Source organism: Gigantopelta aegis, chromosome 7, assembly GCF_016097555.1.
Source record: "Gigantopelta aegis isolate Gae_Host chromosome 7, Gae_host_genome, whole genome shotgun sequence".
NCBI lineage: Eukaryota > Metazoa > Mollusca > Gastropoda > Neomphalida > Peltospiridae > Gigantopelta > Gigantopelta aegis.
The window spans coordinates 20,047,303-20,191,481 of record NC_054705.1 but is presented as its reverse complement, the minus strand read 5'-3'; the positions used below and the strand labels follow the sequence as shown (position 1 = coordinate 20,191,481).

General features: G+C 40.2%; 1 protein-coding gene across 3 annotated transcripts; it reads left to right on the top strand.

Moving 5' to 3' along the window:
• Positions 1–59,750: 59,750 nt before the first annotated feature.
• LOC121377088 (aquaporin-5-like) lies at positions 59,751–128,237 on the top strand. 3 transcript variants are annotated; one of them, XM_041504960.1, is made up of 6 exons: positions 59,751–60,043; positions 107,781–107,968; positions 110,319–110,523; positions 118,234–118,323; positions 125,022–125,133; positions 125,507–128,237. In XM_041504960.1, exons 1-6 carry the CDS (start codon positions 59,813–59,815, stop codon positions 125,599–125,601), a joined length of 921 nt encoding a protein of 306 aa, XP_041360894.1. In that variant the 5' UTR covers positions 59,751–59,812; the 3' UTR covers positions 125,602–128,237. The 3 variants fall into 3 exon arrangements, with proteins under 3 accessions (XP_041360894.1, XP_041360895.1, XP_041360893.1); XM_041504959.1 differs by lacking the exon at positions 59,751–60,043 and adding an exon at positions 67,983–68,795; XM_041504961.1 differs by lacking the exons at positions 59,751–60,043; positions 125,022–125,133; positions 125,507–128,237 and adding exons at positions 67,962–68,795; positions 124,731–124,796.
• The last annotated feature ends 15,942 nt before the right edge of the window (positions 128,238–144,179 follow it).

Genomic DNA, 144,179 nt, shown 5'->3' with positions numbered 1-144,179 from the left:
ATTAGTCGGAAACATCTTACAATGCAGAAAATACAGGATTGTTGTTGTATTAGAGTGGATGCCTTTGACTACCATTTGGTAGGCAGCGATTGCGCATAATTGATATAGATTGGTCTCTGATGGTAATGAGCGTTATAACTGTCCATATGTCCGTCTAGCTCTCTAACCGTCATATTACTCGGGCTACATTCCGTATAACTTCTGCATTACGAAATGCAGTAGTTAAATATGGAATGGCACCTTGTCTTGCAAAAGATGCCACTATTCCTACTATTGACAGCGCACTACAGTTCGTAAAGTAAACCTACAATAAATGTTGATAAATTGTATATAATCAAGGTTCGAGATTTGATTTGATTCCCAGGATCCCGTGGAGTCGTACTGGACGGAAGAAAACGTCAACAAGACGGATCTGGTTGAGTCGTCTGACGCCCTGGAATCGTTCCGTGCCTGGATCCTGAACAACCCCAACAGTCTTCCGGCAAACGATCACGTGATGCTCTTTACAGGGTACGGAATAGCCGATGATTGTCAATGTTAACCGTGATGCTCTTTACAGGGTACGGAAATATCCGATGATTGTCATTGTTAACCGTGATGCTCTTTACAGGGTACGGAAATATCCGATGATTGTCAGTGTTAACCGTGATGCTCTTTACAGGGTACGGCAATAGCCGATGATTGTCAATGTTAACCGTGATGCTCTTTACAGGGCACGGCAATAGCCGATGATTGTCAATGTTAACCGTGATGCTCTTTACAGGGTACGGCAATAGCCGATGATTGTCAATGTTAACCGTGATGCTCTTTACAGGGCACGGCAATAGCCGATGATTGTCAATGTTAACCGTGATGCTCTTTACAGAGTACGGCAATAGCCGATGATTGTCAATGTTAACCGTGATGCTCTTTACAGGGCACGGCAATAGCCGGTGATTGTCAATGTTAACCGTGATGCTCTTTACAGAGTACGGCAATAGCCGATGATTGTCAATGTTAACCGTCCAAGGATAAAACTAATGATATTTTCGTATGCCATGTACCAATACGCGACAATTTCTTTTTTTATATAGTACTAGAGTTATTTCCCTTTGTATGAAGCAAAGTATGTTGCAGGTTTTTTTTTTTTTTTACAATAGAATGGTTCCCATTTTACATGGTGCCTTATGTTATACATTGTGAGTGAGAGGAAGGAAGGAAATGTTTTATTTAACGACGCACTCAACACATTTTATTTACGGTTATATGGCGTCGGACATATGGTTAAGGACCACACAGATATTGAGGGAGGAAACCCGCTGTCGCCACTTCATGCGATACAATTTTCGATTAGCACCAAGGGATGTTTTATATGCACCACCCCACAGACAGGATAGTACATACCACGGCCTTTGTTACACCAGTTGTGGAACACTGGCTGGAAAGAGAAATAGCCAAATGGGCCCACCGACGAGAATCGATCATGGATCGATCGCGCATCGCGCATGCCTAAAATGTGAGATTCTGGTGTCCTAAAGTAAAACCGTTTTTCGCATGATTGATATTCTATTAACAGCTGAAAAGTGTCCGTTAACTAAATATTGTTTTGATATGGTTTATATAACACGCTAACTCTGAAGAATGCGTAAACACTCAAGTCATTATCTGTATGCTACTATAAACACTTTACACCATAAAGACAAAAAACTATCCACGCATGTATATGGGGGTAATGCAGGCAACATTCACACCTCTGACAATCGTAAAGGTCTTACTAGTGTAAATTAACAGCTTCCTTCTAGTTATTTAACGTGGCAATATTTTTTATTGTTAGTTCTCAGTCGACCATGATGGCGTAAACAGGCAGACAGACAGAGAAAGAGAGAGAGAGAAAGAGAGAGAGAGAGAGAGAGAGAGAGAGAGAGAGAGAGAGAGAGAGAGAGAGAGAGAGAGAGAGAGAGAGAGAGAGAGGAAATATGATGGAGAGAGGAAAGAATGGAAAGAGAGAGCGAGAGAGAAGGGAGAGAGAGAGAGAGGGAAGGAGAGAGAGAGAGAGAGAGAGAGAGAGAGAGAGAGAGAGAGAGAGGGGGAATGGAGAGAGAGAGAGAGAGAGAGAGAGAGAGAGAGAGAGAGAGAGAGAGAGAGAGGGAAGGGGGGATGGAGAGAGAGAGAAAGAAGAGAAAGAGAGAGAGAGAGAGAGAGAGAGAGAGAGAGAGAGAAAAATATGATGGAGAGAGGAAAGAATGGAAAGAGAGCGAGAGAGAAGGGAGAGAGAGAGAGGAAGGAGAGAGAGAGGAGAGAGAGAGAGAGAGAGAGGAAATATGAACTGATGGAGAGAGGAAGGAATGGAAAGAGAGAGCGAGAGTGACATACATAGAGAGAGTGATACACACACACACACACACACACACACACACACATACACACACACACACCGATCGATCCCCGTCGGTGACCCATTGGACTATTTCTCGTTCCAGACAGTGCACCACGACTGGTATATTAAAGTCACTAAGTCTATTGTCAGAATTAACCAAGTAATGAATAAGCCGTATGATCAGGGCAATTTAGTGTTGTACATGTATAATATTATTATAGATGACTAATGGAATAACACCATTAAAAAGGGCGGGCGAGAGCGGACGGGAGGTAAGGTGTGTGTGAAAATGCTTCGCTATTGTGTTTCAGATTAGAGAATAGTGAATCTTGCAGAAAGGATATGGTGAACAACTGTTATCTCTTGTGAGATGTTGTGGAAGAGGGAAACAGGAAAAGTGGATGCTTGGGGGGCAAATATCTGGGTCCTCTGTGGGTGGGAGGGGAAGTATCGGGGGACTTTAAGGGGGAAGAAGGGGGAGAAAAAGGCTCTTTAAACAAGAGATACTATTTCAGCAAGAAGGGGAGGAACAATATTCCAAGGGATACTATTGATTTTTGTATTAATTGTGAAATCAGGAAAAAGGGGGGAAAAAAGAAAAAGGGACGCAAAATGGCAAGAGTACAAGGCGCCACTGGGAACCGTAAAGTGAGGGAATAAGGAGGGTTTGAGAGGGGGAATGGAAGGAGAAAGTGGAAGAAAGGAAAAAAAAAGGAATGAAAGGGGAGAAAAACGGGAGAAAGAAGAAGGAAGGGGAAAGAGAGAAGAGGAAGGGGAGGGGACGTAAAATTACTGGGCAAGAGGGGAAGGAAGGAAAAGGGTCAGAAAAGAGGGGGAAAGATAAAAGAGACTGGGGAGTAAAAAGAAGAAGGGGAAATAGAGGAAAGAAGGATAGAAGGGGAAAGGGGGGGGGGAAAAAAGGTGGGGACAGGAAAGAGAGGGAGAAGAAAGAAGGGGAAGGGGAAGAAGGGGGGGAGAAAGGGAAAAGAAAAAAAAGAAAAGACCTAAAGGGGGGGAAGGAAAGTGAGTGAAATTAAAGGGAAGAAAGAAGAGGGGAATAGAGGGGGAGAAAGTGAAGGAAGTAGGGGAGAGAAAAAAAGAAGAAGGGACAATGAGGACGAAAGAGAAAGGGAGAAACAACGGATAGGAGGAGGGGAGGAAGAGATGGAAGTAAGGGGGGGGGGGAGGGAGGGGAGTAGCAAAAAAGGAGAAGAAGGGAGGGGGGGGAAACAGAGAGAGGGAAGAGTGGAAAAAAAGAAAAGGGGAGAGGAGGGAAGGAAAGGATTTCTTGGAGAGGGAAAGAAGAATCGGGAGGAACAAGAGGAAGGGAGAAATGGAGAAGAGAGACTGTCGGAGGAGAAAAAGGACAAAGGAACAGGAGGGGGGAAAAGAGGGAAAAGGGGAATGAATTGTAGGGGGAACAATTGAAGGAAGACAATAAAGAGGGCTCATGGGGAAGGGAAGAGAAGAGGGGGAAAAAGTGGATTGCATTAAAAAAGAAAAAGTTATTTGAGGGAAGGGTCAGAAGGGGGGGGGAAGGAAAGGAGGAGGAGGAAAGAGGGGGGGGAGGTGCTATAAGGGAAACTTACATGCTCCTTAGTAGAAGGGGCAAGAGGGGTAAAAGAGGTGGGGGAGGGAGAAAAAAGAGGGGAGGGGAGGAAAGGGGAAAAGAAGGACTCAAGAGGGAGGGGGATAGGAAGAAAGAGCAAAAGAAGGAGGGAAAGGGGGGTCAAAGAAGGGGAGGAGGGAAGGAAAAGGAAAGAAAGGGGGAGAGTAAAAGAGGGAGAGGAGAACAGGGGAAAAAAGGGGAAATCCCAAGGGAGAGGATTTAAAAAGGGTAGGGATGAGGGAGAAAGAAGGGGGTCAAATGTAGAAGGAGAGAAGAGGGATAGAGGGGGAAAGTTTAAAGGGAGGGGGAAAGAAGGGGGAGGGGAGGGAAAGGGGTTTGGAGAGAAGAGGGGAGAATACGAGGGGGAGAGGGAAGAAAGGGAAAGAAAGGGTCAAGGAGAGGAGAAAAAAAAGGAGGAGAGAGAGGGAACGGGGATAGGAATCAAAGAAAAGGCGTGGGAAAGAGAAGAGGGGATGAAGGGAGGGGAAGGGGGGAAGAAAAGGGATGGAGAATGGGAAGAATTAGAAGCATCCCCAAAAGAAAAGAGAAGAAGAAAGGAAGGGAAGGGGAGAGGGGGAAGAAAAGAAGGGAAAGGTGGGGGAAGGGGGAGGCAGGAAGAGGAAGGGGGGAAATGGGAAAGGGGGGACAAAGGTGATGGAGGGAAAGGGGAAAACAGGGGAGGAAGAGGGGGGAAAGAAAGGAAGGGGAGGGGGAGGAATAGGGGAGAGGGAGGAGGGGAGAAAGGAGAAAAGAAAATAGAGGGGGAGGGGAGAGGGAGTGAAAAGGGGAAAAGGGGGAGGGGAAAAGGGAGGAAGGAAAGGGGAAAAGGGGGGGGAAGGGGAAAGGGAGGGGGAAGGAAATGGTTAGGGAAAAGGGGAAAGGATGAAAGGATTAAAAAAAGGGGGGGGGACAGAAAAAAAGAAAGGAGGGAAGAGAAAAATAAGGAAGGGAGGGAGGGAGGGGGGGGAAGGGAAAAAAGGGGAGGGAAGGGGGCAATTGGTAAGGGAGGAAGGGGGGAAAGAAAGGAAAAAGGGGGAAAACCCAAAGGGGAGGGGAAAAGGGGAAAAAAAAGAAAAGTCCAAGATAGGGGAAAGAGGAAGGATATAGTGGAAGAAAAGGGTGGAGAAAGAAAGGATGAAAAAAAAAACTCAGGGAGGATAAGAATGTAAAAGTGAAGGGGAGAAAAAGGGGGGGGAGAGAGGATGAGAGGGAGAGAGGGGGAGGAGGGAAGAGAGGGGAAAAAGAAAAGAAAGAGAGAGAGAGAGCGAGAGAGCAGGAGAAGGAGGGAAAGGAAGGGCGGAACAGGGAAAAGGGAAGGGGAAGGAAGGGGAGCCAGTAGAGGGAGGTACAACACACAGGAGAGAGGGAGGGAAGAGAGAGTAGAAGAGAGGAGAGAGTGAGGGGAGGAGAGGGAGGAGATACAATAGAGGTAGAGAAAGAGAGAGGAGAGGAGAGAGAGAATCGGACAGGATGAGCAGAGAGAGTAAGAGCGACAATAACATAACAGAACCAGACAACAAAAGACAACAGCAGAGGGGAGATAGAAGAGTGGGAGAGAGTGTGAGAAAGAGCGAGAGATGCGAGAGAGAGAGAGAGAGAGATAGAGATAGAGAGAGATAGATAGAAAGAGATAATAAGAGAGAGCAATATAACATACAATACTCTTTGAACAAAGTTGCATCATACTAAGAATAATTGAGATTCTTTCTGGCGTCTCCTCAACGCTGAAACGGATTTTTTCAACTGATTTGATATATCCTATTTAATAGTTTGGCTGAAAAATTTCCTTTAAAAAACCCTAATGTGTTTTGAATGTGTTTTTTTATTAACACCGCGTACACTTTTGAATAATGCGTAAAATTAACTCCGTCCTTAATCACTGTCATGCTAACCTATTCACACTTTCCACCCTGACACCAAGAACTATCCCACAAAACATGTATTTAATTTGAATGTTCGCAAACGCTCACACCACTCTTTACAAACCGTAAACGGACCCCTACTCTAGTGTATAATGAACAGCTTTCCTGCTATTGTATTTTAAAGAGCACCACGTTATTTTAGTTTTTCAGATATTTGTAACGACTGTTGGTACAAGACAGCTACTACTTTGCATGTGAAACACCAGTCAATGCCCCGTGCTATCTGCATTTGCACATTTAAACCTGCAAGATCTCGATGTTTGTTTCTTTAAATAAAAACAAAACAAAAAATCATTTTGTTTACTTAAAAAGGGAACATTCCTGAGTTTGCTCGCAATTTTTAAGATGCTTATCGACACCTGGCCAACAGAGGGACTTTTTTAAAAAAACACGTTTGTAAATTAACTATTAGCAAACTATATTTTGAATTGCCTGAATACAAAAGATATACATGTAGCCGCTGTACTATGAAACGTTGTTTGCTTGATCGTTCTAATACTACAATATTTGTAAACTAGGATAAATTTATTTTATTTCCTAAAAAAAACTTATTTTTTTTTTTTTTTTTTTTCCGTACGCGTAACGAAACTTTTGAAGACAAAATCCCAGTTTTGCGCGGCTTCTTACAAAATAGTTCGAGACCGACAGAAATCACATTAAATATACAGACACTGATGATTCTAAAACAAAACAAAAAAAAATGAATATGTTTTAAGTTTAATCGTAGAAAAATTTTTATTTAGTCGGAAAAAAATAATCTGACATACAGCAGCAAAACTCAGGACAGGGTGTCCCTTTAAGTGGACAATTTACTTATGCATAATACACAAGAATGTTTTTTGAATGGTTTTGTAGTGTAACATAACTTAATAAGTCTCATGTGTGTAATTACTGGTATGTTTTGGAAACGTTAATCAGCTAAGCTAGGTCCAGGTACATTTCCCTTCCCTCCCCTCGGATCCATAACGGTCCAAAAATACCTGAAGCGCCTCATAAATCATCGCGACTTTCTAATCAGGAAATCAACCCCCGGACATTGCACATCAGAAAATCCAACGCTTAAATTGTATCAGACAGAAAATTCAGCCGTGCCATTTTATCAGGAACTCGCGTAAAAAAAAAAAAAACAGATTTATATAAGATTCACCGGAGGCCCTACTTTGTGATCATGTAACTCACCGTACACTTGTATCCTCATATCCACCGTACTTGTATCGTCCAAAATCACCGTACATTTTTATCTAAAACAGTAAACATCACCGTAATTTTATCAGAAAATCACCGTAAAAATTATATCAGAAAGTCACCTGTCACATTGTGTATATGGAAATCACTGTACAATTGCTCGATCGTGAAAAAAAATCAAAACCGTACATTGTACATTAACAAATCCACCAGTACCTTGTATCAAGAAAATAATCACCGTAACACATTGTCTCAAGAAATCAACCGTAAAATTATATCAAGAAAACCACCATACATTGTATCAGCAAATCAACCGTACAAATGATATCAAGAAAATCACCGTTACATTGCAAAATCAGATAAAAAACGTATATCACCGTACATTGCATCAGGAAATCAGAATTTAATGTTGAATCGCGTTGTAGAGGTGTAATGAGAGGCAACCTTAAAAAAAAAAAAAGAGAAGAAAAATATTATTAATCACCTGCCGATGACTCCAGAGTTTTAGTTTACAACCAACCTAGGAAATCTCATAATTAAGTAGGAAACGTCTTTAGCTTCCCACCACAAAAGGCTGTATAATATAAATACATTGTTAGTAAGTAGCGCCATAAGCACAGGGGATAACCGCATGCGGGTAACTGTAGTTACTCGCATCCAAGATGGCGGAGGACGCATATGATGAGTATTAATCAATATGAATTTCAGTATTTCATTCACATTTTAATAGAGCGTATCGGCAGTTGGTTTAGTATGAATAGATTTTGAATCGATGCACTAAGGATAAGTTGTGTAATTCGGCTGATAATGAAATCACAAAGTTAGGCACGATGAAGGTATCTTCGAAGTGATGATGTAGGTAACTGTCTAGTCCGCTTCTAATGGGATGTGGGTATCTGACAAAAGGGATGCGGGTAACTGCAATGATGAGCGTAGCTGTAGGATGAGTAACTGCTGTAGTTGTCTCTTCATAACTAATGATCGCCATGTGCGTCTAGAAACAATTAGTAAAAAAACATTATTCTTATGTTTTCCCCTTCATTTTCATTTTCAAATTATAAAATGTGCTATTTGTGCGATACATCCTCCGCCCGAGCCAATACTATTTTAACCATCAAAATGCACATTGTGAATAACGGGTCAAATTTCAATTTTTGTTTGGCACGGCAAATGTTGCCTTCGGTTTAATAACACACATCAGGACACTAATAGTCAGGGCAAAATACAGTTTAACCCCCCCAAAATTGCTACAAAAGATTTTTCAATTGATTCTGTTAGGTTTTAGTGTACTTTTTAACATACTAAAAGTTTACCAAAATCGGAGCACCGGAAAAGTGTTTTTTTCAAGATGGCGTCCAAGATGGCCACCCAAACCTCCGAATGGCCATAAGTCTGTAACTATCAACTCAATTTTGATGATCTTGGTGTCTATCCCTAGGTTTTCGGGGGCAAGGAACACATTGATACCATAAAGAATGACACTGGAAATCCAATATGGCGTCCAACATGGCCGCCGGCACCTCCGCATATAGCCAACTGTTCACTCAAAGATGATGATCTTTGTGTCTATTCCCAGGTTTCGGGGGCAAGGTACACATTAAGACCACTTTGGATGTCACTGAGCTATTGCATCATTATGAAATTCAATTCATGACCATTAACCATATACCATCACCTATTACGCAATCATTTTTGTCCACAGAATCAGTTTTAGAGTGTTAAATTTTGAGTGTCATCCTCCTCCTCCTCAATATCAATCTCTTGAGTGTTGTTGGGATTATCACAGTTTTCAGTTTGGCATGGGCCACATGCTGCAGTACAAGGAAGTCTATAACGTCTGCAGCTGCATCGGGAGGATTTGCATCCTGCTGAACAGTTACAATGAATAACTTTGAGAAGTTCGTCAGGAGCAGCGTTCTTCTCCGTCATGACTGGAATCAACTGATGGCTTTCCTCCCTCCATCCCCAATCTGTGGGGTTCATGTCATTTGCCATGCCCATCCACACCATAATTTGGTAGTACACACGTAGGCTATGGAATGTTGTTGCAGGGGAAGTTGGGGGAAACCTTTCAGGGGTGACAAATGCTTTAGCAGTTGCCACTTTCTTAGTGAAAATGATATGGCGCAGTGACACCACACATGTATACTAGTATATAGCTTTGGAAGATGAAATATATTTTGATTTTTCATCAGTAGTCTCTCAAGTCTTGGTATAGAGTCTTTTGGACGTCCGTATATTTATTACAACACATATTATTGAAAACAAAAATGGACATGTGCTAACCCATGGGCCACACCTATTAGTCTTTGTAATAAAGACATTTATAAAATGGTAGTACATGGAATTATTTGGATATAGTATTTTGTGGGGAGCAGCAACTTTTGGAGGTTTCAGCGGCGGCAGCACCACGCAGAGGAAATCCACCAAACACTCGAAGCGACGGTAGCACCACGCAGGTGAAATCCACCAAACACTCGAAGCGGCGGTAGCACCACGCAGGTGAAATCCACCAAACACTCGAAGCGGCGGTAGCACCACGCAGGTGAAATCCACCAAACACTCGAAGCGGCGGTAGCACCACGCAGGTGAAATCCACCAAACACTCGAAGCGGCGGTAGCACCACGCAGGTGAAATCCACCAAACACTCGAAGCGGCGGTAGCACCACGCAGGTGAAATCCACGAAACACTCGAAGCGGCGGCAGCACCACGCAGGTGAAATCCACGAAACACTCGAAGCGGCGGCAGCACCACGCAGGTGAAATCCACCAAACACTCGAAGCGGCGGCAGCACCACGCAGGTGAAATCCACCAAACAATCGAAGCGGCGGCAGCACCACGCAGGTGAAATCCACCAAACAATCGAAGCGGCGGCAGCACCACGCAGGTGAAATCCACCAAACACTCGAAGCGAAAAGTGGCGCACAGTCTTGCAATAAGTGGCGGGATGTAGCCCAGTGGTAAAGCACTCGCTTGATGCGAGGTCAGTCTGGTGTCGATCCCCGTCGGTGGGTCCATTGGGTTATTTCTCGTCACGACTGGTATATCAAAGGCCGTGGTATGTGCTATCCTGTCTGTGGGATGGTGCATATAAAAGATCCCTTGCTACTAATGGAAAAATGTTTCGGGTTTACTCCCTAATTCTGTGTCAAAATGACCATATGTTTGACATCCAATAGCCGATGATTAATAAATCAATGTGCTCTAGTGGTGTCGTTAAACAAAACAATGGGCAGCGTACGTTGGAAGACTATTGGACAGCAATTACCTATGCTGTTCGAGGATATGTTTGAAGCTTGTGGTGAAGTAATTTTGGGCTAAAAACATTATTAACTGTTGAACACTGTGGATTGTACCGAACGTTTTGTTTGTTGTAGTCCTTGTTAAAGCTGCTATATCCGGTTACCATGTTATAACATCGATTACGAAATCAAAATGCATGCATAACTAGACTTTTACGTCTTGCGAATTGATTAGTAGGTTTTTTGACGATATCCGTTGATAGCGATGACGGATGAGTGTAATAAAGGTGCAGTTGTGCTTTTATTTTGCATTCGACATTATAACATGGAAACCAGAAACAGGAGTTTTAACTATTGTATTTCAATAAAGTAAATTTAAATAAAAACGGATATTTCTGTTTTGTCAGCTCATGTATTATATTACTGGCCTATCCAGGTGTGACCTGTATTATACTACTGGCCTATCCACGTGTGGCTTATGTTTTCAAATATCCACTCTTAAAAGGGGAATTATTTTTGTTATATTATTTATAAAATTATAGAGGCCTATTAATGATCGTTACATATCGTTTAGCTTCCGAGTTGCTTCAAACCGTACCTAAGGAGCAAACATTTGCATTGCCTGGGGAGGAGAAACAGGATTATGCTCTCACCAAGCACACATCTTTACCCCCATCTACATTCTTTATGTTTGTCTGTCACCATACTAACATGGGACCGTGTCATAACTCAGTGATACAGTGTTCGTCTGATGCACGATCGATCCCCATCGGTGGGCTATTTTTGATTCCAACCAGTGTTCCACAACTGATGTAACAAAGGCCGTGGTATGTAATATCATGAATGTTGGATGGTGCAGTAGCCCATGAAGTGGCGGCAGCGGGTTCCCTGTCTCAATGTCTCTTGCATTTTGTTTACAATTGTATTCATCTCGTGTTCGCTCCCATTGGCGTAGCCGGGATTTTATATTGGTGGGGGACCACAATGTCATGGAGGGTCAACCACATTGCTTTTTAGACTGTCAGTAGTGAAGGAAGGAAGAATTGAAACATTTTATTTACGGTTATATGGCGTCAGACATATGGTTAAGGACCACACAGATATTGAGAGGGGAAACCCGCTGTCGCCACTTCATGGGCTCTTTTCGATTAGCAGCAAGGGATCTTTTATATGCACTATACCACAGACAGGATAGTACATACCACGGCCTTTGTTACATTAGTCGTGGAGCACTGGCTGGAAAGAGAAATGGTCCACCGACGGGGATCGATCCTAGAGCGACCGCGCAACAAGCAGACGCTTTACCACTGGGCTACGTCCCGCCCCTCGCCTGGATAAAGAAAACACACATGGTTTTATCACAGGCCACCGGCCTCGGTGGGTGGGTGTTGTGGTTCGTATCCCGGTACCGGCTCCCACCACCCAGAGCGAGTTTTAACGACTAGCAACTAACCCTCTCTCCAGGACAGCCCTGGTAACTGAAGTGTGTGCCCAGGACAACGTGCCTGAACCTGAATTTGTTATTAGCACAAAAATACCTATAAATAAACGAATGAATGAATAATCGACATTAAAGGTGTATACCACCAAATGAAATCCCATGGACGACAATAGTAACATATGTAGCTAAAACTCCTACACAGTTTCAGTCAACATACTAGTATAGACCATGGGTATAAATACCAAACATCTCACCTTTAAATAAATAAGAAAAAAAAAGAGTGTTAATTTGTTGATGTAACAGGAAACGTCTTTCATTACCCTAGTTCTGCACGAAAAAAAAAAAAAAAAAAAAGAGAAGAAAAAAAAGTCATCGTAATTTTAGTAGAATCCCGCACTATATAGTAGCTGGTACAAATTAAATTAAAGGAATTTACTGACTAGATAAACAGAGTATTTCATGACAGAAAATCCTGTCATAATATATTATAGTTCACCAATGACTGGGTATTATCTCATTAAATGCGATATTCAAAGTTAGGTGCACTTTGAACTTTAACCCAGTGAGATGCTACGTTAAAGGAAACATGCCACGTGACCTATATTTGGCACCAACAATGTAAAATAAATTATAAATTGATTCACCTAAAAAAAAGTTTTTAAATTAAAATTAATTACTTAAAATTGCTCCGTAAAAAACAGACACGAGCTCTTAGCGGAAATTGCCGATCTTTAATGAGCAGGGCGATCACGCGGTCCGCTCACTCAGACAGTATAAGGCCTCTGCACCGACGTCGACATCTCTCACTATAACCACTAATTATTAATCCTTTGTATCCCCATCACAGCGTGCTTAAACCTTATAATGCAGATAACAGTACGAATATATTAAAGTTCAATATGTCAGGATATACAGAGCCGGTTTATCCTAATAGGACATGTAGCACGTGCTACATACCCCGCATTTCAGGGGGCCCCGCGGTGATGTGTACATTTATTTCCCCCAGGTCATTTTCCCCCTCTTCCCGAGGGGGTTGCAAAATATATATCCTGGGAAGTCTGTTATTTGTGCTACAGGCCCCGCGGATCCTTAAACCGGCTCTGAGGATATAATCATTTTAATAGACATCTGGAAGACATACAACGTGGCATGTTATTTAATTTCAGTGCATTCCGGAATTATGTACATTTTTCCTTCTTCAGGTTTGGCCTACCTTGGTTCCATGTGCAACCCAGAATTCTCGATGTCCATTGTTGAGGAATATTTCGAATTCCGGGTCATCGCCATTGCATCGCACGAACTCGCTCACAGGTAACTTGAATATATTCGCAGATCTATTCGTTATGCTGGGATGTCTTTAAACATTTATTAATGCATTGATTCATTCATTCATTGATTCATTAAAAAAGACTGATATTTTTACATGAGATATTAGTTTGTTTTGTTTAACGACACCACTAGAGCACATTGATTTATTAATCATCGGCTATTGGATGTCAAACATATGGTCATTTTGACACAGTCACAGAGATGAAACCCGCTACATTTTTTCTACAAGTAGCAAGGGATCTTTTATATGCACCATCCCACAGACAGGATAGCACATACCATGGCCTTTGATATACCAGTCGTGGTGCACTGGCTGGAGCGAGAAATAGCCCAATAGGCCCACCGACGGGGATCGATCCAGCAGTTTAAAATTATATAAACATGTTTTGTATAAATTGGCGTAGCTAGGATTGTATTTCCTTTTTTTTTAGTCGGTGGAGGGGCACATGGGGAGGGGGTACATGGGCAGGGGGCATATGGGGAGGGGGCACACGAAGGCAATCACTGTGCAACAAGGACAATATAAAAGTTGTGGGGAATGGAATGAGGATTTTTTATTTTATTATTATTATTTTTTGCTGTAGACTATATTTGAATTTTTTTTCACTGCATGTTGGGTTTTCTTTGGTTTGGTTTTTTGTTTGTTTGTTTGTTTTTGTTTTGTTTTGTTGTTTTTTTGCAGTGCATATTCTCTTAATTGCAGTTCTTCTGTATGTATGTTATGCAATTATCACTGACAATTTCCCAAGACAATTCATGGCATATTTTGACACAATTGGAAAACATAAATCTAGATAGGGCATTGTACAACTTAATTTCGTTGATGTGTTATAGGCGTCCTATTAATCGCAGATTTGTAAGTCGTGGCTTTTTACATAATTAAACCGATTTTTTTTTTACTGCCACGTATTGCATGCAGTTTGTATTGGATATTTATGGATCAAATGAAAGCGGGGAAATGTGCTTCGTTATAAATATATAGGCAAGAGGGCACGGGGGCACGGCGTTTAATTATTGATATATACTTTTGTTTGTTTGTTTGTTGTCTTCTATATTGATTTTGATACTGATAATGACAGGAAATCATGAGCTTTGAAGTGCCCTTAATAGTTATATGTGCACAACTCGTCTGGGATCGATCCCCGTCGGTGGGCCCATCGGGCTATTTTTCTCGCTCCAACCAGTGCACCACGACTGGTATATCAAAGGCCGTGATATGTGCTATCATGTCTGTGGGATTGTGCATATAAAAGATCCCTTGCTGTTAATCGAAAAGGAGTAGCCCATGAAGTGACGACAGTGGGTTTCCTCTCTATATATCTGTGTGGCTCTTAACCATATGTCCGACGTTTACGAAAGTAGATCTCCTATTCAGACGTTTGCAGTTATAGTTGACTTAGGAACTCTGAAATAAACACATACATGTATCATACACATGTATATGTACATATAAGCACGCACGCGCGCACACACGAGGTATATCAGATAAATGAACAAACCAATGCATTAAGTCTTATGATATATAGCTAAATAACTATAACTTATTTTATAACATCGATCCCCGTCGGTGGGCCCATTGGGCTATTTTTCGTTCCAGCCAGTGCATCACGACTGATACATCAAAGGCCGTGGTATGTGCTATCCTGTCTATGGGACGGTGCATATAAAAGATCCCTTGCTACTAATGGAACAATGTAGCAGGTTTCCTCTCTAAGACTATATGTATAAATCACCAAATGTTTAATAAATGATTACCGATGATTAATAAATCAATGTGCTCTAGTGGTGTCGTTAAACAAAACAACGTTCCCCTCCCCTTTTTCATATCTGTATATATTTTATGAAGAACTCCTATTGCCCTTCTGTCATTGAAAATAATCATTTTACAGTATTTCCTCATATATTGTCGTATGACAGCCTGAGTTTACTTATAAAAGTTTAAAGTTTCATAGGTATATCAAACTCCGTGGTATGTGCTGTCCTGCCTATGTGAAAGTCCATACAAAACCTCCCTAACTTCTAACAGGAAAATGTAAGACGTGTCTAAGTCGCAAAATGTTTCGCAGGCGCGGATTCAGGCGGGGGCCCAAGGGGCACTGCCCCCTATTTTTGGTGAAACATTATATATTACAGATTACGAGTGCGAATAAGTTTGAGGTGGGCGGAATTTGGAATACGAATTTAGTAGTTGGTCAAAGACCGAAAGGAAAATGAGCTACAAAAAGTTAAGTCCAAACAATAAAATTAGAGTGCTCGACCGAAAAGGTTTTAAGGTGATTTCAGCAATTTAGACGGGCTGCCAAAATAAACTGTCGGACTGTTTACAAAAAAAATAAACATACAATTTTGAACTGCGGCCGAAATGTTTTAAGTCCAACTAAGCCCAAAACAGGAGGTGCCTGTCCTAAGAGAGGTTGGCGCCTACGGAGAGTTGAGGACCGGTCCAGCAGTCAGTGACGGGATCAGGTGCTTCCTGCCGAGCAAGGCCTGGATGACGATGTTGTAACCGGCTCCGCAGATCGTCTTGACGATTCGGTGGATAGTTGGGGTGTCCATCTGATGTAGAAGAATCGCTTGTCTGAAGATTTGCTGGCGCCGGTGTGTCACGACAAGTCCCGTCGCGTCGTTGAACCTAAGGGTGTGCAGCACGTAGTGAGTCCCATCCGGCAGTGGCTTCCATTTCTGGTTGCTGTACCGGTCTCTCAACTTCTTCGTGTCTGTTGTATCCCCTTGGACGTAGTCCCGGAATTGTCTCTTGAGTACCCCAAGGCCAACTCCCACGGGTCTACAGCTCTGCAGCAGGCGTGGGGATTGTTGGAGCTTCGACTTAGCAGGGTGGTCGTTTGGTGATGTGACCGGCTTTCCGCGTAGTAGCCGCGGCAACAACTGTATCCATTGCCGACTCAACGGGAGCGGTAGGTAAAGTTAACCGCTTCACCGGAGTCGGCTTGGGAGTAGAAGTGGGCCGTCGCGGTGGTGGCTGGTACATGGCAGTGTCCAGTGTCCCGCTGGTCGCGTCCGTCGACTTGTCCGCCTGTGGCGAGCTGGTTTCCTTCCGCTGAGTAGATTGAGGGTGGCGACGATGCAGATGGAACCGCCGCTGGCGGTTGAGCCGCCAGGTTTGGTTCCCTCTGTGTCGCCCCTGGCGCACGTCTCCTCTTTCTACGTGGACCCCTCTTCTCTTCCTTTTCGGAGTACATGTATCGAGATCGCAGTATACTAAAGTTACGGTCGCCCATAACCCAGTGACTAAAAGTCCCCCTAGGTGTGTGTGTGTGTGTGGGGGGGGGGGGGGGGTGTAGCTCGAGAGCACAAACAGCAACGTCTTGCTTCATAGCGAGTTGAAATCGGAGTGTTACAGAATACACAATAAAGGCAAACTGATCCGATTCACCTGTTAAAAATACCAACGGGTTTTGGTCCCCCTGTAATTTAAAAATCCTGGATCCGCTCCTGTTTCGCATCTATAATTAGCTAATGATTAATTACGCAATTTTCTCTAATGAACCTGAAAACTAAAGACCATGTAAGAATTATTAAATACGTATATGAAATACAACAACCGATGACTAATTAATCAACGTGTTCTAGTTGTGTCAGTAAACCACAGACACTATTTTACCTTTTTCGTCTTTCTTGTTTTTTTCAGCTTGGGCGCCCGGCACGATATGGACGGAAATAACTGCTTCTCGTTCTTCCTGTATGTCATGACATCACGCTTCCGGTTTCCAAGCAAATCAAAAGCGACCAACCCATGGAAGTTTTCCTCATGCTCAGTTTCGTACTTCAGAGAGTACATCGAACTACTGAACAGGTAGCCACTGTTTCGTAATTCAGAAAATAAAGAATTGTATAGCAGTTTATAGGTACAATGAAACCTCTCAAAACCGGACCCTCTGTATACCGGAATTCCCTCAAAAGCAGACGTTTTTCATGGTCCGTTTAAAAAAAAAAAAAAATCTGTACAGAAGAGAACCTCTCTAAACCGGATACCTCTTAAAACCGGACATTTTACTTTGTTTCTAGGGTGTCCGGTTTACAGGAGTTTCACTGTATATAAGAGTACTCAGATGCTGGGGTTGGTTGGGCCGTAACACTATGGGATTTATACTAATTTAAGTTTAGTCGATAATTGAAATTTAATACATAAACAAATAGAAGCTTGTATGCATTTTGTTTTGTAGGGGGGCATGTTGATTTTTGCCCGAATTAAACGAAAATACCCGAATCGGGATAAAAAAAAATTCATTCTTATTATCGTTACTGCAAAACAACTATATACGGTTGTAACCGAATCACTACGCAGTTTTACATGGATTACAAACTAATATTGTGGGTAGAATGATGGAAATACATGGTAAAAACACTTCAGGTCAGCTCATTTTGCCGGAATATTTTTTATTGTTTTTGCCGGGGGGGGGGGGGGGGGGGCGGGACGTAGCCCAGTGGTAAAGCGTTCACTTGATGCGCGGTCGGTCTAAGATCGATCCCCGTCGGTGGACCCACTGAATTATTTCCCGTTCCAGCCAGTGCACCGCGACTAGTATATCAAAGGCCGTGGTATGTGCTATCCTGTCTGTGAGATGGTGCGTATAAAAGATCCCTTGCTGCTAATCGAAAAGAGTAGCCATGAAGTGGCGGGTTTCCTCTCTCAGTATCTGTGTGGTCTTTAACCATATGTGAGACGCCATATATCCATTAAATAAAATGTGTTGAGCGCGTCGTTAAATAAAACATTTGCTTCCTTCCTATTGTTTTTGTCAGAATTAGAGCGTAGTTTGATTTGTAGCGTATTTGTGAAGGAAGATAATATTAACAGTAAACGCCATAAATGTGCGGTAACCTATAAATTAAAAGGCCCGTAATTTACGGTAACCTGTGCATGGGTTACCAAGCAATATGCTCGTTTCGATGCCTACAGGCCCGTAGGAACGATAACTGGAGGGGGTAGAGTGGGGGTGGAGGCACAGTCTCTAGTCTGGGGCACAAGTCATATTTTTAAAAATCTTTATTTATATAGTTGGACAAACCCCCCCCAAAAAACAACAACAAAAAAACAACAACAACAACAACATACATTTGTGTGTTCTGTCGGTGTGTGTGTGTGTGTGTGTGTGTGTGTGTGTGTGTGTGTGTGTGTGTGTGTGTGTGTGTGTGTGTGTGAAGGCAGGGAGGTTCGTACAGCCACCCACGAGCTGCCAGGCGTGTCGACAACAGCACTACAGAGGCCTTTATCTTGGGATCTTGTTTCAAGCTGTTTCCACATATATCTCTTTTGATGGTTTATGAGGGTCTTGACACTCAAACCACCCAATAAGCTAAAAAAAAGAAAGAAAGGTAATACATCAAACGGATTAAACTACTGACCTTGACTATTAGGTAACCGGCCTCGGTGGCGTCGTGGTTAGGCCATCGGTCTACAGGCTGGTAGGTATTGGGTTTGGATCCCAGTCGAGGCATGGGATTTTTAATCCAGATACCGACTCCAAACCCTGAGTGAGTGCTTCGCGAGGCTCATTGGGTAGGTGTAAACCACTTGCACCGACCAGTGATCCATAATTGGTTCAACAAAGGTGGGAAGCGCAAATCAAAGATCCCTTGCTGCCTGTCGTAAAAAGGTAGCCTATGTGGCGACAGCGGGTTTCCTCTTAAAACAGTGTCAGAATGACCATATGTTTGACGTCCAATAGCCGATGATAAGATAAAAAATCAGTGTGCTCTAGTGGCGTCGTTAAATAAAACAAACTTTACTTTTGACTATTAGGCTATTTTTACTATTAAGAGTTTTCACGTTTAACCCACGCATTAAATACAATGTTGTGCTTGATTTGGTTTGCTTTGTTTTGTTTTGTTTTGTTTGTGTGTTTGTTTTCTTTCTTATTTGTTTGTGTTTTTGTGTTTGTTTGTGGGTTTTTTGTTTGTTTAATGAGACTATCTTCAGTTTTCAGTATTAGCAAGTCTTCCGTTTGTTTTTCCTACAAAATAAACACAATCCGGTTTTTTCCTAATTTTTAAAACACTATCTTGCCTTAACATGCTTCAAATATCAACCAGTATACGGATAAATATATCTGAAATCACATTAGGCCGAAAGCCCGAATTATTTCAAATTTCCTTTAGCCGTATATATAGTGAAACCTCTCAAAACCGGACCCTCTGTAAACCGGAATACCCTCAAAAACTGGACATTTTTCATGGTCCCTTTTCAAATATCTGTACAGAAGAGAACCTCTCTAAACCGGATACCTCTTAAAACAGGACTTTTTACTTGGTCCTGAGGATGCCCGGTTTAGAGGAGTTTCACTATACATATATATATATATTAATGAGATGCTATCAGAACCGGTTTATCGTAGTTGCACATGTAGCACGTGTGTTGAGGCCCATTTTGTAATAAACGACCCATTTTGTAATTTGTACCCATTTTGTAATAAAAAACGACCCATTTTGTAATATGTACCCATTTTGTAATAAAAAACCACCCATTCTGTAATAAACGTAGGTACCCATTTTGTAATAAAATCGGACCCATTTTGTAATAATAAATAGGTGCCCATTTTGTAATTAAAAAAATGCCCATTCTGTAATAAAGGCTTAAAACGTCAGATTACAACATAGGTGTAGGCCTTTGTTTAATATATACAAAGTGAAATAATATTAAACTTTGTGTTTAAATTTATTTCGATGGTCGATGGTTCGCCTGGGATACGAAATTTCTAACGCTAACCCCCTAAATATACATTGTTTTCTTGTTCCAACCAGTGCTATTCGGTTGGGGTATGAAGAACCAAGTATGTTCTACAGCTGTGTATCAAAAATAGTAGTTTGTGTGGGTAGTCTGTATCATAATTATCGGAACAGCAACAGCTGATTAAAATACTTTGTGATGTTAAAGAAGCATACATTAAAGATTTAATTAATATTGATAAGTATATTAGTTTGGCATACAAATTTTAAGTTAAGGCACTCTCTTGTCTAAAAGCATACTAGTTGTCACTTTTCTTTTATACTGTTTGTGAATGTAATACTTTTATGCATGTAGGTAACATTTAGTTTATATATTTCATTGTATTATTACCTAACATGAAAACCAAAAGCGTGTAATTGATGAATATAATAATTGAATTCTCTTGTGCGTTTATACATACTGTGTATATATGCTGTGCTGATAAGCTTACAGCTTAAAGCAATAAAATAATTGAATTGAAACACATATACATTTAAAACAGGAGATGATTATTTTGTCGTGCATTGATTATACTCTCCGTATGGATGAAAATTTGGATCCTAGCTAAAATAATACAAAGGTGAATGAATACATATACACAATCCAATGGATGCATATGTAAGCTGCAAATTGTTCTACCCCAGCCCTTGAATTCTCCTTAATTTGCATCAGTTTACTTTTAACTAAATGTTGTTTATTCGTACTATAGATTACACATCAATTTTCTTTTTTCAGATCCTTTGATAAAGTAGCCGCTAAAGCGGCAAGTTGAAAACATAATATTTTGATGTTCCTTTCTGAACATGTTGATTGAAGGACGGTGGGGGTGGGGGAGGGAGTGTCAGTGGGAAATCACTTTTTGACGGATACTAGTTTAAGTGTATTTCAGCTTAAGTAGTTGTCGATTAAACCCACTGTTTTTAATCAGCTGCTACGGCTTTTACAACACATTCATGTAGGTTACTTTCTCTTACACATGTCTACACTTAGATTATAATGTAACAGTCGTGGCGTAATGGGGGGGGGGGGGGGGGGGGGGGGGGGAGAGAAGGAACTGGTTGGAACGGCAAAAAGCCCAATTGATGTGTTCACCGAGGAGATTCTATCCTGTTACCCAAGTCCCCCAGGCGAAAGTTCAACCGATTAAGCTAGATCCCGCCCCGATCATGATAGATAATACCACACGATGGGTTACGAAAAACAGCAAGGATATTTTATATGCACTTTTCCATAGTCAGAATAGTACATACCAGGGCTTTTAGTATACCAGTTTTAGGGTACTGGTTGGAATAGACAAAAAAACCAATTTGTGTGTCCACAGAAGTTCGATCCTGCGACACAAGCACCTCAAGCGAGCGGTCTGGAGTAATGGATGAACGGAAAAACTGAATAGGTTCACTTACAGAATCAACCTTAAGACATATTCGTACCCCTGACGAACTTCCAACCACTGAAAAAAAATCTAAACACAAAGTTTAAAATTATTTCAATTTGTATATATTTAACATCTATGTCGTATTCTGACGTTTTAAGCCTTTATTACAGAATGGGCATTTTTTTAATTACAAAATGGGTACCTATTTTTTATTACAAAATGGGTCCGATTTTATTACAAAATGAGTACCTACGTTTATTACAGAATGGGTCGTTTTTTATTACAAAATGGGTACTTATTACAGAATGGGTCGTTTTTTATTACAAAATGGGTACTTATTACAGAATGGGTCGTTTTTTATTACAAAATGGGTACATATTACAAAATGGGTCGTTTTTTATTACAAAATGGGTCGTTTTTTATTACAAAATGGGCCTCAACACACGTGCTTACGGGCCCCGCGCTTCAGAGCCCAGCGTTGATATATACATTTATTTTTCCCAGGTAATTTTTCCCCTCTGCCCGAGGGGGTTACAAAATATATATCCTGGGAAGGTGGCCCAGCTGTTATTTGTGCTACAGGCCCCGCATATACTTAAACCGGCTCTGGGTGCTACAAAACAAAAAAGTAAAGTAAAGTTTGTTTTATTTAACGACGCCACTAGAGCACATTGATTTTTAATCTTATCATCGGCTATTGGACGTCAAACATATGGTCATTCTGACACTGTTTTTAGAGGAAACCCGCTGTCGCCACATAGGCTACTCTTCTTTACGACAGGCAGCAAGGGATCTTTTATTTGCGCTTCCCACAGGCAGGATAGCACAAACCATGGCCTTTGTTGAACCAGTTATGGATCACTGGTCGGTGCAAGTGGTTTCCACCTACCCATTGAGCCATTGAGCACTCACTCAGGGTTTGGAGTCGGTATCTGGATTAAAAATCCCATGCCTCGACTGGGATCCGAACCCAGTACCTACCAGCCTGTGCTACAAAACATTACAATGTCCAAAATGCATTGGTTATGAAGACATTCATATTCTAAGCCAGAAAATATAAGTACATTGTAATTTTAATGAAATAAAATATTTTATTTTCCAAAATCCTTTATAAATGGCTACAAACTCAGGGTAGCCCCTTTAAAATATCGACCATTAAAGGGATATTCCTGAGTTTGCTGTCATTTTTAAGATGTTATCGACTAACAGAGACTTTTTAACGATTGTAATTACACATCAAATATATTTTTCTGCATAAAATATTAGTGGCTGTATATTAAACGTGTTTCTGATCGTTCTAATATTTGTACTAGATTAAATTTCATTTTATTTCCTAAAATATTATCTTTTCGTACGTACGAAATTATTTGAAGACAAAATCCAGTTTGGGCTTCTTACAAATATTAAGACAACCAGGAACACATTGAATATACAGACACTGATATTATAAACAAGAAAATATATTTAATATGTAAGTTTAATCGTAGAAATATTTTATTAGTCGGAAACATCTTACAATGCAGCAAACTCAGGAATGTCCCATTAATTGTATACGAAACTAAAAAACCCAGACGCGTAGCAAGTCGAAAAGTATGTCAGCGGCATCCATACATTGTACCTAATATTTATTTATTTTCAGAAATGAAACGAACTGTTTGCTCACCAAAGATTCTTCCACCGACAGTGCCACCATTGCTGGTTTCCTTGGTGATATGCCAGGAGAAATATACTCGCCGGATGAGCAGTGCAGTCTAGCCGTGGGGAACCAGTCGTATATTTGTAGAGTGAGTACAGTACCGGATGTAAGCTGAGATTTGATTAGATGGTAATAGAACTCAATTTGCAGAGTAATGTTTTATCTGATTTGTTTGAAATCGTGGTTAGGATGCCATAAATACTGTTGATAATACTATTGCTAGTGATTTTTACTTAGTTAATTACGTACGTACTTATACTACAGCTGCTATAAATTCTACAACACTATAATAACAGCTACTACTAGTTCTGCTAGTACTACTATTACTACTACTAACACTACTACTACTACTACTACTACTACTACTACTACTACTATTCCTACTACTACTACTACTACTATTACTACTACTAACACTACTACTACTACTACTACTACTACTACTACTATTCCTACTACTACTACAACAACAACTACTACTACTACTATTCCTACTACTACTACTACTACTACTACTACTACTACTACTGCTGCTATTAATAGTACTGTTTCTTCTTCTACTACTACTACTACTATTCCTACTACTACTACTACTACTGCTATTAATACTACTGTTTCTTCTTCTTCTACTACTACTACTACTACTACTACTACTACTACTACTACTACTACTACTACTACCACTATTACTACTATTTCTACTACTACTACTACTACTACTACCACCACTACCTCTACTACTACTACTACCATTACTACTATTACTACTACTGTTTCTTCTTCTACTACTACTACTACTACTACTACTACTACTACTACTACTACCACTACCTCTACTACTACTACTAGCATTACTACTATTAATACTACTGTTTCTTCTTCTACTACTACTACTACTACTACTACTACTACTCCTACTCCTAATACTACTAGTACTACTACCACTATTACCACTACTACTACTACTACTACCACCACTATTACCACTACTTCTACTACTACTACTACTACTACTACTACTACTATTACTGCTACTATTAATACTACTGTTTCTAATATTACTACTACTACTACTACTACCACTACTTCTACTACTACCACTACTACTATTAATACTACTGTTTCTACTACTACTACAGCAAATATTAACTACTACTACTACTACTACTACTACTACTACTACTACTACTACTACTACTACTACTACTACTACTACTACCACCACCACCACCACTACTACCACTAGGATCGATCCATAGTTGGTGAACCCATTGGGCTATTTCTCGTTCCAGCCAGTGCTCCACAACTGGTGTAACGAAGGCCGTGGTATGTACTATCGGGTTTCCTTTCTCAACCATATGTCTGACGCCATATAACCGTAAATAAAATGTGTTGAGTGCGTCGTTAAACAAAACATTTTTTATTTCACTACTACGACTAATACTACTACTACTACTGTTACTACTACTACTGTTACTACTACTACTACTACTACTACTACTACTACTACTACCGCTACTACTAATACCGCTACTACTACTACTACTACTACTACTATACTACTACTACCACCACTACTAATATTATTACTACTGTTACTACTACTACTACGACTACTACTACTACTACTACTACTACTTCTACTGCTATACTACTACTACTACTACTACAATTACCATTATTATTACTACCACCACTACTACTTCACTACTATTACCACTACTATTACTACTACTACTACTACTACTACTACTACCACTGCTACTACTTCTACTACTATTACTGCTACCACTACTACGTCTACTAATGTTACTACTACTACCACTACCACTACTACCCACCACTACTATTACTACTACTACTGCTACCACTACTACTTCTACTACCGCTACTACTACCACCACTACTTCTACTACTATTACTACTACTACAACAACAACAACTACTACTACCACTACTACTACTACCTCTACTACCCACCACTACTATTACTACTACTAGTACTACCACCACTACTACTACTACTTCTACTACTATTACTACTATTACTACTACTACTACTACCTCCACTACTTCTACTACTACTACCTCAACTACTTCTACTACTACTACCATCACTACTTCTTCTACTATTACTACTACTACTACAACAACTACTACCACCACCACTACTACTACTACTACTACTATTATTATTACTACAACTACTACCACCACCATCATGAACATTATAATTTTATATCTTTATTTATATTTGATTGTTTGTTATACTCACAGTATTGTCTCTACCTTGTTTTCACCCGATGCATTTTTTTTTTCCCCAGGAGCGGTACAGTTCTGGATACAATAGCATATGCAGCCAGGGGCTGTCCTGTTATATTCCAGGGACGACCCAGGGGTGTACATCGATTGTTCCCGGTGATGGCACTCCGTGCGACAGTAAAAGGGTTAAAACACTATTTGTTCCTTTTCTTGTTTTAGATAAAAAGAATAATACATGAGTGGCCGTTTGATACCATTTATCTCACAACGAGTTGTTTTGAAATGTATCTAACGAGCGAAAGCGAGTTTGATCCGTTTTTAAGCAACGAGTTGTGAGATAAATGGTATCTAACGGACACGAATGTATTATTCTATTTCTTACATATCCTCAAAAACCAGGTTTTAAACGAATTTTAACATCTTTTTCGACTAAAAGTTATTTACAGCCTTTGCACTTGTACCTAACTTACACGTCACAAACACATGATTGTCAGGTTAACTATACGTCCCAGTGTAATCTATTTCCATCTCGTTGTTTTTCATTGGATGCATGGCAGTGGTGACCTGGTCATCACCTAGGAGCAGCCAGTCGTATGTCTTGAAATTGTTAAGACACGTACGTGTGTAAACAACCCATGTGTTATAAAAAATAATGCATGATGTTTTCACCAACGGGTGTGTAAGAAAGACATTTTTATTCCAAGTAAGAATCCAGCTTTTCGAGTTGTTGTAGATGGATCAAGTATTTTGACGATTAATCTAATATATGTATTTTATTCTTGCAGTGGTGTTTTGCTGGAAAATGTGAATTTTCAGAAGCGGCACCCAAATTAGACAGTGAGTTGTAACTTTATATGTTTTGTAGTCAAGCTTAGTAGAATTATAGACCGGCCTCGGTGGCGTCGTGGTTAGGTCATCGGTCTACAGGCTGGTAGGTACTGGGTTCGGATCCCAGTCGAGGCATGGACTTTTTAATCCAGATACCGACTCCAAACCCCGAGTGAGTGCTCCGCAAGGCTCAATGGGTAGGTGTAAACCACTTGCTCTGACCAGTGATCCATAACTGGTTCCACGAAGGCCATGTTTTGTGCTATCCTGCCTGTGGGAAGCGCAAATAAAAGATCCCTTGCTGCCTGTCGTAAAAGAGTAGCCTATGTGGCGACAGCGGCTTTCCTCTGAAAAACAGTGTCAGAATGACCATAATATGTTTGACGTCCAATAGCCGGTGATAAGATAAAAAATCAATGTGCTCTAGTGGCGTCGTTAAATAAAACAAACTTTACTTTACTTTAGAATTATAGTGAAATATAAATAGGAGATTTGGAGAATATTATCATTTGTCAGCACGAGTTGATAAAATTATGAAATCCGAGGCTTGCCGAGGATTTTTTTAATTTTATCAACGAGTGCTGATAAATTATGATATCACAAGACACGAGGAGGGTATTCTTTTTATCATCCATTATCATTCTTTTCATTTGCGACAATTGTAAACAATTCTTTGAAACCTAATCAAGATTATAAATAGCGATATCTCCTAGGAGAATATCGCAGGAGATATCGCAAATGATAGTGCCAGCGATATCTCCTACAAAAGACTTTAATGGATGATGAAGTGACATTCAACCCACATTACTGACATTGTATTTTTGACGCTGGCTACGATTTGTTTCATATGCAATATATATTTTTTAATTTATTTTATAATTTTACTAAAATTCGTGAGCAAACTACTGTTTACTCCGTGCGAAAACACGTTATACTGTGCACTATATGGACCATTTTGTGTATGCTTCCATCAGAAATTGTTCAAGCACACCTATCGTAGGCACAGCCTCTGATTTTGCCAGATAGTTCTACCCACGACAGGCTGTCAGAGATACATTGTACTCAAGTTAATTATGCGAAGATTATAGTGTAAATTAATTTGTAGTTATTTATCATAGAGAAATATGGCACTAGCAATGGCGATAATGCACCTTTAATGCTGTTGAGCGACCCGTTTATTTCCCAGAGGTCTGTGTGATGGGAGACCAGCCCGGATTTATAGTAGGAACCCAGAACTGCTCAGCGCGGGTGCACAGCAAATCCATCGACTGCTACATCAAACCATTCTTTCTCAAGTGCTGCGCCTCCTGTACCTTGATCAGCACTGGCATTCCAGGTAACGTCTGGTTCCCATTAAAATTTGTAACCAGCCGCAGATTGCCACGAAGAGTTGTTTTAAGGGCATACGGCTGTAGAAATGTTGTAACGTATCTGAAAAGGATGGTGTGTGTGTGTGTGTGCGCGCACAGGGTGGGTGGGGGTTAGGAGTGTGAAATGTATGGGAAACTTGTAGGAATAATATGGCCCGTAGGAAGGATATCTGGAGGCGGGGTGGGGTGGGGGTGGGGGGCACAATCTCTACTGGGAAGGATACACCCTCTAGTGGGGAGAAAGAGAAAGAAGTTTGTTTAATCTTCTAGTGGGGAGGTATAGTATTTTTGTCTAGTATTTGTATAGAATTGGACAAACAGTTCCCCCCGACACCATTGGTTGTTACAGGTGTGAAACGTGCTATTTGTGTGGGGCGGGGATTAGCTTATTGGTGAAGCGCTTGCTTGATGCGCGGTCGGTTTGGGATCGATCCCCGTGCATATAAAAGATCCCTTACTTCTAATAGAAAACAAAATGTATTGATCGGCATTCCTCTCTTAGATCACATGTGTAAATGACCAAATAGTGGACATCCAGTAAATAATGATTAATATATCAGTGTACTCTAGTGGTGTCGTTAAACAAAATCAAACTTTAACTTTGTAGGCTGTGAGTATGGAGCCAATACAAAATCTAATATCCCATAATTAATATATCAATATGCTCTAGTGGTGTCGTTAAACTTTAACTTTTAGGCTGTGAGTATGGAGACCAGTATGACCACTGTGAATCCGACAAGTGTCCCACGTACGACAAACAGTTCCAGACGGTGAACTGCTGTAGTACGTGCTACAACTACTTCAACCCCAGCACCACAACCACCATCACGACGCCCATGCCAACCACAGCAACTACAACAACACAACAACCAGAAGCGAAGCTCACTGGGACGTTGAATCCTAAGGTGGGGGTTACAGGAGCCGACAACTTAACATCAACAGTCAATGGAAGTCGGACAACGCCTGCTGGTGTCACAGCACCCACACCTTTAGGTAATACACTCATTGGGGTAGCAGGATCGAACCACGTCGGTGGATCCATTCAACTGAATGTTTGTTTTTTTCTCGTTCGAACTGGTGCACCACAACTGGTCAAAGGCAGTGGTATGTGCTTTTCTGTCTGTGAGAGCGTGTTTCTTCTCTAAGACTCTATCAGATGATTGATTAATCAATATGCTCTAGCAGTGTCGTTAAACAAAACAAACTTTATTTGAAGACTTTAGTGTTTGAATTATCAAACGTTTGACATCCAATAGTCGATGATTGATTAATCAATGTGCTGTAGTGGTGTCGTTAAACAAAACAAACGTATTAACGTTGTGGTAGTTGTTTTCTCCCATCATTTTTTAAAAACTCTTAATACATAATATTTCTATCGTATTCAGGGCTAACGACACTGTGGATGAGATGCGATGTCTTTTTTCATTTCTACCCCATTTAACCTCTAAAGGGTTAATTAATGCCTTTTAATTCTAGTTTGTCACTGTACATACTTGGAACCAAGTATCTGGCCAATATATGGTCATACATTAGCCTTAAATACGGCAGTTAATGGACCTTTTCACTTGAAAACAAACAGTTTTACATTTGGCATGAAGCCGCTATTGAGCCCCATTAAGGTCATTCCATATTTAGAATTTTCGAGGATGTGAAAATTTCCTACTCATATAGGTGTATGTTGTTGAGTGGTTTGAGCACACTCGCCGACGACTGTTAAGTTCACTGAAACAACTTGTTTATTAAAAATATTCAAATAAGAACCACGTGTTTGGACAAAACAGATCAATATAGGATGTACACCATTAAATCAAATCCTATAGACGACCATAGTAACATATGTGGCTAAAACTCCTACCTGCAGCGTATCAATCGACATAAACACCACAGATATAAACACTACCACCCCTCACCCTTGAAGTGAATCAGAAAAAAATTGGGGGTCAAGCTGCTCATTTCAGCGATTACGGGTAGAGTCTACGACTACCTTGTTTTGCACACAATTTGAGTACTTTGTTTTTACAGATACCTCACTTGACACTGTGGTACTAGATGAAGAAATATTGCACACATTTGTTTGCCCAGATGAAACTTTTAGGTTTTTTTTACAACCAACACACTCACATTTATCACCAATCACAGGACTTGTGGTATTAACTTCTCTATCAAAAGTTGGGTGCACCTCGAACTTATTCGAATTTATTTGGTTTAGTATTACCTATAAATAGAGAATAAGTAGTTAATGACGTCTGATATCTGCTTTATCCTGTGAAGGTAAGAATGGGAAATTAGCCGAGCGGAATTTCTCATTTGGTCTGAACAGAATAAAGCAGATATCCGATGACATTAACTAGTTATTATCTTTATCCTGCAGACCATAAAAAATAAGGGGCAAAGCTATTATTTCTGTTATTTCAACCACATTGTACGATGACCTAGAGGTCAAATGAGCGATTTCGTAATGTAGGCTATTTCTGTTATTTCAACCACATTGTACGATGACCTAGAGGTCAAATGAGCGATTTCGTAATATAGGCTATTTCTGTTATTTGAGCCACATTGTACGATGACCTAGAGGTCAAATGAGCGATTTCGTAATGTAGGCTATTTCTGTTATTTGAGCCACATTGTACGATGACCTAGAGGTCAAATGAGCGATTTCGTAATGTAGCTATGCGTGTGACGTCAAACAAGTCATATCCTGCTAGTAGCATGATATGACTTTGCTCTATCCGTCATCATATTCTGTCAATAGAAACGGTGGTTTCAGGATAAAAATATAATATTCTCTTTTGCAGGTTCTGCCACTATGCCTAGCATTTCCAGACCATCACCTGTAACAGCTATCCCACAAGTTCGCCCTACTATTCAACCACAGCCAAGAGTCATCCCACCTTATCCCTACCCACCGACGTGGTACGTGCCTCCCCACAGACACGCCCCCAACTGGGAGTACCTCTGGCCACAAGAACGCTTTCCAAACAGAGGATACCTGCCCCTGCCGCCACTTAACCCAGTTGGAGGGTATATTCCTCCTGTTCCATTTGTTCCAAACGTTCTACCTCATCCACAGTTCCCAGACGAAGGGTACATGTTTCCAAGGCCACCATATCCAAATGTGGGGTATTATCCAGCGTCACCACAGTTCCCACACAGAGGACAACCTCAGGTTCCTAACAGAGGTCAGGTGATCCCAAGTGTACGACAGGCGACTGTTCAGCCTCAGTTTCCAAATGGCGGGCACCAAGGACCTTCCCCACTAGATCCGCCCTACGGTTCTATTCCACCGTCGTCTGGGTATCCCAACAGACACCAAGGACCTTTTGCAGGTCCATTTGATGGGCAACTACATCAGGTTCCTTCTGTTCCAAGAGTTGATCAGATGCAACCAAGATCTCCACCAAATAGACATGTTCTACAAAACCCTAATTCAAATATAAATAATGCGCCGATTTCACCACACAGTCCTAATATATCTAACACACCAGACTGGTCACAAAACTTTAACTCTAACTTAAGATCTCCAAATCAGCCTGGCGCAGGTCACCTGCCTAATCAGCAGCAAAATCCAGTTCGGTCCAACGGACCTAATAGACAACAGGCTCCACATAGCAGAGTGTTCCCAAACCCACAGCTTCCAGATTACAGACGCTCTCAGCAATTTCCATACTGGCAGCAGCGGAATTTCCCTCCACTATTCAATTCTAACCCGTGGTACACGTGGTCTTACCCAAATTATCCAATCTCTGGGCAAATCCAGCATTCTGTACCCAGTCCAAATGTGCCTCACTACTTCAGAAATGATGGGAACTTTCGGCCATCACAGGATCCCAACTTGAATAGAGGTCAAAGTTCGGCACAGAATCCAGGAAACCAGAATCAGATGGTTGGCAACCAGACAAATCAGGATGGTTCACAGTCGAATCTGCCAACTGGGCAACCGTCTGTTCCTGCAAATCCAAACTCTCAACATGTTCCACAGTTGTTTCCCAACCGGAGACAAGTACCACCGGCAGGTCAAGTTAACAGTAATGCAAGACATGCTCGGCAATTGCCATGGTATCCACGCCTTGGAATGTACCCGCCATATGGGACCAGACGATACGTGCAGGTTCCTCAGTGGCCATATGCTAGACGACTGGCACCATCTTCACCGAATGCAAGGATGGGAGGCTACCCCTACAGACTGTGGTATTCACAAGGTTAGTTGATGAAGTAATGCTTGTGGTCCTGGTATTGATGGTGTAATGGTTGACCCGTCGACCTTAAGTCTGGTAGGTGCTAGGCTCGTATCCGTACAATGGCTCCTACGCAGTGCTAGTTTTATTGTCTTAGTGGAAAGATGAAAGGCCATCACACTGATATCTGTCTGTCTCTGTCTCTCTATGTCTGTCTGTCTCTCTCTGTCTCTCTCTCTCTCTCTCTCTCTCTCTCTCTCTCTCTCTGGACTGGATATAATAAAAAATAAATTGAAAATGAAATGTAAATACTAGTAGTACGGTACTCGATATCTGATTCTGCATAAATAAATAAATAAATAATTTGTTTCATTCATTCATTCGTTGATAAAATCATTCGTCTGTTCGTCAGTTCATTATATATTTTCCCATCCATCCATCAATCCATCCATGCATCCATCCATCCATGCACCATTCGAAACTCTCCCACCATTCGAAACTCCCACCTACAGTTTGAGCACAGTATTATAGGAACGTACCCAGCTTGACAGGAATGATACTTCTTAAACTGAAATGCTATTTTGTTCTTATGTTTTTCTTGATGCAACTGATCCTATGCCTCGCTAGTTACTATCCCACATGTCACTATTCCATACACTTCAAATATAGAGTAACAACCCATAACTCCAAATAGTCTAGATAAATGTTATTCCATTCTATATTTTTTATATTCTAGAAACTAATTCCGGTGGTATATCCGAAGAGGTTGGCCTGTGGGGTTATCCACGACGAACTAACTTCAGATGGAATAATTACGGAGCAGCAACTCAAGGCAGCACAGTGATCAGACGACAATCACAACCACAATCACCACCACCATCATCACCACAGCAACAGCAGCTACAGAGCAGCTTTGCCAGTAACGAGTGGTCAAGCATGGAGGAAGATCTCCAAAACGATTTGAGTTATGCAGCACTTTCCGTAGAAGACAACATTAAAATGAAGACAGATACAGATACATCCAATGGACACACCACAACTAGTGAGGGAGATAGACCTTATTCTGTGTCCAGAAAAATGGTTGCTTCAAAACCAGAGTCTAAAGGTGATATGGGTAACGCTGACAACAATGACAAAATTAAGAAGCACACAAACACAACCAAATCAGATGCAAGAGTTCCTCCACGTAAGCAAGATAATCTACAGTCAGACTCTGACACGATAGTTAATTTAAAGAGAAAAAAGGGAGAGAAAGGAGATTCAGGGAAATTTACTGTTATACATGGAAATACCAGAATGCTTCGGAAGGAAGCATTTCAACAGAATGGTCCAAACAATGATGCGATGGATATTAATAAAGGTAATAACAGAGGGATTAATACACATTTGGCAGATTTAGTAAAACCTGGTAGAAAAGGCAATAAAATTGACTTGCATGCTAAACGATTGGAACAAATTCCTCTTAGTATTCAGAGAGATTGGGAGATTCAGAATCTGTCTGAAGTTAAAGCCAGGAACATAGATAAAACCAATTCAGCCGGAATGTCTTCAGGAAGGCAACTTAAGATGGCTTCGACGGACAGCGATCCTAGCGTGTTTTTTAATCACATTTTGAAATCTGGAATTCTAGACACCTTTCTTGGTAAAAAGGTGGTGAAGGTTTATCAGAAAGGTTCCTCCGCAAAGTCCCCACCACGATCCGTATTGGACAAAGATAATTACATTCAGAGAAGAATGGATTTGATTGGTCGACGACCCGAAAGCAGTGAAAGCGGAAGCGAAGAAGAAGACGCATATCCCAGAATTCCAGGTCACGGAAGTGACGGCGTTACAGTATCTCCTCACAAAACTACCATATCTACAGCTAACGATAAAGATAATAAACATGTCACTAAAAACTCGCCACCGCAGGGTGATACCTATTACACAGGGATTAAACAGACAGCTAAAGGATTTGAGCAGACGAGTGCAAGGTTTGAGCAGCCAAGGATAGAATTTGAGCAAACGAGCAAAGGTTTCGAGCAGACGAGTGCGGGATTTGAGCAAAATCAAGCAGGAGTTGAACAGAATCCAGCATTTCAGCACAAGACCAAAGGGTTTGAAATAAAGAACAAAGTTTTTAAACAGAACGAAAGAGTTGAACAGGACACAGAATCTGAGCAGAAGAGGACTGGGTTTGAGCAGAAAAGCACAGAATTTGAGCAAACGAACACAGGATTAAAGCAGAACAATACGGGATTTCAGCAGAAGAACACGGGATTTCAGCAGAAGAACACGGGATTTCAGCAGAACACGGGATTTCAGCAGAAGAAAACAGGAACTGAAAAAACCCCCACAGAATTGGAGCAGAAGTATACGGGAATTCAGCAGAAGAACACAGAATTTGAACAGAAGAATACAGGATTTGAACAGAACACAGGAGTCCAGCAGAAGAAGGGAGGAACTGAACAAAAGAACAAAGGAATGGATAAAAACACCGAGACTCACGGGGTTGAGACGGACTACAGTGAAGCAGAGAACGAGATGTACGTCCTGGTGAAAGACGTGAAAGACGAGGGGCCGTGGATCTTCCACACGGCGGTGCAGCCATTCTCCGGGGTCACCGGTCGTCTGCCCAGACCTGTCAAAGTTAGGCCTGGAGAAGGACTGGAACCCGGGTGGGAGACAGCTGGCGGGGGGAACGACGTGAAGACCAAACTGAAAGATCAAGGTGAGGATACGTGGAAGTATCACCTGGACCGCCAGAGACATGGTCCTGCTTCAGAAACAAACCAAAATAATATTGTGACAGAAACAAAGCAAACGCACATTGGGACAGAAACAAAGCAAACGAATCTTGGAACAGAAAGAAAAGAGAAGAAGTTTGGAACAGCAAACCCCCAGAAGAATTTCGTAGCAGAGAGAATAATGGATAGCCGAAAACAAACTGGACGTAACTGGAAAGACATATAACATTAACGTAATTGCATTAGAATCGTATAAATAATTATCTTAATATAGATGTAGTAACATGTGTAATAAGTATATCATAGCACTGAAATTACCATAGTATCATATGAATATTGTTCACATTGAAGATGTGATAACACCAAAGTATATAACAATTCTATACAAAGAGTGTGTTTTTGAATGTTTGTTCTCTTGATGGACTAGAATACGATAGATACAACCTTTAAATTTTGATATATTCTATTATTCTTAGCAACATTCGATTTCTTTTTTATCCAGTGTTGAAAAATACACGCATTAAAGATTCAAAATATAACTACGATAGTTTCCTTCGTTTTATTTTCTTCGTTTTCTTTTTCTTTTTAATAATAATAATAATAATAATAATAATGATAATAATAATAAGGTTAAACAGTATAATATGTGTGGTTCCGATTACATAAGCCAGAACATTTAGGGTAGGTAAGTAGGCGCATATCGTGTGCTTTGTATCTATATGTCTAGTTTGACATTCAACAATAAAATTAAAATTAAATAAATTAACAAATACAAACAAAGAAAACAGATTTTCACATAAATAAGCATGTTTCCATGTGTGCACAGATATACTGTTCAATGTTTTCAACTTAAAGCCGCACACCCTAGTTCCATCCAGCGAAAATAAATTATAATTTGGTTAATCTACAAGCCTGTAACACACTTGGATCACGTTTTTATCAAATGGAGTGAAAAAGCAGGTTTTATATCGATAAATACCATGGGAATCCCCATGTCCCAATTGCTTGAAATAATTTTGAAAGTTTGTATTCTGATGTCAGCGATAGATGTCGCTCGAAGCACAACAATGCCTACGTCACGACAAATTTCACAGACTTGGGGTGCGTTTTTTCACCTCTCCTGGACATGTTCCAACTGTTCTGTCTTGGTTGTATCCCCTCTCCAGATATCGTAGGACTTAGCAAAATTATTGGTTTTAAGGGTTTGTAACGTTTTGTATTGAGATACTTACTTGTCTGAACTTTATTGTTACTGAAAATATTCACGAACTGTGAAGAAAAATCTCACAAATGAACAACAACAAATCGGATGTTGATTGCGCGAACCGTGCACGAGAAAACAAACCGAAACAAAATGATAACGGTCACGTGGTATACCAACGTCTGACATTGAAATGGAAATATCCCCTCTAAAAATAGATTAGACCTGGTCTGCTCAACGTTTTTTTCTCAGACGCGCGTGAGTTTTTCAGAAATACGAAAAATGCATTTTGTGGTATTACAAACACCAGGATTACAAGGATTACCAAAAAACACTTCAGGTGAATGGAAATATATATTCTAAATAATAAACGGTAAGTAAAGTGCAATTTTATTTGTGAAAAAATGGGTTTAATAGCGAAAAACAACGCCGTAATGGTTAACAACTAGTCGTAACTAGGGTGTGTCCCTTTAAGGTCCTACAAAGTATTCAGCTTGGATCTGATACTTTCATGGGTTTATTTTGTGATTTTTTGGAGAGCAAACGAAACGAATTTTAATTCTCAATTGAATATATTGCAACAGTTTGTATTCCGCTTGTGGGTAATATCAATTTAGACTGGAGGTCGCACGATTTCTCTAGGGACGGTCGGTTAATCGGAATCACAACTATTATTTTGTTTGGCCTAATCACCTCGCCACTTAAATCATTTTTAAAAATCAAAACCAATCATATCGCCAGGTCAGACTCTGGTGTCAGATGCATCACAACATTGTAATTGGTTGTCGTCAGAGCTTGTCATTGGTCAACAGTGATAGTGACAGCCGTGACGTTATTGTACTGTCTCCTAGCATGACACATGGATACGTCATCATCTTTGAAAGAAAGAAAGAAAGAAATGTTTTATTTAACGACGCACTCAACACATTTTTATTTTCGGTTATATGGCGTCAGACATATGGTCAAGGACCACACATATTTTGAGAGGAAACCCGCTGTCACCACTACATGGGCTACTCTTTCCGATTAGCAGCAAGGGATCTTTTATTTGCGCTTCCCACAGGCAGGATAACACACACCATGGCCTTTGTTGAACCAGTTATGGATCACTGGTCGGTGCAAGTGGTTTACACCTACCCACTGAGCCTTGCGGAGCACTCACTCAAGGTTCGGAGTCGGTATCTGGATTAAAAATCCCATGCCTCGACTGAGATCCGAACCCAGTACCTACCAGCCTGTAGACCGATGGCCTAACCACGACGCCACCGAAACCGGTTCATCATCTTTGACGTCTGAATACAGGGACGCCGCGAACTATATTATTATTTGAGAGCGAGACATAGCTCAGTAGTAAAGCGCAAAGGCCGTGGTATGTGTTTTCCCCTCAGTGGGGAAGTGCATATAAATGAACCTGTGATGCATTAGAGAATGTATCGACTGTCCTCTAATGACTACGAGTCAGACTTAACAAACAAAAACTGACGACAACTAAGATCTTTGGCCGAGCGTTCTAGAAGTTTACAATTAAGACGCTTAGTACTTTTATGACATATTTGTTTAAAGATGATGCCACTTTGGGTTGTATATCTGCGTATTGGTTTATCCTTATCTTATCTCTTCTAGTGTATATTCTATTTCCACTTTATTTCCACGTTAAGATTATATAATGTCTCTTTGCTGTATATGTAACAGGTAAAGTAAAGTTTTATTTAATGACGCACTCAACACATTTTATTTACAGTTATATAGCGTCAGATATATGATTAAGAACCACACACGTATTGAGAGAGGAAACCGACCTCATGGGCTACTCTTTTCGATTAGCAGCAAGGGATCTTTTATATGCACCATCCCACAGACAGGATAGTACAAACCATGGCCTTTGTTACACCAGTTGTGGAGCACTGGCTGGAACGAGAAACAGTTCAATGGGTCCACCGATGGGGATTGATCCTAGACCGACAGCGCACCAAGCAAACTCGGTGCCCCAACCCTGACAGTACCATAACACATTTCTGCAGCATGAACTATTTAAAAAAAAAACTTTTAAAAATACTAGCACTAGTAATTATAAAATCTAGGATCAGGATTTAACTCAGTCGGTTGAGTGCTCGCTTGAGGTGCTTGCGTCGCAGGATCGAACCACATCGGTGGATCCATTCACCCGACTGGGTTTTGTTCTCGTTCTAACCAGTGCACCACAACTGGTCAAAGGCCTTGATAAGTGTTTTCCTGTCTGTGGTAAAGTGCATATACAAGATCCCTTGCTGCATTAGGAAAACTGTAGCGGGTTTCCTCTGAAGACTACGAGCCATAATTGCCAAATGTTTGACATCCAACAGCCGATGATCAATTATATTAAAATAAAATCTAAGAAAATCTATAAAAAAAAAGAGAAAAAAGAGAAAGAAATGAAATAAAATAAAACAAAAAACAAAATGATTTGATTTTACGTTGTATTTGATCCTAAGTATAACACACGTAAAAGACAAACTAATAAATCAAATTGTGAACGCCCCCTTGCCCCCCAAAGAAAGTGATTATTTTCGCAATAGCCCTGACTTCAACTTGCGACCGGTACAGCCTACCGCATGCACTGGAAATCCAGTACGGTGATATATATTACAACTGCACAATGACGCCGTTCCAATCTCTTTATTACTTCGGGACATTTAAAGCACCCCACGAATTTGACCTTTAGGTCACACGGCCTTGCAAAGAAAAGGTGATCCAGCGTACCAGTACCAGCGTCTCTAGGCTATAATTTCTTTTAAACCATAACACAGCGGCCGAGAACCGGTTACGAAACAATAATAGCACGTGGCAGTGGTAGCTATCAAGTAAATAATCATCTTGAATTTATCGAAACTTCAATGATGACAGTGCATAGTTTTTTTTTTAGAAGGGACACCCCTAGTATAGCGGCGACCAAAAGCAATCCCTAACAGCCTTACCCCCCGAAACGCCCCCATAACCCCCCCAAAAAAACAATCCCTCGCTCTATCTAAACCCCTCCCCCTAAACCCCAACCCCCAAAAAACCTCCACAAACCCCCCCCCCCCCCCCAACAAAAACCTGCTGTCAACAATCAAACCTACTTTAGCGGCCACCTGTTTTAACCAGCCACCTGTGTCAAAAAAGCTACAGTTTTATAGTGTATATATTTATAGTACAAATTGAACTGTATTAAAGGGACACAGTTACCTAGTTGTTAACCACGGCGTTGTTTTTCGCTATTAAACCCATTTTTTCACAAATAAAATTGCACTTTACTTACCGTTTATTATTTAGAATATACATTTCCATTCACCTGAAGTGTTTTTTGGTAATCCTGGTGTTTGTAATACCACAAAATGCATTTTTCGTATTTCTGAAAAACGGACGCACGTTTGAGAAAAAACCGTTGAGCAGACAAAGTCTAATCTATTTTTAGACGGGATATTTCCATTTCAATGTCACAGACGTTGATATACCACGTGACCGTTATCATTTTGGTTCGGTTTGTTTTCTCGTGCACGGTTCACGCAATCAACATCCGATTTGTTGTTGCTCATTTGTGAGATTTTTCTTCACAGTTCGTGAACATTTTCAGTAACAATAAAGTTCAGACAAGTAAGTATCTCAATACAAAACGTTACAAACCCTTAAAACCAGTAATTTTGCTAAGTCCTACGATATGTGGAGAGGGGATACAACCAGGACAGAACAGTTGGAACATGTCCAGGAGAGGTGAAAAGAACGCACCCCAAGTCTGTGAAATATGTCGTGACGTAGGCATTGTTGTGCTTCGAGTGACATCTACCGGCGACATCAGAATACAAACTTTCAAAATTATTTCAAGCAATTGGGACATGGGGATTCCCATGGTATTTATCGATATAAAACCTGCTTTTTCACTCCATTTGATAAAAACGTGATCTAAGTGTGTTACAGGTTTGTAGATTAACCAAATTATAATTTATTTTCGCTGGATGGAACTAGGGTGTGCGGTTTAAGCAACCATATCTCTTAAAACTAAATCTACCTTTTGAGGGCGTGATGTAGCCCAGAGGTAAAGTGCACGCTTAATGCGCGGTCAGTTTCTGATCGATCCCCATTGGGCTATTTTTCGTTCCAGCCAGTGAATTACGACTGGTATATCAAAGGCCATGGTACGTACTACCCTGTATGTGGGATTGTGCATATAAACGATCTCTTGCTACTAATGGAAAATGTAAGGGGTTTTCTCTCTAAATCAATGTGCTCTAGCGGTGTCGTTAAAACAAACGTCCTAAGATAAAAAGTTTGTTTTGTTTAACGACACCACTCGATTGATTTATTAATTATCGGCTATTAGATGTCATCCATTGTGACTCGTAGTCATCAGAGGAAACCCGTTACATTTTTCCTAATGCAGCGAGGGATCTTTTATATGCACTTTTCCACAGCCAGGAAAGCACATACTACGGTCTTTAACCAGTTGTGGTGCACTGGTTGGATCGAGAAAAACCCAACCAGTTGAATGGATGCACTGAGGTGGTTCGATCCTGCGACCACTAGCACCTCAGGCGAGCACTCAACCGACTGAGCTAAGTCCCGTCCCTTCCTATGACAAAGCAGATAGCTGACTTGTGTGCCTGGGACAGCGTACTTGAACCGTAATAGAATATAAATTAAAGAATGTAAAAAAAAAGGTAGACAGAAATAAATATACAAGGGACATTATCGGAAATACGAAGGAAGGAAGGGAGGAAATGTTTTATTTAACGACGCACTCAACACATTTTATTTACGGTTATATGAAAAGAAAGACATTTTTATTTAACGACGCACTCAACACATTTTATTTACGGTTATATGGCGTCGGACATATGGTTAAGGACCACACAAATATTGAGAGAGGAAAACCGCTGTCGCCACTTCATGGGCTGCTCTTTTCGATTAGCAGCAAGGAATCTTTTATATGCACCATCCCATAGACAGGATAGTACATACCACGGCCTTTGTTACACCAGTTGTGGAGCACAGGCTGGAGCGAGAAATAGCCCAAATGGGTCCACCGACGGGGATCGATCCTAGACCGACCGCGCATCGAGCAAACGGTTTACCACTGGCTACTTTCCGCCGCCTGAAATACGAGAACAGGCGTTTATCTTTGCTAGTGTTTATGATGACACAACAGAAAACTGATACGTGTGTCCATGACACCGTGCTTTGACCTTAATTGAACTATAACCTTGAACATAATGAAGCGGCCCCTGGCCAGCTTTAGCTCTTGCTGTGTATTCGATGTAGTTTAACGTGTTGATTTATCACGTTTAAACACTTTTATTCTAATTATGAACTATTAAGGATGTTTCGTTGGAATATAAGGAACGACGGAACGTATAAAAGTATTAAAACGTGAGTACTGTTCTCTATATAATAAAATAATAGAAGTTACAGTGTTCACAACGACTTATACTTAAATATCTTATTTCTTTATCTACCCGGAATCTTTTCGTATTATTACTAAATTATCTTTGGCATTAATTAAACTTGTAAAGGCATGTAAAATGTAAGCCGATTTAAAGTGTTGTTAACTATAAATTTTTGGTTTTGTTTATATGTTATTTGACATTGGCGATATAAAGAATAAATTATTATTGTCTTTATCAACCTACAGAGAACAGCACCTCCACATTAAATTGTAAACTATAAAATAAGAAATATGAAACAATTCTATAATTAAACTTAAACATGGGTCTTAATTGTGCATTTTAACTATTTCCGGGTTTTGGATTTTGACGTGGCCTGCCGATTGTGTAATCGGAGGAACTCGGAAAATAATGACGTAATGTTAGCCGACGTCATGTAACATGATGTCATTTACCCAGGTTGGGGGTATATAAGACGAAACGTAACGCTGTAACGGGGGCTTGAGGTTTTTACCCAGCTCCGAAGACTGGAACCAACAACAGCAGAGTGGAGACCAGAATGTAAGGAACGCAGTGCTAACGCAAGGGACGCAGAACAAGGCAAGGGACGCAACGGAACGCAAAGAACGCAGTGTTAACGCAAGGGACGCAGCGACAAGGGACGCAGCGGAACGCAAGGAACGCAGTGTTAACGCAAGGGACGCAGTGTTAACGCACGGAACGCAGTGTCAACGCAAGGAACGCAGCAAAACGCAGTGTTAACGCAAGGAACGCAGCACAACGCACGGAACGCAGTGTCAACGCAAGGAACGCAGCACAACGCAGCGTTAACGCAAGGAACGCAGCACAACGCACGGAACGCAGTGTTAACGCAAGGAACGCAGCACAACGCAGCGTTAACGCAAAGAACGCAGCACAACGCACGGAACGCAGTGTCAACGCAAAGAACGCAGCACAACGCAGTGTTAACGCAAGGAACGCAGCACAACGCAAGGGACGCAGTGTATCGCAAGGAACGCGGCTTAACGCAGTGCTAACGAAAGGGACGCAGAACAACTCAGTGTTAACGCAAGGGACGCAGCAACAACACAGTGTTAACGCAAGGGACGCAGCAACAACACAGTGTTAACGCATGGGACGCAGAATAACGCAGCTTAAGACGCATAGCATATTAGATGTTCAGCGTGTATATGTGATATTGTTTTGAAATATGTTAGCATCTGGGAAGCCCTTACTTTCTTGTACTTTGTAATGTCTTAGTGTCAGTCATCAGCAGCAACGACTACCTCATCGCCATTGGTATTCTAGGATTGTGAACTTAGTGCATTCTGTAAGTGTGCTAGTGTATTCCAGAATTGTGGAATTAGTGCATTCTAGGATTGTGAACTTAAGTGTATTCTAGTGTTTTGGATGAGAGATTACAGGTTGAGGTTTCCCTGAATTCTCACTACAGCTCGTGGTGAGCTGTGGCGGAGGAGCGGGACAGGAACTGGAGGTAGATGCAGGTGTAAGGCGCGGCGACGCATCCATAAGGCATCCAGGGAACTCGCAGTATCGCTGTCACTCCTCAGCGGTGACTTTGATGTACTCCAGTTGTTGAAGACTGTCACCACTCTGTTGTTGGATGTTTGACCCAGACCGGTACTTCTGTTGATGTTTAATTCCCACCAGAGACTCAAGACCTCTTATATTCTCGGAGTGGACCCACAGGGACAACGGCTTGACTACGGGCACCAACAAGGTGTTGCTGTCTCTCCTTGTTAGCTTCACTAGGATATTAGACCTTGGACCTCCTGTGGTTCGATAACGTTTCCAGTGTACCAGACCGACGCCCCACCCCAGACGAAGTCTGAGTGGATTTGCACATGGCCAGTGCAGTTCCAATACACTGTAAATGAGCAGTGTATACTACCAGACACAATAATTGGACAATAACACGCGTCGCGGAAATAACGCGATCGATCAATTCCATGTCAACCATTTGCTTTATTTGTGTTTTGTGACATAAATGTTTATTCTCCAACTTCTGTGTTGTGTTGTAATTTGAATTTCTAGTGTTATCTAGTATCTTGTTATATCTGGATTTTAACTGGACCTTAACTCTTCTAAGACCCTGAAAAGAACGCTTCCTGCTCAGTTACGTTATTTCAAATTATCACTGGCGGGGCTCGGAAACACAATTGTTCGTGGCGCCCGCTACCAAATTTAAAGCGCGAGCAATTGTGGACATGAGCAGCCCCGTTACAATAAATTAAAAGGAGGTAGAGAGACATAAATGTAGCTGGCATTATCTGACGAGCACGTACGTTCGGTCGGTCACCTTTCCCAAGGTAATTTATAAATCAATCTTTTCCATTTTACATTGATTTTTGCTAGAAGCCCCCCCACCCCCCCCAATATAATTATAGATCAAAGCGATGCTAAGGAAGATAATTACACAGGTATCTGCGTCATCATTTGAGCAGGTGTGGCGGCTACAACTGTGGTGACATATAGCAGTAACGGTGTGAGGGGTCGAAGAGCTAACACGTGACTTAGTTCACGTGTGTGTGTGAATGCGCGTGTGTGTGCGAAAGAAAGAAGAAATGTTTTATTTAACGACGCACTCAACACATTTTATTTACGGTTATATGGCGTCAGACATATGGTTAAGGACCACACATATATTGTGAGAGGAAACGCGCTGTCGCCACTTCATGGGCTACTCTATTCGATTAGCAGCGAGGAATCTTTTATATGCACTATCCCATAGACAGGATAGCACATACCACGGCCTTTGGTGTACCAGTCGTGGTGCACTGGCTGGAGTGAGAAATGGCCCAATGGGCCCACTAACAGGGATCGATCTCAAACCGACCGCGCTTCAAGCGAGCGCTTTACGACTGGGCTACGTATCGCCCCTGGGTGTGTGTGCGCGTGTGTGTGCGTGCGCATTTGTGCACACGTATGTATGTTTGTGTGTATGTAAGTGTGTTAAAAAGTTAGTTTGTTTTGTTTAACGTCACCACTAGAGCACATTGATTTATTAATCATCGGTTATTGGATGTCAAACATTTGATAATTTTGACATATACCTTTAGAGAGGAAACCCGCTACATTTTTCCGTTAGTAGCAAGGAATCTTTTATATGCACCATCCCACAGACAGGATAGCACATACCACGGCCTTTGATATTCCAGTCGTGGTGCACTGGCTGGAACCAGAACTAATCCAATTGGCCCACTGACGGGGATCGTTCCTAGACCAAACTACGCATCAGACGAGACCTTTACCACTGGGCTACGTTCGGCCTCTGGGAGTGTATGTGTGCATGAGTATATGTATGTGTGTATGTATGTGTGTATGTATGTGTGTATGTGTGTGTATATGTGTGTATTGTATGTATGTATGTATGTATGTATGTCTGTATGTGTGTCTGTATATGTGTATATATGTTTGTATCTTTGTGTGATTTTTATGTATGTATGTGTCGTCTGTCTGTCTGACTCTCTCTCTCTCTCTGACTCTCTCTCTCTCGCTCTCTCTCTCTCTCTCTCTCTCTCTCTCTCTCTCTCTCTCTCTCTCTCTCTCTCTCTCTCTGTGTGTGTGTGTATGTGTGTGTGTGTGTATGAGAGAGCTTATATGTGTGTCCATGTCTGGTATATGTGACTGTGTGTGTGTAGGCCTACGTATGCGTCTCTGTCTTTGTGTATGTGTGCGCGCGTGTCTGTGAGTTTTTATGCGTGTGTGTGTTTGTGTGCTGTGTATGCATGTGTATGCATGTGTGCGTGTGTGCGTGCATGCGTGCGTGTGTGTGTGTAACCAATACAAAACAAAAACAAACATACTCGTGCATTTGCCGGCATTTGGCATGATTAATTTGACTTGTAAAATACAGGAAATTGCATTTCAGGACATCTAGATTGAAACCATTTCAGTGAAGCATACCCCCGAACCCCCTCAATAGCTCAAATTATAACATCGCTGAACAGAATCATCACATCATTTTTGGCTTCAAAAAGCAGCAAAACCCCCCCCAAAAATAGGGTAGGTGGATGGATGTCGTATCCTCTGTACGTGACTGTGAAAGATAAAGAATGCGTGTGTGAGAGAAGAAACCCGCTACATTGTTCACTAGTAGCAAGATATATTTTATATGCACATCCCACATACAGGATAGCACATACCACAAACTTTGATATACAGCCGTGGTGCACTAAGAGAACTCTTGATACTAATGGAAAAAAATTACGGGTTTCCTCTCTAGGGTTATATGTCAGAATTACCAAATGTTTTACATCCAATAGCCGATGATAAATAAATCAATGTGCTCTTGTGGTGTCGTTAAACAATACAAACTTTAACTTTAATTCGTTTTATAAACATGGTGATTTCTCCTAGGATTCTGGTCAGAATACCGTTCTTCTTTCTCTCTTCCTTCCATCCGTCCTTCTTGCATTGCTTAAAGGCACATACCCTAGTTTTTAAACACTGAGGCATATTTTGTTCACTATTACAGCCGTTTTTGATAACAAAAATCATACTTTACTTACATTTTATTGTTTAGATTATCCATTTCCGTACATTCGAAGTGTTTTTGATCATCCTGGTGTTTTTAATATCACAAAATGCATTTCTCATATTTAAAAAAAACGCACGTGCGTCTGAGAAGTAACATTTATGGAGTCGAGTTTTAGTCTATTTTTAGAGGGTATTTGACCATTTCAAAGTCACAGACTCATGTTTCACTCATTTGTAACTTTATCCAAATGTGTTACAGGTTTGTAGATTAACTAAACTTAGTGTTAATTTTCAAAGGTTGAAACTAGGGTTTGTCCCTTTCACCAGCTACATGAGGTAACGCCAAGACACTTAGTTTTAATTTTCACGGGCTGAAACCAGGGTCTGCACCTTTAAGTTGTCGTAAACAAAACCGTGTAACCTCCTCAACTTTTCAACTCATCCAATTCATCGGCGTATCATTTGAACAAACCAGTGCAATTGCTAGACAACTGGTTCCCCGACGAGCGATGTTTTGCACAGAAATCAACAACAAAAGCACTCGTTTTTATGACCTGGACGACATGTTGACTATTATCAATAAATAAAATGTGATGTAGATAAGCACAATACGATCGCCCATGCTTAGCGTCAGATAACTTCATAATTCTGAGTTCAGGTGCCGAATCAAAACATTGAACGGCGAATTTACGGTTTGAGAAACAACAGAGTGGTGGGTGCGGTATGTCGTTTTTACCCGTGTGGAGAGAAAGAAAGAAAGAAATGGTTTATTTAATGACGCACTCAACACATTTTATTTACGGTTATATGGCGTCAGACATATGGCTAAGGACCACACAGATATTGAGAGAGGAAACCCGCTGTCGCCACTTCATGGGCTACTCTTTTCGATTAGCAGCAAGGGATCTTTTATATGCACCATCCCACAGACAGGGTAGTATATACCACGGTTTTTGATATGCCAGTCGTGGTGCACTAGTTGGAACGAGAAATAGCCCAATGGGTCCACCGACGAGGATCGATCCTAGCGTATGGAGTCGTCGGAAGATGCCAGCAACTTCGATGGCAAACTGGAGGGTCCAGTTATTAAATGCGAGGTCTATGCCTGTCTGTCTGTCTGTTTGTTTGTCTGTCTGTCTGTCTGTCTGTTTGTCTGTTTGTCTCTGTCTCGGGGGCGGGATGTAAGTCAGTGGTAAAGCTTTCGCTTGATGCGCTGTCTGTCTAGGATCGATCTCCGTCGGTTTGTGCTATCCTGCCTGTGGGAAGCGCAAATAAAAGAGCCCTTGCTGCCTGTCGTAAAAGAGTAGCCTCTAAAAAACAGTGTCAGAATGACCATATGCTTGACGTCCAATAGCCGATGCCTTTCTGAATTTGGGGACCAGCGCCCTCTGCAACCCTCCACGTCCTACGCTTATGTGGAGATTACAACACGCAGAGAAACGTTAGTTGCAAGAATCTTTTGTGTAAAGAAAAGAAAACAGGGGTGTGCACCAACCTTGCGACCACTCCTAACTCCGCGCATGATGTCGTAAAACGTAAATTCTAGGGGACCAGTAATAAGAGATACTGGGGCTGCGCACCCCTACCCCCAGTGCTCAGTGCCGGATTTATAAGGGGGCAAAGGGGGCAAATGCCCCGGGCCCCCGTGCCAGAGGGGTCCCCAGACTAAGGACTTCCTTAATAAAATGTTTTAATAATTATAAAATTAGTTCATTTTTTTAATTTGTCATGTAATTTACAGTGGCGGATCCAGAAAATCCATGTAGTGGGGCCCCAATGACATGAGGCGGAATGCCAAGGGAACTTCAAACTCCAAGGTTTGGTGGGGGATCGTAAAAAAATGAAAATTAATATATAATAAAATTATAACTGTCGCAAAAGTTAGGAGGGGGGGGGGGGCTCGACCCTCTAGATCCGGCTCTGATTTAATTTCTATGTTCAGGAGCCCCCGAACCTGAAGTGCCCCGGGCCCATGCCCCGGGTCCCTCAAGGTCTAAATCCTGCCCTGCCCCCACTGCAGAATCCGAAGTGCTTCAATAACGAATGTATATAAGTTACAATTGATTTATTATATTTTAGTACGGATAGGGAGGCAATATTTTATTCTGCTGTCTATTTTGTGTGAAGATTTGCTATATTAGGGATTGCTATATTAGGGATGGGTAAAATTTTTAAAAAATCTTAAAAGTTGAGTTTGCACAGTTGTTTCTATGACCATTTTGACGTAGAATCCGGATCCGTTGGAATTTTTGACGTAGCAGCACGTTTAATATCAGTTAATGGCAAAAATTCTAAATGGCTGCCACAGTTTAAAATAAATTATGGGTTGTAATATATGATGTTATGTTTCTCGGGGTGCTGACCTCAGATATGATGGCCATAATGTGATTTGATGCATATTGATATTTACTGGCATTAATTTTGACTAATATGTTGTATCCAATCGTCTATGTGCCAGATCCCATATATCCCATATGTAAAGAATTGGTTGCAGTTCTTTATGCAATTCTCAGAGATTCCATCCAATATCCCATCACTGTTTTATTCATCACTGAGTAAATGAATATGGAAACGTAAACAAAGAACGTGAAAAAAGATTTCAGGATGGAACATTATATAAAAAGGAATGGGGATTCAAAGCCTAACAATCGAATGGAAGTATTTCGGTGTGAAGAATGATATACGCATATACGAAACCAATCAATAGACACACTTTATAACTGTAGGCACTGGTAATAATCTAATGGCTGAAAATGTTTGTATTGAGTAGATAAACCAACATAGACCAGCTAAAGCTCTAAAACACACTCTAGAATCTAAGAGACACTCGATAGTATAGTTCTAACTTGTCCTAATAGTAACACCTGAAGATATGATTGCATTCAACTCATCATATGCATATAAATGGATTGGTTTCTTGTGCCTATTGGGACAGGAAAACATGACTGTTGACTGGAATTGAGGCCAGACTATCTGAATCTAATTAAAATTAGCTCCACTATTACAAGTGGATCTAACAGCAGCCCGTTGGAACTCATGTCCAACTGACCTTTCATTCGACCAATCAAAACCTTGCTTGCAAAATCATGCCAGTGATTTGAAAAGAATTCGAAAACATTCGGGATTATGCCGACGGTATACGAAATGATTCGGGTGAATTACGAAGTATGCCGGAAAATAATTTCAATATAAAATTTTATATAAAATTCGTTTCAAGACGAAAAAAATAACCGTGATGGTATAGCCATAAAATCTGTTTATACCAGTATACAATCCAGAGTGTATTACTGCACGTTTCCCGATGGGTTTTTTTCAATATTAAAATAGACAAACAAGTTCGCCTATTGCATACATAGTCTCGCCCGATATTTTTAGAATTTGTATGCTCCCGAATAACGCTATAAAAGGCGAAGTGTAATTGGTCGATATTTAAATTGTTGTTTATAGATGAAATGTCACCTGGACATGGGTTTCCATGCAATGCTGTTAGATCTACTGGTGAGACCAGTAGAGCTAATATTTTTTTTTATCTAAGTATGGATCTAAGTCCCCACGTTCTTCTATTTTTAATTTGGTGCTTATAAGTCTCATCTGTTTGATCTTCTTTTTTCCCCACGACAGATTATTTTAGTTTTTTCTCACATTTCTTTCTTTTCACCAAAGAGATTGCTACCAATGTCTTATATTACGTATTGCAGTGCAGCTTTCGTCTTGTCATTTAAAATCAAAATCATGTTCCAGCTCTCTTCGATACTCTTCGTTTTTTTTGTCTTTTATCATAGACATTCATGTTCATGCTATCGTTAAATGTGCTTACCACGTCTGTTTTATTGTATTTCTCGTCTTAGCCTTTCTTCATCTTTTGAAGATCAATAAAGGGATATACTTTATCAATTCACTATAAAATATCTTAGCTACCAGTGGCGGATCCAGAAAAAACATTTGGGGGTGTGGGTGGGGGGGGGGGGGGGGGGGGGTATGTGGAGTGACATGAGGTGGAATGCCAAGGGAACTTTGGAGGAGGTTTGGAAGGGGATTGTAAAAAAAATTAAAAATAATATATAAGAAAATTATAACTATCGCAAAATATTGGGGGGGGGGGGGGGGGGGGGCGGGCCTATATATACATATATATATACTGAACAAAAAAAGAAACTTCCGATTTGTACATATAGTATTTGTTGTGTTAAAGAATTCATTGTGTAATGAAATTATATAGGTAGTATTAGCCGTGAGCTGTATTATCAGGATTCGTGAATTTTATCGATTATTTTTGCACTGTTAATCGTCGACAACGTGAAATTCAGTTTGCACGTGCATGCATGGTTCGACATGTCCCGTGTAGTATTCGGTCAATTTCTTTTACTTGTCTTACTGACATTGTTGTCAAGTGAACGAAAACGCTTCAAAATTTGTAAAAAAAAATAAAGTTTTTTACATTGTAGCATTTTTAGTATGCCAAGAATACCCAATAATTTACGCGAACGGGCGATTGGCATGCTTGATGCTGGCATGTCGACAGAAAACGTTGCAAGGCATGTTGGGAGTTCTAGTCGAGCGATACGAAATCTTCGCGTAAGATTTCGAACGACAGGAAGAACCAACGACTTGCCACGTCGTGGACGTCCGCGTGTTACAACGCGTGGTCAAGACCGCTATATCATGAACACGCATTTGCGCAATCGATTCCAAACTGCCACTGCTACTGCTGCTAACACACCTGGGCTTCATAATAACCGAATCAGTGGGCAAACTGTTCGTAATCGTCTGCGGGAGAACGGTTTACATGCACGACGTCCTTACGTCGGATGCGTTTTAACGCAACGTCATCGTCTAAATCGTCTTAATTGGGTACGTATACGCACTCGTTGGATACGGCGACGCTGGAATACCGTTCTTTTTTCGGATGAATCCAGATTTTCTTTACAACGTGGTGACGGCAGGGTGCGCGTCTACCGTAGGAGAAATGAACGCTATGCTGACTGTTGTGTTCTTGAACGAGATCGTTTCAGGGGTGGGGGTTGTGTCATGGTCTGGGCAGCCATTGCCCATGGTTATCGTTCACCACTAGTCGTCATTGATGGCAATTTAAATGCTCAACGTTACCGCGATGAGATTCTCGCTCATCACGTCATTCCTCTGTTCCATAACAACGCGAACATCTCGATTTTTCAGCATGATAATGCCACCTCTCATACAGCTAAAGACACTGTAAATTTTCTTAGGACAAATAACATTGATTTCATTGATGACTGGCCCGCTAAAAGTCCTGATCTCAACCCCATCGAGCATGTCTGAGGTAGTCTGGACAGACGATTGAGGCGTCGTCCCAACCCACCCGCTAACGTCAACGAACTTCGTCAAGCGCTCATTCAGGAATGGAACAATATTCCACAGGCAGAAATCAACACTTTAGTCAATTCTATGCGCCTGTGATGCACTGCAGTGGTCAATTCAAGAGGTGGTCATACCCGTTATTAAGTGGGTGTTTGTTTTTTTAACCCCTACCACACTTGGTCAAAATTTCTCCCAGTTTCTGTTAACCTATGGCCATGATTTTTGCACCAAACGATGCATCATGGAACACTCTTTAAACGCATATATAACAATTATTTCCCCGGTTTGTTTTCATCAAGTTATGTTCAAGCAAATTTAGCGGAAGTTTCTTATTTTGTTCAGTATATATATATATATATATATATATATATATATATATATATTTAAAATATGTTTTTATTATTATTATTATTTTTCATATACCCCTTCTTCAATCATTTTAATTAACACTAAATAGCAATGGTACTTGTACACGATTAAATTTCTGTTCCCTCATACCATGGGGAACAATCCCTGATTTTAGTCAGAGGCAAACAAATGTGTGTTTTATTTAACGATGCCTCTAGAGCACATTGGTTATTATCGTATCATCGGCTATTGGACGTCAAACATATGGTCATTAAAACTGGCTCTGGTTGGGAGCCGGTACCGGGCTGCGAACCCAGTACCTATGTACCAGCCTTATGTGCGATGGCTTAACCACGACAACAACAAGGCCGGTTCAGGGGCTTATAACTCGAAGCAGTCGTAAATATGTTGGTGTTACGTGGTCTCCACGACAGTACTGCGACAGTCGAGGGAAGAGTTTTGTAGTGTAACCCAAAAGACACGTAGCTTTGGCGTAAACCAAACGTAAAGCTAGAGGAAAACGACTGTAACTCGAAAGACCTATACACTTACGACAAGGGGATTCCCTTGTTTCTACCACTGAGATCCATAGAAAATGTTTGTAACACGTACTGACAACAGACGGGTGGATGTAGTTCAGTGGTAGAGTGCTCGCTTGAGGAGCGATGTGTCGACGCAGAATCGATCGCCCTCGGAGTATTTATTTAAATGTTTTCCTTCCCATTTAGTAACCCACGACTGATATGTCAAAAGCTGTGGTATATACTGCCATATCTATGAGAAAGTACATATAAAAGTCGCGTGCTCTCTCCCTCCACATCTCGCGTCCCAAAATGTCGAAATAACCATGTTAGACATCAAATAGTAGTAGTTTATAAAATGTGCTGAGGTGTCGTTAAATAAATTACAAATCATGTAGATAACATAAGACTATAATTACAGATGCAGGGACATATAGCAATTGCGATCAATGCATTTGTTGTCTAAGATAATCTAACAACGCAAACAATTCAGTAATGCTTGGCCTATAATAATCTAGCTAACATTAGGGTTAGCAGACCAACATTGAGGACATAAATTACCGTCTAAGGGCATTACAAACAGTCATTCTAAGGACTTTCAGCAATACTTCCATAGGGTGCCTCCCACCAACTCTCTCCGAACAGTCTCAAAGCGGTCCCTCAAGGACAGAGTTCTTCTAAGGACTAAAAAAGGGCACATATGGGAGTCAAACCACGACAGCCTCCATGGAGGCAAGGTTCCACCAACGAGCTAGCATTCAACCAATTATGTGTCCAAATTACCTTCACAAAATTACGCAACAGTTTCTATTTCACTATAAAAAAAGTAAAGTAAAGTTTGTTTTATTTAACGACGCCACTAGAGCACATTTTTATCTTATCATCGGCTATTGGACGTCAAACATAGCGTCATTCTGACACTATTTTTAAAAAGTAACTCGCTGTCGCCACATAGGCTGCTCTTTTTACGACAGACAGCAAGGGATCTTTTATTTGCGCTTCCCACAGGCAGGATAGCACAAACCATGGCCTTTGTTGAACCAGTTATGGATCACTGGTCGATGCAAGTGGTTTGCACCTACCCATTGAGCCTTGCGGAGAACTCACTCAGGGTTTGGAGTAGGTATCTGGATTAAAAATCTCATGCCTCGACTGGGATCCGAACCCAGTACCTACCACCCTGTAGACCGATGGCCTAACTACGACGCCACCGAGGCCGGTTTAACTATTTCACTATAATCCCACTAAAACCACCAACCTCGCCTGCTTCCGACCCCGGTCGGGCTGCTTGTACTCCCTTCAACATGCCAGCGCGGGCAACCCCCTCTTCTACCCACCCCCAACACCTTCCTGACCTGGACGGAGGAGCAGGCGAGAGCCGACACCTGCGCCCATGACAGGCGTGTGCTACAACAGCTTGTTCTAAAAGTTAAATCCTATTACCTAACATGGTTAGGGTTAGATTCATACCACCCTTCGCGTGTTTAATCACACAAACTAATGTTACGTCCATACTACGACTGGTCTGGAGTAGAACTAAATTTTGTCGTAAATCTGGAAATTTACGCCTGTCCTGAGTGAGGAGTAAAATTACGAGTGGTTCGTGTTACACACCTAACTTTTTAGTATTGCTTTCCGACTACTGTAAGTTTAGTAACCCCTTGCGACTGTTTCGAGTTACAAGCCCCAGATTCGTAACAGTGAGTCTCTTTACGTTCCTGGCTCTGACGTAATATTACCCAGAAGGGCATAACTAACCGAATTGAATCGTAAATTACAATGTCATGTCACTCCGATCCAGACAAGACCCGCTCTCAAGAACAACATATGTACGTAACTTTGACAAGGCTTGGGAACAGGTGCATATTAACTGCCTTCGTGACGTCAAAGTCAAATCCCTTGAGATGAAATGTGGACATCTTTATAGATTGTTTATATTTCACTTTGGACGCGAGATCAAAAATAAAAAGGCTGTTATTATGACGTAAAATACTCTTTAACGTGATATTCTGTCCGTTCGCGTTAAAGGGACATTCCTGAGTTTGCTGCAATTTTAAAGATGTTATCGACTAACAGAGACTTTTTAATGATTGTAATTACATATCAAAAATATTTTTCTGCTTAAAATATTAGTGGCTGTATATTAAACGTGTTTCTGATCGGTGTGATATTTGTACTAGGTTAAATTTCATTTTATTCCCTAAAATATTATTTTTTCGTACGTACGAAATTATTTGAAGAGAAAATCCTGTTTGGGCTTCTTACAAATATTAAGACGACCAGAAACACATTGAATATACAGACACTGGTATTCTAAACAAGAAAATATATTTAATATGTAAGTTTAATCGTAGAAATATTTTATTAGTCGGAAATATCTTACAATGCAGCAAACTCAGGAATGCCCCTTTAAAAAGGAATGCACTAATGTAATTCCATAATGAATAAAAGTCAAATAAATACATATTATTAACTCGCATGACAATTCTTTTTTGTTTTTTAAAGTATGCAAGATTTAAATAAAACGTTCCCTAACAAATTGCCTTCAAATTGTGTGGAGTTGGAACGTAGCCCAGTGGTAAAGAGTTCACCTGATGCCCGGTCAGCCTAGGATCGACCCCCGTCGGTGGGCCCATTGGGCTATTTCTTGTTCCAGCCACGGCACGAGGCTGTGGTATGTACGCTCCTGTCTGTGGGACGGTTCACATAAAAATTTCCTTGCTACTAATTGAAAAATGTATATAAAATGAGTATAATATTATGTCAAAACTTTCAAATGTTTGAATCCTATCACCCATGATTAATAAATCAATGTACTCTAGTGGTGTCGATAAACAAAAATGTTGATCAGCAATTTAACGAGAATTGTAACTGTAAAACTACCAGCCTCGATGGTGTCGTGGTTAAACCATCGGACATAAGGCTGGTAGGTACTGGGTTCGCAGCCCAGTACCGGCTCCCACCCAGAGCGAGTTTTAACGACTCAGTGGGTAGGGTATAAGACCACTACACCCTCTTCTCTCTCACTAACCACTAACCACTAACTCACTACCCTGGACAGACAGCCTAGATAGCTGAGGTGTGTGCCCAGGACAGCGTGCGTGAACCTTAACTGGATGTAAGCACGAAAATAAGTCGAAATGAAGGAAGAAAGGAAGGAAATGTTTTATTTAACGACGCACTCAACACATTTTATTTACGGTTATATGGCGTCGGACATACGGTTAAGGACCACACAGATATGGAGAGAGAAGAAACCCGCTGTCGTCACTTCATGAGCTACTCTTTTCGATTAACAGCAAGGGATCTTTTATATGTATCATCCCACAGACAGGATAATACATACCACGGTCCTTGTTACACCAGTCGTGGTGCACTGGCTGGAACGAGAAATAGCCCACTGGGGCCACCGACAGGGATCGATCCTAAACCGACCACGCATCAACCGAGCGCTTTATCACTGGGCTACGTCCCGCCCCGAATTCGAAATGAAATGTCACTGTAATCGTTATACAGCATACCGAGGTCAAGGACAAAACTGCACGTGCAACTGCGTCATCTTAGATGTTCCAAGAGTTGTCTTTATACCACTGCGGCATTTAGGTAGTATGAATTTAATTCCATTAAAAGAGTGTCTTTTTTTTTCCATTGTCACACATGATTTTGACTGTTAACTAATACATTTGAAAAGTGGGTTAGAGTGCCGGGTGGGGGTGGGGATGGGTTGGTAGCAACTCACATAACTATATTTCATTTCATTTCAACTTCATTTTCGTGCTTATATCCAATTAAGGTTCAAGCACGCTGACATGGGCACACACCTCAGCTATCTGGGATGCCTGTCCAGGACAGTGGGTTAGTTGTTAGTTTGTTAGTGGTTAGTGAGAGAGAAGAGGGTGTAGTGGCCTTACACCTACCCATTGAACCCTTAAGAACTCGCTCTGGGTTTGAGTCGGTACTGAGCTGCGAACCCTGTACCTACAAGTTTGTAGTCCGATGGCTTAACCACTGCGCCACCGAGGCCGGTTGTCAGCCCATGTCTTACGTCACCTGAATTCTGAGGTTTTATGCACCGAGGAAGGCAACACTACTGTTAATCACCGCATACCAGACTCCAACTCTACCCACTGGGCTACATCCACAAAGAACAGAAGACAATAGACAATACATTATATGTCCACGGGCAGTGCTTAACTGGCTGCCCACGCCACGTAATACACGTCATGTTAGGTAACGGTAACATCAGCCAGTGCTGTTCAACTCGCTAGCAATTAATTACAAACACCGTATTATCCATCACAAGACACAAATGTTATAGTTTGTCTTGTTTAAAGACACCACTAGAGCACATTGATTTATTAATCATCGGCTGTTAGATGTTAAATATTTTTATTTTTTTTTTACATTTGACGTACAGTCATAGAGAAGACACCCGCTAAAAAAAAAAATCATTATCTGCAACGTATCTTTTATATGCATTATCACACATACAGGTTAGCGCTAACCACGACATTTATACCAGTTTAACGACACTACTAGAGCACATTGCTATATTAATCATCGGCTATTGGTTGTCGAATGTTTAGTAATTATGACATCCATCTATTTGAGGAAACACTATAGATTTTCCCATTAGCAGCAAGGATGTTTTATATGCATTATCCCACAGACATGATAGCACATACCACGGCTTTTGATATACCATTGATATAACATACGTTGTGCACTGGCAAGAACGAAAAATAGCCCAACAGGCCCACCGACGGGGATCGATCCTAGACCGACCATGCAGCAGGGATGTTTTATATGCATTACCCAACAGACATGAAAGAAAGAAAGAAATGTTTTATTTAACGACGCACTCAACACATTTCATTTACGGTTATATGGCGTCAGACACATGGTTAAGGACCACACAGATTTTGAGAGGAAACCCGCTGTCGCCACTTCATGGGCTACTCTTTCCGATTAGCAGCAAGGGATCTTCTATTTGCGCTTCCCACAGGCCTTTGTTGAACCAGTTATGGATCACTGGTCGGTGCAAGTGGTTTACACCTACCCATTGAGCCTTGCGGAGCACTCACTCAGGGTTTGGAGTCGGTATCTGGATTAAAAATCCAATGCCTCGACTGGGATCCGAACCCAGTACCTACCAGCCTGTTGACCGATGGCCTAACCACGACGCCACCGAGGTCGGTTCAACAGCATATACCACGGCTTTTGATATACCATTGATATAACATACGTTGTGCACTGGCAAGAACGAAAAATAGCCCAACAGGCCCACCGACGGGGATCGATCTCAGACCGACCATGCCTCAGGGTAGCGCTTTACCGCTGGGCTACGTCCAGACCCTATCTAGGAGCTAATTTAGAGCCATGTCTAAAATAAACTGACTAGGAGTGAGGGTAGAAATGAAACCAGGGCCCATATTTTCGAAGCTCTCTTAGTGCTACGAAATAGTAAAACCATCGTAGGGTGTGACGTCACTACAGCACACGCCATAGTGACGTCATAGCTTACGATAATTTTACGATTTCGTAGGTTAAGATTGCTTCGAAAATATGGTCCAAGGACACAGTACTACGTACATATAGGGAGGGATTTAGCTCAGTTGGCAGAGCGCTCGCCCGCGGAACCAGTTATCTTTTCCCGTTTCAACCAGTAGGATTTAGGAATGAAATCCATCACTGAATCCATTCTTTGATTATTTTGTCCCATTCCAACCCCAGTGTCACACGACTGATGTAACATATACTGTGGTATGTGCTGTCCTGTCTGTGGGAAGTTGCTAATAAAATATCCCTTTTTAAAAAACTTCTCTGCAGACTACTTGTCAGAATTAACAAAAGTTTAACATCCCAAAACTAATGATTAATTAATCAATGCGCTCTAGTTGTGTCGTTAATCAAAACAAACTTTTTAGCTGATTAGTTCACGAGGGCAGGCATTTCATTTTGCAGTCAACCAACGGCCTCGATGGTGGTGTGGTTAATCCATCGAACATACGGCTGGAAGGTACAGGGCTCGCAGCCTAGTACCGGCTCTCATCCAGAGTGAGTTTTAACGACTCATGGGTAGGTGTAAGACCACTACACCTTCTTCTCTCTCACTAACCACTAACAACTAACCCACTGTCCTGGACAGACAGCCCAGATAGCTGAAGTTTGTGCCCAGGACAGAGTGCTTGAACCTTAAATGGATATAATCACGAAAATAAGTTCAAATGAAATTAATGTATTAGGGACGGCGGAAGCCAGTAGACAGGTGTGTGTGTGTGGGGGGGGGGGGGGGCTGGTTGAGATCGAGGGCGCAAAGCAAAGTCACTAGGGGGTTCGGGGGTATGCTCTCCCGTAAAATTTTATAAAATAGATTTCCTTAAATGCAATTTCCTGCATTCTACAAGTGAAATTCATCTCTGCCTTAAGATTTACTTCCAATGATATTTTTGATATTTGTGGTGGTAGAGATGGTGGTAGAGGTGGTGGTGGTGGTGGGGGCTGGAAGAACCCCAAGCCCCCCTACCCAGCCCCCGCTCCGCCGTGCCTGTGTATATGAATATATAACGCCTATCTAAGACAAGCTCGGACACAATTGAGTTTCAAAAATAGGCAGACAGATAGACAGACAGACAGAGGGATAGACAGAGAGAGGGATAGTCAGACAGAAAGACAGACATACAGACAGAGGAATAGACAGACAGACAGACAGACAGACAGATAGACAGACAGATAGATGGAAAGACGGAAATACAGACATAGACAAAGATATCAATAAAATAAAACCACCAAAAACACAACAACCTCAAACAAAAAGTTAAATATAAAGTTTGTTTTGTTTAACGACACCACTAGAGCACATTGATTAATTAATCATCGGCTACTGGATGTTAAACATTTGGTCATTTCTGACTCGTTAATGTTTATTTTGTTTAACGACACCACTGAAGCACATTAGTTTATTAATCATCAGCTAGTGAATGTCAAACATTTGGCAATTTGAAACCCGCTACATTTTGTTTTTATTGGTAGCAAGGGATCTTTAATATGCACTACCCCACAGACATGATAACAAATACCACAGCCTTTAATATACCAGTTGTGGTGCACTGGCTGATAAGAGAAATAGCCCAACGGATCCACTGACGGGGGTCGATCCTAGACCGGCCAGGCATTAAGCGAGCATCTGTCAGAAGAAATACGTTACATTTTTCCTAATGCAGCAAGAGATCTTTTACATGCACTTTTCTACACTGGTGCACTGGTTGGAACGAGAAAAACCCGAATCAGCTGAATTGATCCACTGGTTCGATCCTGCGACGCAAGCACCTCAAGCGAGCACTCAACCTACTGAGCTAAATCCTGCCCCAAACTTAAGCATAGAACAACCCGCCGACAAATAAAAACAAATAAAGAAACAGATATTTTAATTCCTGTAATTATATAACTTAAAGGCATATTGTCACAGACCACTGACCTATTTAAAGGCATATTGTCACAGACCACTGACCTATTTAATGGTCTAACAAATAATTACCTGAACAAAAATAATTTGATTTGTCTCTAAATGTACTTTATTCAACCATCTTCATAACCACCACACTCCATTTATTAATGACATTTTGTAACAATAATTGAATTATGGCAATGGTCCATAATTCAAAAACTAAAATTGCCGAGAGGGATGACATGGATTTCACTCCATCATGGTTCAGTTAAGGTGATGCGATAGCTCAATTTGCTAAATTTCCAACAATTAATGTAATTCTTATTTATTATCCATTTTTAAGAGAAATAAGTTCCTTAAATCCGTGACAGTATGCCTTTAATTAAATATCAAATTTTTATCGTACAGTTTATTTGCCTTCTAAAGCAAAACGTAGCAGATTCGTTAACTTTGTTTTGGAAAATAAAGCTAATAACATCAACAATAACTGTGTCAGCTATTTTTTATTACGGAGTAACAAATTAACATGAACTCGTATAAATGTCCTAATGCCACAATTTATGTATCTGACAAAACCCTGTGGCATGAAATATATACAAATGTCGTCATCCATTACCTGCCAAAATTACGTCACGTGATCGTGTCGACCAACAAAAACGCAGCCCTCGTAGAAAATCCACCTCACTTGTTTTTCAGCAAAACTATTTAAGCTTCTGTGGCCACCAAAAATCGTAATTCTCGCTTCCGCTTTAGTTTATTGAATTTTCGTCTTTAATTCTTGCTTAAAATTTAAGTTTCTTTAAAAAAAAAAAAAAAAATGGCAATGGAAGGCTTGTATGTGCATATCGCTAACAAGATCGAAACAGTCAGATTTGGTCTGAAAAGCGGAAAATATAAGCTTTTTGATTCTCGTGAGCTGAAAAGCGTTCATCTTTGGAGAGCGGTTTTTTGCGAATTCATTGGTTCGGTAGTTTTCGTGTTCCTCGGATGTTCGGCTTCCATCGGCGAGCGACTGAATGGACCCGCCGATTACGTGGATCTCCTTCGGGTAAGTGATAAAATATTTTTTATTTCCCCACAGTGACCAATTTTCCAGAATTTGCCGAAAAAAAACCCCGGAATTTTCGTCTCGTATTCGGAATTCCGGAATTTAAGCCAAATATCCGGATTTAAAACAAAAATCATTTTTAAGCAACTAATATCTTATTTGAGTAGGCTTGACCAATGCATGTATTTCAAACTTCTGGGATTATATTTGTTTTCACGATTTAGACAAGTGTAATATCATATGTATTACCCTGTTTGGGTGAGTGAGATCAATTTATGTATATATTATTATCTTTGAGCATGATGAAAAATCGCACTACTCTATTTAGGCAAGTGCTATAAAATATAGTATTACCCTGTGCTGGTTAGTGTGATAAAATATAGTATTACCCTGTGCTGGTTAGTGTGATAAAATATAGTATTACCCTGTGCTGGTTAGTGTGATAAAATATAGTATTACCCTGTGCTGGTTAGTGTGATAAAATATAGTATTACCCTGTGCTGGTTAGTGCTATAAAATATAGTATTACCCTGTGCTAGTTAGTGTGATAAAATATTGTACTACCCTTTATTGTTTTAAAATATACATTTTTATTAACTTGTGTGAGTGGGGGATTTAGCTCAGTCGGTTGAGAGCTTTCTCTGCTCTACTTATACACGTCACAGAGCAATCAATTTCGATTGTATTTTTCTTCATAGTATGGCAATATCCACTAGGGGCGCCGTTCTACAAAGCGATCTGAACTCTAAGATCGCCTTAAGTGCCTAACTACAGTATGCACTTAAGGTGATCTTAGCGCTAAGATCGCTTCGTAACACGGGGGCCCAGTTAATCACCTAGTTGTAGCCAGTCATATAACTTTAAGCTGTTATCACACGTATATGTGTAATTAGTAAAGGGTGGGAGTTAGCTCAGTCGGTTGCGCGCTTGCCCGAGATGCTTGCGTCGCAGGATCGAACCACCTCAGTGGATCCATTCAAATGACTGGATGTTTTTTTTTCGTTCCAACCAGTACACCACAACTGGTCAAATACCGTGGCATGTGTTTTACTGTATGTGGGGCAAACGACTTTGAACTGTTATCAGAATGCTATTAGAATGTATTATCAAAAATAACGAAAGATGTTCTCATCAAAGGTGTGTGTGTGTAAACAATTAATACTGATAATATTCTAATGTCTTCATTAAACAAAGCAATTTTACTTTACTCTCACTAAATACTAACCATTAATCCCATTTCTTGACCAGGTTAACGAGGTTGAACCTTAATCGCACCTAAACACGAAAACCAAGTAAAAAACCCTAACCACAACCCCCCCCCCACCCCCCCCCCCCCCCCACACACACACAAAACAACCCAACAACAAAAAACCACAACCCATATCAGAAAGATATAAAAACCAGTTTCCCTGAACCGTATTTTTCCGTTCCTGATCTTGCTCCAGTCCGCACTTCCTTTGCGTTGCCTCGCTATTTCCTGTACGTAGATAATGACGGACCCTACGGTTACATGTAATATTGTTAACACGACTTGTTATACATTAGAGAACAATGGCTCACAAAAAGATATTTCAATTAGTATTGTCTGGTTCAACAATCGTTAGAGATGTGACAAAAATAATACAATCAATGAAATGAGCTAGGCATAATACAAATTGACAAACTGCGCGAGATTGAATCAGGACACGGAACGGACATTTTTTTTTTAATCGAATTTTACTACATCACCTTTTGTAGATTCAGTCATTGTTGTCAGAAGAATAAAGTTTTGTTTTTGTTTTTTATATAACGACGCCACTAGAGCACATTGATTTTTTTTTATCTTATCATCGGCTATTGGACGTCAAACATATGGTCATTCTGACACTTTTTTTTAGAGGAAACCCGCTGTCGCCACATAGGCTACTCTTTTACGACAGGCAGCAAGGGGTCTTTTATTTGCGCAGGATAGCACAAACCATGGCCTTTGTTGAACCAGTTATGGATCACTGGTCGGTGCAAGTGGTTTACACCTACCCATGGAGCCTTGCGGAGCACTCACTCAGCGTTTGGAGTCGGTATCTGGATTAAAAATCCCATGCCTCGACAGGGATCCGAACCCAGTACTTACCAACCTGTAGACCGATGGCCTAACCACGACGCTACCGAGGCCGGTCTGTGTGCTTTGAAATACCCGAGAATGGTCAAGTATTACTTCCTGTCCTGGACGAAGGAGCCACTGTAAGCCGACACGTTTTAAAACCTATGACCTCACCTGACCTCACCTGACCTCATGTAGTAATAAACGAAATAACAGCCAGCTGGGTCAAAGTTCTTACTTACAATATAACAGTTAATACAACAAGTTCTGCCATTGGTGATAAATGTGACGGTGTTTGTTGTCGAAAAAGGTAGTTTCATCTGGGCAGTAAATATATGCAAGTTTCTTTTGTCTTGTTCCACTGGGTCAAGTAGCCTTGTGCTTGAAACATCATGCTATTGCATCCCAGTAAACCGTATCAGTGTCAGTTTTCACAGGAAATTGTTCGGCGTCCTGTAAAACTAAATACTACAATTGTGTGCGAAACGAAGGGTTTGTAAAAACACCCGGTTATATCAAAAATGAGCCATGAGAGGCTCCACTTTCAGAATTCTAAAGTTAATATTTTGAGGGAGGTGTTGTAGTACTGATATTTATGTTACAGGGTTTACATTTTTTTATTTTTTTTTTATTTTCAATGTGACAATGTCAAGGATGGGAAGCCTTGAAACATTGACTTAAACAGTGTTTGTAACATACTCATGTACATCCATATCCATATCCATATCTCATAAATAATTTATACAAGAAGGAATGTTTTATTTAATGACGCACTCAACACATTGTATTTACGGTTATATGGCGTCAAACATATGATTAAGGACCGCACAGATATTGAGGGAGGAAACCCGCTGTCGCCACTTCATTTCGATTAGCAGCAAAGGATCTTTTATATGCACCATCCCACAGACAGGATAGTACATACCACGGCCTTTGTTACACCAGTTGTGGAGCACTGGCTGGAACAAGAAACATCCCAATGGGCTACGTCCCGTCCCTAATTTATACATAAATAAACATATTTTCAGAGATATACACATATATTTTTAGTGATTTAAATGTACCAAATTATTTTGTTACTCGTGCCTGAGTAAGTTTGGTGGATACTTTTCGACAATACGTTAACATTGGCGCCTGTGGGATTTTATTTAGTATAGTACAACCTTCAAGAAGGCGAGCGTCGCAGGCTAGACTGAGTTTTGGCGCCTAACTTCACACAAAGGTGATATGATAGAAAACGACTGTACCAGTCGAATATTTATAACGAGGACTCGGCCAACTAAATGGCCACAGACCACAATTAATTACGCTATATGTTTCGATATAGCGTTAGTGGCTATAACATTTTTTGTTAATATGAGCAGTCCCATGTAGTCATAATAGCTGTTGATGCATGGTATTGTGGTCTATTAGAGTGCGCCGTGCGGCCCAATACCTCTGACTTCAGCACCCAAGGTTTCTGTTAGGGTTACCTCACCCTTAGTCCATATCAGTCTAGCCTCTACCCATTGACCAGTCCAGCTTGGGTGTCCCCTAACAGAAGCCAAAGCTCCTGCTGGCATAGCTCTCTGGGTCACTGAGACACACAAGCCCCCTCACCATGTCAAGGCCCATGGATTTTGTATGTACCTTTGCCTGCCGGAGGGAAACATACCCTGAAAAGGACAACACCTGTTGTCCAGCTCTTTCTCCCAGGATATTGGTTTAAACAAACCCCCCACTACTTTTGCATGGGCCGGAATTACCACAAACAAGTCTTCAATGTCAACAAGTTACACATATTTACAAACTACATGCTATCCCCTGACAACTTCAGTGAAATAGTTGCCATTTGAAAGCTGTCTGCCATGAAATAATTACAGTCGAACAGCAGACTACTGGCCTTAAAGGGAAATACCCTAGTTTCAACCCCGTGAAAATTAACACTAAGTTTAGTTAATCTACAAACCTGCAACACATCCGGCTAAAGTTACAATTGAGTGAAACATGAGTCTGTGACTTTAAAATGGTGAAATACCCTCTAAAAATAGACTAAAACTCGACTCCATAACTGATACTTCTCCGACGCACGTGCGTTTTTAAAAATATGAGAAATATGTGATATTAAAAACACCAGGATGACCAAAAACACTCCGAATGTACGGAAATGGATAATCTAAACAATAAAATGTAAGTAAAGTATGATTTCAGTTATCAAAAACGGCTGTAATAGTAAAAAAAATATGCCTTAGTGTTTAAAAACTAGGGCATGTCCCTTTAAGCAATGTAAGAAGGACGGATGGAAGGAAGAGAGAAAGAAGAACGGTATTCTGACAAGAATCCTAGGAGAAATCACCATGTTTATAAAACGAATTAAAGTTAAAGTTTGTATTGTTTAACGACACCACAAGAGCACATTAATTTATTTATCATCGGCTATTGGATGTCAAACATTTGGTAATTCTAACATATAACCCTAGAGAGGAAACCCGTAATTTGAAGTTAATAATATGAAGTTATCAAAAACAGTTATAATAGTAAAAAAATATGCGTTAGTGTTTAAAAACTACGGTATATCCCTTTAAAAAGAAGAAGAAGAAAAGAAGAAAGAATAAGCTATCGTCATGCTGTTGCATCCAGTAATGCGTATCAGTGTCAGTTTTCGCGGGATATTGTTCAGCGAGATGGATCCTCCATTGACCACGACGACTACCGTACATTCTTAAATAGAGGCCCATAAATCTGACAAAGCTAGGAGTAGGACGTAGCCCAGTGGTAGAGCGCTCGCTCTGCGCGGTCGGTCTGGGATCGATCTCCGTTGGTGGGCCCATTGGGCTATTTCCCGTGGTATGTACTACCCTGCCTGTGGGATGGTGCATATAAAAGATCCCTTGCTGCTAATCGAAAAGTTTAACCCATGAAGTAGTGACAGCGGGTTTTCTCTTTCAATAACTGTGTGGTCCTTAACCATATGTCCGACGCAATATAACCGTAAATAAAATGTGTTGAGTGCGTCGTTAAATAGTAAACAATTTCCTTCATTCGTTCTGACAAAGCCAGAATTGCATTCATTAAAAAAGGTTGTTTTGTTTAACGATACCACTGGAGCACATTGATTAATTAATCATCGGCTATTGGGTGTCAAACATTTGGTAATTTTATTTCTCGTAGTCATCAGAGGAAACCCGCTACATTTTTCCTAATGCAGCAAGGGATCTTTTATATGCACTTTCCCACAGACAAGAAAACACATACCACGGTCTTTGTCCAGTTGTGGAGCACTGATTGGAACGTGAAAAAACCTAATCAGCTGAATGGATCCACCGAGGTGGTTCGATCCTGCGAAACAAGCACCTCAAGCGAGTACTCAACCGACTGAGATAAATCCCGCATTGCGTTCATTTGGTCCTCATCCTCTACTCTGCTCACGAGTATCTTATGCTTGTCCAGTCTCGTAGGAACGGGCAAAGGGGGACTTTAACTTGCCCCCACCCCCAAGACTAAAATGTACGTTTTTTCTTGTCCTATTCTACATAAAAAAACGAAGGAAGGAAATGTTTTATTTAACGGCGCACTCAACACATTTCATTTACGGTTATATGGCGTCAGACACATGGTTAAGGACCACACAGATTTTGAGAGAGGAAACTCTTTTTCGATTAGCAGCAAGGGGTGTTTTATATGCACCATCCCACAGACAGGATAGTACATACCACGGCATTTGTTTCACCAGTTGTGGTGCACTGGCTAGAACGAGAAATAACCCAGTGGGTCCACCGACGGGGATCGATCCTAGACCGACCGCGCATCAAGCAAACACTTTACCATGGGCTACGTCCCGCCCCTCTATATAAAGAGAAACAAATTTGGCTTCTGCACCCCTCTCCACTAGAACCGGCCTCGGTGGCGTAGTGGTTAGGCCATCGGTCTACAGGATGGTAGGTACTGGGTTCGGATCCCAGTCGAGGCATGGGATTTTTTAAAATCTAGATACCGACTCCAAACCCTGAGTGAGTGCTCCACAAGGCTCAATGGGTAGGTGTAAACCACTTGCACCGACCAGTGATCCATAACTGGTTCAACAAAGGCCATGGTTTGTGCTATCCTGCCTGTTGGAAGCGCAAATAAAAGATCCCTTGCTGCTAATCGGAAGAGTAGCCCATGAAGTGGCGACAGCGGGTTTCCTCTCAAAATCTGTGTGGTCCTTAACCATATGTCTGACACCATATAACCGTAAATAAAATGTGTTGAGTGCGTCATTAAAGAAAACATTTCTTTCTTTCCCTCTCCACTAGAAACTACTCCCATTCACTGGAGGTTGCACCCCCCCCCCCCACCCCCACCCCCCACTTCCCCATACTACACTCGTCCTCACGGTCGTGTCCTCTCAGTATATACATTTATTTGTTGCACGTGCAGAGGCGGATCTGCGGGGTGGGGGTGGAGTTAGGGGCCCGTCCCCCAAATTTTGCGAGTTATAAATTTGTTATATATTAATTTTCGTTTTTTATGATCCCCCTCCAAACCTCCCCGAAAGTTCTCTTGGCATTCCGCACCCCCCTTCCATAAATGGATTTTCTGGATCCGCCACTGCTGTGTACAGTCCTCTGATGCTACCGGTTGGTGGCCCTGGGAGAAATAAACGTCAGTTCTGTTATCTTGCGTATGCACATAACACTGTTATCAATGCTTAAATGACTCGTTGAGGTATGAAGGTTATTCCCCAACACGCGTCTAGCTCATAACGCAAGCAGTTTATAGTCACGATCTAGGCTATCCGATTTATGGTAATGTCACGGGACGGGGCGGGCGGGACATAGCGCGGTCGGTTTGGGATCAATCCCCGTCGGTGGTCCCACTGGGCTATTTCTCGTTCCAGCCAGTGTACCACGACTAGTACACGTATATGAAAGGCCGTAGTATGTGCTATCCTGTCAAATCAATGTTCTCTAGTGGTGTCGTTAAACAAAACAAACTAAATAATCTGTCTTTTTATTAAATGCGAAATCCACGAAGAAGGTTAATCACGTACTCTTTTTTTTGCACATAATACTTTGCCGTCAATAAATAAAGATAAAAGTACCATAGTATCAGACACGACGGAGCAGGGGCGGGCCTGGGGGCTTTAATCGCTCCAATAATTCTGAATAAAATATATTATTGGTTGTATATCTTAAAGCAGAGATGAATTTTACTTGTAAAATGCAGGAAATTGCAGTTTTCAAAATTTTACGGGGGAGCACACCCCCGAACCCCCCCCCAAACTTTACTTCGTGCCCTCAATCTGAGTCAATCCCCCCACCCCCTCTCCCCAATGTATACTTGCTTCCGCCGTGCCTGATTATATTTGCCTGATTATATTTGCAGCTATATACGGAATAGTTTATCAGATAATCCCAGCCAGTGCACCACGACTGGTATACCAAAGGCCGTGGTATATGCTATCCTGTCTATGGGATGGTGCATATAAAAGATCCCTTGCTACTAATGTAACAATGTAGTGGGTTTCCTCTCTAAGACAATATGTCAGAATTACCTAATGTTTGACATCCAAATAGCCGATGATTAATAAATCAATGTGCTCCAGTGGTGTCGTTAAACAAAACAAATTTTTTATCTGATAATCTTAATGCCTTTCGTTTACAGCGTACTAGTACTTAAAACGTCATGTTAATCCCCGCGCACTAAAACTCAACAGCCATTCTCGCTCGAACAACGACAAGAGAGAGAGAGAGAGAGAGAGAGAGAGAGAGAGAGAGAGAGAGAGAGAGAGAGAGAGAGAGAGAGAGAGAGAGAGAGAGAGAGAGAGAGAGAGAGAGAGAACGGAAAAAAGGACCATGATTAATAAATTAATATGTAATAAAAGTATAACCCTAGATCCGCCTCTGGCAAGAAACCCGCAGCGTACAAAGGGAATGAAAAACTCGTCTAAACGGAAACCGGTGTCCGCGCGATGCTCCGCCGTTCGCGACATGCAACGAACTGTCATCAATACGCGAACAATGCCGTCACATTTTCGCGACCAGTAAACGCTCACCTGTCATTTGTGGATTCATTCGGGTGCCTGGGCACACCTGGAGTCGTCGCGCGCACAGTATATTTTTAATTCTCCTGTACAGTACGGTCAAACAAACTACAACCCTATTCATTGACTAGAACGCCGAATCGAACACGACATTAGCGCTGTTATTAACACACGTGTGTGGTTGTTTGTGCGTTTTTGCGAAGTCTCTACAGAATTATCAGTAAACTGGTTACAGAACGAAGAAAAAAAAGAAGAAAAAGAAGAAGAATATATAGTGAAGCATTCGACTGATAGATTCAATCGATATTCGGAAATTAATATCGTAATTTAGAGACATACAGAAACCTGTGTTTGCGGATTTTAGACATAATTATTGGTCATTAGGAAGAAGAAGAAAACAATATTGAAGAGACAGAAAATAGATACAGACAGTTATGGCGCTGGAAGGATTCTTTATCTATATTTCTAACAAGCTGGAATCTATCAGATTTGGACACACGAAAACGAAGTATAAAATAATTGACCTCCAAGAGTTGAAAAGTGTCGCGTTGTGGCGAGCGGTGTTTGCCGAATTTTTGGCATCGATTTTGTTTGTCTACCTTGGTGCCCAGTCTGCGGTGGGAAGAGGCGTCGTGGGGAACACTCCAGACAATGCCGATATAATACGGGTAGGATAAAAACTTCTGCTCATTTTATTTATTTTATTTTTGTAACCAACAATGGCTCGCTTTTGTTATCATTTTAAGATGTGTATCTGTCCCGGGACAAACCCCTGGCTATCCAGAGACAGGCCCCGGGACGGACATGCTCGAAACTCTAGTGGTATATGAGCATGAAAAACAAATTTCGCACTCGCTCTCGTAAGATGTTTTCGGCCAAGATAACCTGGGTGGGACAGACGATATATTTACTAATGGTAATTTTAGTTGTTTTATTTTTGTAACCAAGAATGGTTCGCTTTTGTTATCATCGTAAGATGTTTTCGGCCAAGATAACCTGCTTGGGACAGACGATATATTTTTACTAATGTTAATGTTAGTTGTTTTAATTGTGTAACCAAGAATGGTTCGTTTTTGTTATCATCGTAAAATGTTTTCGGCCAAGATAACCCGAGTAGGACTGATCGGATTTTTTTCGTTCCAACCAGTGCACCACAACTGGTCAAAGGCCGTGGTATGCGCTTTCCTGTCTGTGGTAGTAAAGTGCATATAAAAGATTCTTTGCTGCATTAAAGGGACATACCCTTGTTTCAACCCGTGAAAATTAAAACTAAGTTTAGTTAATCTACAAATCTGTAACACATTTGGATAAAGTTACAGTTGAGTGAAACATGAGTCTGTGACTTTGAAATGGTGAAATACCCTCTAAAAACTGACTAAAACTCGACTCCATAACTGTTACTTCTCAGACGCACGTGCGTTTTTTAAAATATGAGAAAGACATTTTGTGATGTTAAAAACACAAGGATCACCAAAAACACTTCGAAAGTACGGACATTTATTATCTAAACCATAAAATCTAAGTAAAGTATGATTTTGGTTGTCAAAAACGGCTATAAATGTAAAAAAAATATGCTTTAGTGTTTAAAAACTAGGGAATGTCCCTTTAAGAAAATGTAGCGGGTTTCCTCTATTGACTAAGAGTCGGAATTAACAAATGTTTGACATCCAATAGCTGATGATTAATATATCAATGTGCTCTAGTGGTGTCATTAAACAAAACAAACTTTTGTGACCTTGTCGTAAGGTACCGTGTGTAGGGACCAGATATATATTAATTCACTTTTCAACTGATGAGCGGGGGGGGGGGGGGGGAGGGCAATGACTCAGTGGGGAGGGAGGTGGGTGGGTGTATGGTGTTTGGGGGCACTGCCTGCTCACTCACTGTATGTGAACATTTGTACTCCTGGTGTGAATAAGACCACGTCCGCGGTGTGTAATTAGATGATGCTATTTGAAACCATTCGAGGTGGATTACGTTTCTCTCTGTTTAAATAACTGTTATTTAACTGGTAATGTGACAAGCTTATCTCCTATTACAATCACTATGGATGCTGCTGACTTCTGACACCGGCTCGGTGGTGTCGTGGTTAAGCCATCAGGACATAGGGTTGGTAGGTACTGGGATCGCCCCCTGGTACCGGCTCACACCCAGAGCGATTTAACGAAAAATGTAGCGGGTTTCTTTCGTGTGTGTGTGTGTGTGTGTGTGTGTGTGTCTCTCTCTCTCTCTCTCTCTCTCTCTCTCTCTCTCTCTCTCTCTCTCTCTCTCTCTCGCTACTATCTTTCTCTCTTACTATCTCTCTATTGCTACTATCTCTCTCTCTCTCTCTCTCTCTCTCTCTCTCTCCCGCTACTCTCTCTCTCTCTCTTACTATCTCTCTATCGCTACTATCTCTCTTTCTCACTCTCTCTCTCTATCGCTACTATCTCTCTTACTATCTCTCTATCGCTACTATCTCTCTCTCTTACTATCTCTCTCTCGCTACTCTCTCGCTCTCTCTCTCTCTCTCTCTCTCTCTCTCTCTCTCTCTCTCTCTCTCTCTCTCTCTCTCACACCAGGAATATTTCACTCTCTACTCAGTTAAGATTATAACATATATATATATATACACGCTACATTGCCACCGATATTTTAAGTATTATTGAGAGGGCGTAGTAAGTTTGAACAAATGTGCCCAATCCATTTTTTGTTTTAATTGCAATAAATTATGTTTCAATCAAAACATCTGGCATACCAGCCCGAAGCAACCGCCTACAATGTTTCGCGATATCACCTCCCCTGCCGTGACGTCACGTTGCTTAACTCAGTACGTAAATCATGTTTCGACATTTATTTAAAGGGAAATTTTAATTAATGTTTATATCATGATGTCTTTATCGCCGAATCCCGACTGATTGGTCGGTAGGTGTGTGTGATGGGGAAAATGCAACTGTCGCGTCTGATCGGCTGTTTTGTGACGCCATTTTTCAGCGTAACGTTCGTAACGCCGACAATATCGTCACATTGGTTTAATTGTGTGCAGGCGTGCACAATATATTTAAATTGGGGTGTGACGTAGCCCAGTGGTAAACGCTCGCTTGAGGCGCTGTCGATTTAGGATCTATCCCCGTCGGTGGGCTCATTGGGCTATTTCTAGTTCCAGCCAGTGCACCACGACTGGTATATCAAAGACCGCACGTGGTATCCTGTCTGTGGGCCCGTCGGTAGGCCCATTGGGCTATTTCTCGTTCCAGCCAGTGCACCACGACTGGTACATCAACGGCTGTGATATGTGCTCTCCTGTCTGTGGGATGGTGAATATATGTATGCTGAATTTATATAAGACGACAAAGTTTTAAAATCTGAATAACAATTCACAATTGTTCGTTATTCACGTTGTCACAATTTCACAATAAGAAAGTATTTAAAAAGTACGCGTGCACTTGAATTTGTATTGGTGTATTATTAGGCATACATTTAGAGGAAACAAGCTAAACATTTGAACAAGACAGTAAAAATGCCTTCTTTTCGCTGAACACAAATGTGATAAGAATATATAATTATCTTTAATAAGCTCCACAATAGACACTGAAGGGTATATGGAGCGGGGAGTTGCCCAGTGGTAAAGCGCTCGCTTGATGCGCGATCGGTTTAGGATTGATCCCCGTCGGTGGGCCCATTAGGCTATTTTTCGTTCCAGCCAATGCAACACGGCTGGTATATCATAGGCCGTGGTATGTACTATCGTGTGTGTGGGATGGTGCATATAAAAGATCCCTTGCTACTAATGAAAAAATATAGCGGGTTTCCTCTCTATGACTGTGTCCAAAATGACCATATGTTTGACATCCACTAGCCGATGATTAATAAATCAATGTACTCTAGTGGTGTCACTGAACAAAACAAACAAACAAACTGAAGGATATATATCTTTAAACTCGGTTTGAACAATGCTTTCTTATCAGGGTAGCTGTATTATTAATAAATTATGGGTAGATTATAAAACCTGTGTAACGTGTATAAGATAGACATTGTAAAGTAACTTGTGGAGACAAACCTTTTCAAACATGCCCCACTAACCTAAATTCTGCTCTCTGCTCGTTGGAGTGTTCGAAAACAGGGAGTTTCGCACCAAAGTACGACTGCACCGAACCTTTAAAGGCATATTGTCACAGACCACTGACCTATTTAATGATCTAACACAGTATTACCTGAACAAAAATAATTTGATTTGTCCCTAAATGTACTTTATTCAACCATCTTCATAACCGCCATACTCACTTTATTAATGACATTTTGTAAAAATAATTGAATTATGGCAATGGTCCATAATTCAAAAAACGAAATAGCCGAGAGGGATGACATGAATTTCACTCCATCATAGATCAGTTAAGGTGATGCGATAGCTAGATTTGGTTTCCAACAATTAATGTAATTTTTATTTTTTTATCCATTTTTAGGGAAATATGGTCCTTAAATCCGTGACAGTATGCCTTTAAATGGCGCAGACCCTAGTTTCAGCCCGTGAAAATGAACACTAAGTTTAGTTAATCTACAAACCTGCAACACGCATCTGGATTAGGCTATAACAGAGAGAAGCTAAAGTCTTCGATGTTTAAACAGGGAAATAGGGTCTAAAAGAAACCAGAGCTTGTTTCGATAACCATTACTTCTCAGACGAACGTGCGTTTTAAGAATTATGAAAAATGCAAAATCCTGAATAACCAGAAACACTCTTGAATCAGGTGTACGAAGATTAATATTATAAAAAAATTAAAAAAATTAAAGGGACATTCCTGAGTTTGCTGCATTGTTTCTTGTTTAGAATATCAGTGTCTGTATATTCAATGTGCTTCTGGTCGTCTTAATATTTGTAAGAAGCCCAAACTGGATTTTGTCTTCAAATAATTTCGTACGTACAAACCCCCCACCCCCACCCCCCAAAAAACAAAACAAAAACCAAACAAAAAAACCCCAACATAATTTAGGAAATAAAATGAAATTTAGCCTAGTACTAATGTTAGAACGATCAGAAACACGTTTAATATACAGCCACTAATATTCTATGCGGAAAAATATATTTGATATGTAATTACAATCGTTAAAATGTCTCTGTTAGTCGATAACATCTTAAAAATTGCAGCAAACTCAGGAATGTCCCTTTAAGTACATGTACTTCTAATTTAAATGATCAAAAACGGTTTTAATAGTGACAAATACGTCGTAGTTGTTGACAACTAGGGTCTGTTACTTTCAGATAGCAGTTTCGTACGCTTATGTCTGCGAGTTTGCGTGCGTACGAGCAGGTGGTGTGTATACTGATTTATAGCAATATGTGACATTTGTAAAAAATTCTATATTTATCATAGAATCAATGATAAATAACATATTTATTAAGTTTTTGAGCATAGATTATGCAAAAACATTATTTAATATATATCTTAAATATCATATAATATCCTATTCCAAATTGATTAAATGAAAAGTGTCATAAATTTCGTATAATTATGTTCTACCAGAGTATTTTAGTGTACTGCTAATATAACGTGCCTCCCACAAAGTTTTAACATTATCACCTATAGAAATTCATTTGGTGTCTTGGTGTGAAGGCTCCTGTCGATAATATAAAAAACAATGGAGTTATATTTCAACGGAAAATGTATCATATTTCAGTCGTAAATTTCTCCGGCATATTTTGAGCTCCGTTGTCGAGCATTAGACATAATTATTATGTGAAATACGGCAGCGAATTATGACATGTTGTTGTGTTTGGTGAACTTTCTTTCACTCCTGTTGCATACCGTAAACATTCATATTACCAGGGCCTTAATTAAGGGGTCGGGGTGGGGTGGGGCGGGGAGGAAAAGGGGGGCGGGGAGTCCACCGGAATTGTTTTTAGAGAATGAAAAGACATGTTAACTAACATATATATTTTTGACTAATGAAGAAAGGAAGGAAATGTTTTATTTACCGACACACTTCACTCAACACATTTTATTTACGGTTATATGCAGTGGTGTAGGCTGGGGTGGGGGGGGGGGGGGGGCGGGGTTCGGACGACCCCCCCCCCCGCGCTAAAGCAAATGGTCCGCTTTCAGAACTAAAGCATACAGGTTTATGCACATGGAGTTTCTGGTGGTGCAAAAAAAAGGTCCACTTCCTTCATATTCGAAACCCCCCCCCCAGGTCCAGATCACGCTACGCCCCTGATATGGCGTCAGACATATGGTTAAGGACCACACATGGGCTACTCTTTTCGATTAGCAGCAAGGGTCTTTTATATGCACCATCCCACAGACAGGATAGTACATACCACGGCCTTTGTTACACCAGTTGTGGAGTACTGGCTAGAACGAGAAATATGCCAATGGGGCCACCGACGGGGATTGATCCTAAACCGACCGCGCATCAAGCGAGCGCTTTGCTACTGGGCTATGTCCCGCTCCTTGACTGACAAATGTACGTGCAAAAAAAAAAACAAAAAAAAAAAAACCCAGAAGAAAAAAAAAGATCCATATCCTGGGGATAGGTGCCCCTTTGGCCTCTGTGGTTGCCCAGGTGGTCTGGGAAGAAGACATCTGTCCCTTAAAAGTCCTCATTTACTAGCAGGGGAGGTCTGTGTGTGTGTGTGTGTGTGTGTGTGTGTGTGTGTGTGTGTGTGTGTGGTATTGATATTAATATATGACTCAAAGACGCAACGTGAATTATGATGAAAGCTTTATTGCATATAAACCTTTCATTCAGGCTCATAACATGATACAAACATATATACTTTATCTTTACAACAAAAAATAGGATAAAGTAGAATAATATGTTCACACCAAAACACCAAGTAGAATAATATGTTTACACACCGGGGGTGGATGAGGATGGGTTATTAATACCAATATTTACGATCCAAAGACACGATAAGAAAAAAAAAAAAAAAAAACAAAAAAACCCCACTTTATTGCATATAAACTTTCCATTCAGTCTCATAACATTATACAAAAAGATATACTTTATATATACGACATAAAATATTATAATATATTTACTAGCGGAGAGTAGGGTTGGTGTATGGTAGGCTATTAATACCAATAGTTACGACCCAAAAACACGATAATAATAATTAAAGAAAACTGTATTGCATATAAACCTTCCATTCAGGCTCATAATATGAAAAAAAAGTATATATACTCTATATTTACGACATAAAAACGAGGCTATTAACCGCTAGTTATTGGTCGTTGAAGTAATACGTGTTATATTATGGGCAGGTTTCCTCGCAGCGCGCTCAAGCTGGGGTCTAATTTTGTGTAGTAATTATATATCTATGACGTGAAATAACACCAGCTACATTGTGACTGTGTAAAAGGAATGAAAGACGTGTGTACTGAATGACACTTTGCATATTTTAAAGTACAGGGGCCAGTTGTTTGCTTAACCAGTGGATAAAGGGACATACCCTACTTTTTAAACACTAAGGGATATTTTTTACTATTAGAGCCGTTTTTGGTAACAGATATCTGACATTATTTAGATTTTATTGTTTAGATTATCCATTTCCATACATTCGAAGAGTTTTTGGTCATCTTGGTGTTTTTAATATCACAAAATGCATTTCTCATTTTTTTTTTTTAAAACGCACGTGCGTCCGAGAAATAACAGTTATGGAGTCGAGTTTTAGTCGAGTTTTAGAGGGTATTTCACCATTTAAAAGTCACAGATTCATGTTTCACTCAATTGTAACTTTATCCAAATGTGTTGCAGGTTTGTAGATTAACTAAACTTAGTGTTAATTTTCACAGAGTTGAAACTAGGGTCTGTCCCTTTAACAGAAATTAAAAAAATCAAGGACTGAATTATTGCAATCTAATTAAAATTAGCTCCACTATTACATGTGGATCTAACACCAGCCAGTTGGAGCTCATGTCCACCAATCCAAACCTTACTTGCAGAATCCTGCCTGTGATTTAAAAATAATTTGAAAACATTCCGAATTATCCTGAGGGTATACGACATGTTTCGTGTGAATTACGAATGCCTTAAAACATGTTTTATTTTATAAAATAAATAATTTGTAATGTAAAACTGAAGACTGATTTCGTTTTTTTAAATTTTATAAATAAATAAATAATTTTTAATGTAAAATTGAAGACTGATAACCCACCCCGTACGTATTGGTATGGTTCGCTGTACTGCGACCACTAAAATAGACTCGCCCGATATTTTTAGAATTTGTATACTCCCAAATAACGTTATAAAAGGCGAAGTGTGATTGGTCAATATTTAAATTATTATTTACAGACGAAATGTTACCTGGACATTGGGGACTACGCTTTGTTGTTAGTTTTAAATCACTGGCAGGATTCTGCAAGTAAGGTTTTGATTGGTGGACATGAGCTCCAACTGGCTGTCTTTAGATCCACATGTAATAGTGGAGCTAATTTTAATTAGATTGGAATTATTGCAAATAATAACTGAAAACATAATGTTGCAAGCTGCTTTAGAACAACCAAAGGTATCCATACAGAATCTAATCTAAAGTTTATTTTGCAATTGTGCATAAAAAAAAAAAAAAAAAAAAAAATATATATATATATATTAAGCTAACCCATTTCCTGTCTTGGACAGAGAGGCCGGCCAAGGCCGGCACCTGTGCCCACGACAGGCGTGCGCTACAACAGCTTGCTCTGAACGTGCACGTAAAACCCTTTGACCTTGACCTTGACCATGGTTGCAGTTAACTACGCTTTGAACAAGAGGGCCCTGGTGCCAGTATTATGAAAAATGTATATCTATTCGAAAGAAACGATTCCTGATGTGTGTGGTTTTTCTGGTGATGTCTGGTGCGTAGGAATACAATTCTATTTGGCTCACAACCGCGCCAACTGCAACACCTCCGCCCCCTCCCTTCCCCCGAAAAAAAAAGTAGAAGAAGATAAAAACAACAAAACAAAACAAAGAATACATAACATCATTTACATGTCGGTATATATGTTTTATTTTTCATAATTAAAGGGACAGACCCTAGTTTTATCCTGTGAAAATTAACACTAAGTTTAGTAATCTACAAACCTGTAACACACTTGAATAACGTTACAACTGAACAAAACATGAGTCTGTAAGTTTAAAATGGTGAAATACCCTCTAAAAATAGACTAACACTCGACTCCATAACTGCTACTTCTCAGACGCACGTGCGTTTTTAAAAATATGAGAAATGCATTTTGTGATATTAAAACACCAGGATGACCAAAAACACTTCGAATGTACGAAAATTGATAATCTAATCCATAAAATCTAAGTAAAGTATGATTTCAGTTATCAAAAATGGCTACAATATTAAAAAATATGCCTTAGTGTTTAGAAACTAGGGTATGTCCCTTTAAGTTTAAATTTAAAAAAAAAAAAAAAAAAAGAGAAGAAAATACCATTTGTCAAACATTAAAATGTGTACAATGTTTACCATTGGATATGTTGGATATTTATTATGTACGAAGTCAAAAGGTTGATGCGGAAATCGTTTGTCTAACAAAAGTGCTGTATCATGGCGTATTTTTATTTTGCTATTTTGTCAAAGGAAAGAAAGTCAATGAAAAGAAGGGGGCGTGGGAGATAAGAAAAAAATAATAAAGAAAACCACAAGAATTTTTTTTAATCATCGACTATTGGATGTCAAACATTTTTTATTTTTTTTACATATAGCCTTAGAGAGGGAACCCGCTACATTTTTCCATTAGTAGCAAGGGATCATTTATATGCACCATCCCATAGGCATGAGAGCACATATCACGGATTTTCATATACCAGTGCACTGACTGGAACAAGAAATAGCCCAATGGGCCCACCGACGGGGATCGATTCCAAACTGAACCCGCTTCAGGCGAGCGCTATTTACAACTGGGCTACGTCCCCCCCCCCCCCCCCCCCTCCGCTACATAAGCTAATCCTACTAAATTACAAAGATGTGAACTAGTTCGATGCACTGACAACAAATGATACGGCGTATGACATACCAATCTTTAAATACTAATTGAAATGGTGAAAAAAAATTCCATTATTCCATCAACGAGAATCGAACATACGACCTATCGCAAACGTGCTATTCCACTGAGCGTCACCCCCACACTAAGGTCCGTTAAAGTTGCCGTTGCCGAGCGAATAATCATAAACCTGCGTTCAAACCATAATTGGAGGTAGCACGAAACCAAAATAAACTGACCAGTAACATGTACTCTGTGACATTTTTTTTCTCCCAGCCGTCGTACATAACGCCCTGTTACGCCTACGACGAACGCACTTTGACAGAGATAGAGTGTAGACATAACCAGAGCAGAAGTCGTAACTAGCGCTACGTAACACCAAAGTCTTAATAATGCATGCATACAACAAGAGCTTTGAAAAATAAACTTTATACGTGAATAAAAGAACTCTTTGTCGGTTTGTTTACCCATTCATGCGCCGACTATGACACTGCCTAGGTAACTGATGTGTACTGGCGACATGTTTATGACAGTTTCGAAGGTCGTAACGGCATGTCGTAAATCTATTCAGGACTGGTTTGTGGCATAAATACCGTGCACCGAATGTTTTTGTCAACGTTTTTTCTTTTCAAAAAAGGTATTTGCAAAGATATGCAAACAAATAACATTTATCTTTGTCCTAATATATCTTACTAAGGTTAAAGCACGCTCTCTGAATAAATGATTCAGGTGGTCTGGTGGTCAACACCACTAGAGCACATTGATTTATTAACCATCGGCTATTGGATGTGAAACATTTGGTAATTTTGACGTATAGTCTTAGAAAGGAAAGCCGCTACATTTTCCGATTGGTAGCAAAGGATCGTTTATGTGCCCCATCCAAAAGACAGATAACACATGTCACAGCCTTTGATATACCAGTCATGACGCGATGGCTGGAACGAGAAAGAGCCCCATGAAGTGAGAAATAACCCAATGCGTCCACCGACGGGGATCGATCCTAGACATGCATACGGCATCACTAGACCACATTAATTAATTCATCGTCGACTATTGTATGTCAAACATTTGACAATTATGACATGCAGTCGTGTGCGAAACCCTCAACAGACAGGCAGCCTAACAGACAAATATGCCAGTCGTGGAGCACTAACATGATTAGGTTCAGTCCTACAACTAATCACGTCTCAAACGAGCGATTTATCCGATGATGAACACGATTTTGTTTCGCAGCGACGCTATCGAGTTCCATAATTGATCTCGCAAAAACTAACAAGCCCATTTTTTGCCACCGATACCGTCAGACGTACACTATTATATATATTTCTAACATTATATTATCATGTGCCAGAACAACATATTGATTTCTGCTGCTCATGACTTATGCATCATTACTGAAGTGGCAGTTTATCGAGTCGGGTTATGCTTCCCCAGAAATTACATTGAAAAAAAAGAGAAAAAAAATTCTTGGAGCGGGGGTGGGGGGGGGGGGGGGGGGGGGGCGTTTCGACTCCAAAACCCACCCACTCTGCACACGCGTCTACCAAATGTTTGACATCCAATATTGTTTGTTCTCGCTGGATGATCCAGTGGTGTCGTTTATTTAACGACGCACTCAACTCATTTTATTTACGGTTATATGGCGTCGGACATATGGTTAAGGACCACACATATATTGAGAGAGGAAACCCGCTGTCGCCACTTAATGCGCTACTCTTTATTTCGATTAGCAGCAAGAGATCTTTTATATGCGCCATGCCACAGACAGACTGGAGCGAGAAATAATAGGAAGGAATAGGAGGGGGCACCCATGACCCTTGAGGATGGACCAAGGCAGATGAGGAGGAAGTAACCCCCCTCACCCCCAAAAAACACCCCAAAACAACAACCCCACCCCAAAACTAAAACTAAATATATCCACCTTTTCTGTGCGATCCATAAAAAACAAAACAACCTTTTTTTTGCCTTTAGCGGGGGGAGGGGGGGGGGGGTTCGACCCCTGCGCACGCGCCTGCGAGCTATCACCGGTCTGTCGCAATTACGTCATAAAGCAATTATTATTTCGTGATATCGTGAATATAATGATACTTACCTCAATGGTGGGTTTGGCGGCGACAGACAAATACTAATACTTTGTAATCAATTCTAATTAAGTCGACGGAATTAATTAACTGAGGGTATAATTGCAGTGTAAGAAGATGTATTGAAATGCGGGAAACAATCGATGGATCTTTGCGAAAAAAAGCCAATGATTTGAAGTTCTATAGGTCTAATTTCGAGACAATCCCCGATATAAGTTACATTAATTAGAGCATAAACAGTATTTATCTATGATTATCGTAAATAATCGGTTTAAATGCGCTGTGTATATATGAGGATGAGAACTTGCGTCTAATAACTTGAACATAGATTGTTGCCAATAAGCAATGATGAGATTCAGGGCAGTACCAATCGTAAAATAAATGAAGGACAAGTGCAGATCCAGGATAATATAATAAAGAAAGAAATGTTTTAATTAACGACGCGCTCAACACATTTTATTTACGGTTATATGGCGTCAGACATATGGTTAAGGACCACACAGATTTTGAGAGGAAACCCGCTGTCGCCACTACATGGGCTACTCTTTCCGATTAGACTTTAGATCTTTTTTAACATGCCTATATCCACTAAGGTACAGGCATGTCCCCCCCCCCCCCCCCCCCCCCGGTTCCGTCTCTGGCATTTCCGATTAGCAGCAAGGGATGTTTTATATGCACCATCCCACAGAGAGGATAGTACATACAACGGCCTTTGATATACCAGTCGTGGTGCACTGGCTAGAACAAGAAATAGCCCATTGGGCCCACCGACGGGGATCGATCCCACACCGACCGCGCATCGAGCGAGCGCTCTACCACTGGGCTACGTCCCGCCACTGATAATATAATAAGCAACAAAAAAAAAAATCAAAAAAAAAAATCGTCTTATATAGAAAGTTAAAATTGTGTGTTTTGTTTAACGACATCACTAGAGCACATTGATTAATTAATCATCGGCTATTGGATGTCAAGTTCTTTATTTGCTTTGAGTTTTACCACTCATCAGCTGAATACATAACATAAATAATACAACATAGTTATACAAAATACACACGTGCAAAACAATGGTGGGTGTGGTTTATATATAATCATGGACAAATGAAGTGATATAAGTTACATTTATTACATTAACTATTATCCTGCATTAACCGATCTCTAATTGTATTAACTTGCACTTAACTATTTTTCTATGTTATTCAGTTCCTTATTGTTACCGGTGGTTAATAACTGTATAAAACGATTCACATTTGGCCGCTTATAATATATAAATATTTGTATTGTGGTCACTCTATTATAAAGTGATATTCATCTTCTATGGCATTAGCGTTACACAGAGTACATATTCTTTCTGATCGTTCAATGTTTCGATACCTGCCAGATTCTACATTTAATTTATGAGCGCATATTCTAATCTTACATAGTTCTTTTATATAACGCGTTTCCATTGGCAATACTAAATATGTTTGTAATCTAAATTCATTTAATAAATGTTGATATAAAAGTCCTCTAGACGTTGTCATTGTTTTGCTGTAACATAATTGCTCAAAAGTATCTAATATCCTTTCTTTGATTATAATGTAGATAATGTCGTCAACATACGATAAATTTCAAATGTAGTTTAATCCAAGTGAATACAGTCCGTGCCTAACGTTAATTAACCAATTATCGTTATAGTGTGCCATTTCGTCATATATACCCTTTAGAATACAATTTGTAGTGTTACGTATTTGGGGATTTGTAGCCGGTACCGGTACAACCGGCCTCGGTGGCGCAGCGGTTAAACCATCGGACTACAGACTGGTACGTACAGGGTTCGCCGCGCAGCTCCGTACCGACTCCAACCCAGAGCGAGTTCTTTAGGGCTCAATGGGTAGGTGTGTAAGGCCACAAACAACCAGATAGCTGATGTGTGTGTGCCCAGTACAGCATGCTTGAACCTTAATTGGATATAAGCACGAAAATACCTTGAAATGAATGGTACCGGAACGCGAACCCATTACCTACCACCCTTATATCGATAACATAATCGCCGATGCCGAGACGCATGATTTGTTAGAAACATTAAATTATTTTTTATTAGGATATACTACCGACGTTAGCTTCCTTCCGACTATACAAATGACGTAATAAAGCCACACGCCATAGATTGCCTTTGTTAGACGAGAGCCTTTAATTCGGTTCTCGCTGATGTTAATGGGAGGTTAATGTTCTGTTCATGTCCTCGATGTTCACAACTATGTTCAGATTAAAATGAGATGTTTTAGTTATAACACTGGATTTATATATTTATATATGCTCAGCCGACTTTCATTTTAAAATATCTTTATTTGGTTTTTATGATCTTGTTTTGTTTCATTGCAACTGACAACACATTACCTTGAAATTGTATATATATATATATATATCCCCCACCGAGGAATTATTACATACGTGGATAGGGATATAAAAGGTAGAGGATGCAATTTTTAAAAAACCCCAACCCTCCGCCTGTTACCGACTCCGGTCGGGCTGCTGGTGCTCTCTCCAACCCACCCCACCCCTTTTCTGTTTTGGACAGAGGAGCCGGTCGAGGCCGGCACCTGTGCCCATGGCAGGCGTTCGCTAAAACAACTTGCTCTGAATGTGCACGTTAAACACTCTGACCTGACCAGAAAAAAACCCTACAAAAAAAAAGAAGAAAAAAAGAAAAAAAGAAAAAAAAAGAAAGGAAATTAAGCTGTCCAATTTGCATGTTTGTTGGCGGTTAATCAGAACTAATTCTGTGTTTAAGCCTTCCATGTCCCTATTGAGCCATTAAAGTCGCGGACCCTAGTTTCAACCCATGCAAATGGAAGCTAAGTTTAGTTAATCTACAAACGGTAACAAATCTAAATACAGCAGAGTGAAACAAGAATCAGTGACAAGGAAACAGGAAAATACCTCCATAACCGTTACTTCTCGAAACAAAAATGCATTTCCTGATATTACAAACACCAAGTTGACCAGAAACACGTTGGATGTACGGAAATGAATAATCTAAAAAAAGAAAAAAAAGAGAAGATTTTTAAAAAAGAAGCGAAAATGGATAATCGAAACAATAAAATTGCAAATAATGTTGAATTTCAATTATTAAAAACGACTCTAATAGTGCACCCCCCACCCCACCCACCCACCCCCAACACACACACAAAAAAAAATAAAAAAATAGAACAAGCGGAAATAGATAATCTAAACAATAAAATTGTAAATAATATTTAATTTCAATTATTAAAAACGACTCTAATAGTGACACGCCCCAAAACAAAAAGCACCCACAAGACAAATAATCTAACCAACAAACAAATCCCACCCCCCCTCCAAAAAAATAAATTCCGCCTAAAAGGGTTATAAACTACGGTCTGCCATTTTGAGACCCGTTTCCTATTTTATGGCAACCAAATCCAAGAGTGTGTGTTCTCGGTGATGGGTGGGTCTTGAAGTCTCGCAAATGACTGATCATTATTATTAATTACTCCAGGTAATAATAGCCGTTGCGTGCCCATGTCTTTACCTGCGATAACACAATGCGATGTCTCCACCCGGCGACTCGTTCATGTCGTTTACTAATTACGATAACTAGTTACAATGCAACCATGGACTTACGACACTGCCATTTATCTGTGACCAGAGAAACCACAATAAGCGCACTTCAAGGATAGAGTTTCCTTACAAAACATCGGCAAATCCATAAAACCTTCATACATTTAACGATTGGGCTGGAAATACTTGAAAGTAATTATACAAAATGAGAGAGAGAGAGAGAGAGAGAGAGAGAGAGAGAGAGAGAGAGAGAGAGAGAGAGAGAGAGAGAGAGAGAGAGAGAGAGAGAGAGAGAGAGAGAGAGAGAGAGAGAGAGAGAGAGAGAGAAACAGGGCAAGAGAAAGAAAGTAAAAATAAAGATATATAAATACATATATAATAAAACAGTTTTTTGTTTTGCTTAACGACACCTCTAGATCACATTAATGTATAAATCATCGCCTAGTTTGATGTCAAACATTTGGTAATTGTGACATATAGTTTTAGAGAGAGAACCCGATACATTTTTCCATTAGTAGCTAATGATCTTTTATATGCAAATATTACCACGGTCACATGTCGCCACCAATGACAGCTGCAGCAGGTTTTTTCACCCCGTAAATAACTGACGGGACATCGTGAACTATAGCACGGAAGTCCACAATTTAAAGCAAGACAATCTCTAATGAGACAAAAGAGACAAATGTACATCTCGTTGCCTAGACTTTACGGAAATGTGTATTACAAAATTACGTCAAAAATTGAAAGTGCAGTAAATCACCAGATAAAAAAGAAAACGAAATCCTTTTTGCACTAAATAACCCTTTTGTCTTGGGGGCGGAACGTTGCTTGCGTTAAACGTTAGCCAGAGGTTATAGAGTCGATCACACTCGATGGACTCGTGTTTTAGCACTTCCCAAAACAGAAATGCCGTGGTATGTACTGTCCTGTCTATGAAAAATGCATATAAAAGACCTCTTACTGCTTTTTTTGTTAAGTAAAGTTTGTTTTATTTAACGATGCCACTAGAGCACATTGATTTTTTTTATGTTATTATCGGCTATTGGACGTCAGACATATGGTTATTCTGTTTTTGATAAGAAAGATAGAAATGTTTTATTTAACGACGCACTCAACACATTTTATTTACGGTTATATGGCGTCAGCCATTATGGTTAAGGACCACAAAGATTTTGAGAGGAAACCCGCTGTCGCCACTACATGGGCTACTCTTTCCGATTAGCAGCAAGGGATCTTTTATTTGCGCTTCCCACAGGCAGGATAGCACAAACCATGGCCCTTGTTGAACTAGTTATGGTCACTGGTCGGTGCAAGTGGTTTACACCTACCCATTGAGCTTTGCAGAGCACTCACTCAGGGTTTGGAGTCGGTATCTGGATTAAAAATCCCATGCCTCGACTGGGATCCGAACCCAGTACCTACCAGCCTGTAGACCGATGGTCTAAACACTACGCCACCGAGGCCGGTGTTTTTGATAAGAGTAGCCTCCGTGGGTATAGTAGGTGTCCAATCTTCCTTTGTTGACCTAGTCTCAACAATGCCACACATTAGATACCAAATTGCCGTAGTGAAATATGTGCCGAGGTGTCGATAAACAAATATTCCTTTCCTTTCTTTTCGACAGAAGGACATCATGTAAAACTGTGTCATGTTTCGTGCTAATATAACTACCGAATGTTCTGGGTTGTCGATAAACAAATATTCCTTTCCGTTGAAGTCATTGTAAATATTTACAAACCCTCATACAGGGAATTAGTAGGCCTACTAGTTTTACTGGTTAAATATTTAATATCGATACCATGCAGTGGCGGATCGAGAAAATCCATTGGGGGGGGGGGGGGGGGGGGGGGGGGGGGCAATGTCATAAGATGGAATGCCAATAGAACTTTTGGGGAGGTTTGGAGGGGATCATAACAAAATTTAAAATTAATAATTAATTAATAATTAACACCGCGTATTTTCCAATGTGTAATTTCTAAACAGTAATTCTTCTAATTTATATTTCTGTTAAACTGTTAACTCAGTCGGTTGAGTGCTCGCTTGGGGTGCTTGCATCGCAGGATCGAACCGCCTCGGTGGATCCATTCAACTGACTGGGTTTATTCTCGTTCTAACCTTTGATTCGCAACTGGACAGAGGCTGTTATATGTGCTTTCCTGGGTCTGTGAGATAAAATGTAGCGGGTTTCCTCTGATGACGTGACAGAATTACCAAATGTTTGACATCCAATAACCGATGATTAATAAATCAATGTGCACTAGTGGTGTCGTTAAACAAAACAAAGTTCTTCTTCCTTTATTTTCCGAAGCCATATAACCGTAAATAAAATGTGTTGAGTGCGTCGTTAAATAAAATATTTCCTTCCTTCTTCCTTGCTTTCCATCACTATACATTGCGTTTATCCTATAACTTACCCTTAATATCCATGTCATCAAACCCATTTGACATTTACCATTATTAACTCGGTTACTAATGTTTGGCTGTCAATGGGTCATTGGTTTACAGCCAACAAGGCTTGTATACCTGAGCGTAACGTTTTGATAAGATTTAGTTGCGTGACGTCAAGCTACATTTGTGCTAATCGCGATAAATTTACCAAAGAGGCGGCTTTAGAACTTTGATACCGGCCTCGGTGACGTCGTGGTAGGCCATCGGTTTACAGGCTGGTAGGTACTGGGTTCGGATCCCAGTCGAGGCATGGGATTTTTAATCTAGATACCGACTGCAAACCCTGAGTGAGTGCTCCGCAAGGCTCAATGGGTAGGTGTAAACCGCTTGCATCGACCAGTGATCCATAACTGGTGTAACAAAGGCCATGGTTTGTGCTATCCTGCCTGTGGGAAGCGCAACTAAAAGATCCCTTGCTGCTAATCGGAAGAGTAGCTCATGTAGTGGCGACAGCGGGTTTCCTCTCAAAATCTGTGTGGTCCTTAACCATATGTCTGACGCCATATAACCGTAAATAAAATGTGTTGAGTGCGTCGTTAAATAAAACATTCCTTTCTTTCTTTAGAACTTTGATTTACGAATATCGAATTAAAATGTTATTTTAGAAGTGTTAATATATCATAAATAGAATTCGTTACTCAACCTCGTCTAGTTAATCGGTATTTGGCAAAGCCTCGACAAATACCGATCAACACAGACACGGTTGATATCTTCCATATTAAAAAACACTCGTGACGAATTCTCTATTTATTAAACAATGGCAAAATGGGAGTTAACAAAAGCTGAACAGTGGCACATAATAGGCATGGTTAGTACATATATGTCCTGTAAGAAAATCTATAGGTCGACACATTGATTTTCAATCAAACAGTTATTAGCGTGTTTGTTAGGAGACACAGCGATGTAGACTGTAATAATCAAAGACTGTCAAAAATTTGGAAGGACAAAAGTTACGACTATGCAGAGGATCTAGTTAGATTTATAAGGCAGAATTCTTTCTTTCGCTTGCAGTACAATGACAGTTGAGACAATAGCAGGGGCGGATCCTGGAACTATTTTGCGGTGTGTGTGGTGTATGTGTGTTTGGGAGGGGGATGGGAGCGGGTGACAATAACGGGAAAAGGACACATGGACCAACTCTTTAAAAGGGCATCTCAATGAAAAAAAAAACAGAAAAAAAAAAACAGAAAGAAAATTAAATGAAGAAAAAAAGGGGACTTGATTATTTTTAGTGGGCGAGTTTCCCTTGTCTGTCCACCCTTGGACCCGCCTCTGAATAGTGCAAGTAGGAGTGGCAGTCCTCCAATATTTAAAAAGATAAAAAGTTTGTTTTATTTCGTAATTGATTATCGCCTACTGGATGTAAACAATTTGTAAATTTTAAACATAGTCTACAAGGAAAACATGTCTTAATCATCTATTCCATTCTATTCAAGGAACAGAGTACATGGAACTCTTTATCGTGTCTTTTTTTCTCGTTCCAACCAGAGTGCCACAACTGGTCACAGGCCGTGGTATGTGGTTTGCTGTCTGTGGGAAAGTGCATATTAAAGATCCCTTGCTGCATTAGAAAAAAATGTAGCGGGTTTCCTCTGATGACTACGTCTCAGAATTGACAAATGTTTGACATCCAATAGCCGATGATTAAAAAAATTAATGTGATCTAGTGGTGTCGTTAAACAAAGCAAACTTTAACTTTTTAAAGGCTTTTACGCTAAATTTTGGTGATAAGGCGACGCCTGAGGTAACGATTCAAATAAATGATTTATTACACACGATATTAAGCACCGACTGTTTTGACAACTTATTTCCGTGCTTATATCCAATTAGGTTCAAGCACGCTGTCCTGGGCACACACCTCAGCTATCTGAGCTATCTGTCCAGGACAGTGGATTAATTGTTAGTGGTTATTCAGAGAGAAGAGGGTGTAGTGGTCTTACACCTACCCATTGCGTCGTTAAAACTCGCTCTGATTGGGAGCCGGTACCGGGCTGCGAACCCTGCGCCTACCAGCCTTATGTCCGATGACTTAACCACGACACCACCGAGGCTTTAATGAACCTGATAGCTACTACCCTTGTTTGTTTAACTAAGTACTCATGATTTAGTGACCGAAGACTTTACTTTCCCATGACTGCTTAAGACCTAATTACTTCATTGTGACAGATCACTGTTAAACTTTATTTTGTTGTTACGTGTGAAATACAGGATAATGATTGATACGTTTGACAGGTTAGACACATCTATCGCTGATGGCTAAGTGTCATCTATGATCCTGACATGGGTGGTGCTTATTATTTTTCTGTATATAATAATATATAATCTATTTTAAAGATGCCAAGCTATTGACCTTACGGCAATCTTCGGGGGCGTTTATGACCAAAATGTAGCTTTGACGTAAATAGTACTAGACTAAGAACGTTTGGCAATTCTATCATGTTATGATATTCTGCATATATAAATGGGTGAGAGAGATATATATATATATATATATATATATATATATAGAGAGAGAGAGAGAGAGAGAGAGAGAGAGAGAGAGAGAGAGAGAGAGAGAGAGAGAGAGAGAGAGAGAGAGAGAGAGAGAGAGAGAGAGAGAGAGAGAGAGAGAGAGAGAGAGAGAGAGAGAGACTCACTCACACGGGGGTGGATTGATATATCCCCCCACCCCATTTATTTCTAAAATCATATTTATTATTTCGTCACCATATATTCATATACACATTTCCAACCCCCATCCCACACACTTTTATCTCTAACATGTTTATTGTTTAACGTGCTAGTACTGTAGTAGTAGTAGCTGTAATGTAGAAACATGTGGACCACAAAATTAATCAACTGTTTATTAATTCATGTTGATTAAAACTGGATGAATTACATTCATGGGGACCTGTTATACAGAGCGTAAATTACAGGTCTGTCAACCTAATATCCCCGCCCACCCAAAGCGAAAGTAATTCATGCGAAAATTCCGCCAAGAACTGGGTCACATGAATGCACTGAATTTGGTCTTGTACGTAGAGCATAAATCCTTATTTGGTTTATTGGTAGTGACATTTGTAGGTAAATGGGTCACTTTCAAAACAGTTACAAAAATAAAGAAAAATGTAAATAAGCAAAACAAGAGCAACAACAATATTCTTATTATACAAGAAAATATCAATTAAATATAATTTAAATAAACCAAAAATAGCATTTAAAAAAAAAAAAAAAAAAAAAAAGGAACAAAAGGCAACGGCAAAACAAACAAAAACAACAAAACAGACACACATACACACGCACGCACGCACTCACGCACGCACGCACGCACGCACAGCCCAGACACACAAAACTCTAAAACCAACAAAACAAAAAACCCAGTAGTAAAGCTATCGCCTAGTATGCTATTTTTCGCTCTGGCCAGTGCACAACGACTGGTTTACCAAAGTCCGTGGTATGTGCTGTCCTCTCTGTGGGATGGTGTATACAAATGATTCCTTGCTACCAACAGAACAAAAATAGAAAAATTTACACTATATGTCAAAATTTACCAAATGTTTGAAATCCAATAGCCGGTGATTAATAAATCAATGTGTTCTAGTGGTGTCGTTAAACAAAACAGACTATATTTTAGTCGGAAACAGTCTCTTTAATTGTCCTCACGTTTGTAGGTAAGTAGGCTAGGTTCGACAGAATGAAAACAATCTACTGTTTTATTAAGTTACATGGGGTGAGGAAACCGGGAAACACACTTTTTATTTGATAAATGTAGTTGAAGTGATCGCATTCCAGTTTAATACGTATGTCTGGCCATTGCAGAAGAGACATCTAGTGGCAAGGGTTGACAACTCGTCGTGACCTTTTTAGCTTAGCGCACCCATTAAAAGATCTAGGGGCGTAACCACTATCATTGTGACGTCGCCAGGTGTCGCTTGTGATTATCATTATTCAAAATTATTTATACATACGTTCGTACGTCCGTAGATACGCACGCACGTACACACACACACGCAAACACACACACACACACACACACGTACATATATTACACATACACAGATATATACATGCATACATACACACATCTATCCATCCATCCGTACATCCATCTATGGATACATACATGCATACACACATTCATCGATCCATCGATCCATCCATGCAGTAAATTAGTCAAACATAGTGTCCATTTTCACGGGGTAAAACTAGGGTATGCACCTTTAAATGGACATTTCTATATTTATTACTCGTATGCTAGGCTCAAACTGTCAACTGCCAGCTGAAGTTGGCCAACTTTCTGCTGCCAAGACTTCTACAACTGTCCAGTTGCTTGTCTGAACGCTCTTACGACATCTACGACGGCCGTCGTATCAAATTAAAAAAAAAAATGAATCGGAGCCCGACATTTGTTGCTCGTCATTACAACTCAACGAAAGAAAGAACGAAATGTTTTATTTAACGATGCACTCAGCACATTTTATTTACGCTTATATGGCGTTAGACATATGGTTAAGGACCACACAGATTTGGAGATGAAACCCGCTGTCGCCACTACATGGGCTACTCTTTCCGATTAGCAGCAAGGGATCTTTTATTTGCGCTTCCCACAGGCAGGATAGCACAAACCATGGCTTTTGTTGAACCAGTTATGGATCACTGGTCGGTGCAAGTGGTTTACACCTACCCATTGAGCCTTGCGGAGCACTCTCTCAAGGTTTGGAGTCGGTATCTGGATTAAAAATCCCATGCCTCGATTGGGATCCGAACCCAGTACCTACCAGCCTGTAGACCGATGGCCTAACCACGACGCCACCGAGGCCGGTCTACAACTCAACGCGACGCCCAGTTGTTAGTGGTAGCGCACTCGTCGTAATTACAAGGCAACCGTCGAGCTGGCCAAATGTCCGCAGGCAGTCGGTAGTCTGACCTTAGCAATCTCGAGTACATCCCATTGTAAATTTAAAAGCAATCTAATCTATCTGATCTGATCTCAGTTGCATTACGTTTCAAACAAAATTAATAAGTTGGTAACTTTATCCAAATTCAAATTCTTTATTACTTTAAGTTTTTACAACTTGCCAGCATTATACCAACATAAACATAAAATAAATAAATAATGTACAGGATAATGGTGGAGAGTGATTGACCTTATTGAATACATAATATATACATACATACATACATACATGTACACACACACACACACACACACACACACACAGAGGTAAAGTATACGTTTATGCTACCAGGTGCAGGTTCTGTATTGTACAGCATTAAACAATTTATTCCAATAATTTATTTCTTACATTATTTGCTCGTACTAAATATTTCCCGAGGTAATTAAGTTCTTTAATATTACCAGTACTTAGAAGTTGAATAAGTTTTAAAACGCTTGGATGTCTTTGGTAATAACGTTTTATAAATTTGGTTCTTATATTATTGAATCTAGGACATTGGAGATGTGTTACAGGTTTGTAGATTAACCAAACTTAGTGTCCATTTTCAGGGATTAAAACTAGGGTATGTGACTTTAACAGGGGTGGGACGTAGCCCAGTGGTGATACCGGCCTCGGTGGCGTCGTGGTTAGGCCATCGGTCTACAGGCTGGTAGGTACTGCGTTCGGATCCCAGTCGAGGCATGGCATTTTTAATCCAGATACCGACTCCAAACCCTGAGTGAGTGCTCCGCAAGGCTCAGTGGGTAGGTGTAAACCACTTGCACCGACCAGTGATCCATAACTGGTGCAACAAAGGACATGCTTTGTGCTATCCTGCCTGTGGGAAGCGCAAATAAAAGATCCCTTGCTGTTAATCGGAAAGAGTAGCCCATGTAGTGGCGACAGCGGGTTTCCTCTCAAAATATGTGTGGTCCTTAACCATATATCTGACGCCATATAACCGTAAATAAAAATGTGCGTCGTTAAATAAAACATTTTTTTTTTTTTTTTTAGCCCAGTGGTAAAGCTCTCGCATGATGCGCGGTCGGTCTGGGATCAATCCCCGTTTTGCTATTTATCGTTCCAGCCAATGCACCACGGCTGGTATATCAAAGGCCGTAGCATGTGCTATTCTGTCTGTGGGATGGTGCATATAAAATATCCCTTTCTACTCATGGACAAAAATGTAGCGGGTTTCCTCTCTAAGACTATTATGTAAAAATTACCAAATGTTTGACATCAGTAGCCGATGATTAATAAGTCAATGTGCTCTAGTGGTGTCGCTAAACAAAACAAACACGTTTTGCTACTCATGGAAATATTTAGCGGGTTTCCTCTCTAAGACTATATATGTCAGAATTACCAAATGTTTGACATCCAGTAGCCGATGATTAATAAATCAATGTGCTCTTGTGGTGACGTTAAACAAAACAAACTTTTATTTCAATGGATGCGTGTGAAAAGTTGCCAAGTCATTCACCTGTTTCTGCTTCACCGACTTAACGTCTTTGTAATTTGATCATAGTCGTGATCAGGTGTAAATAATACCATGTCAGTGCTAAGTATTTATGTATAAGTGATGATGACATGTTTACCTTGAAAAGGATTCGTGATGTACATTTTGCTAAAAATAAATATTTTAAGATGACTCAAAATTGTTCTTATATGACACTTAATGCACCGGGGGACATACACGTTAAATTGGTGTTTGTGGAACATTCATCAATTAATCATTATTTAGGTGTACATAAAACAGCCGCAGAAATCAACACAGACAACTCACAAACATTTAAAAAAAATAAATAAATTAAAAGATAGAAAACAAACCTAAAATAAAAAAAAATAAAAAAAACACCCTTCCCCCCAAAAACCCCCAACAACACAATAGCAAAAAAACCCCAACAACACACAAACCAACCAAAAAACCCACACAAAAAACCCAAACAAAAAAGAAACCCAAAATAAAAAACAAAAACAAAAACACCCCTCCCCCCAAAAAACCCCAAACAACACAATAACAAAAATAAAAACACCCACCCCCCAAAAATCAGAAGATCCACTCAACGACCCCGAAACCCCCTCAAAACAGATTAGCACATACCACGGCCTTTGATATATCAGTCGTAGCGCACTGGCTGGAACAAGAAATAACCCAATGTGCCAATCGACGGGGATCGATCCCAGACTTACCGCGCATCAAGAGAGCGCTTTACCGTTGGGCTAAGTCCCCGTACTTTAGTTAATTAACAAGGTGGACATACATTGGCGAATGAACAATATAACAGGATGTCAAATATTTAGCCCAGTGGATTCCCGTCGGTGGGTCCATTGGGCTATTTTTCGCTCCAGCCAGTGCACCACGACTGGTATATCAAAGGCCGTGACATAACAAAATGTCATATATTTAGCCTAGTGGTATAGCGCTCGCTTGATGCGCGGTCAATTTAGGGTCGATCCCCGTCGGTGGGCCCATTGGGCTATTTCTCGCTCCAACCAGTGCACCACGACTCGTATATCGAGGGTCGTAGTATGTGGATGGTGCATATAAAAGATCTCTTGCTACTAATGGAAACATGTAGCGGGTTTTCTCTCTAAGTCTATATGCAAAAATTACCAAATGTTTGACATCCAATAGCCGATGATTAATAAATCAATGTGCTATAGTAGTGTCGTTAAACAAAACCTGTTAAATGTAGTATTCTCTAGCCCTGGGCCCCGTTCCACGAAACGATCTTAGCCCTAAGATTACCTTAAGCGCATAGCTACCCTATGCACTTAAGTTGATCTTAGGGCTAAGTTCGCTTCCTGGAACGGAGCCCTGATCTTCAGCATAATACAAGGACAGAGCAAGATGACACTAACTGTCCAACAACATGGCTATTTACGTTGCTACGTTACACGTCGTAATTTGCTTAATTAACAAACTGGACATACAGTGTCGAATGAACAACACAACACAACACAGTGTCAGGTAGGTATATATATTGATCGGGTTCAGCCGTTCCCTGGCAATGCTTTGAAACACGCGAACCTCCCGTTTCCGTTTGGCTTCCTTTCGTAACTGTCATTTCTTTCATTGTTAAAGCTGCAATGTCGCTTATAATATTATTTTATTTTTTAAAACATTATTTAATGATTTAGCATAGACCATAAACAAAGTTTGCACTGGCGCATGTGATATTATTGTATTTTTAAAACAGTATTTAATCATTTGGAATAGGCCATAAACAATGTTTGCACTGTCGGATGTACTATTATTGTATTTTTAAAACAGTTTTTAATCATTTGGAATAGGCCATAAACAATGTTTGCACTGTCGGATGTACTATTATTGTATTTTTAAAACAGTTTTTAATCATTTGGAATAGGCCATAAACAATGTTTGCACTGTTATTGTATTTTTATAACATTATTTAATCACTTAGAATAGGTCATTCACATTATTATTTTTATTTCCACACGCCATTCTTCAATGTCCATTTACTATTCTTGCTACATACAAGTAATTGCTCTGCAGTTAAAGGGGCAATATCAGCATTGCATTATGACCAAATTTATTTATTACCTTTTCTTGTGAAATGTAAATATTACACATGGAATTAATTTGTAAACAAGTATTCTTAAGAAAACCGAGTGGCTACTCATTACAATTTTGATATTCTTGAGTTAATTATGCAAAAATTATATGAAGTCGTTTGTCACAAATGTATACTAAAATAGTAAAATATGGCATTTGCTGCTTTGGGTATGCACCCTTAGCACCTTTCCACGCTTTTGCAGTAGAAAGTATTAAATATATATATATATATATATATATATATATATATATATATATACATGTGTATATATGTTTTCAATAGACTTCTACGTTATATAGAGGCAGTTTTTGTCTTAGAGGGAGCAAGGGTGCTTTTATATATGCACTTTTCCACAACCAGGACAGCATATACCATAGTCGTTGATATACCAGCCGTGGGGCACAAATGCATGTACGAGTAGTAAAACATGACACTTGGTGCTTTGAAAACGCAAATACAACAGGGGTCGAAACACATCCGTCCCGGTCGACTTTTGCCGGTTAAAATCACACACCTGTAGATTGTTTCTTTTGCCTGTTGTCCGAAAATGATTGTACGTTTATATTCACGCATTGGTCTGGCAGGTTTTGATTTGGGCTATCGGATCGAATGTCTAGCAGAAATTCCAGCCAATTTCGACCCCTGTTTAACACCATTCCACACTTTTGCTCTTCTTGACCCGACTCCTAAACACAAAATGTTTGACATCCAATGGCCGATGATAAATTAATCAATATACTCTAATGGTGTTAAAAAACCCGAACTTTTAACTTTAAATTCTAGTAATTCCCATATTGCTTATATGGAAAACTAAAACGTATAAATAGATTCCTCTACGGCTTAACATTAATTATCATCCTTTAAAGGCTTTTGTAGGAGATATCGCTGGCACTATAATTTGCGAAATCTCCTGCGATATTCTCCTAGGAGATATCGCTTCTTTTGTTACGGCACTGTGTATGTTTCAGCTCTAAACCTATCATTAGTGACGTCACGCCACTGTCGTTCTGCTAGTTAACGAGTCTACCGCTGCCAAATATAGTCGCATTCAACCCACATTGCTGACATTGTTTACAATTGTCGAAGATGAAAATAATGATAATGGATGATAAAACAGAATCCCCCCCCCCCCGTGTCTTGTGCTATCTTAATTTATCAGCACTCGTTGATAAAAGTATAAAAGTCCTCGGCAAGCCTCGGATTTCATACTTTTATCAACTCGAGCTGATAAATTACGATATAACAAGACACTCGGGGAGTATTCTCTATGTAGCCGATGATTAATAGATCCATACTCTCTAGTTCTGTCGTTAAACAAAACAAAATTTAACCTTAAACTATAGCTGTGTGTTAACGTTTGCATTATTAAACAATGGTGCCAGATTGCTTGGGACAAGACTTCAGCGTTCAGCAAACAACCACTGGCCTTCTGTTCTCATGGTTAATAAACAAAGCACACAACAACACCGACTATTTTCTTACTAATTGGCAACACGCGTGTGGGCTTTTCGCTTTTCTGTGTGTTCGTATGATGCACCTATAATCTGAGGAATTGATTTTCAGTAATGGTTTAATAATGGTCAACGACATTCCGAAACCACGGCAATTAGCTCGATGGTAGTGTACCCCCGAAGGTGCAATATGTCACAAAGGTGATCAGCTAGCATTTATTTTACGCAACAGTAGAACCTCGGAGGGACGTAACCCAGTGGTAAAGCGTTCGCTTGATGCGCGGTCGGTCTGGGATCGATCCTCGTCGGTGGGCCCATTGGGCTATTTATCACTCCAGCCAGTGCACCACGACTGGTGTATCAAAGGCCGTGGTATGTGTTATCCTGTCTGAGGGATGGTGCATATAAAAAATCCATTGCTGCTAATCAAAAAGAGTAGCCCATGAAGTGGTGACAGCGGGTTTCGTCTTTCATTATCTGTGTGGTCCTTAACCATCTGTCCGATGCCATATAACCGTAAATAAAATGTGTTGAGTGCGTCGGTTAAATAAAACATTTCCTTCTACTTTTTCCTTCTAGTAGACGTTGCTGCTTTAATTATTGTCAGTTAGTCAGCCAGAAACGCCGTCCGTCCGTCCGTCCACCAATCTGTCTATGGCTTTAACGGGCAGCGTCAGTGTTAGTCCATCATTACTTTCTCTCAAGGCTATTTCACGTTCCAGCCAGTGCCCCACGACTGGTATATTCAAAGGCCGTGGTATGTGCTATCGTGTTTGTGGGGTGGTGCATATAAAAAATCCCTTGCTACTAATGGAAAAATGTAGCGGGTTTACTCTCCAAGATTATATATGTCGAAATTACCAAATGTTTGACATCCAATAGCCGATGATTCATAAATCCACGTGCTCTAGTGGTGTCGTTATGTCTACGTGTCAGAATTACCAAATGTTTGACATCCAATAGCCGATGATTCCTAAATCAACGTGCTCTAGTGGTGTCGTTATGTCTACGTGTCAGAATTACCAATGTTTGACATCCAATAGCCGATGATTCATAAATCAACGTGTTCTAGTGGTTAAACAAAACAAACTTCTTCAAACATGCATGATATGTGAATTCTTAGAGAGGACCATTAACGGTGACAGATCCCAAACCGAGCGCGCATCAAGTGCGAGCTTTACAATTACGTCCCGCCCCTGTCCCGAAATAGTCGCTGAACTTTCTGAACTAGCTAAACCTGGCCTCGTTACTAGGTCTAGAAGATTTCAAGCGTTAAGAATACGAGTCATATTACCACCTCACGATTCCTTTGTGGAAGTATGACAATCCTTGAATGCGACAGTGACCGCAATCAACCGTAGCTACAATGATGTAGCGAAACCAGGGCCGTGTTCAGCCAAACCGAACAGAATTTTAAGTGCCTGTTAGACTGGTTTATGAGCTTCACAGTAAACCAAGTGGCCACGTCGGAAACCAATACAATAGTTCGCGAATGTTAATGAAACGTTAGCTGGCTAAACTTTAGGCTTATGAGTTAAAGTTAAAGTTTGTTACCGGTCTCGGTGGCGTCATGATTAAGCCATTGGACATTGTTGCTTTAATTATTGTCAGTTAATCAGCCAGAAACGCCATCCGTCCATCCATCCATCAATCGGTCTGTCTTTAACGGGCAGCGTCAGTGTTAGTCCATCATTACTTTCTCTCAAGGGCTATTTCTCGTTCCAGCCAGTGCACCACGACTGGTATATCAAAGGCCGTGGTATGTGCTATCCTGTCTGTGGGATGGTGCACATAAAAGATCCCTTGCTACTAATGGAAAAATTTAGCGGGTTTACTTTCTAAGACTATATATGTCAACATTACCAAATGTTTGACATCCAATAGCCGATGATTCATAAATCAACGTGCTCTAGTGGTGTCGTTATGTCTACGTGTCAGAATTATCAAATGTTTGACATCCAATAGCCGATGATTCATAAATCAATGTGCTTTAGTGGTTAAACAAAACAAACTTCTTCAAACATGCATGATATGTGCATTCTTAGAGAGGACCACTGACGGTGATCGATCCCAAACCGACCGCGCATCAAGCGAGCGCTTTACCACTACGTCCCGCCCCCGTCCCCAAATAGCCGCTGAACTTTCTGAAGTTGCTAAACCTGGCCGCGTTACTAGGTCTAGAAGATTTACAGCGTTAAGAAGACGAGTAATATTACCTCACGATTCCTTTGTGGAAGTATGACAATCCTTGAATGCGACAGTGACCGCAATCAACCGTAGCTACAATGATGTAGCGAAACCAGGGCCGTGTTCAGCCAAACCGAACAGAATTTTAAACGCCTGTTAGACTGGTTTATGATCTTCACAGTAAACCAAGTGGCCACGTCGGAAACCAATACAATAGTTCGCGAACGTTAACGAAACGTTAGCTGGCTAAACTTCAGGGCCCGGTTGTTCGAAACCTGGGTTAGCGTTAACCCTGGGTTAAGTGCCTAACCCAGAGTTGATTTATTTTTCATTTAAAGATAACAACAAAATACAGTAGAATCTCGTTTGCACGACCTCAGAAGGGTCGATCACACCGCAACGCTCGAACCGAAAACGAAGTCCCGAGTTTTTTGTCCGGTAAACCCGTATATTAACTGATGATGGGTCGAATACGTCCAGAGTCGACTATAAGGCTTCGCTCGAACTAAATTATCGGTCCCTTCTGTGTTGTGTTATTAGCTATATTTCCTTCGAACTGGTGATACATCAAATATCAAATGGAAAACCACCGAAAAGGACCAACAATTGCCGCGCTTGCGCATTTGGTTATTACAACCTTTGGATTATAATAATTTAGGCGGAACGAGTTATAGATGGATCGGAGAATCGCGACACTAGCCAAGCAATCCTTCCTTTGCCATCCATACCTGTCATGTTGTGTGTTCAGCCAACGGCTGTCGGTAAAAATCGTTCAAGTACAGCTAGTGTCACGGTGCCTTTTCGATGAACCCGTGATACCAATCAAACAATTGGCCTCGACGGGAACCGTTACTCTGAACACGTCTACCAGACCATTTTTGAATGAAACCAGGGCGAGGTACTCAGCTATCATCACTGCGGCAAGGGCTTCTGCATTACACAATCGGAGTAATTTCTAATAAATCCTTTCACTCTGATATTTTGTTATATAACACATTGATGAAATGTTTAAGTTTGCAGTTACCAAAATAATATGGTAACAGGTCGTTTCGCCCCTATTACTCTAACCGAGTCGTTTCGCCCCATGTTTCGATTCGCAGTCATTTTTATTTTGTTAATAAAGTACATTTATTTATTGATTTGTCCTATATCCATTGATTTTTAGATGTCACACATTGCGTGTTTATATTTACAGATAAAAATAATATAATTTTGTTTATTTCCAGTATCATTTACTCAAGCCATATTACATGAAATACGTACATGCCTTAGATAATATACAGACAATGTATTCACATTAATAATTAATTTATGAACAGTCACACTGCATACTACTGATGTGCTGTGGTTTCTTATTAAATATACTACATACCCAGCTGAGGTTAAACGACTCGGTACGAATGAGATTTAGGGCGAACCAACTCTGGGTGAATAGGACTAAGGGCGAAACAACGCAGAGTTCGAAATGGTTTTAGGGCGAAACGATCCGGATTCGAATAATACTAGTATGTATCTAATGCTTTCGAGACGTTTCGGCCCCGCTACACATTCGACCCCAGACGTTTCGGCCCCGGTTATTGTTGTTTTATAAATCAAATTATTCAGTCACTTGTGTTTTGTTATTAAATTTTATCGTAAGTATTGTAATTTCTTTCTCTCGTTCTCGTTCTCTTTCTTTTTTTCTTTCTTTCTCTCTTTTTGTGATTATTATTATTATTTTTAATTGAACATAATATCCGAGTGTTAAAGAATAAATAAGAGCCAACCAACCAAAACTGTATTTAGCTTTGATAATCCAAAAATGAAAATGAACTGATTTTCTTGTTTGCGTAAATACAATTTAATAAATTGCAATAAATTGTTTTGCGTTTGTTCTACTTAATTACATTTCCATGTAGACCCTTCCCATAATAGGGGCGCTTTACATGTGGCTAGAATTGGAACCACTGATGTTTGACGTCAGTAGGGGTTACATATGTACAGAAATTAAGTACGATCACAAAGAATGTTTTCCATGCGGAGCACTCTCAGGGTTTGGAGTCGGTATCTGGATTAAAAATCCCATTCCTCGACTGGGATCCGAACCAAGTACCCACCAGCCTGGAGACCGATGGCTTAACCACTGCGCCACTGAGGCCGGTTGGTAAATTGAAAATAGCATCATTAAGACATGTTCTAGTTCAGTTCAGTTCAACTTTATTTCCGTGCTTATATCCGATTAAAGTTCAATCAAGCTATCCTGGGCACACATCTCAGTGTTCTAGCATTTAAAAGAAACAGCAAAAACACATGGATGCACAATTCCTAAACCTAGTCTGAGTTGTTTGTGATGGCATCGTGGGTTAGTTAAGTTCTGTCTTGTATCACTCTCTACCGCTTGAATCGTTAGTGAAACAATGTTAAAACGTAATATACAAACATGAAAGTCTAAACATACTAAACGTAAGTTTCACTTCCTTTTTTTATCACCATATCATTTATCAGTGATATTCTACATGAACGCGATGACGTACATGTTTATGTGTGTATGTGTGTGCGTGTCACGGTGTATAATATGCATGTAGGCCTGTTGTATGTATGCGCGCGCACGTATGTGTGTGTGTGCGCGCGCGCAATGAATGTTATTCGACAAATTAATGTTACAAATTTGTATTTTATTTATATTATTACCGGTGTTACTATACCAATTACAGCATATATCTGTATACACGAACAGGTCCTGACACCTATCTAATTCAACTTTCTAACTTATGTTACGGAAATATCCGATGTTGACCGAATGGTTCGGGTAGATGGGTCGAACACTTTCTCGAGCACCGACGGGGTTCGAGCCAACGAGATTCAACTGTAACCCAATATTATTTTATAATTTCGACATCTTGATATGTTGAATTTATTCATCATGAGAAAGGGCGCAGGGCTTCTAGAAAATTACACGAATGAGTAACTATTTGACTGACGTAAAAATCAAAGCTTATAATCGGCCATTTAGCTATGGGTCACGAAAAGATACTCATCGTGATCAAGTAACAGTTTTAGAATTAACAGTGCAAAATTTATTTGTATTTCTATGCCTTTTCCTTACCAGTGAGATTAACGAATGGGGTCATTTGCGGTTATTAGTAATTAAGTATCAAGAAGATAAACGTCATCAGGAAATGCATGTAATGATTAATTTACAGTTAACTAATAATTACCAGCACGGCAGTTTCGTCGGTGTATATCGAAGGGCTTTTGACTTAGTAGCACCTGTCGTGTCACGGCCGTAATGGGCAATCTCTCATTCCAGCTTATTAAAATCTGCATTACATATATACGTGTACTAATATATAAATATTATAAATTTTATTTAAATTAAGGACCAAAATATAATTTGATTTGTTTTTCTACGTGACATTAAACTTATTTTACCTAGTTGTATAATACACGTAGTGTGTTTCATGTTTGTTTATTCTTATTGTCGTTCAAGAACAGATACACCAAACCCCAAGTGGAGGCGAACAGAACTTTGTTTTGTTGGGCTAACTGGTCATGTGTTTGGGTCGAACTGGTATGGGGCGAACTAACTTGGGGGTGAAATATCAGACATTCCTAGCTCAAGGTCAGCCTTTTTTACACACAATATAAACATTTCACTTGAGGTCCATTTTAATCAAACGGTATAATTTCCTAAATTATTGCAGCTGAAAGATTTTGAGTCTTTTAAAAATTGAAATATCTAGATTAGTTTATTATTATTATTGTAGGAACATGTAAAGTGATGTCATTCCAGTACTGACGTCATTGAAATTAAAACACGTGTGAACGATGGGACATAGCTTTCTAGGTAATCTTCACCCCCTATCAAAACAATTGTCTGTTCCACATTGATCAGACAAGGATACTTAGTATATTTATATTTTTTCATAATGTATAGAAAAGCTTAAATGATGAAAGCTAAAAACTATACAAGCTGTTAAAATAACATATTAAATATTACAGTAATATGTGATTTATTTATTGTGTGCGAAACCAAAACGATGATGCCGCAATGTCCTGTCATCAACTCTAGTAATATAATGTGGCATGTTTTTGGAACTGCCTTCTCCCGCTAGTTTTTGTCTTATTGTTTTCACTAATTGTCTCAATATTTTACGCATCATAATCTACAGTTATCTAACATTATCAGCAAATCGTATTGCTCACCTTTCCTGTTTATTGCTGTTCATTTTTGAAAATTACAGAAGCACTAGCAGTACGGACAGGCAAATTTAATGTTGACAACAGGAAGTACATTTACTTTACACTGATTGGTTAACTGCACTTAACCCTGAGTTATTGAAGACTAACCCTGGGTTAGTGAAAACTAACCCTGAGTTTGCTAACCCAGAGTTAAAAGTGTGTTTCAGCAACGGTTTTTTAACCAGTGATTAGCCAACCCTGGGTTAAGGAATTTAACTCATAGTTAGTGTTAATCAGTGATTAAGTTAACCCAGGCTTCGAACAACCGGGCCCAGGCTTATGAGTTAAAGTTAAAGTTTGTTACCGGTCTCGGTGGCATCATGGTTAAGCCATTGGACATAAGGCTGGTAGGTACAGGGTTCGCAACCCGGTACCGGCTCCCACCCAGAGCGAGTTTTAACGACTGAATGGGTAGGTGTACATAAGGCCACTACACCCTCTTGTCTCTCACTAACCACTAACAATTAACAACTAACTCACTGTCCTGGACAGACAGCCCAGATAGCTGAGGTGTGTGCGCCCAGGACAGCGTGCTTGAACCTTAATTGGATATAAGCACGAAAATAAGTGGAAATGAAGGAATGAAATGTTTTATTTAACGACGCACTCAACACATTTTATTTACGGTTATATGGCGTCGGAAATATGGTTGAGGACCACACAGATATTGAGAGAGGAAACCCGCTGTCGACACTTCACGGGCTACTCTTTTCGATTAACAGCGAGAGACCTTTTATATGCACCATCCCACAGACAGGATAACACATACCACGGCCTTTGATATACCAGTCGTGGTGCACTGGCTGGGGCGAGAAATAGTTGAATGGGCCTACCGACGGGGATCGATCCCAGACCGACCGCGAATCAAGCGAACGCTTTACCACTGGGCTATGTCCCGCCCCCAAGTGGAAATGAAATGAAAAATAAAGTTTGTTTTGTTTAACTACACCACTAGAGCACATTGATTTAGTAATTATCGGCTATTGGATGTCAAACATTTGGTAATTTGGAAGTCTGAGCCAGGCATTATTGACTGTTCAGTGTCATCTAAAAACGACAAAAATGTATTTCATATATAGTTTTAGTCGTTAAAGCCGCAGTCACATATACACGATTTTTGCCCCGAATGGCCACGAATAACCTCGATTCTATCCTGCCACGGTAAAAAGTAAAGTTTGTTTTATTTAACGACGCCACTAGAGCACATTAATTTTTTATCTTATCATCTGCTATTGGACGTCAAAGATAATTATGGTCATTCTGACACTGTTTTTAGAGGAAACCCGCTGTCGCCACATAGGCTACTCCTTTACGACAGACAGCAAGGGATCTTTTATTTGCGCTTTGCAAGTGGTTTACATCTACCCGTTGAGCCTTGCGGAGCACTCACTCAGGGTTTAGAGTCGGTATCTGGATTAAAAATCCCATGCCTCGACTGGGATCCGAACCCAGTACCTACCAGCCTGTAGACCGATGGCCTAACCACGACGTCACCATATCCTGCCACGGATGCTCCCGAATTGTAGCCAAAATCGGCATGAATTGGCTTGAAGCCCCAGTCACAGATACACCTTATAATCACAGAAACACCAGGACTATCTGAGGAATGACATATATAAACTACGTATTATTGACATAGTTCTTGCTAAAATAGAATATTCCAATAAACGTATTTGTTTAGAGTGCGAAAACCATTGACCGGACGTCATAAAATTACGATAAAAGTACAGCTAATTACAGCTTTATATTTGTGTTGCTGACGTCGTATTTGAAGTACGACACTGAAAGGTACTAAAACTCTTTAATGAAATCATTTGTTACTGAAGGATGTTCGATGTTGGAGGTCGTACGGTTCACATAATACAATAACTAACGTAACTAAAATTGCGGTGGTGTAAAACGTTTGCATAAATCAGTATAATAAACTCAACAACATTAAATTTTAAAAGGTTAATGACACCGCTAGAGCACATTGATTTAATAATCATCAATTATGGAAGGAAGGAAATGTTTTATTTAACGACGCACTCAGCACATTTGATTTACGGTTATATGGCGTCAGACATATGGCTAAAGACCACATACATACTGAGGGAGGAAACCCGCTGTCGCCACTTCATGGGCTACTCTTTTCGATTAGCAGCAAGGGATCTTTTATATGCACCATCCCATAGACAGGATAGCACATACCACGGCCTTTTATGTACTAGTCGTGGTGCACTGGCTGGAGCGAGAAATAGCCCAATGGTCCCACCGACGGGAATCGATCCCAAACCGACCGCGCATCAAGCGAACGCTTTACCACTGGGCTATGTGCCGCCCCCATCGGCTATTGGGTGCCAATAAATGTGGTAATTCTGACATATTGTATAAAGGCTCATAAAAAGTTTGTTTTGTTTAACGACACCACTAGAGCAAACTGATTTAATAATCATCGGCTATTGGGTGCCAATAAATGTGGTAATTATGACATATTGTATCAAGGCTCATAACAAGTTTGTTTTGTTTAACGACACCACTAGAGCAAACTGATTTAATAATCATCGGCTATTGGGTGCCAATAAATGTGGTAATTATGACATATTGTATCAAGGCTCATAACACGTTTGTTTTGTTTAACAACACCACTAGAGCAAACTGATTTAATAATCATCGGCTATTGGGTGCCAATAAATGTGGTAATTCTGACATATTGTATAAAGGCTCATAAAAAGTTTGTTTTGTTTAACGACACCACTAGAGCAAACTGATTTAATAATCATCGGCTATTGGGTGCCAATAAATGTGGTAATTCTGACATATTGTATCAAGGCTCATAACAAGTTTGTTTTGTTTAACGACACCACTAGAGCAAACTGATTTAATAATCATCGGCTATTGGGTGCCAATAAATGTGGTAATTATGACATATTGTATCAAGGCTCATAACAAGTTTGTTTTGTTTAACGACACCACTAGAGCAAACTGATTTAATAATCATCGGCTATTGGGTGCCAATAAATGTGGTAATTATGACATATTGTATCAAGGCTCATAACACGTTTGTTTTGTTTAACAACACCACTAGAGCAAACTGATTTAATAATCATCGGCTATTGGGTGCCAATAAATGTGGTAATTGTGACATATTGTATCAAGGCTCATAAAAAGTTAGTTTTGTTTAACGACACCACTAGAGCAAACTGATTTAATAATCATCGGCTATTGGGTGCCAATAAATGCGGTAATTCTGACATATTGTATCGAGGCTCATAACAAGTTTGTTTTGTATAACGACACCACTAGAGCAAACTGATTTAATAATCATCGGCTATTGGGTGCCAATAAATGTGGTAATTGTGACATATTGTATCAAGGCTCATAAAAAGTTTGTTTTGTTTAACGACACCACTAGAGCAAACTGATTTAATAATCATCGGCTATTGGGTGCCAATAAATGTGGTAATTGTGACATATTGTATCGAGGCTCATAAAAAGTTTGTTTTGTTTAACGACACCACTAGAGCAAACTGATTTAATAATCATCGGCTATTGGGTGCCAATAAATGTGGTAATTCTGACATATTGTATCAAGGCTCATAAAAAGTTTGTTTTGTTTAACGACACCACTAGAGCAAACTGATTTAATAATCATCGGCTATTGGTTGCCAATAAATGTGGTAATTCTGACATATTGTATCGAGGCTCATAAAAAGTTTGTTTTGTTTAACGACACCACTAGAGCAAACTGATTTAATAATCATCGGCTATTGGGTGCCAATAAATGTGGTAACTATGACATATTGTATCAAGGTTCATAAAAAGTTTGTTTTGTTTAACGACACCACTAGAGCACATTGATTTAATAATCATCGGCTATTGGATGCCAATAAATGTGGTAATTCTGACATATTGTATCAAGGCTCATATAAAGTTTGTTTTGTTTAACGAGACCACTGGAGCACGTTGATTAATGAATTATCGGCTATTGGATGTCAAGCATTTGGTAATTCTGACTCATAGTGTTTAAAAACTACGGCGTGTCCCTTTAATATCGATTGTATATCGGTCGTATGTCGTCACAAATCACACGTCATTAGATGTTACCATGAAGGTATTACAAAAACCCCATCTTTATATCCAACTTATCGGTTTCGCGTAATTTATAAAGAACAAAATAGATATCATTAAATAGTTGTTAACTGTCACTTAGACCGATGTATAGGGTGTATACTACCAAATCAAATCCCATAGACGACAATAGTAACATATGTGGCTAAAACTCCTACCTGCAACGTATCAACCAACATAAACGCCACGGATATAAATACTACCACCCCTTACACTTAAAGTGAATAAAAAAAAAATAGGGGTCAAGCTGCTCGTTTCTGAGATAACGGATAGCGTCTATGACTACCCTAGTTTCGCACAAAATTCGAGTACTTTTTTTCACAGGTACCCCATACATGTTTCAAGCACAAGGCTACTTGACACATTGGTACTAGATGAAATAAAATTGCAATTTTTTTTTACCCAGATGAAACTATTATTTTTTACAACCAACACACTCACATTTATAACCAATCACAGGACTTGTGGTGTTCACTTCTGTCAAAAGTTCGGTGCACCTCGAACTTTGACCCAGCCGGAAGTTATTTGGTTTAGTACTACCTATAGTCTCACCACGTCAGGACAGGTTTACTAATGGAACGGGTTTTGGTTGGCAATGTTTTATTTAACGACGCACTCAACACATTTTATTTACGGTTATATGGCGTCAGACATACAGATATAGAGAGAGGAAATCCGCTGTCTCCACTTCATGGGCTACTCTTTTCGATTAGCAGCAAGAGTATATTTTATATACACCATCCCACAGACCACCGACGGGGCCACCGATGGGGATCGATCCTAAACCAACAGCGCATCAAGCGAGTTCTTTACCACTGGGCTACGCCCGGCTCACTAACGACATTTCAAAGATACTGTATATCTTCGTTTATTTTATTCTCAGAATGAGAGCATTTGTCTAAATGTTTTGTTACGATTTCCCAATCCGTCAGTAGTATTTGCCCTAGGGTAAATACGTTTCTTTCTTTAACAACTCTACTAGAGCACACTGATTAATTAACCATCGGCTATTGGATGTCAATCATTTGGTAATTCTGAAAATACAGTCATCAGATGAAACCCGTTACATTTCCACCACCACCACCACCATCACCTTCCTAACGACACGTCTTTCGATCCTTGTACCTTAAAACTGTTTCGTTTATCATTTCAGATTTCCTTTTCCTTTGGCCTGGCCATCATGGCGCTCATTCAGTGCGTTGGTCACGTGTCCGGCGGCCATATTAACCCGGCTGTCAGCATAGCAATGGCGGTTTCCATGAATATCTCCATCCTCAAGTGTATTTTGTATTGTGCTGCTCAGACAGTCGGCTGTATCATAGGCGCATTTATATTAAAAGGGTAAGTAATTCATTTAAGGATTGGATTGTCTGTTATTTCTTTTACGTTCAATGGTATGAACAAAAACCCCCACCAAAATCATCCTCAAAGTGTGTGAATCGGCGAAGCCGTTCTCACATAAGTTTGCTGATAATTTGTTTTGTTCATATCCAGATGAACTTAAAATAAATAACAGACAATACTAACAATTAAATTTGAATCATACTTGCTAAGAATAACACTAAAACTTAATACTTTATTTTGAATTATTTTTGGTCCATTAACAATAACGCTCAATAATACAACTTGCCCATATAAAATGACGTCATCAGATATGACGTTCCCTGACAACGTTATTCTTTACGTTCACTGAGAATTGAACAAACTCCCGTTGCTACGCCTGGACCAATGGGATGACGTTAATTGTAATGAATATAACGGGAATTTAATTATTTTTCATTCTCGGATTGATGAAGTTAAAAGTCAAGATGTTGCTATTATTATTTTTATTTACCAACGAAGGTGACGTCGGTGGCAGAATCAACCTTTACGTTTAGCTCCGACTTGAAATTATGGCACTCCTGAATACAATAATAAAATATGCTATTCTGTATTCATTACTGCAACCGGAACTACCTTTTCATGTTCGACCTACTATTTGTAGCACAAAGGTATGGGGAATTCTCTTAAATGTAAACACCTAGCTCAGGAAATGAGGAAACTTCCTTTATGAGCGAGTCGTGTTACAATTAATCGGAAATAAAATTCCATTTTAGGGTATGTAATAAAGTAATAAATACAAAACCATTGTCACGGGGATCCTATAATACCCGAGTGGCTCGTCTCTAGGTGTAATCAGAGATAAGATCTTATATAAAGTATGTCTATTATAGCACGTTTAGTTCACTAGAAAACACAACAAAACACAATACACTTTGGAATCTGTATTAACACTACGCTGACAAATGTATTTGCCGCAGTAGTTAATTAACAGCAACAAATATAACAACCCAGAACTAATCACTTAATTAGTTAAATCACTAGGTGTCTAGTTTACACAATATTCTAATCACTTCACCGTGATACAACACGCACACGTGTGATAATTGAGAAACGCTGCCAGGAGAACTTAATTAATAAAGGAATTACAACTCTATTCCTAACTGGTTAATTTTTAATTAATCCTTAACTACTCATTCAGTAACCTTGTAATACAGAATTAATACTGGTACCTATCACAATAAAGACAATAACCTACAGTTTACCTAAGTCCTCTAGGATGACCGGCTAAGCTTTATATTACCAAATACTCTATAAAAATATTAGAACAGTGAAGCCTACAATTTACTTCGTCAGTTTACCGGAAACACTGTCTAAAGAATATTGGTATAATACAGTATTAAAATATTTAAAGTCATATCAATCACATCAAGGTTATACAACAGAGCAGAAAAATATATTTACCAAGTCCCTTCGGAAACGTACCCCCGGAAGCCTTCCAATGATTCTCCCCGATATATCTAAAATCCTAGCTATTTATTACAAACCCGAATATCGCCTGGGGGCACATCGGGTACTCCCCCTATCATGTGATATTTCCACAGCGACCAAGACGGCATTTTTTTCTTAGCTGGTAGACTAGCTGTCGCCATTCCGCTAGGAATACAAGGTCGTAAAACAGAACTCCCGGAGGTATTACGTAACTACTGGCCACATGGCCTCCGCAACTGATCTTGGTGTGTATTAGGGGGTACGGTCGCGCGGAGGTATTACGTAACAAAGTGCCCAACTGGACTAAGTGCATATTGGGAACAGCTCGACCACCATCGCGCGGGGGTATTACGTAACCAAGCCGCAGACGGCCCTCTGAAACAATTAACATCGCCACAGGCGAAAACAAATAAGAGCAAGTTCCGTCACAACCATGTATTATTATGTACTCCCTCCCCTCCCCCCCCCCCCCCCCCCCTCTCTCTCTCTCTCCCTCTCTCTCTCTCTCCACTCTCTCTCACACACGTCTTCCTGTCTGTCTGTCTCTCTCTCTTTCTCGCCCATTTTTTTTATGTATTTCTGTCTCTCTCTTTTTCTATCTTCTCTCTCTCACTTTTCTACGTCAGTCTGTCGCTTTGTCTTTCTGTCTGCAACCTCCCAAACAAACCACCTTCCTCTCCCAAAACTACAACCCCCAAACAACAACAACAACAACAACTACAGTAGTTTTACATGCCCCTATACCACTAAGGTTTCGGACATGTCCATCCCGGATCTGGATAGCCAGTGATCCGACCCGGGACAGAAACAACAACAACCACCACAAGAAAAACGACATTCGCTTCGTTTTCTTATACTAACTGTTTTTGTTGTTTTGCAGGCTGACCCCGGTAGCTAGCCATGACAACCTGGGAATGACCTTGCTCAACGATGCGCTGAAACCAGCTCAAGGTTTCGGCGTGGAACTTCTTCTGACCTTCACCTTGTGCACTGTGATATTCGGCACCACCGACCCCAACCGAGCGAGTTTCGGCAGCCCCGCCGTGCTGATCGGCCTGACCGTGGCCCTCGACCATTTCTCAGGGGTACTTTCGTTTTTGTTGTTGGTCTATAAGAGTAGGATTAGCCTATGTGGCGGCGGTGGGTTTCTTCTATCTTTTTCTCCCTCACTGCCTCCGCCTCTTTCTATCTCTCCCTCTCTCTCTCTCCTCCTCTCTCTTCTCTCTCTCTCTCTCTCTCTCTCTCTCTCTCTCTCTCTCTCTCTCTCTCTCTCTCTCTCTCTCTCTCTCTCTCTCTCTCTCCTGTATGTCTGTCTGGCTGTCACTCCCGCTCTTATTTGTTCTCTCTCTTAAACTTTCTCCATCTCTCTCTCTGACTCTCTGTGTTTCTGTCTGTCTCTCTATGTCTGTCTCTCTCTACGTCTCTCTATGTATGTCTCTCTCTACGTCTCTCTCTCTCTCTCTCTCTCTCTCTCTCCTCTCTCTCTCTCTCTCTCTCTCGCCATAAGCGTACGAGACGAAGTGCTGGAGCAAAACTTCAAATTCGGGCAAACATGATATAGATATTCAGGCAAAATGTGATAACCTGAACCCTTTTTATCATATATTTCCATCATTCTACCCTCAAAAAGATTTGTAATACATGTAAAAATGCGTAAAGATTCATTGCCAGCCCCGCTCTCTCTCAATCTCTCTCTCTCAAATTATTGTGGCGGGTCAAAAGCCGCATCTTCAAGGTAAACGGATTACTGGTTTTGTCGCCAATATTCAAGTTAGCGCCACGCACCCATTATTGTTCCGACTCGCTTTGCAAACTAAATGTCGCGTCCATAACCGGAAGTAACCGTGTCGAAAGCGAACCAAAGCGACCAGACCGCTTAGTGCTAATAGTGTAAACTACTAAAAACCTACAATTGATGACTGAACTGAACTTTATTTACACTCTGGCCGTAATTCAACGACATATGAGGTACATTGTAAAAAAATAAAATAATTAAATCAATAAATGACAAGATGGCAGATTTTCGTCATAATAATGTACTTCAGATGTTCAAAGGAAACGCCAGAGTAAAGTGTACTTAACTTTATGGCCATAACCTTTCTGGTGAATATTTGACCTATATGTGGTAATTTGTGTGACCCGTTTGTAGTCTTCAGTTGAAAGGAAGAATGGATGAATGGACATAGCACTAAAAAAAACCTCGTCGGGGTATCAAACACAGGTAATGAGCCTTTGGAGGTCAACATCAATAAAAAAAAATGTTTTCGATGCAAGGCAATGTAAGTAGCTGCGAAAGAGAGTCAAATGTATAAATGTATAAATGAGTATGACAAATAAAATCTTCATAAAGATTGTCAGACTGTTCAGCCAGTGTATGCTGCTGTGGTAAACAAATCGATATCAACACAGAACTTATTTCAGTGCTTATAATCCAAATAAAGTTCAAGTACGCTGTCCTCGGCACACACACCTCAGCTATCTTGGCTGTCGGTCCACGACAGTGGGTTAGTTGTTAGTTGTTAGTGATTAGTGAGAGAAAAGAGGGTGTAGTGGTCTTACACCTACCCATAGAGTTGTTAAAACTCGCTCTGGGTGGCAAGCCGGTACCGGGCTGCGAACCCTGTACCTACCAGGGTTATGCCCGATGGCTTAACCACGCCACCACCGAGGCCGGTATCATTTATAATAATTATGTTGAAAACATTATCATAGATGTTTTAAGAACTCACTTAACAGAGAGAGATGGAGATAGAGAGGAGAGATGGAGAGATGAGGAGAGAGATGGAGGGGAGAGAGGACGGAGTCGAGAGAGAGGCGAGAGAGAGAGAGCGAGAGGTGAGGAGAGACGAGAGAGAGAGAGGATGAAACAGGACAGAGGAGCAGAAGTGAGAGAGGGAGAGAGAGAGAGAGGATCGGGGGAGGAGAGAGGAGGTTAGAGAGAGATAGTGAGAGAGACGAGGTAGAGAGAGACCAGAGAGAGAGAGAGAGGAAGGATCGAGACGGGAGATACGAGAGGACACAGAACAGAGAGAGAGACAGAGACGCAGAGAGAGGAGTGGAGGGAGAGAGAGAGATGGGAGGACACATGAGAGGAGAGAGAGAAAGAGATGGGAGAGGGGAGACAGAGAGAGAGAGAGGGGGGATGAGATAGAGAGAGAGAGAGAGAGAGAGGGAGGAGAGAGACAAGACCGAGAGGGAGAGAAGAGGAGAGGACAGACACAGATGAGAGACGATGAAAGAGAGAGAGAGACAGGAAGAGGGGAGGAGCGAGAGAGGCAGAGAGAGAGAGAGAGAGAACGAGAGAGAGAGAGAGAGAGAGAGAGAGAGAGGGAGAGAGAGAGGAGGGGGATGGGCGGAGAGAGAGGAGAGAAGAGAGGAGAGAGGAGAGAGGAGAGAGATGGCCAGAGAGGAGAGAGTGGGAGACGGATGAGGGGGAGGGACGATATCGTAGGAGGGGAGAAGAGAGAGATAGGAGCGGAGGAGAGGAGATCGACGGATGTTTTTAGATTTAACGACGCACATCAAGACAGAGAGCGAGAGAATTTTACGGTTATAGGATGGACTTATAGGTTACAGACACGACAGTTGACGGAGGAGAGAGGCCAATTGAGAGAGCACACTTTTCATGGAATGAGAGGGATCGATATGGAGGAGAGGAGGGAGAGGAGAGGAGAGGGTTGAGGAGAGGGAGAGAGAGAGCAGGGGAGAAGAGGGAGCTGGAAGGGAAGAGCGATTTGAGACCAGAAGAGAAGAGACAGAGATAGTGAGATACCACGGCTTTGTTACAACCACGAATTGTAGGAGAGTGAGAGAGAGGAGAGACTGGCTGGTATCAAGACAATAAGACCCAATGGACAGGGCGAGACGCACCGACTAGATCGGAAGGGACAAGCAACGGATATTACGAGTGCTCCGGCTTATGGTCGAGGAAGCCACTGTGGCTGTATGGGATACTGGTTTTTTAAGTTTACCATCCCAAGACAGTGCATACCCGGCCTTTGACAAAGAGAGAGCACTGGGTGGATCAAAGACATAGCCCCATGGGGGGGGTGTAGGGGGGTTTTTAAGGGTACAGACATGTAAAAAGACAAAAGAGAGAGGGTGGGGGGGGGGGGGGGAGGGGGCAGAGAGATCAATGGACTACGAGTTTATTCTGACAGTGATGTCAATGCCACTTCCGACTTATACCAGTTGAACTAAACTAGGTTGCGTTCACACTTACGTTTAAACTGTTTTAGTTATGAATACCAGCTTTAACAAAGCCACATGCCAAAGTGTTTGAGATATACCGGTTTGCATTTTAAACTGGTTCAGTTATACCCGTTTTGTTAAACCTGTTTAAAACGTGTGTGTGTGTGAACGCAGCTTTTTAGCTGACTGAAAAACATTCGCATAGGTTACAAGCAAAATGCCAAATCACGCTATATTAAAAATGGGTAGATCACGATTTTTCTTTGACGTGCAACAGAGCATAAAAACCGGTTTTTAGTGAGGAAATTTTCGCAAAAAAAAAAAGAAAAAAAAATTCTCGACTTGCACTAAAAATATTACATATTGCGTGTTTTATGGATGGAACCCCCCCCCCCCCAACAAAAAAACCCTCCACTAATTCAAATAAATAATGGAACATTTGGTATTGTTGACCACATTTCAGTCGCTGATAGCATTGTAATGTCTGCATTAGTGATGTAACAATACACCGAACTATCGATATGTTGCGATAGCTATCAAGACAAGACAAGACTTTATTTACTCTCTGGCCGTTGCATAACGGCGTAGGAGGAATATATACATACTATTTCTATAAACACGTGACAAGATGAAAGAGAAATACAAAAGTTAAATTACAATGATTGTGAATTAATTCCTATGAACATTTGCATACAACATACAAATACAAATATAAAAATACAAATATATAAACTGTTTAGCCGGTAGAACTAGTTAACATTGTTATTGGTAAATTAATGTTCAATATATATATATATAAAATGTACTTCTGGGGGTTGGGGATGTGAAATATCAAGGATGTTTAAATGCATTCATAATTACTTTTATAAACTTTGCTAAATTCTTTAGTGTACTGATTCGTTTGTTTTGCATTAGTTCTTTGAATTTATAAGTACTTGGTCGAGTATAGTAATAGGGATGTAAAACTGGAGTCCTAGAATTACTAAAAAAGTGGCAAATGAAAAGATAGTGAAACTCATCACCAATTTCACTTTCATTGCACAGGGTACAAATTCTATCTTCTAATGAAATATTATTCCAGCGTCCTGTTTCTACCGGTAAATAATGGTTTGATGTTCTGAATTTTAAGAGTGGTTTACACAGTTTTTCGGGAAGTATATTAATGTATTTTTCTAAAATTCGTTGTTCCTTATATAATTGGTAGGTTTTGCCTCTCGAAGATAATGATATGTTACTTCTCCATGTTTGTGAATATTGAACAGTTTGTCTTTGTTTAATTTGTTGCGAGAGACAATTAACTGATCTGAAAGTATGAGCTACCCAGACATTACCCATTCCCAAGTTTTCCAAAATGTTTTTAATAGCAATGACCCATTTATATTCTATTCCGTTAACAATATAGTCATTTAGCATTACTTTATATATTAAAAGAATTTAAGGGTCAGACGATATTTTCGACATTATTTTCTGAATGTCAATTATATTAGCTAGACCATAATGTCACGCATGGTATTGTTCCATTTTGACGAACGTGGGTCTAAGCAACCCATAAATGAATTAAAATCCACTGTCATTGACACTGTCGACTAGTTCTAATGGCGAAAACATGCTTACATTTGCACGTAAATTAGGGCGAAAGCGAAAGGTCTGCTAAGTGCCCATAACTTGCTTTTTCACAAAGCGCTTCATTTGCACGCTTTGCACGTGTATTCCATGTTTCCAATGCTGAATTTCCGTATAATTGGAGCTTGCGTTCGTGTACAGTGCACACTCCAAATTCGATAATGGTACGACTTCAACTGACTATCGAAGATCGAGGAAGGGCTATTGCTTGACTTCAGGATGGCAATACGCAAAGAAATGTTGCTCTGAGACTTGGTGTCAGTCAGAGTGTCGTTGGCCGACTGTGGCAACGGTACCAAGCAACGAATTCTGTTCGAAATCGTCCACGTTCGGGAAGACCCCGAAGCACTACAAATAGAGAGGACCGCTACATCACCAATATGGCTCTATGTCAACGCACAACCACTGCACGCCGATTACGTGACAATCTGCGGACTGCGACTGGAACTCGAGTGTCTGATCAAACCATACGCAATCGTCTGAGAGCCAATAATCTACGCTGCCGTCACCAGGCTGTTCGACCACCACTCCTACCACGTCACAGTATGGCCAGACGTCACTGGTGCACGCTTCATCTGCGGTGGCAACGTGTTCAGTGGGGTCGAGTGATGTTCACTGATGAGTCCAGGTTTAGTCTCCAGTTCAACGACGGTCGGGTTCGTGTCTACAGACGTCCTGGGGAGCGCTTCGCTGACGTTAACGTTAGACAACGTCACCGGTTCGGTGGTGGCAGCGTCATGGTGTGGGGCGGCATCTCTATCCACCACAGGATCCCCCTCTATGTGGTGGATGGCAATCTGAATGGAATCCGCTATCTGAATGAGATTATCCGGCCGTTGGTTCTCCCAGGCCTTCAGCAGATTGGCGGCGGGGCAGTTCTGCAGGATGACAATGCCAGACTCCACCGCGCCAGGGTGGTAACGGACTTTCTCAGACAACAAGGTATCGCCAGGATGGATTGGCCAGCATATTCGCCTGACTTGGCCCCAATAGAGTACGCCTGGGACGAATTAGGCAGGAGAGTTCGGGATAGCCATGCCCCTCCGGCCAACCTTCATGATCTGGGTCAACTTCTTATGGCAGAGTGGCAGGCCATTCCCCAAGAGTTCTTCAGACGTCTGATCAACAGCATGAGGCAACGATGTGTCGAGTGTATTCGCTCCAGGGGTGGATTCACACACTATTAAACGAATGTTCTAATGTGTAAAATCCATGTTTGACAACCTTCAACTTTGACAGCATGTCATGTGACTTTCTTGTATACAGTGACGTTTATTTGTGGTTTTTTTGTAAATATGGAACAATAAAAAAAAAAATTGGTCATCAATCTAATACACTCTGAAACTTATTTGGTTATACATTTTTGACCCTTAAATTCTTTTGAGTAGTATATATAATATACAATAACGTCGAAAATTTTGACTGCTTTCCTGATAAAAGCCTTGCCCAGTAACATACCATTCTGTATCAACACAGAGTCATAATCGATCGCCTTTTTGTTGTTGTTTTATTGCTTTTGCTAATTATCGACCTAACGTGTTTTGTTAAAGGGACATTCCTGAGTTTGCTGCAATTTTAAAGATATTATCGACTAACAGAGACTTTTTAACGATTGTAATTAAATATCAAATATATTTGTCTGCATAAAATATTAGTGGCTGTATATTAAACGTGTTGTGATCGTTCTAATATTTGTACTAGGTCAAATTTCATTTTATTTCCTAGAATATTATTTTTTTCGTACGTACGAAATTATTTTAAGACAATATCCAGTTTGGGCTTCTTACAAATATTTAGACGACCAGAAACACATTGAATATACAGACACTGATATTCTAAACCAGAAAATATATTTAATGTGTAGTCGTAGAAATATTTTATTAGTCGGGAAAATCTTACAATGCAACAAACTCAGGAATGTCCCTTTAAATAAAACCATTCCTTCCTTATTCAAAATGAAACTTGAGATCATCATTTTCATGCCGAAACTAAAACATAATACATACAATCGCAACATCCCGACTTACACCTGCAAAGGAAATGTAAGGGTTTTCTTTTTGTGGTACAGGTTATGGCTTCAGTGTTTCGGAATTCTGAAGGACTTTTAAAAATAATTTATTGCCCTCAGAAACGCACCTCTATAAACATCTGATAAGTCTTAAAGGGAAATTTAACACAGTACAAATATTAGAACGATCAGAAACACGTTTAATATAAACCACTAATATTTTATGCAGAAAAATATATTTGATATATAATTACAATCGTTAAAAAGTCTTTGTTAGTGGATAACATCTTAAACATTGCAGCAAACTCAGGAATGTCCCTTTAAAAGCAAACGCAACGAGAATTTAAAAACAAAATGAACAAAGGTGCCGTCCGGTAACATGACAATGCGCCAGCTAACATATTTCAAATGTTCTTTTATTGTTGTTGTTGTTGTTATTTCTGAAACAACTGGATATGGTTTCAAATTGCTTTTAAACCGTTCTAAAACGTCCATGATCATGCTCCCCCAGAATTGTATAAGATTTTAAAGTCAGAGCCAAGATATGGGAAAGAAACGATGATTTTCATAGCCGCTGCTGGAAACATTTTGTTGTCCCACGATAAAAAAACCCCAAAACAACTTCGATCACGACAGGATAGCGAACACAAAGCAGGGATCGACTAAATGATGTGTTATAACATGAAAACAACAACAACAACAACAACAACAAAACCTAACAGCAACCCCCCCCCCCAAAAAAAAAAGAAGGAAAAAAAAAAGAAAAGAACAAGAAGGAGAAAGAAAAACAGATACAAAAAAAATAAATCCAAAGCAACAAACATACAAACATACAAAGTCTGTGGTACATACTGTCCTGCAACGATTATTTTCTTTCTCTTTCTTTGGACTATGCGTTTAAATGTTATTTACAAAAATGTAATTTAAAATGTGTGGGGTATCGTTAAACAAACATTCCTTTCCTTTATTTCAGATCCAGTACACTGGCGCCAGTATGAACCCTTCACGATCTCTTGCCACAGCATTGGCATCTACGTCAGAACGAGCTTTTGAACACCACTGGGTAAATACATAACATTTATTACACGAGCGTGCGTGGCATACTGAATTTATGTCACACGTGTTGTTATTTATTTTATTTCCTGACTGAGGACGAAGGAGATAATACAATACCCCGAAAAGTGCTATACACTTCATATATGAATGAGATAAAGACGATATTACGTGAGCTACAATTAGGTACACTAATCTATCTTACAAAATTGTTTCAAAACGTATCTAACGAGCCAAAGTGAGTTAGATTAATGTTGAAACGACGAGTTGTAAGATAAAAGGTATTAAAGTTAAATTTAACGGACATGATTGTAGTATTCAATGTCATATACATACTTAAAAACCAGGCTACAGATCTTCGACGCTATCTTAGCACTACGATATCGTAAAACCGTCTCGCACTGTTTATCTCTCTGTCTGTGTCTCTGTCTGTCTCTCTCTCTCTCTCTCTCTCTCTCTCTCTCTCTCTCTCTCTCTCTCTCTCTCTCTCTCTCTCTCTCTCTCTCTCTCTCTCTCTCTCTCTCTCTCTCTCTCTCTCTCTCTCTCTCCATTAAAGAGTGTATACTACCAAATCAAATCCCATAAACGACAATAGTAATATGTGTGGCTAAAACTCCTACCTGCAGCGTATCAATCAACATAAACGCCATGGATATAGATACTAGCACCCCTCACCCTTAAAGTGAATTTAAAAAAAATTGGGGGGTCAAGCTGCTCATTTCTGAGATAATGGGTAGCGTCTGTGACTACCCTAGTTCCGCACAAATTTCGAGTACGATTTTTTACAGGTACCCATACATGTTTCAAGCACAAGACTACTTGACACAGTGGTACTAAAGTACTGTCAGAAATAGAATAAAAATGATTTTCGTCGATTATTTCTTACATATTAAACTGACAAGTAAATATTTTGTTAATATCTATTTAACGATAGGGTACCTAATTTAGCATTTACTTGTTTGGTCTCTCATTGGTGTAAACAAGGTGGTGTTTACTCTTGAAATTAAAAGAAAGATGTCGGTAAACAGGTGATTTGTGCACTTTTTTGGAACAGACTATAACACATTTTGGTCAACGTGTCAATTTCATTGCTGTACCAATATGTGAGGCACTGTTTCTGATGATGGTTTACCCCTATCCCTCTCCAAAACAAAATATTTGTAGTCATTTATAAGTAACTTTTGAGCAAAACTGTCAAGAACCATTTTGAGTTTGTAATCTATTATACCGGTATTAAAGGTGCTATCTCAGTGTTGCACAGTGACAGCTATTGCAAACCTTCTATTTATATATATAAAATTTCGATTTAACATTTAAAAACTACACCTTTAATTATATGCCCATAAATGATTATAGGAAATAATTTTATCTACTAGTAGAAAATAAATTTTTATTGGAGAATCTTTATCGCAAACAGATGCTCACATATAACTATGATATAGCACCTTTAAGATGTTGCAAGATTGTGTAAATTTCTAATGTATTATATTTAATTTATATTCAATAAATATGCTTGTCATAATTAATAATTTATGCTGCAATTCAAAATAATCAGTTAACTTGCAGTTTTAAATTAAAAGTTTGTTTAAGAGTAAATGAAATTGACACATATCAATCAAAATGTGTTATAGTCTGTTCCAAGAAAGGTCACAAATCACCTGTTTATTGACATCTTTATTTTAATTTCAAGAGTAAACACTACAAGCAAATGCTAAATTAGGTAGAGTATCATTAAATAGATATTTACAAAATATTTACTTGTCAGTTTAATATGGAAGAAATAATTAACAAAAATCATTTTTATTCTATTTCCGACAGTACTTAGATGAAATAAAATTGCATACATTTTTTACCCAGATGAAACCTTTTTTTTTTTTTACAACCAACACACTCACATTTATCACCAATAACAAGACTTGAGGTGTTCACTTCTCTATCAAAAGTTGGGTGCTCCTCGAACTTTGACCCAGCCGGAAGTTATTTGGTTTAGTACTACCTATAACACGTGTAAACTTATATTAGACTGCATTACCATACGGTTGAACGGATCAAATATGTTTAAGTACATAGAAGTAAGGTAGTGAGTCAGCGTTTAACGACGAAGGAACAAGTCGTAAAATCTCTTTGATAGGCGCAAGGACAGGCAGCGTTGTGGTTTCGTGATTTAGCGAGGCACAAACCCATTGACATGAAAAACAAGCATGTGATCTCTTTGCAGTACATTGAACCATTTTTTGTTTTGTTTTAACGACACCACTAGAGCACATTGATTTATTAATCATCGGCTATTGGATGTTAAACATTTGGTAATTTTGACAGTCATAGAAAGAAAACCCGCTACATATTTCCATTAGTAGCAAGGGATCTTTTATATGCACCATCCCTCAGACAGGATAGCACATACCACGACCTTTGATAGACCAGTAGTGGTGCACTGGCTGGAGCGAGAAATAGCCCAATGGGCCCACCGACGGGGATCGATCCCAAACTGATCGCGTATCAGGCGAGCGCTTTACCACTGATCTACGTCCTGCCCCTTCGGTTGTTGGCCTAGAATACAAGCACTTCGGACAAGCGTATTTATTTAACGACGCACTCAACACATTTAATTACGGTTACATGGCGTCGGACATATGGTTAAGGACCACACAGATATTGAGCGAGGACACCCGCTGTCGCCACTTCATAGGCTACTCTTTCCGATTAGCAGCAAGGGGTCTTTTATATGCACCATCTCATAGATAGGATAACACATACCACGGCCTTTGATATACCAGTCGTGGTGCACTGGCTAGAACGAGAAACAGCCCACTGGGCCCACGACGGGGATCGATCCCAAACCGACCATGCATCAATCGAGCGCTTTACCACTGGGCTACATGTGTGTCCCCCCCCCCCCCCCCCCCCCCCCGCGGCCTTGAGTGAAGTACATGTAGGTTAATGAAAATGGACGAACTCACTCGCATAAACATGATGTTTTTCAGATATTGTGAACGGTAAATTTTACAAGTCACGATCGAGAGCTAACGTTCCATTGATAAGAACACGCTAAATCATTCCCTTGATCTTTTCACAATAGGTATCTTGGTGACTGTCACGACAAGTTAAATGTATTATATGTTCGGGTTTTTTTTTTTTTTGTTCAACTAAAGGGCAGATCGTAGCCCATTGGTAATGCGGTAGATGCGCGTTCGGTCTAGGATTGCTACTCATGGTACCCGCGGTATGTGTTGTCTTGTTTGCGGGAAAAAGAAAGAAAGAAAGGTTTTATTTAACGACGCACTCAACACACAGATATTGAGAGTGGAAACCCGCTGTCGCCACTTCATGGGCTACTCTTTTCGATCTGCACCATCCCACAGACAGGGTAGTACATACCACGGCCTTTGATATGCCAGTCATACTGCACTGGCTAGAACGAGAAATAGCCCAGTGGGCCCACCGACGGGGATCGATCCCAGACCGACCGCGCATCGAGCGAGCGCTTTACCACTGGGCTACGTCCCGCCCTTGTTTGCAACTAATGAAAACATTACGCGAGTATCCTCTCTAAAGATTCATATAGATTGGATGCGGCAGTGCACCACAACTAGTCAAAGGCCGTGGTGTGTGTTTTCCTCTGTGAGAAAGTGTATATAAAAGATCCCTTGCTGCTAATTGGTGGGACAACGTAGCGGGTTTCCTCTGATAGTATTTATAAGAATGATGTAATGTTTCATATCTAATAGCTGATGGTTAATATATCTAGCAGTGACGTTAAATAAAATAAACATAAATTTTTTTTATAAAGCACATACATCACATTTTAAATATTTACAAACACATGTATAAGAAATATGACATCAATATAATATGAGCTTAGCATACATCAGTGTCTTAGCTTAGGACTGTTAAAGGGACATTCCTGAGTTTGCTCCATTGTAAGATGTTTCCGACTAATAAAATATACCTACAATTAAACTTACATATTAAATATATTTTCTTGTTTAGAATATCAGTGTCTGTATATTCAATGTGTTTCTGGTCGTCGTAATATTTCTAAGAAGACCAAACGAGATTTCATACGCACGAAAAAACAATATTTTAGGAAATAAAATGAAATTTAACCTAGTACAAATATTAGAATGATCAGAAGAAAGACTTTTAATATGCAGCCACTAATATTTTATGCAGAAAAAATATATTTGATATGTAATTGCAATCGTTAAAAAGTCTCTGTTAGTTGATAACATCTTAAAAATTGCAGCAAAGTCAGGAATGTCCCTTTAATGCTAGAAAACCAAAAGCAGTAAGACATTATGATTTTATCAGATAAGACAAGACAAGAATTTATTACACTCAGGTCGTGTTCAATGATAGGATATGGTTATAGGAGCACAACTAGTATAATTATAATACTGACAGTAGTACAGATATAATAGAATTTCAAGCCGTGACAGCAATTAACTGGTATGGGATTTAACTAAAGTGCTGTTTGCAGATTGCCTGTTAAACTGACACTGATCCAAATATTAAAAAATAAATCGCGTAGCTGTAAGGACACGGTCTTCTCTCTACCATATCAATTTTAAATGTCTTTATTGACCATAAGCGTCACAGCTTGCAAGAACATACGTTTATTTATAGAAGATGCATCATGGTTTCTGTGAAGTGGGGTTTATATCTCATTGAGCGAAATCGAATATGCGATCATTAAGAAACTGTACTTCTATACAAAGTTTTAAGATGAGCTTACCTTGATTTTATGTATTGTATTGTATTATACTTTTCACCCACAGCTCCTTACACTGTGGTTTTACATAGATATATATATATATATAAATAATATTTTCATATACTTACCATTTGTGACACCCAATAGCCGATGTGTATTTTTGTGCTGGGGTGTCGTTAAACATTCATTCACATCACGAGATGAGATTTCAATAATATTTGACGAAAACATGAAATTTGCTATTTCTGTGTATTATATATAGGTTTGTGCATTTTTATCTTTATTCTCAAAGTGTATCACCACATTCATTATTGTATTAATGTATAGAGAGAGATGGAGGCAGATAAAGAAAATAAACCGAGGTAGATAGATAGATAGATAAGGTAATGTAAGATAAGACATACATACATACATACAATATACAGATATTCATACATCAATACATACATACATACAGACAGAGACAGACACAGACAGACAGACACAGACAGACAGACAGACAGACAGACAGACATCGATAGACACATACTGACAGATATAGAAGGAAGTAGGGAGGCATAAAGAGGTAGACCGAGAGAATAGTACTTATGAGCACTAACATAAAAGGGAACATAATACTTCATTTTTTTGCTACGTCATGGCACATTATACCTTGAATAACGCACTGCCCCACTTTGTAAATAAGTCGGGCTTGGCGGTTATTAACACGAACCGAAGGTATAGCAAAATTCCGGAATTGTCTTACACGGTTTCAGATTTTTCTTTTTTCTTTTACACGCACCTGGTTGGTGATAATGATGACGTGAAAGGGAAACATAGCTATCTGTGTCAACACAGAGTCATAATCGATCGCTTTTTTTGTCTGTTTTATTGCTTTTGCTAATTATCGACCGTACGTGTTTTGTTAATAATGCTTTGCCAATAATATATACGAACAGAATGTAGCGAGAAGTAAATAGGGTGAGCAAAGAGCAAACCAATCATCAGCGTTCAACTGAAAGAAAGAAAGAAATGTTTTATTTAACGACGCACTCAACACATTTTATTTACGGTCATATGGCGTCAAACATATGGTGAAGGACCACACAGATAATGAGAGAGGAAACCCGGTGTCGCCACTTCATGGGCTACTCTTTTCGATTAGCAGCAAGGGATCTTTTATATGCACCATCCCTCATACAGGGTAGTACATACCACGGCCTTTAATATACCAGTCATGGTGCACTGGCTGGAATGAGAAAAAGCCCAATAGGCCCACCGACGGGGATCGATCCCATACCGACCGCGCATCGACCGAGCGCTGTACCTCTGGGCTACGTCCCGCCCCCAGCGTTCAATGATTGTGTTTTCTCTCGTTCCAACCAGTGAACCACAACTGGTCAAAGGCCGTGGTATGTGCTTTCCTGTCTGTGGGAAAGTGCATATAGAAAATCCCTTGCTGCATTAAGAAAATGTAGCTGGCTTTCTCCGATGATTATGTGTCAGAATTACCAAATGTTTGACATCTAATAGCCGATGGTTAATTAATCAATGTGCTCTAGTGGTGTCGTTAAAGAAAACAAACTTAAGACAAACTTAAACTCAGCACAAAGAAGTTATAATCAGGCTATCTTCACATAATTTCAATGATTTCTGGCTATAGACCAATCGCCTAGCGTGTAACATAAGAAACAAGTTATAATCAGTGATTTCTAGGTTTTCAGATCTACTGGGCTGGACCAATCGCTGAACGTGTAACATATGAACCAAGTTAAAAGCAGGCTACCTTCACATTCAATCAATGATTTCTAGTTTTTCAGATATGCTGAGCTGGACCAATTGCTGAACGTGTAACATAAGAACCAAGTTAAAAGCAGACTATCTTCACATTCAATGATTTCTGGTTTTTCAGATACGCTGGGCTGGACCAGCTGCCGAGTATTTAACATGTTACATAAGACCCAAATTATAATCAGGTTTTCTTCACATTCAACCAATGATTTCTGGTTTTTCAGATCTACTGGGCTGGACCAATCGCCGGTGCCGTACTGTCAGCACTGGTTTACAAGCTTGTCATCTCCCCATACAAGGGAATTGCCACAGTTGAGTCGGCCGTCGAAACCATGCGTAAGTTTACCACTTTCTGTCTTGCAGAAAACACACCCCGAGGAGGAATCTGGCTCAGTCGGTAGAGCGCTCGCCTAAGGTGGTTGCGTCGTAGGGTCGAATCATCTCAGTGGATCTATTTTCTGACCCCCCCCCCCCCCCCCCCCCCCACCACCATCCCAACCAGTGCATCATGACTGGTATGCCAAAGGCCGTGGTATGTGCTATCATTGGAGCACTTTACCACTGGGCTACATCCCGCCCAGTATTGGAATTAGGCTGTACCAAAATAGACGCATATTAGTGGACACATAAAATGTGATAGGGTGTTATTAAACGTATCCATTTTGTTATTTGTGCTGTTGTATTTTATTGACTGTTTCTACATTTTCAGTTCAAGACCAAAACATGATCGCCATTCCACGTGACTACTTCAAGGATGCAAAATCGGCCAAGGTCAATGAAATGAATGCGTCATCCAACCTCTAAACTGACATCACAATCACATCAACTATGACGTCATGACACTACATCGAATGACGTTACATCGGATGAAAATACAATTCCGCCAATCGCAAACATTCGGATGTGTTCGGAAACTATCAAATGACTAATTACTCAGATATATGTTCAGGAGGCAGAGCACTCGCAGTCTTTCACTAGACTGGTTTTTGCGCTTAACGTTAAATGAATACAATAGAATGAAAAACCAGTCAAACTGTTCGCGAGCGCTTTCCCTCCTGAACGCGCAATGATAAATTCTTATCAAAGTTGTGCATTTTCTTTGAAGATTTGTTTACTACGCATCAGTAAATTTTCTTCTTTTTTCTTCTTTTTTTACATACCTAAATCCCCCCCCCCAAAAAAAAAAAAGAAAAAAAAAAAAAGAATCCCAACAAAGAACTAGGTCATGTAAACAGACAATGCAGATAATTGGAACGTATCAGGTTTGAGAGTGGGTGCGGGGCCACAATCTCTAGTAAGGGGGCACATTTGTATGCTTGTTTATATAGCTTAGAACCTCCCCCAACCCCACCCCCCACCCACCAACAACCGTACATTAGCGACCTCAAGTAATTTACAGCCCCCCCCCCCCCCCCCCCCCCCCCCCGGGTTCCGACGGGCCTGGCGACGGCACGAAATTCGTGATACAACTGAGTCACTGACTATAAAAAGACCCATGAAACATGACAAATATGCGTCATGTAACGGATGAATGGATCTTTAACCATATGACGCGAGTTATGTCTGTAAACCCTAAAGTCGGCGCCGCACGATACTATTGAAATAGTAAATTTTGTGTTGGCAATCTGCTATTGTCATACGATGCACTCGTATTGTGTGGCGTCGCCGTAAGACCAAAACAGAATACCAGATCATCTCTGACATATTACTGACAACTATATCCGGTTTACAAGTTATTACAGGTAAACGGCCTTGGGGGAAAACACACACCAATACACACACACACACACACACACACACACACAAAACCCCGCCCCAAAATAGACATATACAATATACCGGGGAATACAACAAACATATTTTATGGACTATTAAGAAAACCAGTTTGGGGTGTTTTCGTCAGGAACACCATTAAGAAAACCAGTTTGGGGTGTTTTCGTCAGGAACAAGAAACAGGTTGTGTGTGTGCATGTGTGTGTGGGTGGGGGAGGGGTCGGGATGTAAAAATGGGATCGGTGTAGTTTTTGGAAGCAGAAATCAAGGGCGGATTTAGTGAGGCTGCCAACCCATACCGTATCTCTCCGAACCCTGTGTTTTGCTGTTGAACTGCACTTAAAGGGGGTCTTATCGTGACCAGGCGGGGGGGGGGGGGGGGGGGGGGGGGGGGGGGGGGGAGAGGGAGAGGTCTTAGAAAGGCATGCCCCCTTGTTTTCCCCTGATGTCCGAAAAATAAATAAAAGCCTATTGAAACACCTACCATGCCCCTTCGCCACCACCTCAACAAATCCCTGGATCCGCGCCTGATGATAGCATTAGATATGTTTTTAACAGACAAAATTTTCACGGGCGGATACAGGGATGGATATAGAAGTGCGCATGCCCCATTTTGTCTTGACGACAATGTGAGGTTTTTGTTAAAGCGCGTACCCACTATTAACTAAACATTTCTGACAAGTAATTTCGTTACGAACACATTCAAATGGAATCTTTGCACAATGCCACAATGTTCATTACAATGTCATATTACTATATACATATAATTATAAACTATCTTGAACGTTAGTTGTTTATACATAACCTCTTACCATGTATATATTTTGAAAAGTATCATGTTTTTCAAACGTTGAACATATACATATTCAGGGATATGTACATAGCGTTGGTTTTATGTGTGAACATGTCATTTTTGTATATACACTGAATCTCCTCTAAAGCGGACACCCTCTGGACCAAGAAAAAGGTCATGTTTTAAGAGGTGTCCGGTTCAGAGAGGTTCTCTAATGTACAGATATTTAAAAAAGTACCCATGAAAAACGTCCGGTTTTGAGGGCTTCCGGTTCACATAGGGTCCGGTTTTAAGAGGTTTCACTGTAATACCATAATTTGTACTTGACCGAAGCAGAAAACAATATTTTTTATGCAAATGATCGTTCTGTTCGTGTGTCGGTTAAGCATATTAAAGCGAACCGCCGATCGGTTGCGTGGTAAACCGTTAAATCCTTTGAATATTACTTTACCGAGTATCAGATAAACTCTTCTTTAATGAAACGCAATGAGATATTTTTATTTTATATTTTATTTTGCTTGAACGTACAGTACCAGCTGGAAATATTGTCATTAAAATGTAACGTCTCAAGCAAGTCGGAGTAAATTGAATAGTCTACGCAAATAGAAGAATTCACGTAACCGAACACTTGGTTACCTAGGTATAAGTCACGTGAACAAACATGCGGTTACCTGAGTGTTTGAACTGTTGTCCACTATAATCATAGTATTTTTAATAAGTATGAATACACCATTAATATACTTGCTTAATGTGTGTCATATGCTATTTCTGTAAGAAAATATTTTGTGAAATATCCATTGCATTATGTATACCTCTCAGTACAGTTCTGGGTCATATATGTATTTGTTTAACATTAAACAACACATGCCCTAAATGTTTTTGCTTTTAGCATCTCTTAGCAAATCCAATGTTTCTAGCATTCCCATTGTTTGTAGTCGTTTAAAATTAATTTTATTCGAGACAACCAACAAAAGTAGACACAAGCGGCTTTAAGATGTCGAAATAAATAAATAAATAAATTAATAAATGTTTTATTTAACGACGCACTCCAACACATTTTATTTACGGTTATATGGCGTCAGACATATGGTTAAGGTCCACACACATATTGAGAGAGGAAACCCGCTGTCGCCACTTCATGGGCTACTCTTTTCGATCAGTAACAAGGGGTCTTTTATATGCACCATCTCATAGACAGGGTAGTACATACCACGGCCTTTGATATACCAATTGTGGCGGGAACGAGAAATAACCCAAATGGGCCCACCGACGGGGATCGACCCCACGCTGACTGCGCATCGAGCGAGCGTCTTACCCCTGGGCTACGTCCCGCCCCTTAAGATGTCGAAATACTTGTTGATTATACTGGATTATACTGGACTTTAAGACAGCAGGTATTTCTTCATTATACGTAGACGTCCACACGTATTCAGAAGCTAAATCAATATCGCCGTGAAAAATCTATTCGTTAAAGTAACCACGAGAGTCAATTGAATCAACTTTGACATCAGTGCACAAAGGGTAAACACCTTTCCACGGCCACGCGAAGTAGTGATGGATCCACGCGTTGAATACAGTGATAATCTATCTTCCTATTATTATATGTTTCTTTCTATAGTGCATCACGTCAGACTCTGTACTTTACTGCATGATCCATCAGATGTTTTAGTGAGACACGTAGTATTCTGCGGTGTGTAAAGTCTTAATTCTGTAGTACAAGGTGTGGACGGCAATGACGTAGCCAAGGGGGTGGGTGGGTTGGTGGGGCTCATAACAGCCATGTCCTCAATTACTCCCATTACATTATATATTTGCCTGTCGTCCGATAACACGACTCATATACATTGTGGCTGTCCCCACCCCTCACCCCCACCCCCAATTTGGGTAGTTTCCCTATATTCCTGGCTACGGCTATGATGGCTGGGCAGGCGGCTCTATCTCCCAAATTCTGAAGATGAGGTATCGTAACAAAAAAATAAAAAATAATATATAATAAAATTATATCTGTCGCAAAATTTAGTGGGGGGGGGGGGGGACCCTGCCCCCCTTGGATCCGCCTCTGTTAATATAACTGCCACTACCCCTTCGAAGTTGCTGGTATCTTTCGACATCCATTGTTTATCATAGTTAATTCGTATCATTGTTTTATTTCTGTTTATCACGTCAAATATAATAGATAACAACATTACATCTAATTAATTTTATAATACATGTCATCTCATTGTTAAGACTAACACATATCAGAATAGTATATATCACGATATAATTTAACATATCACGTCTAATTTCTATAGAATATTACATTAATGTTGTAATATACCGCGTCTTATACTATAGAATATTACATCCACTTTTATAATATACCGCGTCTGATTCTATATAATATTACATCCAATTTTATAATATACCACGTCTACTTCTATAGAATATTACATCCAATTTTATAATATACCGCGTCTGGTTCTATAGAATATTACATCCAATGTTATAATATACTGCGTCTGATTCTATAGAATATCACATTTCATTTTATAATTTACCGTGTCTGATTCTATAGAATATTACATCCAATGTTATAATATACAGCGTCTGATTCTATAGAATATTACATTCAACTGCACAGTGCACCATATACAAGTTTTATATTTCATCACGTCTTATTCTATAGGGCCTCACATCTGATTCTATAGAACATCAGATTTAATTCCATAGTCCATCAGTTCTAAGTCTTTAATGTATCATGTCTAACTTTAAGTTTGCCCGTGTCAAATATTAAATATATTGCACACATTAAAGAGACATACTCTAGTTTTTTAACACTAGCGCATATTTGTGACTATTATAGCTGTTTTTGATAACTAAACTCATACTTTACATAGATTTTATGGTTTAGATTATCAGTTTCCTTACATTCGAAGTGTTTTTGGTCATCCTGGTTTTTTTAATATCACAAAATGCATGTTTCATATTTTTAAAAACGTAAGGTGCGTCTGAGAAGTAACAGTTAAATGGAGTCGAGTTTTAGTCTGTTTTTAGAGGGTATTTCACCATTTCAAATGCGTTACAGGTTTGTTGATTAACTAAACTTAGTGTTAATTTTCACGCGTTGAAACAAGGGTCTATCCCTTTAATAAATCGGTTTTGTTATTATCAAAACACTTATTGTTAAAGTATTAGTGTTGAAATAAGTGCTGGGAATTTCCCTATTAGCTCAGTTGGTACAGCAATGGTAAAAATACTTTAATGACAAAAAACTATATATATATTTTATTTTTGGTGGATACTGTCAGAGAATATGATGGGTGAACTTGGTATATTGGGTTTAATTTTCGTTAAAGGGACAGTCCTGATTTTACAACCATTGTAAAATGTTTCCGACCAATAGAGCCTTTACGATGACGTAACAAACAAATTAAATACATTTTCTTTTTTTTAAATATCAGTGTCTGTATTTACAAAGTGTTTGTTGTTGTCCTAATGCTTGTAGTAGCCCAGACTGGATTTTACCTCCCAATAATTTCGTACGTACGAAAAAATATATATCACGAATTAAAGTAAAAACTGAGTGTTACAAACATTAGTATATGACCGCAGACACATTCGATATACAGACACTGGTATTCTAAACAAGAAAATCTATTTAGTATGAAATAGTAGTCGCCAACAAGGATCTGTTATCACAAACATCTTACAATGGCTGCAAACTCAAGACAGTCCCTTTAACATTGTATATAACGTATAGCCTTACTCGATAAGAGTCTGGTTAAGGGTCGTTCAACAATTATACAACGAACAAAAGCAGACACGTTTTGCATCATCTATAAATGCTTCTTTTAACGCATTTCAATGTAAACAGGATGCATTTCAAAACGTCCCCTTCGTAATTGTTGAACGGCCCATAAGGGAGACCGGTAAATTTTGTAATGCCCTGTATATTATAGTAGTAGTAGAATGTTCATTTTTATTATGTTCAATACATTGCACATGTATGTAATAATTTCGTTATAAAAGTCAATAAAAGTGACAATAATATTTACAATGTTTTGTTTTGGTTTTGTATAGTTGTTTCTAGAAAACATGTTACAGTTACCGCAAAAACATGTTACAGTTACCGCAAAAACATGTTACAGTTACCGCAAAAACATGTTACAGTTACCGCAAAAACATGCGAGTGTTAAAGTTAAAGTTTGATTTTGTCTAACGACACCACTACAGCACATTGATTTATTAATCAGCTGTTGGATGTCAAACATGGTCATTTTGATACAGTCATAGAGATGAAACCCGCTACATTTTTCCATTAGTAGCAAGGGATCTTTTATATGCACCATCCCGCAGACAGGATAGCACATATCACACGGTCTTTGATATATCAGTCGTGGTGCACTGGCTGGAACGAGAAATAGTCCAATGGGCCCACCGACGAGGATCGATCGTAGACCGACCGCGCATCAGGCGTGCGCTTTACCACTGGGCTACGTCCCGCCCCTTAAAGAGCGTGGTACAATGTCATATAATTATAGTCGATGAAACAAATCTATTTTATGTTTTTTTAATTTATTTTATATTTATTTTGTGTTTCTTATTTTGTTTTTTTGCTTTTATTTTAAAGTTGCAATCTCGCCCTCCTCCACCATCCACCTATAACATATTTTCCTAGTGCAAAGCGGGTGGGATATAGTCCAGCGGTAGAGCGATCGCCCTCGATGCTAAATTCATCCACCCCAACCGGTCCCAACCAATGCCACACGACTGTTTCAACAAAGTCCGTGGTATGTACTGTCCTGCCTAAGGAAAAGTCTTATATAAAAGATCCCTTGTCGCTTTTTCGGTAGGGATACGCTGTGTTGTGGGTTTCTTTCTTTGTTTTCTGTCTCGACAAAGCAGGGGAGGATCCAGAACTCTGTAAAAGTCTAAAAAAAAAAATGGCAATTTAGTTTGTCGAAGATAAATGAACGGAGATTCCAAAAGGCTTGATATCGTTAGAGGGTTCGGAGACATGCTCCCCAGAATATTTTCAAATAGGATGCTTAGAAACCAGTTTGCATGGCATATTAATGTTGTACATTGTCGATTAGGAATTAATAAAGAGAAAATCGTTAAAAAGGTCACTTCAAACGGACAGGGGTGGGGTGGGGATGGGAGTGGGGGTGGGGAGTACCAGGGAACACCTGTGACACCGCTCTGGATACGCCAATGGATGTGCAGAGATTTATGTACGGATGTGTGCGTGTGTGTGAGTGTGCGTGTGTGCGTGCGTGTATTTGCGTGTGTCTAGATTGTGGCGAGCAACGTTTATAGAGAGTGAAATCATCGTTCCCTGGAAAATATATTGAACAAAAAAACAAAACAAGAAAGAATATGTTTTGAGCAGAAGGATTCGACCCCAGCTTTACGCTTTAAGTGAAAAATTACAAAGCATAAGAGAGAGAGAGAGAGAGAGAGAGAGAGAGAGAGAGAGAGAGAGAGAGAGAGAGAGAGAGAGAGAGAGAGAGAGAGAGAGAGAGAGAGAGAGAGAGAGAGAGAGAGAGAGAGAGAGAGAGAGAGAGAGGGAGGGAGGGAGGGAGGGAGAGGAGAGAGAGAGAGAGAGAGAGAGAGAGAGAGAGAGAGAGAGAGAGAGAGAGAGAGAGAGAGAGAAAGAATTGAAACAACGTTATCGAAGTCTAAAACAGTCGTATAATGAAGGGGGAACAACTCAAATTAATTAAAAGAAAAACTCAAGATTGATAAACTTACAAGACGGCGCTTATCTCCCCTGATCTAGTATGCACTGATAGTTGAATTTTACTGGGCACGTTTAACCATCGGGCATAAATATGGTAGGTACTGGGTTCGCAGCCCGGCACAGGCTCCCACCCTGAGCGAGTTATAACGACTCAATGGGTAGCTGCACTCTCTCTCTCTCTCTTTCTCTCTCTCTCTCTCTCTCTCTCTCTCTCTCTCTCTCTCTCTCTCTCTCTCTCTCTCTCTCTCTCTCTCTCTCTCAATCTCTCTCACACACTAACAACTAACAGCTAACCCACTGTTCTAGACAGAGAGTCCAGATAGCTGAGGTGTGTGTGCCCAGGACAGCGTGCTTGAACCTTAATTGGATATGAGTACGAAAATAAGATGAAATGAAATACTACGCACCACACCCCCATATTCATTGATCTTACTTTGTGTATTGGCTTATACAGGCAAGTTCACGAAATAGATCTTCATTAAAAATAAGTAAAATAAATGCTGAAAAGTGTCATTTGTGATTAGGCTACAGGTACTTTAGGCTGATCTATGTTATATTTACATAACCCATTGGTTTGAAGTCACTGGTTATTTTTTGTACTAAGTGATAACGCCTGTGCCACCCGTGGTATGTACTATCCTGTCTGTGGGATGGTGCATATAAAAGATCCCTTGCTGCTAATTGAAAAGAGTAGCCCATGAAGTGGCGACAGCGGGTTTCCTCTCTCAATATCTGTGTGGTCCTTAACCATATGTCTGACGCCATGTAACCGTAAATACAATGCGTTGAGTGCGTCGTTAAATAAAACATTTCCTTCCTTCTACCATTTATATTATAAGAGCTAAATGTGGGTAATTCAAATGTTAGTGGTCAACCTAAATTATTTTTTTGCATGGTAGTTTCCAAGCGATTGTATTTAGTAAAATACTGTCACGTATCACCCTCTCTCTATTGCTTTATGTTTTTACCATCAGTTGACCTATTAGGCTATTTTTCGTTCCAGTCACGACTGGTATATCAAAGGCCGTGGTATGTGTTATCCTGTCTGTGACATAGCACATACAAAAGATCCTGTGCTATTATTTAAGACTAGAAGTCAAAATTACCAAATGTTTGACATCCAATAGGCGATAATTAATAAACGAATGTGCTCTAGTGATGTCGATAAACAAAAGAAACGTTAAACATTTTTTTTATGTTTTCACTGAATATATTCTGATATATAAAATAGTATTGAAATGCATATCAATTATTGGGTGTAAAAACAAGGAACGTGTAACGAATTTTTTTATTGCGAACTGGGACGGTTTCCACTTCAAGTAACAAGAAAACTGAGCATTTTTAAATATTGAATAAAATTACGTAACACCACAACTTGTATTCTAAGGGTATGTATGAAGAAATGGCACACTATAACGATAATTGGTTCATGAACATTAGGCAGGAACTGTATTCACTTGGATTAAACTATACTTGGAATTTATCGTATGTTGACGACAATATCTACATTATAATCAAAGAAAGGATATTAGATACTTTTAAACAATTATGTTACAGCAAAACAATGACAACGCCTAAAGGACTTTGATATCAACATTTATTAATGAATTTAGATTTTCAAAATTGCCAATGGAAACGCGTTATATAATAGAAATATGTAGATTAGAATATAAAGAAAGAAAGAAAATGTTTTATTTAACGACGCACTCAACACATTTTATTTACGGTTATATGGCGTCAGACATATGGTTAAGGACTACACAGATTTTGAGAGGAATCCCGCTGTCGCCACTACATGGGCTACTCTTCCGATTAGCAGCAAGGGATCTTTTATTTGCTCTTCCCACAGGCAGGATAGCACAAACCATGGCCTTTGTTGAACCAGTTATGGATCACTGGTCGATGCAAATGGTTTAAACCTACCCATTGAGCCTTGCGGAGCACTCACTCAGGGTTTAGAGTCGGTATCTGAATTAAAAATCCCATGCCTCGACTGGGATCCGAACCCAGTACCTACCAGCCTGTAGACCGATGGCCTACCACGACGCCACCGAGGCCGGTACAATACAAATATTTGCGCTGTAAATATATAAAAATGTATTATTGTAAGCGGCCAAGTGTTTATCGTTTTATATAGTTATGAACCACCGGTAACAATAAGGAATTGAATAACGTAGGACAATATTTAGTGCAAGCTAATTTAATTAGAGTTCGGTTAATGCAGATTGATAGTTAATGTAAGAAATGTAGCTTATATCACTTTATTTGTCCATGATTACACATGAACCACACCCACCATTGTTTTGTACGTGTGTCTTTTGTATAACTATGTATTATTTAACTATGTATCATTTATGTTATGTATTCAGCTGATGAGTTGTAAAACACCATCAATAAAGCACAGACCTTCCATCAACAATTGTCTAAGAAGAACCCTCCAGATTCGTTGGCCAGACACCATCAGCAACTTGGACTCGTGGGAGAGAACACACCAACTGGCTGCAGGATGTGAGATTAGAAGAAGACGATGGGGATTGGATTGGTCATACGCTCCGGAAACCAGTATCGAATATCACCAGGCAGGCTCTGACATGGAACCCACAAGGCAGAAGTAAAAGAGGCCGCCCAAAGAACACACGACGAAGGGACCTGCAGGTGGACACCAAGAAGACAGGATACACTTGAAAGCAGCTTCAAAATCAGAGCCCAGAACAGACAACTGTGGAAAACTGTAGTCACCGGCGTATGCCCCAGAAGTGACGATCGGCATAAGTGAGTGAGTGAGTGAGTGAGTAAGTGAGTGAGTGAGTGAATGAGTGAGTGAGTAAGTGGTGTCGTTAAACAAAAAACACTTTACCTTTTACCTTTAATTAATTTACCTTTAATTAATTCTTTTACCTTTAATTAATTTACCTTTAATTAATTATTTTACCTTTAATTAATTTACCTTTAATTAATTCTTTTACCTTTAATTAATTTACCTTTAATTAATTCTTTTACCTTTAATTAATTCTTCCCCAACCCCCTCTCCAAAGAAGGGGCGGGACGTAGCCCAGTGGTAAAGCGTTGCTTTATGCGCGGTCGGTTTAGGATCGATCCCCGTTGGTGGACCCATTGGGTTATTTCTCGTTCCAGCCAGTGCTCCGCAACTGGTGTAACAAAGGCCGTGGTATGTAGTATCCTGTCTGTGGGATGGTGCATATAAAAGATCCCTTGCTGCTAATCGAAAAGAGTAGCCCGTGAAGCGGCAACAGCTGGTTTCCTCTCTCTCTGTCTGTGTGGTCCTTAACCATATGTCTGACGCCACATAACCGTAAATAAAATGTGTTGAGTGCGTCATTAAACAAAACATTTCCTTCCTTCCTAAAGAGTATTCCACGACCGGAATATCAAAGACGTCTGCACATATGGTACAGTGCATGCAAATTAATTACTTGACCAAAACGGGGTCCGTCGGCGGATCCAGGAGATGGGTTCTTGTTTTGGTGTGTGTGGGGGGGGGGGGGGGGGGGCGGAGACTAAGGGAAAAGGAGCACATGGACAAACTCGAGAAAAAGGCAACCCAATGATTGGTTTAAAAAAAAAAAAAAAAAAAAAAAGAGAAAAGAAACACTTAAATATATTTAGAGGCGTATCCTCTTGCCCCCCCCCCCCCCCACCCCACCCCCACACATACACCGCCTTATGTCCGCCTCCGCTGACTCGGACATCGTTAAACAAAAAACCAGTGTTTTTCACCGAGTCTTATTTCTCAAATAATCTTTGTTTGCCAAGACTATTGTTAATTACACGAAAGAACAGCAAACTAAACGGGGTGTTACGTCACAAGTGACCTGCCGCTCCTTACATCATACGTGACGTATTTTCCCACCAACCAGACAGCTACCAAAATCAATTACGTCGCATACAAGCCATACCCAATGACGGTATGGGTTTTATTATTTGATAGTCCGAGGTCTTTGAAATGCGACATGATCTTTTGAAAAGAATTTGATATAAACAGTGGTCATTATTTAGTGTGCGAATACGGATCATTCTAGTTTCAGTTCTTACTGTTCTTTGAGAAGATGAAGGTAAGGCTTATGTCATATCAACTTATTTCTGTGCTTATATCTAATTAAGGTTCGATCACGCTATCCTGGGCACACACCTCAGCTATCTGGGCTATCTGTCCAGGACAGTGGGTTAGCTGTTAGTTGGTTAGTGAGAGAGAAGAGGGTGTAGTAGCCTTACACCTACCCATTGAGTCGTTAAAACTCGTTCTCGATGGGAGCCGGTACCAGGCTGCGAACCCTGTACCTACCAGCCTTATGTCCGATGGCTTAACCACGACGCCACCGAGGTCAGTGGTAAGGGTTACGGTAATCTGTCTCCTTATACATTTGAATGTTATTTATTTTTCTTGCTTGAAATAGTTATTGTTTAAATCTATTCATTTTAAATTTATTTCGGGGCAACCATCATTAAAAAAAATCTTATTTGAGATGAGTAAATGTTTATCTTCGTGAACATCCTGACAACTTATTATTATATATTTCTAAAAGGTAATACTAATAATACTACTACTACTACTACTACTACTACTACTACTACTACTACTACTACTACTACTACTACTAATAATAATAACAGTAGTAGTAGTAGTAGTAGTAGAAGCAGTAATAATACTAGTACTAGTAGTAGTAGTAGAAGTAGTAATAGTAGTAGTAGTAGTAGTAGTAGTAGTGGTAGTAGCAGTAGTATTACTAGTAGAAGTCGTAGTAGTAGTAGTAGTAGTAGAAGTAGTAATAGTAATAGTAGTAGTAGTAGTAGTGGTAGTAGCAGTAGTATTACTAGTAGAAGTCGTAGTAGTAGTAGTAGTAGTAGAAGTAGAAGTAGTAGTAGTAGTAGTAGTAGTAGTAGCAGAAGCAGTAGTAGTAGTAGTAGTAGTAGTAGTAGTAGTAATAGAAATAATAGCAGTAGTAGTAGTAGTAGCAGTAGTAATAAAAATAATAGCAGTAGTAGTAGTAGTAGTAGTAGTAGTAGTAGTAGTAGTAGTAGCAGCAGTCTTTACCAGTGCCACACGACTGGTTTATCAAAAGCCGTGGTATGTGTATCTGTGCATATTAAAGATCCCTTGCTGATAATCAGTTAATGTGCTCTAATGGTGTCTTGAAACAAACCAAACATTGCCCTCCCAGATAATCTATAAAGATATTCATACAATTATAAACAGGGTTGTAATTCGAGATATCGAGATACAACTACTGGAAGTACGATTGCTCTGTAAGCCCCCACCCCCTCCCCTCCCCCCAAAAAAAAATAAATAAAAAAATCAAAAAAACAATCGGTCTCTGGTTAGACCGAAGTTCCAGAATTGATTCAGTTGAAATCAGAATGCACGTCCTAGTTCATGCGCGATTGCATTTCGGCTCCAAATGCGGTTTTACATCATAGCAAAAAAAACAAAAAAAAAACAACAACAAAAATCCACAAAAAAAAACCCCGGCAGAAATCGATGTCATACCACAAGAAATATGTCACACCGCGGACATATATATATATTTTTTTATTATTATTATTGTTTTTAAATGTTGATGCACGAGGGTCAAAATCGACCAGAGACCAGAAATTTATTTTGTTTGGCCTAACATTGAATGGATTCAATGAATGAACTGTTCGTTGATTGACTGAACAGACGTTTAGCGACTGGACAAAGTAATCAACTTTTGATGTAATACATATAGTCTTCACGAAAACATTGGTCGTGAAACTAATATTGATAAGGAAGTCACCAATGTTACAGGAAACAGCACCCAGAGGCGGATCTAGGGGTGGAGTGGGGGGTGGCAGGGGACCGGGTCCACCTAAATGTTGCGACAGTTATAATTTTATTATATATTAATTTTCATTTTTTACGATCCCCTCCAAACCTCACCCAAAGTTCTATTGGCATCTGCCTCATGTCACTGGGGCCCCCCACTAAATGGATTTTCTGGATCCGCCACTGGCACCAATGGTATAGAAGATGAAATTAATTTTATACTACAATGTCACCGATATAATGATCTAAGAAAACATTTATTAAACCGTAGTATTACAAACGACCTAGTATTTTTAAAGGGACATACCCTAGCTTTTAAACACTAAAGTATATTGTTTTACTATTACAGCCGTTTTTGATAACTAAAATCATACTTTACTTAGATGTTATGGTTTAGATGATCAACTTCCGTACAGTCGAAGTGTTTTTGGTCTTCCTGGTGTTTTTAATATCACAAAATGCATATCTCATATTTTTAAAAACGCACGTGCTTCTGAGAAGTAACAGTTATGGAGTCGAGTTTTAGTCTATTTTTAGAGAGTATTTCACCATTTCAAAGTCAAAGACTCTTGTTTTACTCAATTGTAACTTTATCCAAATGTGTTACAGGTTTGTAGATTAACTAAATTTAGTGTTAATTTTCACGGGGTTGAAACTAGGGTCTGTCCCTTTAACTAAACTTAGTGTTAATTTTCACGGGTTGAAACTAGGGTATGTCCCTTTAAGTTAATCCAACTACTAGGCCCTACTATCTAGAATTTATTGGTTGAGTTTTATACAACTCACCAGCATACATAATGAACACATGTTTAAAATAATAAATACAATATGTAGAGTGTAATGTTAAGGAGTTATTTTCATATATTGCAACTGACCATAGAAATACAACTATACAATCTAAAGCCAGATTAAATCAAGTTATTTCTTAAATTATTTGCCCGAATTAAATATTTTCCAAGGTTATTGAGCTCTGTAATATTCTCAGTAGTTAGTAGTTAGATTAGCACAAAAACACAAGGTCGTCTGTAATAATATCCACTTCAACACCACTAGATCGCATTGATTTATTAATGATCGGCTATTGGATGTCAAAAATTTGGTAATTTTCACATGTAGTCTTAGAGAGGAAACCCGCTACATTTTCCCATAAGTAACAAGAGATCTTTCATATGCGCCATCCCACAGACAGGATAACACATACCACGGCCTTTGATATGTCTGTCGTGGCGAATTGGCTGGAGCGAGAAATAGCCCAATGGGCCCCACCGTCGGGGATCAATCCTAGATCAACAGCGCATCAGGCGAGCACTTTAGGTTACACACCACGATTAATTACTCTGTGAAAAACACAACACTATCGAGAGGGTCATGTGACTACTAATCTTACGGAGTCCTCTCAATTGACAAGTCATGTGTAAAGAAATCAAGATAGGTCGACCACGAACGTTTTCAGTCAGCAGCTCGCATGCCTGAGCACCGCCTCGTGTTACTGTTATACAAGAGGGCAGGACGTAGCCAAGTGGGAAAACGCTCGCTTGATGCGCGGCCGGTCTAGGATCTATCCCCGTTGGTGGACTTACTAGAATATTTTTCGCTCTAGCCAGTGCATCACGACTAGCATATCAAACGCTGTGGTATATACCATCCTGTCTGTGGGATGGTGCATATAAATGATCCATTGCTACTAATGTTAAAATGTAGCGGGTTTCCTCTCTATGGCTGTGTCGAAATGACACCCAACAGCCGATGATTAATAAATCAATGTGCTCTAGTGGTGTCGTTAAACAAAATAAACTTCTTCTTCTGTTATACAAGTGCTATACCACTTGCACAGTCGTAGTACTACTTATAACAAGCAACGTCAAACCAAATGGGTTATATAAATACTACTTGTAATCATCAAATCATCAGAATTTTATATAAAAAAAAAAAAAGAAGAGAAAACCCGCTGTCGCCACTCTTTTCGATTAGCAGCAAGGGATCTTTTATAGGCACCATCCCACAGACAGGATAGTACATACCACTGCCTTTGTTACACCAGTTGTGGAGCACTGGCTGGAACGAGAAATAGCCCAAAGGGGCCACCGACGGGGATCGATCCCAAATCGATCGCGCATCAAGCCAGCGCTTTACCACTGGCCTACGTCCCGCCACTCGGACTATATTAAGCTGCTACAACAAGTCACGACACAACAAATGGTGATGTGGTGTCTTTACCACTGGGTTACGTCCCGACCCCCGTTAAGTCATATTCCATTTAAACTTTCATTTTCGTTCTTATATCCAATGTTCAAGCACACTGTCCTGGGCACACACACACCTCAGATATCTGGACTATCTATCCAGGACAGTAGGTTAGTGAGAAAGAAGAGGGTGTAGTGGCCTTGCACCTACCCATTGAGTCGTTAAAACTCACTCTGGGTGGGAGCCGGTACCAATCTGCGAACCATGTACCTACCAGCCTTATGTCCTATGGTTTAACCACAACACCACCGAGGCCTCTCTCACCAGTGTTGTCCTTAACCACACAAGATTCAAGCACGCTGTCCTGGGCACACACCACAGCTATCTGGGCTGTCTGTACAGAACAGTGGGTTAGTTGTTAATTGTTAGTTGTTAGTGATAGAGAAGAGGGTGTAGTAGTCTTACACCTACCCAATGAGTCGTTAAAACTCGCTCTGGGTGGGAGCCGGTACCGGGCTGCGAACCCTGTACCTACCAGCTTTATGTCCGATGGCTTAACCACGACGCCACCGAGGCCGGTGTATTTAAAAAACGAAAAGAAAAAAGTTAAGTCACAGAGGCCGATGCTGTTAAATACACAAAACATCTCATTCTCTCTTTCCCCTTTTCAGATCCTCATCTTCGTGGCGCTAACAGCGACATGCACTCTGTTCACGCGTCTTCACGGTCTACCGTTTGGGTGTCAACGCGCGCGCGACAACGTCGTGTGCAACAACCTCAGAGAGTTTCCACGTCCTCTCATCAGCGACGCCAAGACACTCACCATCGGCCAGTCGAAATTTGACGAAATCCCCAGCGACGCTTTCGTCGGTCTGCCCAGACTCACCAACCTCACTCTGTATCTGCTGACCGTCAAGACCATCAGATCCTGCGCCTTTTCATCAATGCATAATCTGAAATACTTCGATTTGATGTTCAGCGATATTGGTATCATCGAGAGCTACGCGTTTACCAATATCACCGGCAAGTCCGGCAGCAAAATGAGCCTGTTTATGCTGAATATCGTCGACATCCACCCTTACGCCTTTAAGAACATTGATGGCTTCGATCGGTTGTCCTTTGACCTGACACGAATCAGCAGCATATCATCTTACGCGTTCCAGACCATCGATTCCAATTTTACAGTCTCCAGGACAAACATCACGACTCTGGATCCAGGGGCATTTCAGGATCTCAGACAATCTGTGAGCATCTCAACACTGACCATACAGAATCTTGGCTGCCACACGTTTGATGCCCTCTACGAAGACTTGCAGGAGCATTTCAAGTTGTTCTATATCATGCTGAGATGCACCTGCGACTTGGCGTGGTTCGTGAGGGCCGTCAACGAAACCCCAGCCATTGTAGGTGACGGTGTCGTCTGCTTCAGAGCCTCTGATGATCACACGATAAGTATCACTGCTCTGACGGAGCAACAGCTGTGTCCCGCCGGAAGTCCACCAAGCACGTGCGAGATCGGTGGAGTGGCGCCACCTACGGAAACAGACGTCTGCGAGACAAGCAGATCATCATTTATTCACCTCACATCTGTCGTGTTCGTGTTGCGTGCCGTCATTGTGATACACATTGTACTGTGCACCACTAGCATTTAATTCAGGCCACTGTAAATAACATATTAAGTTTTGAAGCACTAATTTCTTATACATTGATGAAATATTTTAGCAAGCAAGTTGTGGATGATGAATAGTGAAGCGAACTTTGACTAACAATTTTGCCGTCATTGAGATACTGTCACGGGGATTCTATAATTCCCGTAACTGAATGAAACACGATTATCAAAATATCTCTCCTAACTGTATATCTATTAGATCTCTCTGTAACAGGCGGTTAAACCCTAGTATGGCTCGTCTCTAGGTATGATCAGAGATACGATCTTATATAAGTATATATTATTATAGCACGTTAGTTCTCTAGAAAACACAACAAAAACACAATACACTTTGGAATCTGTATTAATCTACGCTGACAAATGTACAGCCGTAGTAGTTAATTAATAACAGCAATAATAACAACCCAGAACTGATCACTTAATTAGTTAATCTCTAGGTGTCTAGTTACACAATATGCGAATCACTTCACCGTTACACCACACCCACACGTGTGATAATTGAGAAACGCTTCCAGGAGAAGTTAATTAATAAAGGAATTACAACACCATTCCTAACTGGTTAATTTTTAATTAACCCTTACTACTCGTTCAGTAACGTGTGATAATTTAGAAACGCTTCCAGGGGAACTTAATTAATAAAGGAATTACAGCTCTATTCCTAACGGGTTAATTTTTAATTAACTCTTAACTACTCTTTCAGTAATCTTGCAACACAGAATTAATACTGGTACCTATCACAATAAAGACAATAACCTACAGTTTACCTAGGTCGTCTAGGATGACTGGCTAAGCTTTATATTACCAAATACTCGTATAATGTTAGAACAAAAAGTCTACGATTTACTTCGTCAGATGACCGAAGACACTGTCTAAAGAATATTGGTATAATACAGTATTAAAATATTTAAAGTCACATCAATCACATCAAGGTTATACACAGAGCAGAAATGATATTTACCAAAGTCCAAACGGACTAACGTTCCCGGGAAGCTTCCTTTTGCGTTCTCCTCGATATCTCTAAAAACTAGCTATTTATTATAAATCAGAATTCGCCTGGGGGTACAAGGCGGTACCTCCCCCTATCATCTGATATTTCACCTCTACTAGAGTCGGTATATTTCTCTCTGATCGTCAGATTTACTGACGCCATCGTCGCCAAATCACGGTCGTCGAAACCGCACTCGCAGAGGTATTACGTAACTACTCGCCACATGGCCTCCACAGCTGGACTAAGTGCATATTGGAATGTCCGATCGCGCGAAGTATTACGTAAGTTGCCCACCTGGGCTACGGGCAATGGAACTGCACACGGCCCTCTAACACAATTAAGATAGCCACAGGCGAAACAAATTTAAGAGCATGTACCGTCACAGATACACAATGTACTATGAACAACTAGCATTTAATTCTGGCCACTGTAAATGCCATCTGACGT

Bases quoted from the DNA above. Each gene is read 5' to 3' on its own strand.
- LOC121377088 (XM_041504959.1), top strand. From the start codon at position 68,562: ATGGCGCTGGAAGGATTCTTTATCTATATTTCTAACAAGCTGGAATCT. The intron at 110,524-118,233 runs GTACTTTCGTTT...CCTTTATTTCAG, and splicing joins CCCTCGACCATTTCTCAGGG to ATCCAGTACACTGGCGCCAG. The intron at 118,324-125,021 runs GTAAATACATAA...CTGGTTTTTCAG, and splicing joins GAGCTTTTGAACACCACTGG to ATCTACTGGGCTGGACCAAT.